The sequence below is a fragment of the Bombina bombina genome, chromosome 6, assembly GCF_027579735.1.
Source record: "Bombina bombina isolate aBomBom1 chromosome 6, aBomBom1.pri, whole genome shotgun sequence".
NCBI classification, from domain to species: Eukaryota; Metazoa; Chordata; class Amphibia; order Anura; family Bombinatoridae; genus Bombina; species Bombina bombina.
This window is the reverse complement of record NC_069504.1, coordinates 262,651,662-262,795,840: the sequence shown is the minus strand read 5'-3', so window position 1 is coordinate 262,795,840 and position 144,179 is coordinate 262,651,662. Positions and strand designations below refer to the sequence as shown.

The following is a 144,179-nucleotide window of genomic DNA, read 5'->3' as shown; positions in this document are numbered from 1 at the left end:
TGAGGTGCACCATTTGAATTATCAGACTTAAATTCTCCGTAGCTGGTAACAATAGGGTCATTCAATAACTGACATGTCTGAGCAACACGTGAAGGCGTGCAATCCTATAACGGAAGGAACAACACTCAGGGACAGATACCCCTGCGGGGAACTGTAGAGGCCCTCCCCAATGCAGAAGTCCCGGGACAATAGGGCACGAGCACATTCTCAAATAAACATCTGGACTCTGTGGACGAACAATCGCAAACATTATGTGGAAGCGAAAACGTTCTGCAACCTCCAGGGGAAACACGCCACCCCGCATGGAGGAACCATAAACTTGGTTACCCGCATGTGCAGAAGTATGATTTGGTAGGGAACTCTCCTCTCGTTGGACAGGACCCCCAGAGGCGGATGGCTCAGCAATCCCTTGATTCCCCGAGTTTGAGGAACCAGGAGCTCTGAAATGGCATACAGAACAAAACTGGTTGACAGGCATCACTGAGGCCCCTCCAGATTCATCACCGGACACAGAATCTGAAATCAAAAAAGTCTCAGCATCCGAATCCTCCATAACTGGATAAAGGATATTTAAATATGGACTAAAGTAGAGAAAACTAAAACAGCACCTGAGACTCCCAATTGCTCGGGCACTCACCACCTCCTATGACCAGACCCCTGTGGACTAGAAAATTTCCTTTGCCATGTGGTCGGGAATGTGGAAATGGAACAATGGAACGTAGCCACGCCCGAACACAAGGTGAACCGTACAGTCCAAACAAGTGCGCCCAACCAAAAGGCTGCGTCACTTCCAAAAGGCGTCAATGTTCCAACCACAAGCCCAGTAAACATAGCACATAAGCAGGTTGAATCACATAAACACGATTATGACCCCCCTCCCCTGTACAATAACCCCCCTCAGAAGATATTAACCCTTGATTCCAAGATACTAAAAGAGATTCACTGAGACCCTTATGTATAGTTAGACCCGCAATGTGGTAGCCTCTCGGGAAACATTCACATTACAATACATTGCAAATAAAGTAAAATGAAACGATCTTACCGGAATCTATGCCATGGAACAGGAACACGGCCCTTCAAGTGTGACGGATAGTAGCATCGACTTGAGAGAAGAAAGCAGGCAGCGAAGTGAAGTTCGACAATGCTGATTGCTTGAGGAGCTGTTAATATGAGTCAGGATAGTTTCGCAGAAAGAAACTCCCTGCATCTCCGGACTCTAACTTTCATCCAAGTCCTCACTGAGAGACTGACAGGACTACTTAAAACTCCTGTCCCATGCCGAAGAGTACTACCCTCAATAAGAGAAATAAACAAAAATAAAAAATTCTGACACTTCTATGCCATCCTCCTGGGACGAAAGGCAAAGAATGACGGGGGATGGAGTGGGAGGAGTTTTTAAGCCTTTGGCTGGGTTGTCTTTGCCTCCTCCTGGTGGCCAGTCTTATTTCCCAAAAGCAATGAATGCAGCTTTGGACTCTTTCCATTTAAGAAGAAAAAAACTAAATAAAAGGGGCAGTCTGCAGATGCTCAGATACAAGGTAATCACTGAGGTATAAAGTGAATGAATATAATTGTCGGTTATGCTAAACCAGGGAATGGGTATTATCTATCTTTTTAAACAATAAAAATTCTTGTGTAGACTCTCCCTTTAAGAAGTATGACACCTGTGCTGCTATTCACAATATACACCATAGAAAAAACTACTGGTTTACATGTCTAAAAATGCTCTGCTGAAAAAAGAAAAAGGTAAAGTTTGGTATAGCACAAAAAAAATAGTCAAAAACATAATTAATGTAAGAACTTACCTGATAAATTAATTTCTTTCATAAAGGCAAGAGTCCATGAGCTAGTGACGTATGGGATATACATTCCTACCAGGAGGGGCAAAGTTTCCCAAACCTCAAAATGCCTATAAATACACCTCCCAGTGCCCATCACACACATACTTCAGTTTAACGTATAGCCAAGTAGTGAGGTGTAAATAGGAGTAAAAAAGAATACAAAAAAAGAGGAACTGGAAAATAATATTGTGTTTTTATACAAAATATATAACCACCAAAAACAGGGTGGGCCTCATGGACTCTTGCCATTATGAAAGAAATTAATTTATCAGGAAAGTTCTTACATAAATTATGTTTTCTTTCATATAAATGGCAAGAGTCCATGAGCTAGTGACGTATGGGATAAAATACCCAGGATGTGGAAGTCCACAGAAGAGAGTCACTAGAGAGGGAGGGATAAAATAAAAACTGCTATTTCCGCTGAGAAATTAAATCAAAAAAATAAGTTATTCTTATAAACAGAAGAATCAAACTGAGACAGCTGTCAGAACTGAAGAACTTTTCTACCAAAGACTGCTTCAGAAGAAGCAAATACATTGAAATGGTAAAATTCAGTAAACGTATGCAAAGAAGACCAAGTTGCTGCTTTGCAAATCTGATCAACTGAAGCCTCATTCTTAAAAGCCTAAGAAGTGGCAATTGATCTAGTAGAATGAGCTTTAATTCTCTGAGGCGGAGACTGTCCAACCTCCAAATAAGCCTTGTGATACAAAAGCTTTAACCAAGATGCCAAAGACATGGCAGAGGCCTTCTGACCTTTCCTAGACACAGAAAAGACAACAAATAGACTAGAAGTCTTCCCAAAATCCTTAGTAGCCTCAAGATAGTATTTCAAAGCCCTTACCACATCCAAAGAGTGCAACGATTTTTCAAGCCAATTCTTAGGATTCCGACACAAGGAAGGAACAACAATTTCCCTACTAATGTTGTTAGAATTCATAACCTTAGGAAGAAATTTAAACAAAGTCTGCAAAACAGCTTTATCCTGATGGAAAATCAGAAAAGGAGACGCACAAGAGAGCAGACAATTCAGAAACTCTTCTAGGAGAAGAGATAGCCAAAAGGAACAATACTTTCCAAGAAAGTAATTTAATATCCAAAGAATGCATAGGCTCAAAAGGAGGAGCCTGCAAAAGCTTCAAAACCAAATTAAGACTCCATGGAGGAGAAATAGACTTAACAACAGGCTTGATATGGACCAAAGGCTGAACAAAACAGTGAATATCAGGAAGTTTAGCAATCTTTCTATGAAATAAAACAGAAAGAGCAGAAATGTGTCCCCTGTCTATGACTAAGCACTAAACATTCAATTTACATACCTTCAAATTTAGAGATTATCCTGATGAAAAAAAACGGCCCTTGAGACAGAAGGTCTGGCCTTAAAAGAAGTGACCAAGGTTGGTAAACTGTACATCCAGACAAGATCCGCATACTAAAACCTGTGAGGCCATGCTGTTGCTATAAGAAACACATGCAATTGTTCCATTATGATCTTGTAGATCACACTTGGAAGAAGAACTAGAGGCGGAAAAATATAAGCAAGTTGGTAAGAACAATAAACTGCTAACGCATCCACCATCTCCGCCTGAGAATCCTTGGACCTGGAAAGTTATCTGGGAAGTTTCCTGTTTAGAAGGGAAGCCATCAGATCTATTTCTGGAAGACCCCACATCTGTACAATCTGAAAAAACACATCTGGATGGAGAGACCACTCCCCCGGATGCAAAGTCTGACGGCTGAGATAATCCGCTTCCCAATTGTCTATACCTGTGATATGAATCGCAGAAATTAGGCAAGAGTTAGTTTCCGCCCAAGAAAGTATCCGTGATACTGCTTTCATTGCTAAGGGACTGCGAGTCCCTCCCTGATGATTGACATATGCCACAGCTGTGATATTGTCTGTCTGAAAGCAAATGAAAAGTTCTTTCTTTAATAGAGGCCAAGCCTGAAGAGCCCTGAAAATAGCACAGAGTTCTAAGATATTGATTGGTAACCTCGCCTCTAGAGGATTCCAAACCCCTTGTGCTGTTAGAAACCCCCAGACAGCTCCACAACCTGAAAGACTTGCATCTGTTGAGACTACAGTCCTAGAAGGACGAACAAAAGAGGCCCCTTTAATAATACGATGATGGTCTAACCACCAAGTCAGAGAGAGTAGAATGCTGGGATTTAAGAATATCAATTGTGATATCCGAGTATAATCCCTGTACCATTGATTCAACATGCAAAGCTGCAGAGGTCTCATATGAAAACGAGAAAAGGGGATCGTGTCCGATGCTGCAGTCATGAGACCTAAAACTTCCATGCACATAGCCACTGAAGAGATTGATCGAGACTGAAGGTTTCGACCGGCTGAAACCAATTTCATTCGTCTCTTGTTTGTTAAAGACAGGGTCATGGACACTGAATCTATCTGGAAACCTAAAAAGGTGACCCTTGTCTGAGGAATCAAGAAACTCTTTGGTAAATTGATCCTCCAACTATGTCTTTGAAGAAACAACACTAGTTGATTCGTGTGAGATTCTGCTAAATGAAAAGATTGAGCCAGTACCAAGATATCGTCCAAATAAGAAAACACCGCAATACCCTACTCTCTGATTGCAGATAGAAGGGCACCAAGAACCTTTGAAAAGATTCTTGGAGCTGTTGCTAGGCCAAATGGAAGAGTGACAAATTGGTAATGCTTGTTTAGATGCTTGTCTAGAAAAGAGAATCTCAGAAACCAATAGTGATCTGGATGAATCGGAATGTGAAGATAAGCGTCCTGTAAGTCTATTGCGGACAAGTAATGACCTTGCTGAACAAAAGGCAGAATAGTCCTTATAGTCACCATCTTGGAAGTTGGGACACGTACAAAATGATTCAAAAACCAGATCCAGAACTGGTCTGAATGAATTTTCTTTCTTTGGGACAATAAATAGATTTGAATAAAAACCCAGACCCTGTTCCTGAAGCGGAACTGGTGTAATCACCCCTGAAAGCTCCAGATCTGAAACAAACTTCAGAAAAGCCTGAGCTTTCACAGGATTTGTTGGAACATGAGAGAGAAATAATCTTCTCACAGGAGGTCTGATTCTGAAACCTATTCGATACCCTTGAGAAACAATGCTCTGAATCCACTGATTCTGAACAGAATCTGCCCAAATGTTTTGAAATAATTTAAATTTGCCCCCCACCAGCTGAACTTGATTCAGGGCCGCACCTTCATGCAGTCTAGGGGGCTGGCTTTGGCTTCTTATAAGGCTTGGATTTATTCCAACTTGAAGATGGCTTCCAATTGGAGCCAGATTCCTTAGGGGAAGGAGTGGTTTTCTGTTCTCTATTCTGACTAAAGGAACGAAACCGATTAGAAGCTTTAGATTTACCTTTATACTTTTTATCTTGGGGCAAAAAACTCCCTTGCCCCCAGTGATAGTGGAAATAATTGAGTCCAACTGAGAACCAAATAAATTATTACCCTGGAAAGATAGAGATAGTAATCTAGATTTAGATACCATGTCAGCATTCCATGATTTAAGCCATAAAACTCTTCTAGCCAGAATAGCTAAAGAGATAGATTTAAGATTAATCTTGATGATATAAAAAATAGCATCATAGATAAAATGATTAGCATCTTTAAGCAAACGAACAATGCTAGACAAATCAATATCTGTTTCTTGATGTGCTAAGCTATGCAACCAAAAAGTTGATGCAGCCGCAACATCAGCCAAAGAAATGGCAGGCCTGAGAATATAGCCAGAATGTAAATAAGCTTTCCTTAGATAAGATTCAATCTTCCTATCTAAAGGATCCTTAAAAGAAGTACTATCTTCCATAGGAATAGTAGTACGTTGGGCAAGAGTAGAAATAGCCCAATCAATCTTAGGGACTTTTCCCCAAAACTCCCAATTAGCCACTAGTAAAGGATATAACTTCTTAAACCTAGAAGAAGGATTAAAAGAAGCACCAGGCTTAGAACATTCCTTAGCAATCACATCAGAAACCGCATCTGGAACAGGAAAAACCTCAGTAGTAATCACAGAAGGTTTAAAAACAGAATTTAAACGTTTACTGGTTTTGTTATCAAGAGGATCAGACTATTCAATACCCAAAGTAACCAATACTTCTTTCAACAAAGACTGAATATATTCAATCTTAAAAATATAAGAAGATTATCAATTTCAATATCTGAAGTAGGAACTTCTGAAGCAGAGAGATCCTCTTTAGAGGAGGATATTTCAGTATGTTGTCGGTCATCACAAATTTCATTTAGATTTATGAGAAGTTTTAAAATACCTTTTACATTTATTAGACGGTGGAATAGCAGACATAGCCTTCTGTATTGCATCAGCAATATATCATTTTTCATATCAACAGGGATATCATGTACATTAGATGTTGAAGGAACAACAGGTGCTGTACTAGTAATAATAGAAAAAATATCGGCATGCAAAAGCTTATCATGACAACTGTTACATAATATAGTCGGAGGGAGATATAATCTCAGCTTGCTTACAACAGATACACTTAACTTTGGTAGAACTGTGTTCAGGCACCATGGTTCCTACAGTAACTTCTGAGACAGGATCAGACTGAGACATCTTGCAAAATGTAAAAGAAAAAATAACATTTAAACAAAATATCCAATTTCCTCATATAGCAGTTTCAGGAATTGGAAAAAATGCATATGCTAAATAAGCAAAAAAGCAAACAGCATAGCCCTCTAGAATATAAAGAGAGCAGGGAGCATAAAGGAAGTGGGGTAATATAACAAAAAAAATATGACGCACAACGCAAAGTGAAACTCTTTTGGCGCTAAGCAACATCTGGAAATGATCCAACTCGTGTCATAACAAGCGCGACTTTGCGCCAAACCTTAATAAAGAAGCAGGAAATTACTAAACTTGCGACACTATAAACGCAATTTTTGCGCAAACAATGATGGAATAAATTACAGCAATTTGCGGCCTCGCAAGCCGAGATTTGCCCGCAAAATTTAAGGATAAAACAAGTCAAATTGGAAAAAAAGACTAAGACCCAGGTAAGAAAAAAAAAAAAAAATAAACTTCCTAAAACATGATTCTCTTACTGAAACTTTTAGACTGCAAAGGGACATACACATAGACCTGACTCATGGCAAATATAAGTAAATACATATATTTAAAACTTTATATTAATACATATAGCGCCAAACATAGCTGAGAGTGTCTTAAATAATGATACATACTTACCGAAGACACCCATCCACATACAGCAGACAGCCAAACCAGTACTGAAAACTATCAGCAGAGGTAATGGTATAAGAGTATATTGTCGATCTGAAAAGGGAGGTAGGAGATGAATCCCTACGACCGATAACAGAGAACCCTTGAAAAGATTTCCCATGAGTGAAACCATAAAAATCAACAGGCAATACTCTCTTCACGTCCCTCTGACAAACACTGTACTCAGAGGAATTGGGCTTCAGAATGCTTAGAAGCTCTTATCATAGAAGAAAACATAAAAATCAAGCACAAACCTATGTCACCACCTCCATAGGAGGCAAAGTTTGTAAAACTGAAGTATGTGTGGTGGGAGGAGTATTTATAGGCATTTTGAGATTTGGGAAACTTTGCCCCTCTTGGTAGGAATGTATATCCCATACGTCACTAGCTCATAGACTCTTGCCATTTACAGGAAAGAAATATTATTTACACAATATTCTTTATGAGTGCCAAGCAACTAAAAACAGCTGTAGGACAGGTGTGTGTGAAATGGCTCATCACTGAATGGGTAAAAGCCTATACCATCAGCACACAAAAAATGTATGCTTACCTGATAAATTATTTTCTTTCCTGGCATTGGGAAGTCCACAAATTCATTCATTACTGTTGGGAATTCAAAACTTGGCCACCAGAAGGAGGCAATGACACCCCAGCCAAATCTATAAGTATCCCTCCCACTTCCACACCTCCCCAGCTGAGGAAATAAGGAAAAGCAGGAGAAACACTAGGGGTATATAGGTGCCAGAAGATAAGGAAAAATGAAGCCACAAAAATAATAGGGCGGGTTCGTGGACTCTCCCTGCCAGGAAAGAAAATAATTTATCAGTTAAGCATAAATTTAGGTTTCTTTCCAATGGCAGGGAGAGTCCATGAATTCATTCATTACTGTTGGGAATCCAGTGAGGGAATATAAGGAAGGTGGATCTAATCTGAAGGCACCACCGTTTGAAGCCAATGGAGGCTTCTCTATATGTTCACACCCGCACGTGAACCCCTCAAAAGAAGAAGAAAAAATTCTGAAGAAAATATAATTTTTCCAATAACCCACCTATTAATTTAATTTATACCCCAAACAAGTGAAAGTAAAACTGTTTTTGTTGTAAAATAAAAAATTTGTGTTTTTTCTTTATTTAACCGCACCTGCGGTAGAGCCTACATACCTGTAATTAGCTGCCTGTATTGCTTTTGCTGAGACGCCACTGTCACCCTCCAACCCATCCCTATACTAGCTTAATTGCACAGTTCAGCCTGTGCGAGTGAGCCAGTGAGGTTGTGCTAAGCCGGTCCGGATACATCATCACTGAAGTCACGTGATGACACTTTGGCTTGACGAGGCTCCTCCTGAGTTGAGGCAGAGGGGCACTCTGGCATTTTAGAATTTTTTGGCACCTATTCCAGGACAGTTACAGCCAAGCAGGTCCAGGGAGCAGTATAGAGGTATGTGTGTGGGGGTGGTGATCAGTCTAGAATATCGGAAGCTACCACTTTTGTTTTCCAAATGTTTTCTTAGCTTGAGTGTTAACTTATTGTTCCTTGGTTTTCACTGTCAACCCCCTTCCTCCCGCTCCCTCTCTTTTTCATTCACTTTCATTTCCTATCCACGGATTCTTTCAGTCTCAGCAATTTCTAATTGACAGGCAGGGATTAAAAGAACATGGGAAATTGTCTGACTTTTTCACCCTTGACTGGGCTTGGAAGAGAGGTCTGTCAGTTTATTTATGGTTTGTTTATTTTTACAAGTTGCAGAAATCCTTTCAAGTAAACACCCCCTCCTGTGTCAAACTGCAAATAGTTTTTACAGTCAGGACGGAGGAGAAGGGAAGGCACTGACAGTGACAGCTGCCTCTACTATTTACTAAGTATAGCAACTTTAGCACTATGCTGCCTTCAGCAATCCCTTTCCTCCCCTCCCTCCCCGGGCTCCCCCTAGTACGTAACTATGCATATTCCACAGCGCTTCCCAGCTCTCCTACATTGCATTCTCAGTGCTTCTGCTCACAGCTCTTTTCATTTTGTTAGACCAGAGGCAGAGATTGAAATGCTGGAGAGCTGCCTGGGTGAGTGACTATAGCAGTGTCAGCCTTTGCTGAAATCTGGAAGACAGAAGCTGAATACCTTTCCTCTCTTCCCCTAGCATGTGCATTCACAAACTGTGTGCCAAGTCCATAGGCTTTTTGCAAAATACATTACATAAACCCCATCAAATGAATCACTGCAATAAACAAATATTTGAACAAATAAAAGTGAAGCATCACTTTGCACTGTGGATGGTTAACCCACCAAATGCCCCTCAGTGCCTACTGCATCCCCCTCCTCCTGTAATTTACTCCCCTATCCCAGACCATAAAGATGAGCGCACACACAACGCGCACTGGAAATATGTATGACAAGTTCCCTTTAATTTTGTTTTTAAATAAAAGTGGGAGTGTGTTTATATATATATATATATATATATATATATATATATATATATATATATATATATATATATGAGCCATCTGAGGGGCGGGGCTTTATATCAAGGGGTGTGGCAAGGGGCAGGTCCACGTGCATCTCCATCTTCATAATTCACCAGCCGCCACTGTTTGAAGCCCTTTTCTTCCAAAAACATAATTTATGTAAGAACTTACCTGATAAATTAATTTCTTTCATATTGGCAAGAGTCCATGAGCTAGTGACGTATGGGATATACAATCCTACCAGGAGGGGCAAAGTTTCCCAAACCTCAAAATGCCTATAAATACACCCCTCACCACACCCACAATTCAGTTTAACAAATAACCAAGAAGTGGGGTGATAAAGAAAGGAGTAAAAAGCATCAACAAAAGAATTTGGAATTAACTGTGCTTTATACAAAAAAATCATAACCACCATAAAGAGGGGGTGGGGCTTATGGACTCTTGCCAATATGAAAGAAAATAATTTATCAGGTAAGTTCTTACATAAATTATGTTTTGTTGGCAAGAGTCCATGAGCTAGTGACGTACGGGATAGCAATACCCAAGAGGGAGGGATAAAAATAAAAACAACCATTTTCCGCTGAAAAAATTAATCCACAACCCAAAATATAAATTAATTCTCATAAATGTGAGGAAAAAAACTTAAATCAAAAGCAGAAAAATCAAACTGAAACAGCTACCTGAAGAACTTTTCTACCGAAACTTGCTTCCGAAGAAGCAAATACATCAAAATAGTAGAATTTAGTAAATGTATGCAAAGAAGACCAAGTGGCAGCTTTGCAAATCTGATCAACTGAAGCTTCATTCTTAAAAGCCCAGGAAGTGGAAACTGATCTAGTAGAATGAGCTGTAACACTGAGGCGGGGCTTGACCCGACTCCAAATAGGCTTGATGAATCAAAAATTTTAACCACGAGGCCAAGGAAATGGCAGAAGTCTTCTGACCTTTCTGGGAACCAGAAAAGATAACAAATAGACTAGAAGTCTTCCTGAAATCTTTAGTAGCTTCAACATAATATTTCAAAGCTCTTACCACATCCAAAGAATGTAAGGATCTCTCCAAAGAATTCTTAGGATAGGACACAAGGAAGGAACAACAATTTCTCTATTAATGTTGTTAGAATTCACAACCTTAGGTAAGAATTTAAATGAAGTCCGCAAAACTGCCTTATATCCTGATGAAAAATCAGAAAAGGAAATTCACAACAGAGAGCGGATAATTCAAAAGCTCTTCTAGCAAAAGAGATGGCCAAAAGAAACAACACTTTCCAAGAAAGTAGTTTAATGTCCGAAGAATGCATAGGCTCAAACGGAGGAGCCTATAAAGCCTTCAAAACCAAATTAAGATTCCAAGGAGGAGAGATTGATTTAATGACAGGCTTGATATGAGCCAAAGCCTGCACAAAACAATGAAAATCAGGAAGTTTAGCAATCTTTCTGTGAAATAAAACAGAAAGAGCAGAGATTTGTCCTTTCAGGGAACTTGCAGACAAACCTTTATCCAAACCATCCTGAAGAAATTGTAAAATTCTAAGATTTCTAAAAGAATGCCAAGAGAATTTATGAGAACACCATGAAATTAAAGTATTCCAAAATCGATAATAAATCTTTCTAGAAACAGATTTACGAGCCTGCAACATAGTATTAATCACTGAGTCAAAGAAACCTCTATGACTAAGCACTAAGCGTTCAATTTCCATACCTTCAAATGTAATGATTTGAGATCCTGGTGGAAAAAACGGACATTGAGATAGGTCTGGCCTTAATGGAAGTGGCCAAGGTAGGCAACTGGACATCCGAACAAGATCCGCATACCAAAACTTGTGAGACCATGCTGGAGCCACCAGTAGCACAAACGATTGCTCCATGATGATTTTGGAGATCACTCTTGGAAGAAGAACTAGAGACGGGAAAATATAAGCAGGTTGATAACACCTAGGAAGCGTCAACGCATCCACTGCTTCCGCCTGACGATCCCTGGACCTGGACAGGTACCTGGGAAGTTTTTTGTTTAGATGAGATGCCATCAGATCTATTTCTGGAAGCCCCCACATCTGAACAACTAGAGCAAACACATCTGGGTGGAGAGACCATTCTCCCGGATGTAAAGTCTGACGACTGAGGTAATCCGCTTCCCAATTGTCTATATCTGGGATATGAACCGCAGAAATTAGACAGGAGCTGGATTCCGCCCAAACAAGTATCCGAGATACTTCTTTCATAGCTTGAGGTCTGTGAGTCCCACCAGGATGATTGACATATGCCACAGTTGTGATATTGTTTCCAAAATATTGATTGGTAATCTCGCCTCTTGAGATTTCAAAACCCCTTGTGCTGTCAGAGATCTCCAAACAGCTCCCCAACTGGAAAAACTTGCATCTGTTGTGATCACAGTCCAGGTTGGACGAACGAAAGAGGCCCTAGATTTATACGATGATGATCTAACCACCAAGTCAGAGAAAGTCAAACATTGGAATTTAAGGATATTAATTGTGATATCCTTGTATAATCCTGCACCATTGGTTCAGCATACAAAGCTGGAGAGGTCTCATATGAAAACGAGCAAAGGGGATCGTGTCCGATGCTGCAGTCATGAGACCTAAAACTTCCATGCACATAGCTACTGCAAGGAATGACTGAGACTGAAGGTTCCGACAGGTTGCAACCAATTTCAAACGTCTCTTGTCTGTTAGAGACAAAGTCATGGACACTGAATCTATCTGGAAACCTAAAAAGGTTACCTTTGTCTGAGGAATCAAATAACTTTTTGGTAAATTGATCCTCCAACAATGTCTTCGAAGAAACAACACTAGTTGATTTGTCTGAGATTCTGCAGAACGTAAAGACTGAGCGAGTACCAAGATATCGTCCAAATAAGGAAACACTGCAATACCCGCTCTCTGATTACAGAGAGTAGGGCACCGAGAACCTTTGAAAAGATTCTTGGAGCTGTCGCTAGGCCAAAAGGAAGAGCAACAAATTGGTAATGCTTATCTAGAAAAGAGAATCTTAGGAACTGATAGTGATCCGGATGAATCGGAATATGAAGATATGCATCCTTCAAGTCTATTGTGGATATATAATGTCCTTGCTGAACAAAAGGCAGAATAGTCCTTATAGTTACCATTTTGAAAGTTGGTACTCTTACATAACGATTCAAAATTTTCAGATCCAGAACTGGTCTGAATAAATTTTCTTTCTTTGGGACAATGAATATATTTGAATAAAAGCCCAGACCCTGTTCCTGAAACGGAACTGGCATGATTACCCCTGATAACTCCAGGTCTGAAACACACTTCAGGAAAGCCTGAGCCTTTACTGGGTTTGCTGGAATGCGTGAGAGAAAAAAATCTTCTCACAGGTGATCTTACTCTGAATCCTATTCTGTACCCCTGAGAGACAATACTCTGAATCCAATGATTTTGGACCGAATTGATCCAAACATCTTTGAAAAATTTTAATCTGCCCCCTACCAGCTGAGCTGGAATGAGGGCCGCACCTTCATGCGCTGGCTTTGATCTCTTAAATGGCTTGGATTTTTTTCCAATTTGAAGAAGGCTTCCAAATGGAAACATATTCCTTGGGGGAAGGATTAGTGTCAGGGTTAATGTATAGCTGGTATCCTACTGTAAGTAGGATCACTCAGTCTCACACCTTACCTCGGGTTCTCACAGATTTAATTTGAGATCCCTGTCATGCTCATAGATCTGAGGGTCACTACTGTATGGATACAGAGTGAAAGATCGAACCGGTGCCACCAAAACAAACAACAAATATAAACAAGAGATTGCTTCAGGGAAACAATTTTACAAAGATACAGTTCAGGATATATACAAAATGTCCAGCAAGTATTAGTTGTTGCAATAAACACTGATGATCCCAGTGATACTGAAATGTAACCTGCCACGTGTCTCTTGAATAACACACAGTGAGATTGTCACAGATTAGTGTAGATTAGAATTAGAAGCAGTAAATAATCAGATGCTGATTAATGAGGGGTTAATTACAACAGAGTTTAGCAAGGAGAGCAAAAGCTTATGACTGTAACTTCCAGTTATGTATCCAGGCAGAGTAGCAAAATAGCAAGCATTCAGAGGCATGAAGTGAAAAGCACACGTAAGGAAATTACTAACTTCAGTCACACATAGCGTAGTCGTTATAGAGATAACTTACAGGTCTTACAGTTTCTATTTACATGCACGTTACTTGGCTCCAGTTGTCAGAGAGAGACACAGTGAAAGGCAGTACCTGATCCGTTGTGCAGGGTGAATGCTGGGGCGGAAACCAGAAGCAGAGTCTGTGTGAACAGATGGGCGTGACGTCACACGCTGAAGCATTCAGCTGAATAGGCTGAAGTGAACTCGGTGAAGCAGCTGTAAAAGTGCAAGCAGAGGTTAGTATAGTTACTTGCATCCAGCGAGGGGATATAATCCAAAGCGGTTCAGACTGTAACAGAGAGCTTCAAGGACTGTAGGAATTTCTGAAGTTGAATCCAGATAAAGTAGAAATAGGCTGGGTATCTTCACAGTAGCTCAGGAAGCAGTTGATCACGTAGGCAAATTACCAAGCAATGTATAACTAAAGGAGGAGCCTTAAATAGGGGACGTGAATGTCAGAGCAGGAATCTTAAAGGTACAGAGCAAAACCCTGACAATTAGGTTTCTGTTCCTTATTTTGTCGAAAGGAACAAAAACGGTCAGAAGCTTTAGATTTACCCTTAGGTCTTTTATCCTGAGGCAAAAAAACTCACTTCCCCCCAGTGACAGTTGAAATTATTGAATCCAACTGAGAAGCAAATAATTTATTACCTTGGGAAGAAACAGATAGCAATCTGGACTTAGAAGTTATATCAGCATTCCAAGATTTGAGCCACAAAGCTCTTCTAGCTAAAATAGCTAAAGACATAGATTTAACATCAATTTTGATGATATCACAAATGAAATTATTAGCATGTTGAATCAATTTAACAATGCTAGACAAATCATGATCCGATACTTGTTGCGCTAAGGTTTCCAAACAAAAAGTTGAAGCCGCTGCAACATCAGCCAAAGAAATTGCAGGCCTAAGAAGATGACCTGAATATAAATAAGCTCTCCTTAGTTAAGATTCAAGTTTCCTATCTAAAGGATCTTTAAAAGAAGTACTATCTTCCGTAGGAATAGTAGTACGTTTAGCAAGAGTAGAGATAGCCCCATCAACTTTGGGGATCTTTTCACAAAACTCCAATCTAACTGCTGGCAAAGGATACAATTTTTTAAACCTTGAAGAAGGAATAAGAGAGGTACCAGGCCTATTCCATTCTTTAGAAATCATATCAGAAATAGCCTCAGGAACTGGAAAAACCTCTGGAATAACCACAGGAGGTTTATAAACAGAATTTAAATGTTTACTAGTTTTAATATTAAGAGGACTAGTTTTCTCCATATCTAATGTAATCAACACTTCTTTTAACAAAGAACGAATATACTCCATTTTAAATAAATAAGAGGAATTGTCAGTGTCAATATCTGAGGCAGGATCTTCTGAATCAGATAGATCCTCATCAGAGAAGGATAAATCAGTATGTTGCCAGTCATTTGAAATTTCATCAACTTTATGAGAAGTTTTAAAAGACCTTTTACGTTTATTAGAAGGCCGAATGGCAGACAGAGCCTTCTGAATAGAATCAGAAATAAATTATTTTAAATTTACAGGTATATCTTGTGCATTAGATGTTGAGGGAACAGCAACAGGTAATGAACTACTACTGATGGATACATTCTCTGCATGTAAAAGTTTATCATGACAACTATTACAAACCCCAGCTGGAGGTATAACCTCCACAAGTTTACAACAAATGCACTTAGCTTTGGTAGAACTGTTATCAGGCAGCAGGGTTCCAACAGTGATTTCTGAGAAAGGATCAGATTGAGACATCTTGCAAATGTAAGAGAAAAAACAACATATAAAGCAAAATTATCAATTTCCTTATATGGCAGTTTCAGGAATGGGAAAAAATGCAAACAGCATAGCCCTCTGACATAGAAAAAAGGCAAGAGGCAAATAGGAATGGGGTCTTAAATAATGAAAATATTTGGCACCAAGTATGATGCACAACAAAACAGAAAAATATTTTTTGGCGCCAAAAACGTCCGGAAACGACACACTTGCATAGATGACGCAAACTTTTGAAGGACTCGGCGTCAACTAAGACGCCGGAAATTACGACTTTGCGTCAACGATCGTATCTTTGCGCCAAAAAAATCTAGCACCAAGAATGACGTAGAAATCTTAGCACAAACTTACTTTACCCCCTCCATAGGAGGCAAAGTTTGTAAAACTGAATTGGGGGTGTGGTGAGGGGTGTATTTATAGGCATTTTGAGGTTTGGGAAACTTTGCCCCTCCTGGTTGGATTGTATATCCCATACATCACTAGCTCATGGACTCTTGCCATTTACATGAAAGAAAGAAGCCTTAGCTGAGGCAAAAACATCAAACTTGTAAAATTTTGAAAGAGTATGTAAAGAGGACAAGGTAGCAGCCTTACAGATCTGTTCCATAGAAGCTTCATTCTTAAAAGCCTAAGAAGAGGACACTGTACGGGTAGAATGAGCTGTAATACTCTCAGGAGGCTGTTGACCAGCTTCCTCATAAGCCAAATAACCCTCCTCAGTCATCAGAAAAAAAGCCTTCTGATCCTTGCGTTTACCAGCATACAAAACAAACAAGGAAAAACATTGTCTAAAATCCTTGGTTGCATGAAGATTTTTATTTTTTGTTATTTTTTTCCATTTTGCAGTGTACAATAGGCATAGATGCAGTCACTTAATGTGTTTACAAAACTTTTGCCTGGTTACATCAATATCAATAACAAAGATACAAAACATAAACTACTACCAAACAAATTGCTCAGTTCTCTAGCTCATACTACTTACGGATAGTGATGTCGCGAACAGTTCTGCCGCGAATAGTTCGCAGTGAACATAGCATGTTCGCGTTCGCAGCGGACGGCGAACATGTGATGTTCGATCCGCCCCCTATTCGTCATCATTGAGTAAACTTTGACCCTGTAGCTCACAGTCACAAGACACATTCCAGCCAATCAGCAGCAGACACTCTCCCAGACCCTCCCACCTCCTGGACAGCATCCATTTTAGATTCATTCGGAGCCTGCATTCTTAGTGAGAGGAGGGACAGTGTAGCTGCTGCTGATTTAATAGGGAAATCGATAGCTAGGCTAGTGTATTCAGTGTCCACTACAGTCCTGAAGGACTCATCTGATCTCTGCTGTAAGGACAGCACCCCAAAAAGCCCTTTTTAGGGCTAGAACATCAGTCTGCTTTTTTTTTTTTTTCCCCTGTGTAATCTAATTGCAGCCTGCCTGTCAGCTCAGGCTCACAGCATATACTGTGCTTACTTGCCCAGTGCCACCACTCATATCTGATGTAACAGTAGTGTACATTTTAAAAAAAAAAAAACTTTTTTAATTTGAAATAATAGCAGTCATTTTCCTTCACACGTGTGCGTATGAGGTCCTGCCAGGGCACAGTGTGACACCAGTGCAAGTCATATCTGCTAAAAAAAAAGTAGTTTACATTTAAAATAAAAAAAACAACTTTTTTTAATTTTAAATAATAGCAGTCATTTTCCTTCACACGTGTGCGTTTGAGGTCCTGCCAGGGCACAGTGTGACACCAGTGCAAGTCATATCTGCTAAAACAGTAGTGTACATTTAAATAAAATAAAAAACCCAACCTTTTTTTAATTTGAAATAATAGCAGTCAGTTTCCTTCACACGTGTGCGTTTCAGGTCCTGCCAGGGCACAGTGTGACAACAGTGCAAGTCATATCTGCTAAAACAGTAGTGTACATTTAAAAAAAAAACAAACAAACCTTTTTTTACTGTGAAATAATAGCAGTCAGTTTCCTTCACACGTGTGCGCTCCAGGTCCTGCCAGGGCATAGTGTCACACCAGTGCAAGTCATATCTGCTAAAACAGTAGTGTACATACATTTAAAAAAAACAAAACCTTTTTTTTACTGTGAAATAATAGCAGTCAGTTTCCCTCACACGTGTGCGTTCCAGGTCCTGCCAGGGCACAGTGTCACACCAGTGTAAGTCATATCTGCTAAAACAGTAGTGTACATACATTTAAAAAAAAACAACTTTTTTTTATTGTGAAATAATAGCAGTCAGTTTCCCTCACACGTGTGCGCTCCAGGTCCTGCCAGGGCACAGTGTCACACCAGTGCAAGTCATATCTACTAAAACAGTAGTGTACATACATTTAAAAAAAACAAAAAACTTTTTTTACTGTGAAATAATAGCAGTCAGTTTCCCTCACACGTGTGCGTTCCAGGTCCTGCCAGGGCACAGTGTCACTCCAGTGCAAGTCATATCTGCTAAAACAGTAGTGTACATTTAAAAAAAAAAAAAAAAACCTTGCACTACCTGAACGATACAACATCATAACTGATGTTTTAAAGCATGTTATTCCAAACAATTTAGGAATGTTAGGTGATTTATGCCCTTTATGGATTAAAACCAGACTCTGCATCAACTATGTAATTTTCCATGGGAGTTTTGCCATGGATCCCCCTCCGGCATACCACAGTCCAGGTGTTAGTCCCCTTGAAACAACCTTTCCATCACTTTTGTGGCCAGAAAGAGTCCCTGTGGGTTTTAAAAATCGCCTGCCTATTGAAGTCTTTGGCGGTTCGCCCGGTTCGCGAACTTTTGCGGAAGTTCGCGTTCGCCGTCTGCGAACGCAAAATTTTAGGCTCGTGACATCACTACTTACGTAATCTAAAGAAAGGTGTACCTTAGCCGGCTAACAATTTCCAGGCTTTTCATCTGTAAGGTATTCATGAAACAGTTCGGCTGAACAAATATACAAATACAAAATTAAGAATAAAGATAATGGCAAGAATTGTCTCAAGTCCCGAGGCCGGGGGGCTCCCCATCTCCGGTGACGTTATGTTGATGCTGAGGGGCTGCTATTATAGGGCTATTGGGGGGGGGTGGCAAGGGGAAGTGGCTTTAAATCTTCCAATAGAAATCTGGCATCTAAAAAGAAGGGTAATTTATTGCGTTTAATGTAACCATATTCCTCCAGGCCTAGGAGTTCAGCCATCCTATCTAATTACATCGTCTTTGTGTGTGGGGGGGACCGGTATTTTCCATGCTTGGGCAATTAAAGACCTAGCGCTATTAAGTCCTATCTGGACGAGAAGGGCTTTCAATTTACATGGAAGGTTAGGGTTGTCATTTAATAAAGCAATTCTGGGGTTTAGTTTGAATGATTCCCCCGTTAGTGACTGAAAGTGAAGTTCTACATCCCTCCAGAATGATTTTATTTTTGGGCAATCCCACCACATATGTATTAAGCTGCCTGGTTTCCCACACCCCCTCCAACATGTTTGTGAGGATTCAGGATATATAGTGTTTCGTCTTGTTGGTGTTAAGTACCATCACAATAACATTTTATAATTCATCTCAAGTATCTGTGAGGATGTAGAAGATTTTTTAGTTCTTTGGAATATTTTACCCCAATCTTTCTGATCTATACCTGTGTGAAGGTTGAAGGCCCATTTGTTTGTGTATGAAGGCAAATTAGTTTTCTGACTTTCTAAGAATAGTTTGCAAGAGGAGGAAAGTGATCTTTGAATTATAATGCCCTTGTTGCATAAACTCTCAAAAGGTGTCAGGGGGCATAGTAAGTCTTTTTTTATATGGGGATGTTTGTATAAAGTGTTGGAGTTGTGCATATTTAAGTCAGCCTGTGAATCTCCCATCAGCTAAATTATCAAGTTTGTTTCTGACCACTAATTTCCCCCCTCCGTGAACCTGCATAATGGAATTGTATAACCCCATTCAGTCAATCTCCTAAATCCCCTATCTAGACCCCCCCCCCCAGCATTTCTGTGTTCTGTGTGTGAGCTGCTTGATGATATATGGGGATGGGTCGTCTTTATCTTCTCCCAGTTCTTAAATAAATGTTTATAGAGTTCCAGGTGATGGCATTGTTTTGGTCATAAGTCAGTGGGTACCCAACATAGTGAATGTACTAATGGGGCCTGCAGGATGTGGTAATCTATAGAGACCCAGGCTTTGTGGCCACCAGCTCCATGCCAATCCAGAATTCTCTGGAGAGTCACAGCATGGTACTACTCTTCGATCTTTGGAAGTCCCAGGCCTCCCAGTATCGTTCGTCTGTAAAGAGTATTTTGGTTGTTGATCCTAGGCTTGCATTTGCCCCATATGCAGGAATTGATATGGCTTTGTATACGAGCCAGAAACCAATTAGGGCGATGTATCGGTAGGGCCTGCAGGACATATAGAATTTCTGGGAGAGTTGTCATCGTTATGGATTGAATCCTTCCCCACCACGAGAGACGTTTAGTCGCCCAGCTAGTGAGATCTCTAAGTGTAGTGTGAAGTAATGCTTCATAATTTTTCTTAAAGAGAGTAGAGTGGAGAGATGTGAATACCTAGGTACTTAATGGACTGTCTGTAAAAGTAAAGGGCAAATAGATGAAAGGTTGTGAAATTCAGAAGTGCTAAGGGATATGTTTAGGATTTCTGATTTTGATTTATCCACTAAAAAGTTTGAAAATCTGCCAATCTCAGACATTATAGCCAGAATAGAGCTTAAGGGAGATGAGATAAACAGGACATTGCCCACGTACATAGCTATTTTAAAATTGTTGGGGCCTATTATTATACCTTTTATGTCGATATTTGCGCGGATACAGGAAGCCAAGACTTCCATAGTAAGGATGAATAAAATGGGTGAAAGCAGGCATCCCTGGCGAGTACCATTTTGAATAGAAAATGGATTTGATAGCATATCATTGGCTCTCACTGGCGCTTGGTTGGGAGTATAAGCTGTGAATTTGGGTGATCATTTTAGCTCCAAATCCAAATGATTCTACTGTGTTCTTTAGAAATTGCCAATTTGTTCTATCGAACGCCTTTTCGGCATCAGAACTGTTTTAATATTATGAAATTTTGCATAAGCTGTGAGTTAAAGGGATAGTAAACCCCAAAATGTTCTTTTATGATTCAGATAGAACATACAATTTTAAGCAACTTTCCAATTTCATTCTATTATCAAATTTTCTTTATTCTATTGTTATCCATCGCTGAAGGGACAGCATTGCACTACTGACAGGAAGTAGAAAATATCTATTTAGACAATCACGAGACAAATGTTTGCAGGCACCAATTAGCCGCAGCTCCCACAAGTGTATGATATGTGCGTATTAATTTTTTTAACAAGGGATACTAAGAGAACAAAGCACATTTGAAAATAGAAGTGAATTTAAAAGTGTCTTAAAATGACACGCTCTATCGGAATCATGCAAGATTAATTTTGACTTTCCTATCCCTTTAAGGTTCTAATCGTGTTGTCCCGGGCCTCACGGCGTGGGACAAACCCCACCTAATCTGTATGTACTAGTTTGTTCAGAACTGCATTGATAAGATTTGACAGAATTTTACTAAATATTTTTATGTCCAAATTTAATATTGAGATTGGCCAATCCAGGCTGTTCTTGTGGTTTGTCAGGTTTAAGGATTACGTATTGTTGCATTTCCTCAATATGTGCTTGGGAACTTGGGTTTTTTAGATTATAAAGTTGTTTATAGAAGTCACTAAGACAATTTGCTATTTCCTTACTGTCATGGATGTATGGATCGTCTAGTTTTTTGAGCTTGTGGATATGTGTAAGGCTTGTTTTTAGGACTCTTCCTAATAAAGGGCCTATTCTGTTTCCCTCGTAAAAGAAGGTTTTTCTTAACATTAAGGCTTTCCTTTGTGCCTCTTTCAGAAGGATACTATTAAGATTCTTCCGTGTAGTTGTAATTAAAGATAGGAGTTTGGCGTCCTTTGGGGAATTTTTATGTTTGAGTTCTAGTCGGTGCAGTTGGGTGGTCAGGGAGTTTACTGTAAGGTTATATGTCTTCTTTAGATGTGCTTTGTGTTTAATGTAATCTCCCCGTATGACCGCTTTATGTGCTTCCCATAGTGTGAGGGGTGATGGGCCAAACTTATTGTTAAACTGGAAATACTCTGAGATAGATGTTGTTCGGAATTGAAGGCTTCAGTGGGTGATGTAATAAATATTCATCTAATCTCCAAATTAACTTGTTTATTGGTGTATCTGGCCATGTTAATTCAATTGAAACCATTGAATGGTCAGACCAGACCCTCGGTTTAATATCTGTGTCAGTGGTGAGGGATAAACTAGATTGATCTATGTAAAAGTAATCTAACTTAGAATACATGGCCCAAGGGTGGGAATAAAATGTATAATTCCTTTGCTGAGGATGTTGAATCCTCCATGTGTCCACCAAGCCTAACTGTCTGTAACACTTATAAACTGAGTCAGGGGGTCTAGGTGATAGTGCCGTATTTGAATCTAGGGAAGGGTCCATTGTAACATTAAGGTCCCCGCCCAATATTAGTGTGCCTTTCTTGTTTTCCAGAACTAGAGACAGCAAACGCTTAAAAAAGGATGTCCTATTTAAATTGGGTGTGTAGACATTAACCATGGTGATAGGCCTATTAAACAACAGACTAACCACTATCAACACTCTACTCTCTCTATCCAAAGTGATATTGAGTAGCTGGAAAGTTATATTTCGGTGTAGGAGTATACCCACTCCATTTCTTTTTGTTTTCGTTAGAATTAAAAAAAAAAACATTGGGAAGTCTCTCAAGGAGAACTTAGAGGAAACACATTTCCCTAGATCTGCAGAACCTAAGACTACTGAATATTTTTGTTTTGCAAACCATCGCAGAGCAATGGATCTCTAGTTGGGGGAGTTGAGTCCCTTGGTATTTTGTGAAACTATGCATATAGATCTATGCATCGTGTTTGTATGTGGGGTTGAGAGCAGGCAGTGTCTTACCTTGGTATTGAGATTGGGAAGAGGAGATCTGGTCCCCCACCCCCAGACCCATAAGACAAGAAGGTAGACGTAATTGTGGTAAGGTAGTACAGCCTGAGGTAAAAATCTGGTCAATTGGGTAAGCTAGAATGAGCAAACAAACAATAAGTAACAAAGAAACAACCAACGATACAAACATAACATTAACTGTATTAAACTTTAATACTAAGTTAGACCCAATAGGGGTAATTCCACTAACTAAAGGTAAGGGGTCTTCAGCAGTCTGACTGCTACTGGGCTATGTTGAAACAGATTAGCATTTTTGTCCAGGGAATGGTATATAAGTTTCAGTCTCTGTGAACACTCTTGTTCAAGTTCTTGTAAATATAGTCTCTTTAAAAAGGACCGAATCATTAAATATTATTGTGCAGTTTTAACTTATATTCGTAAATAGCCAAAAGAGGATACCCCACTGTTGTCCTTGTCTTCGGGACTGTGGTCCATTTCTGTATTTGGGAGGAAAGGAGTGTAAAATATGCGTTTCTTGAAGCTTATCTGCCATCGGAGGAAGTCTTGGTTGTGGAATATTCAGTTAATTTTTCCAAGTCTTCTAGATCTCTATATTTGTTATCTTTTAATGCCTTAAGTGAGAATGGAAATCCCTAACGGTATGGTATACCTAAACCTCTCAGATGAGCTGTCAGAAACCCCACTTCTTTATGTTTTGCCAGTGTTAGAGGACTTAGATCTGCGTATATTTGCAGGGTTGAGCTTTGGAACTGAACTGGTGATTTTTTCCTCGCTGCCGCCAGTATATTTTCTTTGTCTTGGAAGTAGTGGCATCTCATAACATCTCTGGGTGGTGCAGAAGGCGGAGGTTTCAGACGCAAAGCTTGATGAGCTCTGTCCAGCGTTATGGTAGTACCAAGCTCAGTGTCCAGCACTAAACAAAACAAACTTTGGATGTATTGTTTTAAGTCAGCAGGTATAATGGTCTCAGGAATTCCTGATTCTCAAGTTTTGACGGCGGCCTCTATTATCCAAATCTTCTATCTGCGTTTGAAGCTGAATTATTTAAGTGGTTTGGTGTTGTAATTGCAAGGCTGTTAGGTTTGTAGATTCAGAGAGTTCTTCAGCATGATCTTCTAGCTGTACAACTCTATTTCCGAGATCTGAGATGTCTATTTTAACGTCAGCCAGCCCATCTTTGATCAGCTGGCTAACCTGTAACATAAAGGCCGATAAATCTTCCTTGGAAGGTAAAGTTTTCAAATCTGCTCTAGTTAAAGGGTAATCCTCATCTTGTTGAGTCTCCCTAGAGTCTTCTCTTTCTTCACCCATGTCCGAGAGAGGAGAGGCTGGTGATAAAGTGGTAAGAGTACCCACAGATTTAAAATAGGTACTCATTTTGGTACTTGAGACGGTGGCCGATTTTAGGTTTTTATCCACATTTGGTTGTCTTTTGGAAGCCATGACTGTAATTTGTTATTTTTTCTCAGAGGAACAAGTGCAAACCGGAACCCAAAGACCCCCACATGCTGCAGTTGCCAATGAATAAATAAAGCAAAGCCTATTGATAAAAGTCGGTACAACTGTAGAATCTAGAGGTTTATTCACACCTATTCACAGACCTCGATCTGTTTATACATAGCTTCCCATTTGCTTATGGTTTTAGTGAACTAGGCCTTAAGTTGTCTTGCTACGTAAGTTAAAGAGACCCCTCCATTCTGCCTGTATGTTGTAAGGCCTGGTCGGCTGATAAGCTATATATAAATCTTAGGATGGGCTCTGCAGAGCAACGTTATAGTTACTTGATAGACCTAGTTTGTAGCTGTATAACCAGGGTGTTTTATCTATTCTGTTAATGCATTGTCAAAGTCTTCTCTATGGAGCCCCTTTGAGATAATTCAGTAGCTGAGGGGGTTATATTAGCTGGATGGTGGGATTATTTCTTAACGCAAGTTGGCCGCAATCTGAGATGTCTTTCAGCCCCAAGTACTCTTGCACTGCTGAAAGGGGATTCTACTTTCATCCACCTAATAGAGGATCCTTTGGAGAGTAGTGGCCATCACTACCGCTGATCCGCTCCGGAGCTTCTGTCAGAAGATGTGTTAGGCGGTGGACTGATACGGCTAGGCCTCAGAAAGAAAAAGGTTTGTTGCGCAGTCAGCGCAGATATGCTGCCCAGATCAAATGTGGTGTGTATGGTGGACCATGAGCGTCTTCTAAGCTGATCGGAGGTGGCAGAGAAATCAGGGGTAGTTGGTCATGCCTCTGTGGTATAAATATAACACCCCAGACAGGGGAAAGCCGATGTGCAAGGAGTCAGCTTCACAGAGTTTTACTCTAATGCAGCCATGCTAGCCCTCAGCCAGCTGTTCAATTTGATAGATATTGCGGTCAGAAACCACCTTTAGAAAGGAAACCTAACTTGGTACGTAAAACAGTCTTATTTGCATGGAAAAAACAGATGAGGATCACACTGCAGAGCAGATAACTAACAAAAACAAAAAACTTTCCAATACAAACAGAGCCTTTTGAAGAACCCTAAGAATAAGATTGAGGCTCCAAAGAGAAGCAACTGGTTTTAGCACAGGCCTGATTCTAACCAGAGCCTGAACAAATGACTGAACGTCAGGAAGATTAGTCAAATTCTTGTGCAGTAACACAGAAAGGGCAGAAATCTGACCTTTGATAGAGCTGGCAGCTAAACCTTTCACCCGGACATCCTGAAGAAAAAGAAGAATCCGAAGACCCCTCACCTTATGCCAAGGGAAACCTCGTTCCTCACAAGAAGACAGATAGGTACACCAAACCTTGTGGTAAATACGACGAGTGAATAGATGCGCCTATGAATCTATACCCTATTTTGTTATTCTCAGAATAACCCCTCCAGTTAAACTACCAAATACAATTAACAAAAAAGTTAAAAGCGCTGACTAAAAGCTACAAATAAAGAGGAGGATTTAAAAAGTAAATCCGCATTTTAATAAAAACAAGTAGTAACATAAAAGCAAATTGGCATAATATACAAAGTGGGACGTCTTCCAAACATAATTTTAACAATAATGTTCCTCAATAATATGATAGGTACCTATACGTTAAATAACTCTATTCAGAGTTTGTGTTTTTACATAAGTGACAATGTGACAAGGGATTGCAATAGTTTTATGACAATGTATCAACAATAGTAATTTTTAAAAATAATTGGGAGATCAAATGGCAACAAGAGTGACAAAGTGGTAAATATAGGTCGAAATGCTACTGCGATATATCAGTCACTAATGTCCCGTAGTGTAACGCAGAGACTTCGTTCTATCTCCAATAAAAAAAGATGTATAACCTTGCTGGGTTGCGTTCTGGCATCTGTGCCGTTGATCCTCACTAAATCTGAACTTTCTCCCCTTAGCGGTTTTTACTAAAGGAGAGAGGTATTACCTGATGGCTGCAGCACTCAGTGTTTTTCTCTGTGAGCAAGTTGTGTCGATAGACACTCAGTTGGCGTCTCCTCTCCTCAGTCCGTCTGGGGGCGTGGGAGTCACGTGATCTGCTTCCGTATCGTTAGAGGACGATGATAGGATCCTTAGAGAAATTACAGCTGATCCACTTTGGTCTCAATTATCGCTAGTAGTGATTTCACCCAGGTGTCCTGTGCTGAGATATCGGCAATCTTCAAGGCTGTGTCTTTACTTGTACTTTTATCGCAAATAGCGATTCCTTCCGAATGTCCTTGTTAATAGTGATATTAAGGTATTACCTTCCAATAAATTCCAATAATGTAGAGTCCCGAGAGTTTTATCTTCGTGTTAGCCTTTAGTGGGGGCTAAAACACTTGGAGTTATTACAGTCCTGGTCAACGCGTTTTGCCTCTTGGGCTTTATCAAGACATGTTTTAGTGTATACACTCCAAGCTTTAAGAAACGGCTTACAGGCATGAATCAAGGAAGCAATGACCCTTTCAGTAAAACCTCTTGTGGATACCACTAAGCGTTCAATCTCCATGCAGTCAGCCTCAGAGAATCTAGGTTTTGATAAAGAGACGGACCTTGATGTAGAAGCTCCACTTGAAGAGGCAACCTCCACGGAGGTGAAAAGGTCATCATGAGGTCCTCGAACCAGATCCAGCAAGGCCATGCCGGAGTAATTAGAATCACAGGGGCCTGCTCCTGTTTAATGTGGGTGATTACCTGGGGGGAGAAGAGCATGTCATGAGGTCTATCTCCGGAACCCCCCCACCTGAGAATTATCTCGGAGAACACATCGGAGTGAAGAGACCACTCCCCGGGGGGGAAGGTCTGTCTGCTCAGGAAGTCTGCTTCCCAATTGTCAACCCCAGGATATGAATTGCCATTATGAGACAACTGAAGGATGCGAAACACTTCTTTCATCGCCAGGGAACTCCTCGTCCCCCCCTGATGATAGATATAGGCAACCGAAGTTATGATGTCCAACTGGAATCTGATAAACTGTACAGAACGCCAACTTGTTATCAGAGGAGGGCTTCTTGGACTGTTTGTTCTTGTTCTAAGATTGGATAGGTTTCCAGGAACTCTTGAGTTTGTCTGGCTTGGAGGAAGACTGATATATTTGTCCCTTGTTAGAAAAAAAAATTGCCAGATTGACGGCCCTAAGACCTTGATTTCTTATCCTGTGGGAGGATGGCACCCTTCCCCCTGGTCACCATGGAGATAATAGAATCTAGTCCCGGACCAAACAGCGTCTTGCCCTTGGTTGGACACCATATCCGCAGACCAAGATTTCAGCCAGAGAGCTCTACGCGAGAGGACCGCAAAACAGACGACTTGGCATTAAGATGAATGATTTGCATAATCACGTCACAGATAAAGGAATTGGCTGTCTTGAGAGTCTTAATCCTATCCTGAATGTCTTCTAGAAAAGACTCAACTAGAACCATTTCCAACAAGGAGTCGCACCAAAAGTTGACCGCTCCAACCGGCACTATGCTTGCAGCAGGTTGAAAGATGAGACCCATCTAATAAAAGAGTCTCCTCCGATACCCCTCCATCTTTCTGTCCATGGGGTCTCTAAAGGAGGTACTATCCTCAAGAGGGGTTGTAGTACACTTAGCCAGCGTGGAGATAGCTTCATCTATCTTGAGAATGGTACTCCACAACTCCAGATTTGAGTCAAAAACAGGAAAAACCTCAGGAGCCCTGGGTCTAACATAATAAATATTGTCTAACTTGGGTATCTTAGGCAAAATAGAAGGCTTATATGCACAAAATCCAGAATAGATTCCCTGTTAGTGGTGGTGAGAACTGGTATTGAAACAAACCACATAAATTAGTGTTGCAACATGTAACAACATATGTTTTAATGAATAAGTACAACACATACCACACAGTGGGTACACAAACTTCATCGCTACTCATAAAGCGGTTGTATGAGTCGTCACCTTTACACATATATAGATGTAAGGAATGTACCTTTGTTCCAGAAATTAGTGACGCTCCCAATAACAGCACATAGTAGATCAGGGAACTTCCCGAGTTCTGGTAAGCATCAATAAAACATTAATAAAAAAAAAAAACACATATGAGGAAAACAGTGTAGAACTTTATTGTAGATTCACGTTGAGGCACACAAAGCTATGCAGGCTCACAAAAAACATCCATAAAAAGTGCAATCAGCAACGAACAGAATACTCCGGCAAACCTCCAGGCGTTAGTAGTAGAAAATCCTTTTATTGGGGCAGGTTACAAGTATTAAAAGAGCATTAAAATCAAGTAAGATCTCACTGCAGGACGGGTGGCTTACGCGTTTCGGCTGTGTTTAAGCCTTACTCATAGACATAAAAAGTGCAATGGCTGGGGCACTTACCAACCCTCTCTGGAAGAAAAAAACGCTAGACTCCCTGCAACGAACACGCAAACAACAAGCTCCAACCGCGATCTGAAAAAACAGAGTATTTGAGCTCGTCCGCCCAGGTAAGATGCGGCTCGAAAAGGTCGGCTTCTAAAGCAGTTAGAAAAGCTTGTGAAGCGGCTCTGAAAAGGGGCAGCCAGAAAACAATTGCATTAACTATGTTAGAAGCCATAAATCTAATAAGCATCCACAATCCCTTCACAAGTTAACCATTCAAAACAGCACATGCTGCCACAGTTTAAGGAGCTCCTAGACCCCCACTTCCCATATATTTTCTTGAATAAAGGTAGAGCCCTTAAAGCCAGTTTCAGGTCTCCACTGCCATACACGGACTCCTTTATACACTTAAAACTCAATACTACATGAGAGAATCTAGGTATAAGTAGGTCACCTGTAAAGTCCCATCCTCTGCTTGTGTGAGCCGCCATAGGGTATAAAAGATAAAAAGAACTTACCCTCCATGAATTCTGCTGTGAAGCACACACAGCCCTCCAGGTTTGACAGCTTCATTCACTTCCGACAGGGACTTGAAGAAAACGCAGTATAAACTTACACTGGTAACCAAAGGGGGGCGAAAGCATAAAATGCTGGGAGGACAGAGAAGCTTCCTTGCGACATCCAGCACCTAACATTTACCAATACAGATGGCCCTCGTTTTACAACGGTTCAATTTACACCATTTCAGAATAACAACCTTTTTTTCCAGTCATGTGACTGCTATTGAAAAGCATTGAAAAGCAGTGCATTTATAAAAATAGCCAGTAGGTGGAACTGTCCGCTTATGTTGCAGCAAAGCCAAGCAAGCTGAAATTAACCAGTTTAACCAGACCTGAGCTATCGAGCAGATTTCAAAGGAACAAGATCTTCCTGTCTATAAATCAGTCCAGATTGGAATGCATAGAAAAAACTGCAGAAAAATGCAAGTGAAGTCTGTGTTGTGTGATTATTTTATTAGGTTTATAATGCTGTTTAGCATTTAAAGTCTTCATTTCAAAGCTTTAAAAATAATGTATTAGGTGTTACTTATGACAATTTTGTGAGGGGCCTGGAACCTATCACCCTCACTTCCCATTGACATATTATAAACTGGGTTTCAATTTACAACCATTCCTTCTGGAACCTAGCCCCGGCGTAAACGGAGGGCTACCTGTACTCTGGTTAAGAGAATTACATGGCTACTCTGTCTGTAATTCCCAGTCCTGTCTCGCAGAGAAACTACCCATTAAAGGACTTAAATATCTTCAGAGCACTTTCTTCGCCAACCTCCTTGTTTTCTAGGCAAAGAATGACTGGGGGAGTAGGGGCAAGTGAGAGGGATACTTATAGCATTGGCAGGGGTTTCTTTACCTTCTCCTGGTGGCCAGATGTTGAATACCCAACAGTAATGAATGAATTTGTGGATTCTTCCTGCCATTGGAAAGAAATTAAATGTAACACTAAAATGTATAAATTAATTATTTTTTTTTTTAACCCTTTTCAAACTCTTGCTCTATCACTACATTTAAAACAAATAATTTTTTGCAGGTTTGGTTCCAGACCACTGCGATAATGTGAATATAGCAATAAAGTGAGCCACACAAAATGTACATACCTTTTTTAAAAAATACTTTATTGCTAAAAATTGCTAACCATCATCAGAGCCTTCAGTGAGTCTATCTTTTTGCCTATGGTGTGTATATATATATATATATATATATATGCAAATTTGCGCTGGTAGACTTGTTTAACAGGGTGTTGCCACAAACCTCAATTTGGAAAAAGAGCAATATCTGCGAATCACAATAAAACGAGGTATGCCTGTATATATATATATATATATATATATTTATTTATTATCTGCGAATCACAATAAAACGAGGTATGCCTGTATATATATATATATATATATATATATATATATATATATATATATTTTAGACAACCCAAGGTATTGATCTCGGCCCATTTTGGTAATTTTCATGCCACCATATAAAAAAAAATAATTGTTAACCGTTTCAAATGTTGGGTCTTGCATGGAAATGATTTTACTTACCGCTTGCGCAGCCATAACACAAATGGTTGTAAAAGCTTCTCTGGGATCCCCTTTGTTTAGATATAGCAGACAAGTAAATATTACCCTCCCACATGGCACTTCCCTAATCCCTCTCAAATAGGCCCCCCATCATCTTAGGTATATGCAAACTGTCTGCCAGTATAAAATTTTAGGGTGCTTTTTTTATCTGCAGTGTAGGATCCCCCCACCTTCCTGATCCTTTCCAAACAGCTCTCTAACCTCACCATCTCAATGGTACCCTGCCACGTTAAGTACTGGCAGATGTCTGCCAATACCCAGTTTTATATATATTTTTTTTAAAAATGGTATTGATTAAAAAAAAAAAAAAAAGTGTACCAATACCCCTCACCCACCCAGCATACTACAGGGCTCCCCTCTCCAGTAGTGAAGTGGACCCATCCATTCTCTCCTAGTGAAATATTTTCTGCTGCGTACGGAACCCTACCCTCCAACAATGGGCCTCCCACTGCACCACCGCAGCAGATACGGACAGTCTATTGACAATCTGGCTTCATATGGTAACGGGAGCAAAATCAGTGCTCCCTTACCATATGAAGGCAAATGCCGGGATCCCAGCATGCGCCTCAGTGTTGGACGCAAGTACATCAACACCGTACGCTGGGCAAATTACTGTGTGAAGCAGCGCAAGGGGTTAAAGGGGCATAAAACCCCAACATTTTATTTCAATATTCAGATAGAGAATACAATTTACTTTTATCTAATTTGCTTTGTTCTCTTGGTATCATTTGATGAAAAGCATATCTAGGTAGGCTCAGACGTAGCAACGCACTACTGGGAGATAGCTTCCGATTGGTGGTGGTAAATATTGCTTCTTCTCATTGGCTCACTGGATCTGTTTAGCTTGCTACCAGTAGTGAAGTGATGCTCTTTCAGAATGTAGCAAGTTTGATAAAAGAAGTAAATTGGAAAATTGTGTGCTATCTAAATCAGTAAAGAAACATTTTGGGTTTCATGACCCTTTAACCATTGGCTTCACATTCATTAACCTTATTTTATATGCAAACGTTTACAACATTTGAAAATAAAGCCATACATAATAACGCAGGGCTTGACAAACTCAGGCCCCAGGAATTAACGGGTCTTAAAATTAGACACTGTTTTAGAGACCCCTTGACACCCCCTCTCTCCACCTAAAATGTAGCCTAGTGAGTCTGCATAGTTTCTGGGCCTCACAGTTGTTAAATATAAATCCAACTTTAGGAGGGGGGGTGTTAATGTAACTTTCCTTCAGATACCCACAGTGAAAGTTAGGTTCTAAAATGATGGCACCCATAATTAGTAGCTGCATGAAATGTATTTAAGGTATCTAAATTTGCATAATCAATTAAAGAAGAATACAAGCAATTTGGCAACGGCCTGTGACCACAGGATAGAAATCCACTTAGAACTACTGAAAAGATTTAGATATAAATAAAAAACAAAAGAACAAGTCTTTCATTAAAAAAAAGCTTTATTTTGATATTTATGTACAATTTTAAGAAAATTGTAGAACCCCAAAACGTATTCACCTGTAAATACATGTTAAAATGGGTAAAAAAAACACACAACTAAAACACAAGAGACACAAACATGTATATCAGGGGAAATAGTTTTAGGAAATCAGCAAATGAAGAGATCAATCTACTACATATTTTGTTCTCACATAGGGTCATTTTTAGCACGGTAGCTCAATATCAATAACAAAATATGTAGTGATGGTAGGACCTCTTGCCTAATTAGGTTTTGCTATTGAAATGTTATGCCATCATTCATACGGATAACATTGCCAGCAAGTTAAAGTAAAAGTTGTTGATGTGCAGTAAAGTGAAATCATCTTGGTTGTGTAAATTTTTTTTTTAAAAAAAGAGGGCGGCGATGGATAGCTAGCTTGTACAACTACTCAAAGGATTCATAACTTGATAAAGATAGGCTAGATAAAGGAATGTGCTCTCTTTAAAATGATCAGTCAGGCACTATGTAGAATGATGTCAGGGTTTTGAAGTGGAAAGCCACAAAGTTAAATTGCAAGAAATGGGCAAAAAGGAAATTTATGCTCACCTGATAAATTGATTTCTTCTAAGATACGACGAGTCCACGGATTCATCCTTTACTTGTGGGATATTATCCTCCTGCTAACAGGAAGTGGCAAAGAGCACCACAGCATAGCTGTCTATATAGCTCCTCCCTTGACTCCACCCCCCAGTCATTCGACCAAAGGTATAGGAAGAAAAAAGGAGAAACTAAAAAGGTGCAGAGTTGACTGAATTTTTAAACAAAAAATATAATCTGTCTTAAATTGACAGGACAGGCCGTGGACTCGTCCTTTACTTGTGGGATACAATACCAAAGCTACAGGACACGGATGAACGGGGGGGGGGACAAGACAGATGCTTAAACAGAAGGCACCACTGCTTGAAGAACTTTTCTCCCAAAAATAGCCTCCGAAGAAGCACTAGTATCAAATTTGTAAAATTTTAAAAAAGTATGAAGGGAAGACCAAGTCGCAGCCTTACAAATCTGTTCAACAGAAGCATCGTTTTTAAAAGCCCATGTGGAAGCCACCGCTCTAGAAGAATGAGCTGTAATTTTTTTCAAGAGGCTGCTGTCCAGCAGTCTCATATGCCAAACGGATGATGCTTTTCAGCCAAAAAGAAAGAGGTAGCCGTAGCTTTTTGACCTCTACATTTTCCAGAATAGACAACAAATAGAGAAGATGTTTGAGGGAAATCCTTGGTCGCTTGCAAGTAAAACTTCAAGGCACGAACCACGTCCAAGTTATGTAACAGACGCTCCTTCTTAGAAGGAGGATTAGGACACAGAGAAGGAACCACAATTTGCTGATTAATATTCTTATTTGAAACAACCTTAGGAAGGAATCCTGACTTCCTAAGGTTGACTGACTTGGATTGAGCAAAGTTCCCCTCCTGCTTGGAGGCGGATGAGGAAGTAGAGGGACTGCCTTTGAACGAAAATTATTCTGTTTGGTCCTCATTTTAACCGTCTTGTCCTGAGGAAGGGCATGACCTTTACCTCCAGTAATGTCAGAAATGATCACCTTTAGTTCAGGGCCAAATAGGGTCTTACCCTTAAAGGGAATAGCGAAAAGCTTGGATTTAGATGACACATCAGCAGACCACAACTTAAGCCATAACGCTCTACACGCTAAAATGGCAAAGCCTGCATTCTTTGCCACTAATTTAGCCATTTGGAAAGCGGCATCTGTAATAAACGAATCCCGAATGGTGTCAGATATGGGAAACATTTTCTTAAAAGTAGGAGGGGGAGAGAACGGAATGCCTGGTCTATCCCATTCCTTAGTAACAATGTCCGAAATTCTTCTAGGGACTGGAAAAACAGTGTAAGTAGGGACCTCTAGATATTTATCTATTTTACAGTTTCTCTGGGTGGTATGACAATAGGGTCACCAATCATCCAGAGTCGCTAAGACCTCCCTGAGTAACAAGCGGAGGTGTTCCCAGCTTAAACTTAAAGGCCGTCACATCTGAGTCTGTTTGAGGGAACATCTTTCCTGAATCAGAAAGCTCTCCCTCAGACAGCAATTCCCCCACCCCCAAAATCAGAACACTGAGGGTACATCAGAAGTTGGCAATAACGCATCAGAGGGCTCAGCATTTACTCTAATACCTGACCTGCTGGGCTTACCGCTGTAAACCTGGCAGTCTTAGATAATACCTCTGTAAGGGTAGTAGACATAACTGCAGCCATATCTTGCAGGGTGAAAGAATTAGATGCACTAGAAGTACTTGGCGTCACTTCGGGCGGGGCGTTAAAGGTTGTGACACTTGGGTGAGAAGTAGATGGCATAACCTGATTCTCTTCTGACTGAGAATCATCCTGAGACATACTTTTATCAGCTAAAATATGTTCTTTGCAATGTAAGGCCCTTTCAGTACTCGAGGGACACATTTGAAGTGGGGGTTTCACAATGGCTTCTAAACACATGGAACATTGGCTTTTCTCAATGTCAGACATGTTAAACAGGCTAGTAATGACCACAAACAGGCTTGAAAACACTTTTAGTGAAAAAATAATCTGAAAAAAAACGGTACTGCGCCTTTAAGAGAAAAAAAGTATACAATTTTTCCAAAACTGCTTCAAAATGATAAAATTATCTCAATTTTATTATATATTTATCCTAACTTGCCAGCTAAGATTGCACCACAAGAAAAGGATCACTTAACTCTTATGTTTAAAAACGTTAGACAAAAAACGTTATCAGTAAAAAAAAAAAAAACCTGCACCTCGCCACAGCCCTGCTGTGGCGCCTACCTTCCCTCAGGGTTCTGCAAAATCGGATTAACCCTTCGATTAGGCCCAAACTTTCCTGAAGAGCCCACTTGAGCTTGCATGGGGAATACAACTGCGCAACGGAGGTGCGAAAATAGGCCCCGCTCATCTACTCGATGTCTCACAGCCTTGCAAAAGAACCGCTCCAAAGCAGTCTAAAAACCTAGCCATGTGGGTTCATATACCCAAGTCTAACTGAAGCCATGTGTACCCTCCATTATCAATAAAAATGCCAACGTTTGTCACGAAAAAACGTTAATTTATCTCCCAACACATAATCGTTTGCCCACAAACATTCTGTTATCAGTGTCAACCATTTTTTACAGCCCAACATACAGGTCCAGTAATACCCTTATTTTTCACAATAGGATTACTGCTTACCCCTTCCCTCATGGGGATACTGTCAGCCAATTCTGAAATAACAGTCTCTCCAGAAAACAAAAATGACTGAGCATACCTCAATGCTTGTAGCATGAAAACCGTTCCTCACACTGAAGTTTCTTAAATACTCCTCAGCCATTCTGTGGGAACTACTCTGGATCTTAGTAACAAATGCTAAAATCATCAGTCTCCAGGCAGAAATCTTCATCCATCTGCTGCCTGGGAAAAAATAGTACCATTTAAAATAAAAAAAGTCTTGCTTGAAGAAAATAAAAACTAACATTTTATCACCTCTTTCACTTTACCCTTCCTATTAGTATAGGCAAAGAGAATGACTGGGGGGGGGGGATTCAAGGGAGGAGCTATATAGACATCTCTGCTGTGGTGCTCTTTGCCACTTCCTGTTAGCAGGAGGATAATATCCCACAAGTAAAGGATGAATCCGTGGACTCGTATCTTGTAGAAGAAATAAAGTATATTGATTTTTTTTTTTTATTTCCTACTACACATAACATTAACTTCTTAATCAAGAATGATTTTGAATACAAAGTATAAAAAATTAAGAGAACAATGTTGAAAATTTGATTAAGTAACATCTATATTTTTAACAGAAAGAATTTCTGGATGATGTTAACTGGCAATATTTAAATAAAACATTTAAAAAAATCAAGCACAATCATCAGTCAAACCTAGCAAAAACTTTTTGGGTTATTCACAGAACACCTCCCCACACACACAATTACATTGAACTCAAATTGTAATTTCTCATAGAATGTATAGTTTTTTTTTTTTTTAAAAAAGAATCTCCCCACATTTCATGTATTTTATCCTAGTAAATTAAAAATGTTCCACTGCCCCAAAAGAAGCTGGAATACATCCAGCAGGATCAATGAAACATGCTGCACAGTGACTGTTTGATCACAGAAGTTCAATTATCACTGACTCTAATGGAACACAGGAATACAAAACAATGCAAAATAGTTTTTAAATTATATTTTACAGAACTTTTCATACAGTTTTAACACCTCTACGGTGCTATTCAAGAACTGTTTATTCATGCAGCAAAGTCAAAATTAAAGGGTCATTGTACACTTTTTTTTTTTGCATGTTTTTTTTTTTTTTTTTAACAATGCATAGTTTTGCTTATTTTTTTATAACATTGTACTTATTTTCAGACTCCTAACCAAGTTCCAAAGTATCAGATGCAGACTGAAGTCTACAGATTCCTGCTGCTCCTGTTTGTGTAATCTATCTTTTCATATAACGGGAGAGTTTCTGCTGTTTCTGCTTTCCCAGACCCTTTCACTTGTTGTCCCAGCTAATTTCAACAGCGCTAAACTGGAACTTCTAATTAAGTTTTTTAAGGTTTTATACTGGATTTGTAGATCAATATCTGTCCATATTCTTCTTTATAGTAGTGCTATTACATGCCAGTTATATGAAAATTGGTGCATACTGTCCCTTTAAAAACTTCAACGGATTGGATAATGAAGTTGTAAACAACTTTCCAATTTACTTCTACTATCAATTGTTTATTTATCTTAGTATCCTTTCTTAAGAGTATTCATTGAATGTGTGTTAAAAATTGTACATTCTAACTGGATCATGAAAGTATAATTTTGACTTTACTGCCCCCTTTAAAACACTAGATTTAAAAATAAAATGTCTTCTTCACAGCACTCAGCTAATTAGTTGTGCATAACAAATTGTGTTAGTGGTTTATTTTTAAAATGTTAGTGTTTATAAACATATTGACAAGTGCCAAAACACTCCAGAACCAAATACAAGTGGGTGGTACTGGGTTGATGAAACCCCCTTAAGTGAAGGTGCTTTTAAAACTAGTCAACAAACTCTGAAGATTTTCCTATTTCATCAGGGATACTTTTCTTGTAAAGCCCCTTATATTTATTATGGTTGTTTGGGCTCTCTCTTGTAACTAGATCTAATTTATTTCTGATCCAAGCAATCACTGTGTAGCAATGATTCAGGTTTAAGCAAAGTGTAGCATACTTAAAGGGAAAACTTACCTTAAAATTTTCTCCCCTTTAATTTGTTCCAATGATCCATTTTTTACCTGATGGAGTGTATTAAATTGTTTACAAATAGCTCTGTTACCTTTATATCTGCATTTTGCCTGTGGTATCCCTACCCATACTGAAAGTTTCTATACTTAAGTAAAAGCTGTGTAAACCTAGAAAGCAGAAGTTACACACCCAGTGGGAAGTAAGAGAGATAGGCAATAAAATGTTAATTTTAAATTCTCTCTACGTATTGGGCTTCAGTATACAGAGAGAATTTAAAGAAGTATGTGTGTGCGTTACAGAAAGTGATAAAATAAAGAGAACTGATTTCCCTGCAAGAAATTTCCCGGTCCAAAGAACAAAAACAGATACTTCATTACAAAAATAAGCATAGAAGCATTTTTCCGATACATTTTGGTACTCTGCAGCTGGTATAACAAGTCATTGCAAATACATTAAAAGTAAAAAACTATTTTACAGTATTTGTCCCTTTTAATACAAAGGATCAACTACAGCCAACGTGATATTATTACTGAATATGAAATACCTTGAGGAATTATGGTGGAGGTAAAACGTAATGGATGTTTTTGCACTAGAGTATGCATTGCCTCCCGTTAAACCCCAAATGAGCCAGGAAAACATGCATTATTATTTAGTAATAAAGACATGGAAGACAGAAGAGAACACCAACACATGAGGGCATTGAGCTAAATGTGCCGAATTAAAAAAAACTTATCCTTCAATCATCTTTATTATTGACATGTGCGAACCTAAAATTAGTACTTTTCATTGCATCCAAGAGAAGGGCATTTTTTTTATTTTTTTTTAGTAAACAGATGTAACTGTGCTGAAAATAACCTTTTATTTTTATGCAATTAGGTGTAATTGTATATCAAAAGGAACAGTAGCAGTTATTCTTATTGGCAAGCCGACAGTCCTAGAGGTAATTTTCTAACAAATGTGCATTTTCCAATAGTTACCACATCAACTTAAACAGCATGATAAGGTTCCCATGCAAAACATGTTTAATGCCAGGAACCTAGATAGAAGAGAGGTAGACAAATTTAAATGTTGTAGCCACCCAAAATAGAGGAGCCAGCCAAACAATATTTTACATAGAAATGTACTTATAGGGACTAGCAAAGGAGTCACAACTACAACCCATAGTTCCCTGGCAGCCAAGGTTTGTCAAACCCTAGGGTATACTATTATTAAGAATGTTAAAGAGATTTTTTACTATAAAATTTGCCTCCCGTTAATGTGTTCCAAATGACTTGTAATACCCTGACTGCAGAGTATTAACATGTATGGAAAATTGTTTTCTTCGTGGTTTCTATTTAAAATAGCTGGTTTTGCTTTTTTAAAAACCATTGCCTGTTTTTAAGCACATGCCCAACAATGGGGTGAGCCTGCAGGCAAAGCAGACCTGCTTAATGTTCCGGTCTTTCAGAAGCAAACAAATGCAGAAGATGGCAGCTGTCAGCGACATTCAGATAATTTTGGAGCCTTATTTATTATTGTGAAAGTGCAACACACTAAGATCTGTGTAAATCCAGATCTTAAGTGTGTTACACTTTCACAAAAAGAAACCCGGCTCAGAAAATACCCGAACAACCCTAATGGCTGCCATCTTCAGCACTTGCTTCCGAAAGACACAAATGCACATTTTTACACATTTTTTTTAGATTATTCTAAATAATTCAATACATAAAAATCCTTCGTAGTTTTGTTCTATATCCCATACAAAATCTATCGAAATTGATGCTAAATTTTCCAAACAATTAAATTGATATTAACATTTTTGTTTCATTCCAGCACAATTTAAAACAGCATCTTCAATTTAAGTGAATGCAAATTACCCAAAAGCTGCACACTACTGAAATAATGAAAACAAGCAATGGTTCTTTTTATTTAAATTGGTTAACTTGTTCTATTTAATGATTTGCTAATACAAGTACCAAAAATGTTCAAGCTTTTGTTGCATTTTTTTAAAACATTTCCAGTCACAAAGAATTAGTTTTTTTCTTTACTGCATTTTTATTATTAAACATGAACACTTTAAAATCAAAAGTAACATAGGAAAAACAAGCATTAAAAATATGCTCCACACCCAAAACTTACCTACAAAATTGCTTGTAAACCAAATAAGCACTTTAAAAGATAGTTAACACTTGCAAGTTACAACCTTCACAGTTAAGAAAAGAGTTGCTATTAACAAAGATACTTTCCACATTAACACTGAACATGAATGTTGAAATGTGGTTATCACCATAAATAAGCAAGTATTTACACAGCTAATTAACCCAAATATTACACTTCAATTCTAAATTATGCTGCCTTAATTCACATCTGCTAAATCAAGTACACTCATTCTATTTATAACATACAAAATTCTTCAAGGGCAGCTGTTGGGTAACTAAAAGGCCTATGTACATACCAAAAGGGTATATTCAAAACAAACCCATGCACCAAAATGAGGTCATTCATGTTATAAAAAAAGGGAAAATGTATTACTTGTCAAGCAATACAGTCAACTGTCTCAAACGGTTTGCTACAAAATCAGTTTATTTACATATATATCAATTGTTAAATGGCACTAATGTGATGTGACCTATACAATAAAGTGGTGTTTGGATCATGATATTACTTACCTGGAAATTCAAAACCATTTGCTATGTTCTTTAACAAGAGATCATGTATACCAAAACGGGTATAACATCTGTAGTTTTTTTTTTCTCTCTCTATTTTACTTAACTGACTGGCCGGCCACATATACAAATGTATTTTTTTTAAATCAATGAGTAACTGGTGCAGTGAAAAGAAAGGAATTTATCTGACAGTGAAATTGTAAGCGTAAAACATGTCCCATACAGATACAACAATTAAGCTCCTTGGCTTGTTTTACAAAATAGTTATACAGTGCCAGAACATATTGTACATTGTTTGGAGATGCAAAAGTTACATTATGAATTTCTGTTGCAAAACGTATATTCAGCAACCACTTGAGGCTGGAACAAACATTTAACAAGCATTTTGAGTAAATAACAGCTACCCAAAGGTCTTGAAAACTTGGGAACTTTGTCAAGAAGTAAAATTTAGAGAGAGAGAGAGAGAGAGAAAAAAAAAGGGGGTCATGTTTTACATAAAATCTTTCACAGAAAGAAAATTAATGTAAGGAACATTGGTTTAAGGTCAGCTCAGCTATCACAGCACTGAAAAGTTCAATTACTGTACTGAGTACTGGTAAAATTGCTTAAATTGGTCTTACAAACATTTTTCAAGTAAACTAAACAATTGCGTTCAGAACAAATTTGCTACACCAATGGTTACAGACATTTCAGTACTGGTTTTAGCCCCTTTTAAAAAACAAAAACTTCAATTGAATTGCAGGAGCACATAATGGCATAAAATATGTATATAAGAGGAGTGTACATTTTTGCAGTTTACAGGCACGTGTACAGGAATGTGTAAGGAGCGTTCTTTTCAACATTATCAGGGGAAAGTTGGTGTGTGAAAACAAAAACGTATTTTCTCTCGCATAGGAAAAGAACTCTCCATACACCATTGTGAAAGTTTTAAGCTACAAACAACTGGGGGGAGAAAATGACTAGATGGGTTTTAGTGATATTCAATGAACACTACCAGGTTTGTTTGCATTACTGAGAATTTCTAAATCAAAAAATTCCTGTTGTGCATAGCTTGCCACCCACAATTTAAAAAAACGGTTAAAAAATCCCAACTGTCAGGAATGAAACCTATAAAAAATAGGAAACATTTGGAAAAAGCAAAAAAAAAGCAAACTTGTCAAATACTGTACATTTATGAAATTTTAGGATAACAGTTTAAATGGTAAAATATATTAAAAGTTACTAAAACAAAACTCTCCCTAAGGTGTAAACATCAAATAACTTGAACAGATTTACACATCAGCCCCATTAAACAGTTTTATTACAACACTACAGTTATTGTAATCAAAGTGGTGCCATTTACAGACATCTGAACATGAATTTTTTTTTAACAAGAACAAACCACTATAAAAACAAGAAAGAAATTTACTTTCCAATTTGTTTACACATCAAAAGTTGTCCAATGTTTTGTATAACCAGTTAAAGATGCAAAAAGCTATTGATGTTTAAGTCACACAGGTTTCATTCAAATAAAACATTTAAGCCATGTAAAAAATAAAAAAAAGTAGAACTACTGGTTACCATGTTTGCAGATTTGCTTAATCACATCTAGCTCTGCTCATGTTATCCATGAATTCTGAGAAGTTGAATCATAAGAAGCAAACTGATGGCCAAGTGTCCTCTCGTTGATATAGACTTCTGATATTTCTTGGTGTTTCTCTTCTTTCAGCTGTAATGTGTTAAAATTTTGTGATGTAGATTTTTGCTACAATACATTTCATACAAAACATCGTATAATTGACCGTATACATTACAAAAAGTGATTTAAAAGTGACAGTCATTTTCTGATTCATCATGCAATACATGGGTCATAGAAGATTTAGAGGGGAAAATCCACCCCAGCACAGGCAAAGATATACACGTGTGTGTGTATACATATATATCTCTATCTCCTGGAAATAAATTGCACTCTCTGGATTTTAAAGAAAACACTGTTTACTGCGTGACATTTCGGGGTGTTCACCCCTTTCTCAGACGTCTGAGGAAGGGGTGAACACCCTGAAATCTCATGCAGGAAACAGGGTTTTCTTTAAAGGGACATTAAAACCAAACGTTTTCTTTCATGATTCAGATAGAAAATACAATTTTGAACAACATTCCAATTTACTTCTATTATCTAATTTGCTTCATTCTTTAGATATATTTTGTTAAAGAAATAGCAATGCACATGGGTGAGCCAATCACTTGAGGCATCTATGTGCAGCCACTAATCAGAAGCTACTGAGTCTATCTAGATATGCTTTTCAGGAAAGAATATCAAGAGAATGAAGCAAATTAGATAATAGAAGAAAATAAGAAAGTTGTTTAAAATGGTATTCTCCATCTGACTCATGAAAGAAAAATTTGGGGTTTAATGTCCCATTAAAACCCAGAGTGCAATTTATTTCCAGGAATTATATTTTTCATTGTTGCACCCTGGTTCATTTAATTTTTAAATTGTGAGAGGGCTGGTTATTTGGAATATATATATATATATATATATATATATATATATATATATATATATATATATATATATATATATAATATACACACACACACTTTAAACACAAAACTGAATTTGTAAACAACCATATTAAAATAACCCATATATAAAAGGGTACATTATATAATATATATTTTATATACATGTATTGCCATTTAGTTACAGACATTTGCAGTTTGTTAGTTACCAGGCCCTTTATGATTGAGCCCCAAGAACATTACAAAGACATATCACTTTGAAGAAAAAGGGACAGTCAACACATGTTTTATTCTTTAAAAAGATAGATAACACCTTTACTACCCATTCCCAAAGCTTTGCACAACCAACATTGTTATATTAATATATTTTATAACCTTAAACCTCTAAATTTCTGCTGTTTCTAAGCGCCTACAGACAGCCTCTAATCAAATGCTTTTTTATTAGCTTTTCACAACAGGGGAGTGCTAGTTCATGTGAGTCATATAGATAACATTGTGCTAATGCCCGTGGGTTGTGTACAACACAGCACTAATTGGCTTAAATGCAAGTCAATAGATGATAAAAAGTCATGTGATCAGGGGGCTGTCAGAAGAGGCTGAGATGCAAGGTAACCACAGAGGTAAAAAGTATATTAATATAACCATGTTTTCTGTGAAAAACTAGGGAATAGATAATAACGGGATTATCTTTTTAAACAATACTTTTTTTGAGTTGACTGTCCCTTTAAACATTAGAATATTGGGTAGGACACGCTTACACAAAGCATTTCTTAATTATTGTGCACACACAAAATAAAGTATTTTTCATTTTATTTTAAATGTCTCAAAAAAATATGTTTGCAAGTGTGGCCCTTTTTTAATAAAGGATACACTGTATTTAAAAAACAACAACAACAACAAAAACAAACTCTATACTATAGAACTTTTTATAATTTTATTTTCCTCTAACCAAATTGTGTTTTTATTTAAAGATATCAGATCAAGTTCAATCATGTAAGAAATGTGAACAGTTAAAAATAAACATCAAATATATAAAATGGATAATGCGCAAGACAGTGTTAAAGTCTTAAAAACACAAACAGTGAAATATTACATATATACAAATGTTAGAATACTGCTAACAGTAAAGAATTGTTGAAATTGTAAATATCAAACAGACATTTAGAGTTTAGTAGTTTATTCTATTAAGCTTTTGTCAAATAAAAAAAAAGAAATCAACATTTACACAAGGATTAAAATGGTCTAAATATACCCTATTTCATATAACATTCCAAGGTTATGCAAGTGCAATTATTCCTAAACACGATCAGGGGTGGAAAAAGCCCAAGGTATCTTGCTTCTATAATATGAAAGTGCCTTCTACTTGTGCAGATATAATTAACTGTCATCTAATAAATTGTCTGGTTCCTAAGTTTTACATGTTTTGTCCACCCCTGACATATGTTCAGAGTTTTTGTTTCCTACAATCATATGATGCAAATTAAAGCATACAAAAAAGTGTGTAGCAATTATTTAAGACATATTCAACACAATTATAAAACAGGTAATGTATATGTACACAATGGTCACAAACATACAAAAAGCAGAATCTGAACAGTATAATTTCCAATAAAATTGGATATCTTATTATGAAGCATTTTTTTTTAAAGACTTTAATAGGGCATAAGCAGACATTAATTTATAATATAAAGCCGTTAATGTTTCCAGTGATTTTTAAACTTTTTCTTTTTGAGTCTGATCAATCATCTTTGTCTGTGCTTTGAATAAGTACATATTCTATTTTAGAATTATATGCAGTTTCCTAATTTACATGGCACTAGCGATGCAAAATATGACATTGTATTGAACTTTATATTTGAATTAAGTAGATATCAATCTGGCAAATTTATTGTATAAATGAATGCTTAACATGGCCACGGGTATCGGCATTTGGGTATTTTAGGCACCAGATTTATTTGTGTAAAAGAGGAAAACTCAAAGATCTGGATTTGCACAGATCTGTGTGTGTTGCACTTTCACACAAATAAATCTAGTGCTGAAAATACTTTAATTCTGCTTCTTGCAGCCATATTTTGATATTGTTTATAGAACGCATTGCTGAATATATAAGTCTAGAAGTTAGTGCTTACAGGAACATGACAATCTTTTCTCACTTACAAATGGCCTAAAATTAAATTGCCTTGGATGATTACAAATATTACTTTAGATGTCTCTAAACAAGTCACACCAGCACTTAATGCATATGAACTTCATCACTGTCAATTTTATCCTAGGATGATTGCTTCTGTAAGAAAAATACCATTTAGCATAGTACTAAACATTTAAATTGAATAGATTGTATATGTGGGTATAACATCTTTATGTTAGCAGATTCAAATTATGCAATTCCTAAAATGTTTAGGGTGACACTTCAAATACTACTTGTATTTTAAAGTGATCTTTAATAAATAAACAAAATATTCCAATTTCAAATATATAATATAATTTGCATTATTTTTATATGTTCACTATCCTTTCACATGCATGCTGTTCCCCCAAGCATTAGCCAGGAAGCACTGTGCACATGCAAAGTGAAAGCAGCAACATAGACTCACAATTTCTGATATTATGTTTATGTTCAACTTGTGCAAGGACATGGGATCCAATACACCTTGCTAAAGCATTTATATTTTAAATATAACTCCATAGACAAACCAGGGCTATATGCCAAAGAAGAAAACAGAACTTTAAGTAAATCTTTAATTGTACAACATAAAACATAAGTATTAACTTACATTTAAGGTTTAGAATCTTCAGTGTCTTGGAAAATCTCTGACTCCCCTCAGAGTAGCACTAGAATCTTAATAAATATAAAATTTGCATGCAGTGCAAATCTATGTTAGTGTTTTCTCTACAAGCGAAATTTGCTTTATAATTATTTGTTGGATGCTTTGTAAGACATTAAACTTAAATATGAAACAGTGATCTTTTAGTAAAAATATACAGTATATGTTAAAATAAATAAAAAAATTAAACAGACTGTGTTAAACCCCCCACAAACTACCAACTTATTTTCTTGCAAAATGAACACTTATAATTTCTCATTGTAGCCACTGTCCTCAGGGAGATGAGGAAGTCAACATATTTTTTTAACGTAAGTTACATTCTGCCTCTTCTGAGCATGGGCAAAATGCTTACTGTTTCTCTTACATTTATTAAATACAAAGCCAGCACAAAGCTACTCTAGAAGATTAATTACATCAAGCTCGATAAGCCTTGATAAAGGGACCCCAGTGCCTTTGGGGGGCTCTGACAGGAAGAAATGAACACTGAACAAAAGTAAAAAAAAAAAAAAAAAAAAGTAAATTCTTTTAAACCCACTGCTTAGTGTTTTTTTATTGTAACAATGAAACAGGCTGTGTTATACCCCTTCAATGCTTACCATATTGTACGATTTATAAATATTTACTTTAAAGTTCTGTTTTCCTCTTCTCTGTGTCCATGGTTTGTAGTGGGGGGCAGCAACACAATGGAAAGTTTTTTTTCACTGGTAATTTTATGGAGTAATACATATCAGTATTTTGGAGTATTGATTTTGCTTTAGTATTTCATAATTAGCAAGGTAGTTACTTATTTAAAAATGTTGAACACCAGCTATATATAAACTTGGGGTTCATTATTTTACTATATTATTCTATATATTTTCTTCCCCCTAAAACAGATATATTTTGAAGTTAATAATCAGCAACTACAAAATTAAATTACTTTGATATGCCAGCCTTTCTTTATTTTATCCACTGTTTAACACTAAATTGTTTGTGGAAAGTGCTGAATATGAAATGCACATCTAGAACTAAAAACATAATTTATGCTTACCTGATAAATTCCTTTCTTCTGTTGTGTGATCAGTCCACGGGTCATCATTACTTCTGGGATATTATCTGCTCCCCTACAGGAAGTGCAAGAGGATTCACCCAGCAGAGTTGCTATATAGCTCCTCCCCTCTACGTCACCTCCAGTCATTCGACCAAAGACCAACGAGAAAGGAGAAGCCAAGGGTGTAGTGGTGACTGAATTATAATTTAAAAAAAATATGTACCTGCCTTAAAAAACAGGGCGGGCCGTGGACTGATCACACAACAGAAGAAAGGAATTTATCAGGTAAGCATAAATTATGTTTTCTTCTGTTATGTGTGATCAGTCCACGGGTCATCATTACTTCTGGGATACCAATACCAAAGCAAAAGTACAACGGATGACGGGAGGGGATAGGCAGGCTCATTATACAGAAGGAACCACTGCCTGAAGAACCTTTCTCCCAAAAATAGCCTCCGAAGAAGCAAAAGTGTCAAATTTGTAAAATTTGGAAAAAGTATGAAGCGAAGACCAAGTTGCAGCTTGCAAATCTGTTCAACAGAGGCCTCATTCTTAATGGGCCCAAGTGGAAGCCACAGCTCTAGTGGAGTGAGCTGTAATTCTTTCAGGAGGCTGCTGTCCAGCAGTCTCATAGGCTAAACGTATTATGCTACGAAGCCAAAAAGAGAGAGAGGTAGCAGAAGCTTTTTGACCTCTCCTCTGTCCAGAAATAAACGACAAACAGGGAAGAAGTTTGGCGAAAATCTTTAGTTGCCTGCAAGTAGAACTTGAGGGCACGAACTACATCCAGATTGTGTAGAAGACGTTCCTTCTTTGAAGAAGGATTTGGACACAAGGATGGAACAACAATCTCTTGATTGATATTCCTGTTAGTAACTACCTTAGGTAAGAACCCAGGTTTAGTACGCAGAACTACCTTGTCTGAGTGAAAGATCAGATAAGGAGAATCACAATGTAGGGCTGATAACTCAGAGACTCTTCGAGCCGAGGAAATAGCCATTAAAAATAGAACTTTCCAAGATAACAATCTTATATCAATGGAATGAAGGGGTTCAAACGGAACACCCTGTAAAACGTTAAGAACTAAGTTTAAACTCCATGGCGGAGCAACAGTTTTAAACACAGGCTTGATCCTAGCTAAAGCCTGACAAAAGGCCTGGATGTCTGAATTTTCTGACAGACGCCTGTGTAACAGAGATGGACAGAGCTGAGATCTGGCCCTTTAATGAGCTAGCCGATAAACCCTTTTCTAAACCTTCTTGTAGAAAAGACAATATCCTAGGAATCCTAACCTTACTCCAGGAGTAATCTTTGGATTCACACCAGTATAGGTATTTACGCCATATTTTATGGTAAATCTTTCTGTAACAGGCTTCCTAGCCTGTATCAGGGTATCAATAACCGACTCAGAAAACCCACGTTTTGATAAAATCAAGCGTCAATTTCCAAGCAGTCAGCTTCAGAGAAGTTAGACTTTGATGTTTGAATGGACCCTGAATCAGAAGGTCCTGTCTTAGAGGTAGAGACCACGGCGGACAGGATGTACATGTCCACTAGATCTGCATACCAAGTCCTGCGCGGCCATGCAGGCGCTATTAGAATCACTGATGCTCTCTCCTGTTTGATTTTGGCAATCAATCGAGGAAGCAGCGGGAAGGGTGGAAACACATAAGCCATCCTGAAGTTCCAAGGTGCTGTCAAAGCATCTATCAGGAACCGCTCCCGGATCCCTGGATCTGGATCCGTAGCGAGGAAGTTTGGCGTTCTGGCGAGACGCCATGAGATCTATCTCTGGTTTGCCCCAACGTCGAAGTATTTGGGCAAAGACCTCCGGATGAAGTTCCCACTCCCCCGGATGAAAGAGTCTGGCGACTCAAGAAATCCGCCTCCCAGTTCTCCACTCCCGGGATGTGGATTGCTGACAGGTGGCAAGAGTGAGACCTCTGCCCAGCGAATTATCTTTGATACTTCTATCATTGCTAGGGAGCTTCTTGTCCCTCCCTGATGGTTGATGTAAGCTACAGTCGTGATGTTGTCCGACTGAAACCTGATGAACCCCCGAGTCTTTAACTGGGGCCAAGCTAGAAGGGCATTGAGAACTGCTCTCAATTCCAGAATGTTTATTGGCAGGAGACTTTCCTCCTGACTCCATTGTCCCTGAGCCTTCAGAGAATTCCAGACAGTGCCCCAACCTAGAAGGCTGGCGTCTGTTGTTACAATTGTCCAGTCCGGCCTGCTGAAAGGCATCCCCCCTGGACAGATGTGGCTTGAGAAAGCCACCATAGAAGAGAGTTTCTGGTCTCTTGATCCAGATTCAGAGTGGGGGACAAATCTGAGTAATCCCCATTCCACTGACTCAGGCATGCACAATTGCAGCGGTCTGAGATGTAGGCGTGCAAAGGGAACTATGTCCATTGCTGCTACCAGTAAGCCGATCACCTCCATGCATTGAGCTTACTGACGGGAGTTGAATGGAATGAAGGACACGGCATGCATTTAGAAGCTTTGTTAATCTGGCTTCTGTCAGATAAATCTTCATTTCTACGGAATCTATAAGAGTCCCCCAAGATGGAACCCTTGTGAGAGGCAAGAGAGAACTCTTCTTTTCGTTCACTTTCCATCCATGCGACCTTAGAAATGCCAGAACTAACTCTGTATGAGACTTGGCAGTTGAAAGCTTGAAGCTTGTATCAGAATGTCGTCTAGGTACGGAGCTACCGAAATTCCTCGCGGTCTCAGAACCGCCAGAAGGGCACCCAGAACCTTTGTGAAGATTCTTGGAGCCGTAGCCAATCCGAATGGAAGAGCTACAAACTGGTAATGCCTGTCTAAGAAGGCAAACCTTAGATACCGGTAATGATCTTTGTGAATCGGTATGTGAAGGTAAGCATCCTTAAATCCACTGTGGTCATGTACTGACCCTTTTGGATCATGGGTAAGATTGTCCGAATAGTTTCCATTTTGAACGATGGAACTCTTAGGAATTTGTTTAGGATCTTTAAAATCCAAGATTGGCCTGAAAGTTCCCTCTTTTTTGGGACCACAAACAGGTTTGAGTAAAACCCTTGTCCTTGTTCCGACCGCGGAACCGGATGGATCACTCCCTTAATAATAGATCATGTACACAGCGTAGAAACGCGTCTTTCTTTATTTGGTTTGTTGACAACCTTGACAGATGAAATCTCCCTCGTGGGGGAGATATTTGAAGTCTAGAAGGTATCCCTGAGATATGATCTCTAGCGCCCAGGGATCCTGGACATCTCTTGCCCAAGCCTGGGCGAAGAGAGAGAGTCTGCCCCCCACTAGATCCGGTCCCGGATCGGGGGCCCTCGGTTCATGCTGTCTTAGGGGCAGCAGCAGGTTTTCTGGCCTGCTTGCCCTTATTCCAGGACTGTTAGGTTTCCAGCCTTGTCTGTAACGAGCAACAGCTCCTTCCTGTTTTGGTGCAGTGGAAGTTGATGCTGCACCTGCTTTGAAATTCCGAAGGGACGAAATTAGACTGTCTAGCTTTAGCTTTGTCTTGAGGTAGAGCGTGGCCCTTACCTCCTGTAATTGTCAGCGATAATTTCTTTCAAACCGGGCCCAAATAAGTTTGCCCCTTGAAAGGTATATTAAGTAATTTGGACTTAGAAGTTACATCAGCCGACCAGGATTTTTAGCCACAGCGCACTACGTGCCTGAATGGCGAATCCTGAATTCTTAGCCGTAAGTTTGGTTAAATGTACTACGGCCTCCGAAACGAATGAATTAGCTAGTTTAAGGACTCTAAGCCTGTCCGTAATGTCGTCCAGCGTAGCGGAACTAAGGTTCTCTTCCAGAGACTCAATCCAAAATGCTGCCGCAGCCGTAAACGGCGCGATGCATGCAAGGGTTGCAATATCAAACCTTGTTGAACAAACATTTTCTTAAGGTAACCCTCTAATTTTTTATCCATAGATCTGAAAAAGCACAGCTATCCTCCACCGGGATAGTGGTGCGCTTAGCTAAAGTAGAAACTGCTCCCTCCACCTTAGGGACCGTTTGCCATAAGTCCCGTGTGGTGGCGTCTATTGGAAACATCTTTCTAAATATTGGAGGGGGTGAGAACGGCACACCGGGTCTATCCCACTCCTTAGTAACAATTTCAGATAATCTCTTAGGTATAGGAAAAACGTCAGTACTCGCCGGTACCGCAAAGTATTTATCCAACCTACACATTTTCTCTGGTATTGCAACAGTGTTACAATCGTTAAGAGCCGCTAAGACCTCCCCTAGTAATACACGGAGGTTTTCCAATTTAAATTTAAAATTTGAGATATCTGAATCCAATCTGCTTGGATCAGAACCGTCACCTACAGAATGAAGCTCTCCGTCCTCATGCTCTGCAAGCTGTGACGCAGTATCAGACATGGCCCTAGAATTATCAGCGCACTCTGTTCTCACCCCAGAGTGATCACGCTTGCCCTCGTAGTTCTGGTAACTTAGCCAAAACTTCAGTCATAAACAGTAGCCATATCTTGTAATGTTATCTGTAATGGCTGCCCAGATGTACTAGGCGCCATAAATATCACGCACCTCCCGGGCGGGAGACGCAGGTACTGACACGTGAGGCGAGTTAGACGGCATAACTCTCCCCTCGCTGTTGGTGAAATTTGTTCAATTTGTACAGATTGGCTTTTATTTAAAGTAGCATCAATACAGTTAGTACATAAATTTCTATTGGGCTCCACCTTGGCATTGGAACAAATGACACAGGTATCTTCCTCTGAATCAGACATGTTTAACACACTAGCAATAAACATGCAACTTGGTTACATCTTATTTAACAAAAACGTACTGTGCCTCAAAGAAGCACTAAACGATTAAATGACAGTTGAAATAATGAACTGAAAAACAGTTATAGCATCACTCTTTAAAAACAACATAACTTGTTAGCAAAGGCTTGTTCCCATTAGTAAAGCAACACTAATTAATTTTAAACATAAAAATCACAGAGCAACGTTTTTAAAACACAGTCACTATATAATCTCACAGCTCTGCTGAGAGAATCTACTTCCCTTCAAAGAAGTTTGAAGACCCCTGAGTTCTGTTAGAGATGAACCGGATCATGCAGAAAATATAAGTGTAACTGACTGGAAATTTTTGATGCGTAGCAAAGAGCGCCAAAACGGCCCCTCCCCCTCACACACAGCAGTGAGAAGAAACGAAACTGTCATAATCAAAACAAGCAAACTGCCAAGTGGAAAAATAATGCCCAAATATTTATTCACTCAGTACCTCAGAAATGCAAACGATTCTACATTCCAGCAAAAACGTTTAACATGAATTAAATACCTATTAAAAGGTTTAATGTATTTTTACAGAGTAATTCCGGTGAAATACCATCCCCAGAACACTGAAGTGTAGAGTATACATACATGTCATAACGGTATAGCAGGATTTTCTCATCAATTCCATTCAGAAAATAAAAACTGCTACATACCTCAATGCAGATTCAACTGCCCGCTGTCCCCTGATCTGAAGCTTTTACCTCCCTCAGATGGCCGAGAAACAGCAATATGATCTTAACTACTCCGGTTAAAATCATAAGAAAAACTCTGGTAGATTCTTCTTCAAACTCTGCCAGAGAAGTAATAACACGCTCCGGTGCTATTGTAAAATAACAAACTTTTGATTGAAGTTATAAAAACTAAGTATAATCACCATAGTCCTCTCACACCTCCTATCTAGTCTTTGGGTGCAAGAGAATGACTGGAGGTGACGTAGAGGGGAGGAGCTATATAGCAACTCGCTGGGTGAATCCTCTTGCACTTCCTGTAGGGGAGCAGATAATATCCCAGAAGTAATGATGACCCGTGGACTGATCACACATAACAGAAGAAATACATTTAAAGAAGCATTTAACTACTCACCAGACATCATTGGCTAAAATTAAACTTTATGCAAACAACCATAACTGCTTCTTCTGAATGCTTTTTTTTTAAAATTATTATAGATGGTATAATGATTATTTAACATTTGCTCAACTTCCACTCATAAAATGCTCAAATTATGTTGTTCAATGGAAACCTATTCCATGTACTCAGACCAAATGCTAGTGTGCCCAGATGCAGAATTTTTCTTCACTTTCTGCGATGAGATTTTTTTTAGTGAAAAACTTTCTGCAGGTCATTTAAAATTAGGAATTTACACTGTGATTTAACAAAAACGAGTTTAAAAGCCACGCATGTATAAAATGCTTGTGAACTATTGTACAGCAGCAGTCCACAACGAAATGCTAAGCCAAGCTGCATCATACCTGCCTCTGCAGTCTGGTATTTGGAAGAGATGCCACAATATTTTTTTTTTATTAATGTAATGAATTGTTTCTCCAGTTAAGATGGATGGTGCTTTCCAGTGCCAGGACGGATACTAATACTTAAAGGGACAGTGTAGTTAAAAAACAAAAGCCTAATTAAATAAATCTTTAGATTTAGGTTAACTTTTTTTGCAATTTACATTGCATTACCTATGTTGCAGCTAAATATCCTAAAAATTGAAAAATCATGCAGGGTTATCTACTGCATATTAAAGTACTTAATATACTGTAATCACTGAGCTAGTGTTTTCCCTTCACTCCCTACAGACAGGAAGCCACTAGATGGCATTACTGGCTCACTGAGGACAGGGAAAATATATAATATATATAGTATATATATATAAAATAGTATATATATATATATATATATATATATATATATATATATATATATATATACATACATACACAACACACACACACACATATATCAGCCAGCTACGTATGATTTAGGCTGCTTTTATGGTAATAAACTATCAGCTAAATTTCTGAAACACTGCTCTGTGAATATGATCCTGGCTACAATGAGATCATTTACAGAGCAGTGTGTTACAGGTTTAACTCCGGTGAGGGAGTAAGAAGCCAACAGCACAGTATTTATGGAGCATAGACATTCATAGCTGGCAAATTTTAGGCTGATGTGAATAATTCCTTGTTCGTCTGATTTAAAACATAAAAAGCAGTTTTCTAAGCATTAGTGAGCCAGGCAGGTCAGCTAGTGACTTCCCGGCTGTAGGCATGCTAGTTAGGGAGTGTTTATCCAGTATAAGTTATTTCTTCTCCTTGTTTATTGTGCCTCTTTGCCATAATATACTATTGCCAATATGTATGCACAAGCTTGAGATTTAGTAAAAAAATTAGTTCTGTGATTAAAGGGACAGTCAAGTCCAAAAAAAAAAAAGTCATGTTCAAATAGGGCATGGTAATTTTAAACAAAACAACTTTCCAATTTACTTTTATCACCAATTTAGCTTTGTTCTCTTGGTATTCTTAGTTGAAAGCTAAACCTAGGAAGGCTCATGTGATAATTTCTAAGCCCTTGAAGGCTGCCTCTAATCACATGCTTTTGTATTTGCTTTTCACAACAGGGGAGAGCTAGTTCAGGTAAACCATATAGATAACATTGTGAGCACGCCCGTGGATTGTGGCAGACACTGCACTAATTGCTAAAATGAAAGTCAATAGATAATAAAATGTCATCTGATCAGGGGGCTGACAGAAAATGCTTAGATACAAAGTAATCGCAGAGCTAAAAAGTATATTATAACTGTGTTGGTTATGCAAAACTGGGGAATGGGTAATAAAGGAATTATCTACAATTCTGGTGTTGACTGTCCCTTTAAGTATTTGCTATTATATGTATTTATGATCACATCTCTATGATATAAGTCTTTACTTATAGCTACTTCCTGAGCTCTGAACTATGTGCTTCAATCCTTGTGCCTTAATCGAAACAGCCATTACTCTTGGTTTGATGTTATGTTCCTTTCAATGTGCATGAAAGGGTTAAACCCTTGTTTTCATATAAATAGAATGTGCAACTAGAAACAGGATGTCTACAAATAAACGCCACTAGGGGAAACACGACAGTCTACCGCTAGCTTAGAGGCTCTGCCATGTCTTGTATACACTTAATGGATACAATAAGTTTATGTTTTTAGAATTTGCACACCTCGTAGTGCTAGTTACATTGTGTATTCACAGTGAGGGGTAAACTCTAGTTAAGTAATTACAGTACATATGTACGTATACATATACAGTGAAACACCATGCAAGGTTTTACCCATTTTTAGGAGATTTAGCTGCAAAATAGATCATGCATATACATTGCAAAGTTGACCTACATCTAAAGCATTAAATAGCCTGTATTAGTTTTTGTGTACACGTGCTTGAATGTGGTTACCAGTGTAAACTTAAGCACTGTGTCAGAGTTCAAAGCAGTGATGGTGCAACTGTGCATGTGTGTGCGCACTGAAGATCAATTTGCTTGTGCTACAGTTTTGGATAAAATGAAAAGAGAAGTTACATAAAAGGGTGATCCATGACGATTATATAGTGGTGGCATTATCTCTTTGAGAGGTTATTTTACTAAATTGCATAATACAAATTATCTTTGTTAGTTTGACCATAGAAGCAGCCAATTCAGATTGAGGTCAGGTTAGTTTAATGGACAAGTATACAGCAAACCAGAGCTTTAAAAGTGCATATAAACAAAGCTCATCACATATCAATGAGACAAACATAAAAAAAAGCAACATTTCATATTCAAGGGTGCAGAATTTATATGAGCCAACACCAGCAACATATAGAATTGGGAGAGTAGCATGTTGTGGCTATACTTGGGGGCAAGTGGATTAGGGTAGTCTGATTTGGTGAAAAACAAATTATGCTTACCTGATCATTTTCTTTTCTTCAGATGGAAAGAGTCCACAGCTGCATTCATTACTTTTGGGAATTCAGAACCTGGCCACCAGGAGACGGCAAAGACACCCCAGCCAAAGGCTTAAATACCTCCCCCAGTTCCCTCATCCCCCAGTCATTCTGCCGAGGGAACAAGGAACAGTAGAAGAAATATCAGGGTGAAAAGGTGCCAGAACAAAAAAAATAACAGACACCCCACAGAAAAATACGGGCGGGGAGCTGTGAACTCTTTCCATCTGAAGAAAATAAAATGATCAAGTAGGCATAATTTAAGTTTTTCTTCATAAATGGAAAGAGTCGACAGCTGCATTCATTACTTTTGGGAAAACAATACCCAAGCTATAGAGCTACAGAGGACACTGAATGCAATACTGGGGGGGGCGGGGGGTACAAGAGGCGGCCCATTCTGAGGACACCAGGCTTGAAAACCCATACCCAACAACATCCCTCTTCGTCCGAAGGCGAGAACAACTTTGGAACACACCCCTTACTAAATGAAAGGGGAACATAGCTACCGTATTCTTCCACAAAGAGAAAAAAAAAGACACAGAGAAAACATGAAATGTTCTTGTAAAGCGCGTCTAATCCCCCTTAAGATGAGCAGCGCCTTGAGTCCCTTATCAACTTCAAAAGGAGGAAGGCTGAGTACACCTCGCCGGGGATCAAACTTGCAACCCTTGGTTTGCTACAGTGCATTAGTATGCTGAGCTAGCAGTCCAGCTAGCATAAGGAACTCCAGACCAACAGTGACCCACCAGTCTCATAGAAAAAAGGGGAGGCAACGACCAGACCCCAGAAATACAGAAACCACGGGATAAGGCTGGGAGTCTTAAACAGAGAGGATCTTCCCCTAACACAGTGCAACCGCACTTTAAAAAGCAACTGTTCACAATACCGAAATATTCATTAACAAAAACCTTGGCAGCAAGCCTCAGATAGGTCTGACGAACAACAACTAAAGCAAAAACACTGCATGCTGCAGTCATGTAAAAATGACTCTGAAACTTAAATACTTGCAGGGCAAGCAGAAAGTAACTGAAGATAGGATCCTTCAGATTGCTAAGTATCGGTTAACATCGCAGGCTATCTAAAAGCCGCCAGTCCATCCCACAAACCTTGAACATGGAGAAAAGGGCTACGAGGGACGAATTTAGCAGAGCAACAAATCTCAGATCCTGCTCCAAAACTGAACCAGCCCAAGCGACAGACATGTCTGATAGACAGGGGGGGACAGAAAATCCCCAACCACAAGCCCCCAGGGAATGGAAAAAAAGGGGGGACTCACCCAACCCAAAAGAGCTTGGGTGCCAACCCAATCCGCTCCTCCAAAATAAGGCACTCCCAAGGAGAACTACCTGGGACCTGGAACAGAGAAAAGTGCAATAGATCGGTAGGAAGACCGGACACAGCTCTTAGACAGTCTCTACGTAGAGAGATCAAATTCCAACAGGTGGAACAGAGCCCACAGAGCAGCAGATGCTGCCCCTTACAGAATAAGCCACCTGATCCAACCTCATACACACAGGGGCAGGACAAAGACCCTCCAGAGAGAGGGAAACCCCAGCTCATAAGGAAGACAAACTATCCCCTCAAAAGGAAGGGCACAGATAAGAAGAGCGTACATGTCCACAACGACATGAAGCCATAGTATGATCAAAAACAGACCGAATAAAAAATAATCCAGACACCACTGTTGACCCAACAAGAAAAAACTCCCCATGAAGGAGCACACTCCATCCGAAGGACAAGTTAGACCGTAAAGTTTATTACCAGTACCCGAAGGTGGATGTGAACCCTGGCCCTTGCAAGCTTTGCAAGCCCAATGAGCTAGCCCCTATGTCGCAACATAGGGTTCCTTAAAAAACTGGGTCGTCCCGAACCAGTCCACAGGATCATAAATCTCCAGACATCCAAGAAGGATCCAAGACAAGAACCCTGGACCCAGAATCATCCTAAAACGAATGACACCCCCAGGGAACACAAAATACTCCGTCTGAAGCAATCAGACTCACAGGGGATGAGAACCGGGAAACCCGGAGAACGGGTAGAGGACTCGCTCGTAATTCCCAGCCCAAAGGGAAGAGAACACCCTTAGCCGGAGGTAAACCCCCCCCCCCAACAAGGTGCTAGGACCGCGACAAGTCACACAATTTCTCTAGAGCCCAAAGGCTCCAAGGGGCAACACTAAGGAAATGAGAACGAGAACAGAGTCACCGAAAAAGAGTAGAAAGAAAGGCTAGTCTCCATAATCCTTTCAGATGAACGTTCCAGGGGACCACACCCAAAGGAGAAAAATGCAAAGCATCCCAAACCCAGGCAGAAAAACATCCCCTAAGCAAAAAGCTTGGAAAAAGAGACAACAACACCTATCGCTCCAGATATGGAGATGACTAACTCCCAAAGGAAGACAGAGCCTCACGGCTTTCACTTCCTAATTAAGCGGCCAAAGCCGTCAGAAAAACCTCACAAAGTCCAGAAAGACTCGACCCAAAGGAAGAGAACCTCTAAAAGGAACAAGTCCCAAAAGGACACTTCCAAAGAGACCATGAAAGGCAAAACTGTAAGAACTGCGGTATGAAGGACCTAAATCCTCCAAGCCTCCAACCCTCAACAGGAAGGAACACTCTAGTTCCCAGAAAAATCAGAAATGACTAAGCATGTTGCCACGGATCAACGGAGTCCCGGCCCACTAGCTTAAAAGGTGAATGAGGACTGACCCCATGCCCCTAAGCAACCACGAACCCTCAAGTCCTCTCCGGATGTAAACAACAAATCATATTGTGATCACTAAGCGCCATCACAGGACCAACCGGACATAAAAAGTCGCCACATGTCTGAACTAGGCCTCAAAGACAGAAGGATTTGTACCCAGTCAGGACCAGCCTGAAACCAAGGGCCCCAGCACGGTCAAGGCTACAGAGTCTCCCCCGAGATGGAGGGATAAAGAACAGCCAGACAAACTTTTGTAAACAGTGTGACCACAAAATCGCGAGTATCAATTACAGAGATATGAGCTTTAGACCAAATAAAAATCATGCTCACCGGACGAAAATAAAAAACAAGGCAACCCGTAGGTTATTGCCCAGGAAGAACGGACAGACCCGCAGGACCAGCCCAACAGGGGTCCGAGACTTCCAAGCTCAGAACTCGAAAAGGATACACAAAGACTATAAGAAGATGACTTCATCCTCTGATGTCTATGCATGCAAGCCAGTCGAAGATTAAGACCCAGAGCCATTAAGAGTGGGATCCTCCAGCAACACCAAAAACGTGCCTTAGTAGAACACGAAGGCGCGCAAGTCTGTAACAAAAGGCACAACATACCTCCACCGGTACAAAAGAAAACACCGGCCCGAAGGTTGACCCCCCGAAGCCTCAGGAGGGCTGAACTGGACCAGGTGATCGCAGGCCTGACAAAGCCGGTTAACGGAACACGGACAATATCGTAAGCACACTCCCGGGAGGTGCAGATGCACCAGCGCAAATGATATGGCCATGCGGAACCGTGTTGTAACCTCCGGTGGGAACAGGCCACACTCCCTAGAAGGATAAGTAGCGTTTGGGTTACCTGCATGTGTAGTAAGAGTAGGTGGTAGGGAACTCATCTCATGAGAAATAGAATCCCCAGAGACAGATGGCTCATTGGGCACCAGATTCCCTGATCCCGAGGAACAGAGCACTGTAAAACAGCATTCTAAACATAACTGATGGGCATGTATCACCGGGCCAATTCATATTCTTCAAAAAGAAGTAGAGTCTGAATCAGAGACATCCATCTCCAAAAAAAATCAGAATCCTATATAACTGGACACTAGATATTTCTTATTAGTCCATTTTTTATTCAAAACACCCCCAATGGCTGGGGGCACTCACCATCTCCAGAGAACCAGACACCAGTAGACCAGGATTTTTCCATCGCCACATGGTCAGGAAAGCGGGAAATGAGGGACACAATGTAAAACCGTGCAGTCCATGCAAAAGCGCGCCCGACCATAAAGGCTGCGTCACTAGACATAGGCCGTTATGTTCGCCAAAATAGCCATGAGCCGAGCAACACTACACAATAGCAGACAGAATCACATTAATAAACATGATTAATAAACCCCCCTGTTCAATAACCCCCCTCGAGGATATATTAACCTTGATTCCTAGATACAAAAAGGAGACTCACTGAGACCTATGTTAAAGTTATCCCTGAAAAGGCTGTAGCCGCTCTCAGATAAACAGTTGTAATTACAATACATCCATGATGAAAGCAAAATGAAACTATCTTACCGGAATCTATACCGTGGAACAGGAACACGGCCCTTTAAGTGTGACAGATAGCGTCGCTTCTGCCATGGACTTGAGAGAAAAAAGCAGGCAGCAAAACTCGTCAACGCCGTTTGCTTGTGGAGCTGTTAATATAAGTCGGGATGGTTTCGCAGGAAGACTCTCCCTGCATCTCAGGACTCTAACTATCACCCAGTGCTCTCACAGAAAGGCTGACAAGACTATACTTTAAAACTCAGTCCCCATGCCGAAGAGTACTACCCTTAATAAGAGACTATCAACAATTCTGACACTTTCTGCCAACCTCCTGGGACTAAAGGCAAATAATGACTGGGGGATGAGGGAAGTGGGGGAGGTATTTAAAGCCTTTGGCTGGGGTGTCTTTGCCCTCCTCTGGTGGCCAGGTTCTGAGTTCCCAAAGTATTGAATGTAGCGTGTGGACCTCTTTCCATTTATGAAGAAAATGTATGCAAAAGGAAGGAGTGTAAGGTGTAAGAATGTTTTTGTCACGTAGAACCTATTGTTTTTAGTTTCCAAACCTCTTCTACTACTTTAAAGTTCCAATATTTAATTTGTTATAGGAATTTGTTTTAAGTAAAGTTAAAAGGGTCATGAAACCTAAAATTAAAAAAAGGTATCTCTTCAACAAAGTCTATGAGTAAGTGCCTCTATGGGGTGCAAAAACACGGTCAGTGCCCTGTCAAAATGAATGAAATTGAAATGAATAGAGTATTTTTTTGTACATTTGTTTTGGATCTCTTTGTCAAACATCACCATTGGAATGGATCAAATTAGATAATAGAAGTAACATTTTGAAGTGTTAAAAAAAAAAATAAAAAAAATGGGTGCTCTGTGAATCAACAAAATATTTTTTGGGGGTTTCATATCCCTTTATCTTTTGGAGCTTCAGTTTCTCTGGAATTAAGGGGACATTGAAACACTAAATGCATGCTAGATAGAATGATGCATTCAAATAAAGGATACGTCTGAGAACAACATGTAGATGTATTTCTTAAAGTTTCATTAGCTGTTAAAATAGTGACAAAGTAAGTGTCAAGTTTTAGTGTCTATAAAACAATGGGAGCTGCCATGTTGTAACTTAGGTCGCTAGAGAGAGTGCAGCCAACGGCTGTGTATATATAATCGTGTTCTGCACTTCCATTTCTAACAGAACTGAAAGAGGACAAAATAAATAAATAAAAAAAGTATATATTGTAAGAAAAAAAAAAATGACTAATATGATTTTTCACTTACTGATGCAATAAAATACTGCATAATTCTTCTAAAAATGGCAAAGCTTGTCTTTTGATGGCAGGGAATGCTGTGTGCTCCATTCTTACCATGTACCAATGTGAGATTTTGAACACCGTCTGTTACAGAACTTAAGCAGAGGCAATAAATTAGTATGTGCAGAAGACTACAATCTACTTTATTTTCTGTGTCAAATGAATATGGTAGGTGATAAATGCACAATCCCCCTAACCTCCAAAGGCAAGATCCCCCCCCCTCCCCCCCCCACACAATTATAAATGATGAAGGGGGATAAACCCGCAGGCTAAACCAACACTAAAGTTTATTTAGCTTCTGGAACTCTGGTACTTTAAACCATAACTACACATTAGAAAATAAAAAATTTTAAGCACCTACAGCATTGGCTCATGTGTGAAAAACAATAATATAGACATGTCTATTAGTAACAACCAAGATTTAACATTGAAAAACCTTGATGTATTAGAAGCATGTAAAAAGATAAAACTATACCAAAAAAAAAAAATGTAAGTGATGCAGCTTATCAGCATTCTTCTAGATAGGTAGATACACCAAAATACAGTACAAACCAGTATAAATTAAAATTTAAAATATTACATCAACACAATACAGTAAGATTTTACAGTTTTGATGACGGGTAATATGATAATTATAACCATAAAAAACCAGCAAAAATGTATTGCACTAGAGTACTATAATGTAAAAAGAAAACACAATAATACATTTGGTCTGACTCTGGGTATTCTATTAATCACGCAAATAACCAGATCTGTAGATTTTGACGTATAACACCATAATACATACATCAACACTTAATTAGAACAGTAGCGCCAAGTGAATACATGCAGTTCGTAGAATTGTAGGTTAACGTACATTTACTGCAGCAATAGTTTAAAAAGACTCCAAAATAAAATCAAATTGCAAAATATATATGAATTATTAAAATTATTAGCTGCGGTAAAAATGCATCTCTCAAACATTAAAAATGGTCAAACTAGTAGCAAGCTCTTTAAAACTATGATTACAAATTGCAACCAAGAAGCAATTTTTTTTTTAAATGACAACATAAAAATACATTACTAACAGTTCAGAATTTTTTTTAGTGCAAGTACAATTCTACAGAGCAACAAGTACACAGTTCTAAGGAGCTATTTCTCTTCAAGGGACACAAGTCAATATTACATTTTCATGATCCAGAGAAAGAGTATATATACACAGTATATATTAATATATATACTTTATATATATAATTATATATATATATATATATACATATATATAACACATATACATACATACAACATATACATGCACACACATACACCCCCCAATCTCTATATATGTGTATAAAAACACATGGTGTGTGTGTGTGTGTATATATATATATATATTATATATATATTATCTATATATATAGTATATATATATATCATATTATATAGTATATATATATTATATATATATATATATATATAGATAGAGAGAGAGAGAGAGAGAGAGAGAGAGAGATTTCACACTCACACACACATATATATACTATATGTACACATACACACATACATATAAGGTTGCACCAATACCAAGTATTTGCATGAAGTACTTGTGCAAATGCTCCGATACTTAAACCGATACCTCCACTTCTTACCATATGCTAATTTGTGGTGTTTTTTTCAAACTGCAAGTTCCCATTTCATTTTAAGCTGGAGTGGAGACTAAACTAAAATTGCTTTACTACTGTTCTGCCAATACAATTGCTGTTATTTGTAATTATTGTAGGAGAGATCACTGAACCTATTCAGACAAACCCTGAAGTACTGGGCAGTTAATAAACTGAGATTTCCAGCTCTGGCTAAAATGGCCCAAAAAATATCTTTCTGCCCCATGCAGTAGCGTGAAAGTGAGACTGTTCAACTTAGAGTTGAACCTCCTTACTGATAGCAACGAACACAGACATAGGCTGAACATGCAGAGATGCTTCTGTTCCTTAAAAGAACTTGCCACTAACATTTGAAAAAAATATTCTAATTTGCTAGATTGCCTTTTTTACTGCTAGTTCTCATCTTGCACAGTTATGTTCAAAACATACTGTACTCTGAGGAACATCCATAGCCAGGGCTGGACTGGGAATAAAAAGCAGCCCTTGAAAAATATGAAGATCAGCCTTATTTTCTGTCGAGTCGGTAGAATGCACATGTCCCATTTTTCTCAAAGGGGGTTACTGGGACACTCCTTCCCCCAATATTTTTTCAGAATTAAATTACATTACATTGTATTAAATACAAATGTCAGATTGATGTTATATAACAGCCCTACAACTAGGGTTGCCACCCTCGACCATGTTTTCCTGGACACTTATGAGTTACACATGCTGCAGGGTAAGCAGAGGGGGAACAAAATTAAGTTAATTCCAATGAACACTCATCCTGCAATTAAAGAACTAGATTTAGATTACATTTGATTGGTAAGCTTTACCAATGCTCTGTTCACATTTCCAACTTCATAGACTTTAATGGAGTAAGACGTGTAATGAGAGCATTGGTAAAACTTACCAGTCAAATGTAATCTAGCCCATAGTGGTGTTCCCCATGATTAAACAGTGCAGTTCTAATTTTTTTTTTTTTTTTTTACTGTATTGCACTTTTGGTTGGTTGTGATATTATATTTGTTTATTATATTTTATTGTAATATTTTTTTTATTTATAAACATGTTCTGTAAACTTTGTGACAAATAAAACTTATTTCATAATGTCTTTTGAGTTACAGTCCTTCATAATTATAAAGAAGGAATCTTAAGTAATTAGTCTGTATTATGCTAGTTAAACTGTCACATGACATTAAAAAAGTATCGGTAATTGGTACTGGCAAATATTTGAAAACAAGTGTCGGAACTTGTACTCAGTCTTAAAAAAATTGTATCGGTGCAACATATATATATGTAAATAAACACACACAAACACTACATACATACTAATTTACTTCTATTATTAGGTTATTTTCCCAGATATAAAGTTAGCTTCCTTCTATAGGATACTGATAACTTGGGAGTGAGCATTGTTTTGAGCACTATATGGGAGCAGTGTGTGCAGCGTTATTAAAATAGTTCTCAAGATGTGTGAGTGCCCCGAAGCTACCTAGGTGTGCTCTTGTGAGAAGGAGCCAAGTTCTAATTTTTTTCCTCTAAATATCATTGTTTGCTCTGTTTGAATCATTAAAGTTTAAATTTGACTTTCATATCTCATTAGAGAAAGTATGCAATACTTTTTACAAGATATTTTCTCAGGGGTGTGCTTTTTTTTTAAATGCCTTTTTACATAACCTATATTAAAGGGACACTGAACCCAAATGTTTTCTTTCGAGATTCAGATAGAGCATGCAATTTTAAACAACTTTCTAATTTACTCCTATAAATTTTTCTTCGTTCTCTTGCTTTCTTTATTTGAAAAAGAAGGCATCTAAGCTATTTTTTGGTTCAGTACCATGGAAAGCACTTGTTTATTGATAGGTGAATTTACCCACCAATCAGCAAGAACAACACAGTGTGTTCACCAAAAATAGGCCGGCATCTAAACTTACATTCTTGCATTTCAAATAAAAATAACAAGAGAATGAAAAGAATTTGATAATAGGAGTAAATAAGAAAGTTGCTTAAAATTGCATGCTCTTATCTGAATCACGATAGAATTCTTTTTTTGGGTTCAGTGTCCCTTTAAGTGATATTAAAATTAACTTACATTAAAGCTCACAAAATCACTTATCTGGTACCTTACTTGCTCAAAATAAAAAAAACAAAAAAAAATAAAACACATTTGTGTTAATTACAGTAAAGCTCATTTGGCTACTTTACAACACTGTTGCTGAAAATATTACATTAGAACAAAATACAGTATATATGCCTTAGTCTGTATCCCTTTTTACAATAGAATAAAAGTTGCAATGTCAAACTTTGGTACAATATTTTGAGCATTTTTTTTTTTAATTTGCTGTACTTTTGTAATATTTTCAAACAAAAATGAGCATTTAATTTACAAAGCGTTTATTTAAAAATATACTCATAATTTACCATATCACATTTTACATAATTTGCCAACCTTCATTTAAGAACTTATTGAAATTCTGTTGAATTTTCTAAAATGAAAAGGATTCATGAAATCTAAATTTAAAGGGACATGAAACCCCAAAAAAATATTTCATGATTCAGATAGAGAATACAATTTTAATCAACTTTCTAATTTACTTCTATTATCTAATTTGTTTCATTTTCTTGGTATCATTTGTTGAAGGAGCAGCAATGCACTACTGCTTTCTAACTGAATACACGGGTGAGCCAATAACAATCGTTATATATCAGCAGCCACAAATCAGCAGCTAGAACCTAGGTTCTCTGCTGCTCCTAAGCTTACCTAGATAAACCTTTCAGCAAAGGATAACAAGAGAAGGAAGCTGTAAATTGGAAAGTTGTTTAAAATAGTATGCTATGACTAAATCATGAAAGAAAAATGTTGTGTTTCATGTTGCTTTAACATACTGAACATGTACCTGCATGTGTGTGTGGGGTGGAAATACTATTGTATTTGTCACCTGGTTAATTATGTCTACAAATCAACAAAAATAGAATTAAATTTTCTTGAATGAAATCACTAATTACATTAAAATAATGTGTTTGAAATGAGAGACAAGTCTTCACAGCAAATACATTTCCTCATGTCATGTTTATTTTTGTTAAAAAAATGTGAAAGGAAAAAAGCACTATGGAAGTAGTTACATATATATCAAGGTTGATACAAAAACACATCCAAAACCAATATGGCTTATTGTATTAAGAGCATGTCAACATACATTAAGGTGTATTTATCAATTAGAAATTAAAAGCACAGTAAACACGTTGAGATTGTAATATAAAATGCATAATTATGCATACTAAAACAACTTTGCAATATAATTCAAGAAAATTGTTGATTTTCCAGTCCTGAAAACTGAGAGCACAAGGTAGTCTTCACAAAACTAACCTTGCCACACATCTCCATAACCTGCTGTTTGTTAGGTCATCTTTTCTGCTGAAGCGAAACAATGGAGATTTTGTTAACAAAATGATAGTGGCAAGCCCAGTCATCTCCAAGCTCAAGTCCAGATTTGCTCCTCCAAATAAGGTGGATAAGTTGAGTGACCATTGAGAATAGCAGAAAACAAAAACGGTGTCAATCTTTTCTAATAAAGCGCAGGCTCTGCGGATATGTTAATTCATTGGAAGATTGCTAAAAGGTTTTATAATTGCAAGGTGTTTACTGTCCCTTTAAGCATTCCAATGCAAATGATATCGATAAAAAAAAAAGGTTTCATATTTCCAAGTGCACATGGTTTAGTTAGTTTAGAGTAGTCCCAAGAAGAGCATCGTGTTTTATCTGGATTCCTTTGCTATGGCCGACTAAGCCCCTGTGATTGTCTGCACAATACTAGGTAAGGCATTACACTTCTCTATAATGCAACTGTAAGGGCAGTATATGAGCATGTAAAAATATCTGCATTGTGACAGGTTAGTATCCAGCAGTTTAAATTGATTGAAAAACACGAAGTGCATGTTTGTGAGTTTAATGACTCGCTAAAGGTTTTCCTTTAGAAAAAAACATTTTCCTTTAAGAGTATAGCAATAACTTTTTGTTTCTTGAATAAAAAAAAAATCTAGTTGTACAAAGTTTGGGAAGTGTAAAAACATGAAAATGTTAGTTTATCAAAATGTAGGAATTGCATTAGTAAGAAATAACTTTCCTACATTTCACATTAAGTTGACTAGTAAATTTCCTCCATGTCAAATTTGAAATTAAAGGGACAGTTTACTAAAAGATTTTTCCCCCTTTAATTTGTTCCCAATGATCCACTTTACCTGCTGAAATGTAATAAATTGTTTACAACTATTTCCATTACCCTTATATTGGTATTTGAAATAGTTTATTTAGCCTGTGGTATCCCCACCCATCCTGAAAGTTTTTGGCCTCAAGGCCAAGGTGTGTTAACACAGCCAGTAGAAGAAATTACACTCCAAGAGGGTTATAGAAGAGATAAGGAAATACAATGTTAATTATCCTTTGTTCTCTACAAGTATTAGTGATTGGTTATGGATAGATATAAGGTAAAGAAGCAGGTATATGTACACAATGTGATAAAGTAATGAGATCTGATTATACCTACAAGCTCAACCCATTTTGTTGTGGCTTCAAAACACAAAATCAGCTAATTCATATACACAAATAAGCCTTAAAAAAGCTAATCTCATACATTTTATACTCTGCAGCTGGTAAAAAAAAAGTAATTGGAAACACAATAAAGGGAAAAACAATTTTATAGTATACTGTCAATATAAGCTTAAAATGAAATAGCAGTCTCCTGTTGTGAAAAGCTAATAAAAAGCTGTCTGTAGTGGCTTAGAAACAGGCGGAAATGTAGAGGTTTAAATGTTATAAAGTAAATTTAACCAACAATGTTAGTTGTGCAAAGTTAACTATATTTAACATTAACAGATTGCAAACTTTTTTCCTCCATTCTCCTCTGAGTGGTAAACTGTATAAGAGTACACATATGTATATTTAAAATGTATTATGTACGTACACACACAGATCTGTATATTAGCAAAATATAGCATCTCTATATTGCCATCTATAGTGTATACTGTAAGTCAATAGTATTGAGACTTGTTTTTTTTAAAGGGAAAGTAAAATCAAAACTAGAATTTCATGCTGTATAAAATCCATTTTTAATTTAAACATCTTTCCAATGTATTTCTATTATCCATGTTGCTTTGTCCTCTAGGTATCCTTTGGTAAAGAGAAACACTAGATGAGTGTGCATGTCTTTAGCCACTTGGCAGCAGTGTTTGTAACAAGGTTTATAGCAATACTATACATAGGAGAATGCACGTGTTTAACAATCTATGGCAGCAGCGTTTTCAGCTATTAGCCTTTGGAGGTTTCGCTCTTCAACAAAGAATAGCATGAAACAAAATAAATCTTATAAGAGAATTTTAAAATTGATTAAAATTACATGCTCTATTCGAACCATTAATTTTTAATTTTGACCTTTGGTCCCTTTAAATAAGACCAGCTTTTTAATTCTTTATGAATAACCTAATTTAATGTATCTGTGCTGACTAGTGATTAGCAGATATACAAGAAATTATTTTCAGATAAAGGCAAAGAGATATAACCTACTTCTGTAAGTTGCTACAAAGAACAGACCTGAGGCAAGATGAAAAAGAAACTTACAAAACAGAGCAAATACAGCAGGATATACACAGCAATAAGCAAAATGGTTAAAGGAGTAAAAAAAATAAGTCTGGGCAAAACCCGCATACAGCATATTACTACAGTGTAAATGGCAATTATAGAACTGGCCAAAAAATAAAATAAACAAAGTCTCCATACTGTAATAAAGTGTACTTCTTTGCAACGTCCAATGTTGGTAAAATGGAATTCAGTGTGCAGGAATTCAAATTTACCAACTTTGTACTTGCAAAGGAGGAGTACACAAATTAGGATGGTGACTATGTTTGGAACAGAGCACTATGATTCAGTTTCACTTGTTTTGTCACATTTTGTTTTTCTGAGAATTAACACAGGTGTGTGTATACTATTTGTTGTAAAATGGCAATTATAGGCCAATTAATGACCGGACAGACATTCTACAGGAAGCATACAAAAGTGCCACCTACTCTTGGAAATTTAAAGTAATTTTAAAGTGGATACAGTGATGGTAAATCCTAGTGTTTGTACAAATAAAGGGGACTTTCATTCATAAAATACTTAAAGGGCCACTGACCCCAAAAAAAATTTCTTTCATGATTCAGATAGAGCATGAAATTTTAAGCAACTTTCCAATTTACTCCCATTATCAATTTTTCTTCATTCTCTTGCTATCTTTACTTGAAAAATAAGACATCTAAGCTTTTTTTTGGTTCAGAACTAAGGATAGCACTTTTTTTTTTGGTAGATTAATTTATCCACCAATCAGCAAGACCAACCCAGGTTGTTACCAAAAAACATAATTTATGTAAGAACTTACCTGACAAATTCATTTCTTTCATATTGGCAAGAGTCCATGAGCTAGTGACGTATGGGATATACATTCCTACCAGGAAGGGCAAAGTTTCCCAAACCTCAAAATGCCTATAAATACACCCACCACACCCACAATTCAGTTTAACGAATAGCCAAGAAGTGGGGTGATAAGAAAGGAGCGAAAGCATCAACAAGGAATTGGAATAATTGTGCTTTATACAAAAAAATCATAACTCTTGCCAATATGAAAGAAATGAATTTATCAGATAAGTTCTTACATAAATTATGTTTTCTTTCATGTAATTGGCAAAAGTCCATGAGCTAGTGACGTATGGGATAGCAAATACCCAAGATGTGGAACTTCCACGCAAGAGTCACTAGAGAGGGAGGAATAAAAGTAAAGACAGCCAATTCCGCTGAAAAATCAATCCACATCCCAAATAAAAAGTTTTAATCTTTATAATGAAAAAAACTGAAAATATAAGCAGAAGAATCAAACTGAAACAGGTGCCTGAAAAACTTTTCTACCAAAAACTGCTTCTGAAGAAGCTTAAAAGCCCAGGAAGTAGAAACTGACCTAGTAGAATGAGCCGTAATCCTCTGAGGCGGGGATTTACCCGATTCCAAATAAGCATGACAAATCAAAGGCTTTAACCAAGATGCCAAAGAAATGGCAGAAGCCTTCTGACCTTACCTAGAACCAGAAAAGATAACAAATAGACTAGAAGTCTTTCTGAAATCTTTAGTAGCTTCAACATATTTCTTACCACGTCCAAAGAATGTAAAGATCTTTCCAAAGAATTCTTAGGATTAGGACACAACGAAGGGACAACAATTTCTCTACTAATGTTAGAATTCACAACTTTTGGAAAAAATTTAAACGAAGTCTGCAAAACCGCCTTATCTTGATGAAAAATCAGAAAAGGAGACTCACAAGAAAGAGCAGATAATTCAGAAACTCTTCTAGCAGAAGAGATGGCCAAAAGAAACAATACTTTCCAAGAAAGTAATTTAATGTCCAGAGAATGCATAGGCTCAAACGGAGGAGCCTGTAAAGCCCTCAAAACCAAATTAAGACTCCAAGGAGGAAAAATTGGCTTAATGACAGGTTTGATACGAACCAAAGCCTGTACAAAACAATGAATGTCAGGAAGATTAGCAATTTTTCCGTGAAACAGAACAGAAAGAGCAGAGATTTGTCCTTTCAAAGAACTTGCAGACAAACCCTTATCCAAACCATCCTGAAGAAACTGTAAAATTCTAGGAATTCTAAAAGAATGCCAATAGAATTTATGAGAAGAACACCATGAAATGTAAGTCTTCCAAACTTGGAAATAAATCTTTCTAGACACAGATTTGCAAGCCTGCAACATAGTATTAATCACTGAGTCAGAGAAACCTCTATGACTAAGTACTAAGCGTTCAATCTCCATACCTTCAAATTTAATGATTTGAGATCCTGATGGAAAAATGGACCTTGAGATAGAAGGTCTGACCTTAACTGAAGTGGCCAAGGTGGGCAACTGGACATCCGAACAAGATCCGCATACCAAAACCTGTGAGGCCATGCTGGAGCCACCAGTAGTACAAATGAACACTCCATTATGATTTTGGAAATCACTCTTGGAAGAAGAACTAGAGGCGGAAAGATATAAGCAGGTTGATAATTCCAAGGAAGTGACAACGCATCCACTGCTTCCGCCTGAGGATCCCTGGACCTGGACAGATACCTGGGAAGTTTCCTGTTTAAATGAGAAGCCATCAGATCTATTTCTGGAAGCCCCCACATCTGAACAATCTGAAGAAACATCTGGGTGAAGAGACCATTCTCCCGGATTTAAAGACTGGCGACTGAGATAAACCGCTTCCCAATTGTCTATATCTGGGATATGGACCCTAGAGATTAGACAGGAGCTGGATTCCGCCCATGCAAGTATCCGAGATACTTCTTTCATAGCTTGAGGACTGTGAGTCCCACCTTGATGATTGACATACGCCACGGTTGTGACATTGTCTGTCTGAAAACAAATAAACTGTTCTCTCTTCAGAAGAGGCCAAAACTGAAGAGCTCTGAGAATCGCACTGAGTTCGAAAAAATTGATTGGTATCTCGCCTCTTGAGATTTCCAAATCCCCTGCGCTATTAGAGATAACTAGAAAGCTCCCATACCTGAAAGACTCGCATCTGTTGTGATCACAGTCCAGGTTGGACGAACAAAAGAGGCCCCTTGAACTAAACGATGGTGATCTAACCACCAAGTCAGAGATAGTCGAATATTGGGATTTAAGGATATTAATTGTGATATCTTTCTATAATCCCTGCACCATTGGCTCAGCATACAAAGCTGAAGAGGTCTCATGTGAAAACGAGCAATGGGGATCGCGTCCGATGCTGCAGTCATGAGACCTAAAACCTCCATGCACATAGCTACTGAAGGGAATGATTGAGACTGAAGGTTCCGACAAGCTGAAACCAATTTCAGACGTCTTCTGTCTGTTAGAGACAAAGTCATGGATACTGAATCTATTTGGAATCCTAAAAAGGTTACCCTTGCCTGAGGAATCAAGGAACTTTTTGGTAAATTGATCCTCCAACCATGTCTTTGAAGAAACAATACTAGTTGATTTGTGTGAGATTCTGCAGAATGTAAAGACTGAGCAAGTACCAAGATATCGTCCAAATAAGGAAACACCGCAATACCCCGCTCTCTGATTACAGAGAGTAGGGCACCAAGAACCTTTGAAAAGATCATTGGAGCTGTTGCTAGGCCAAAAGGAAGAGCAACAAATTGGTAATGCTTGTCTAGAAAAGAGAATCTCAGGAACTGATAGTGATCTGGATGAATCGGAATATGAAGATAAGCATCCTGTAAGTCTATTGTGGACATATAATGCCCTTGCTGAACAAAAGGCAGAATAGTCCTTATAGTCACCATTTTGAATGTTGGTATTCTTACATAACGATTCAAATTTTTTAGATCCAGAATTGGTCTGAAAGAATTCTCTTTTTTTGGAACAATTAACAGATTTGAATAAAACCCCAGACCCCGTTCCAGATATGGAACTGGCACAATTACCCCGGATAACTCCAGGTCTGAAACACACTTCAGGAAAGCCTGAGCCTTTACTGGGTTTACTGGAATGCGTGAGAGAAAGAACCTTCTCACAGGCAGTCTTATCTTGAAACCTATTCTGTACCCTTGAGAAACAATGTTCTGAATCCAATGATTTTGGATTGAATTGATCCAAACATCTTTGAAAAATCGTAGTCTGCCCCCTACAAGCTGAGCTGGAATGAGGGCCGCACCTTCATGCGGACTTGGGGGCTGATTTTGGTTTTCTAAAAGGCTTGGATTTATTCCAGACTGGAGAAGGCTTCCAATTGGAAACCGTTCCTTTAGGGGAAGGGTCAGGTTTCTGTTCCTTATTCTGACGAAAGGAACGAAAACGGTTAGCAGCCCCTTAGATTTTTTTATCATGAGTCAAAAAGGCTCCCTTCCCCCCAGTAACAGTTGAAATGATAGAATCCAACTGAGAACCAAATAATTTATTACCTTGGAAAGAAAGAGATAGCAACGTTGACTTATTAGTCATATCTACATTCCAGGATTTAAGACAAAAAGCTCTTCTAGCTAAAATAGCTAAAAAGACATATCTGACATCAATTCTAATGATATCCAAAATGGCCTCACAAGTGAAATTATTAGCATGTTGAATTAGCTTAACAATGCTATACACATTAGGATCTGGTACTTGTTGCGCTAAAGTTTACAACCAAAAAGTTGAAGCCGCAGCAACATCAGCCAAAGAAATAGCAGGTCTAAGAAGATGAACTGAACATAAATAAGCCTTCTTTCGATAAAGATTTAAAAAAAAAAAAAAAAAAAAAAAAGGATCTTTAAAAGAAGTACTATCCGCCATAGGAATAGTAGTATGCTTAGCAAGAGTAGAGATAGCCCCATCAACTTTGGGGATCTTTTCCAAAACTCCAATCTATCAGTCGGCAAAGGGTACAGCGTCTTAAACCTTGGAGAAGGAGTAAATGAAGTACCCAAGACTATTCCATTCCCTAAAAATTACATCTGAAATAGCATCAGGAACTGGAAAAACCTCTGGAATAACTACATGAGGTTTAAAAACTGAATTTAAACGTTTACTGGTTTTAATAAAGAGGACTAGTCTCCTCCATATCTAATGCAATCAACACCTCTTAATAAAGAACAAATATACTCCATTTTAAATAAATATGAAGTTTTGTCAGTGTCAATATCTGAGGCAGAATCTTCTGAACCAGATAGATCCTCATCAGAGGTAGAAAAATCAGAATGCTGTTGGTCATTTAAAAATTCTTCGAATTTATGAGAAGTTTTAAAAGACCTTTTTATTTTATTAGAAGGTGGTATAACAGACAGAGCCTTCTGAATAGAATTAGAAACAAATTCTCTCACATTAACAGGAATATCCTGAACATTAGATGTTGAAGGAACAACAACAGGTAATGGATTACTACTAATGGAAATATTGTCTGCTTTTGAAAGTTTATCATGATAACACAAACTACAGCCGGAGGAACAGTTACCACAAGTTTACAACAAATGCACTTAGCTTTGGTAGAACCGACATCAGGCAGCAGCTTTCCAGAAGTAGATTCTGAGACAGGGTCAGTTTGAGACATCTTGCAATATGTAAATAGAAAAAAAAACAACATATAAAGCAAAATTATCAATTTCCTTATATGACAGATTCAGGAATAGGAAAAAAAAAATGCAAACAGAATAAGCCTCTGGAAACCAGAAGCAAAAAGAAATGACTTAAATAATGTAAAAAAATCTGGCGCCAAGTATGACGCCCACAATTGACAAAATATTTTTTGGCGCCAAAAACGTCTGCAACAAACACGAGCGTCATAGATGACGCAACTATGTGAAAACTCTCGGCGCCAACTAAGACGCCGGAAATTACGTCATAACGCCAACAAACGTAATTCTCGCGCCAAAAATTACGCAATAAATTATGGCATTTTGCGCTCCCGCGAGCCTAACAGCCCGCAATTTAGAAAGAAACACAATTTAAAAAATTTTCAGGTAAGAAAAAATTTATTCATATGCATTTCCCAAAAATGAAACTGACAGTCTGTAAAAAGGAAATACTGATTAACCTGAATCATGGCAAATATAAGTATAAAACATATATTTAGAACTTTACATATAAAGTGCCAAACCATAGCCGAGTGTCTTAAATAAAAGAAAACATACTTACCAAAAGACACTCATCTACATATAGCAGATAGCCAAACCAGTACTGAAACGAGAATCAGTAAAGGTAATGGTATATAATAGTATATCGTCGATCTGAAAAAGGAGGTAGGAGAAGAATCTCTATGACCGATAACAGAGAACCTATTAAATAGATCCCCGTTAGGATGACCATTGCATTCAATAGGTAATACTCCCTTCACATCCCTCTGTCATTCACTGCACTCTGAGAGGAAACAGGGCTTCAGCATGCTGAGAAGCACATATCAACGTAGAAATCTAGCACAAACTTACTTCACCACCTCCATAGGAGGCAAAGTTTGTAAAAACTGTATTGTGGGTGTGGTGGGGGGTGTATTTATAGGCATTTTGAGGTTTGGGAAACTTTGCCCCTCCTGGTAGGAATGTATATCCCATACGTCACTAGCTCATGGACTCTTGCCAATTACATGAAAGAAATGGGCCGGCATCTAATCTTACATTTCAAATAAAGATACTGAAGATAATTTGATAATAGGAGTAAATTAGAAAGTTGCTTAAAATTGCATGCTCTATCTGAATCACGAAAGAAAATGTTTGGGTTCAGTGTCCCTTTAATTCTGAAAGCTCATTTGTTTGCAGCGTTCGGTGCACTGAGCTGCTAAGGCAGTCAACGGCAAAACGCTATTTGGCTGAGAGGTGATGTTTCCACCTCTAAGCCAATAGCTGTGCAGGAATACTGGCGCAAGCTGGCACCAAGCAGGATTTCCTGCATGGCTTTTGGCTATGGAAGTGGAAATGACACCTCTCAGCCAAATAGCGTTCTGCCGTGTGCAGTGAACACTGCAAACAAATGAAGGAGTTTTCAGAATGAAGTATTTTATACTTCATGAATGAAAGTCCCCTTTATTTGTTCCAATGGTAAATCCTAGCGTTTCACAAACGCTAGGATTTACCATCACTTTAACTGGCAAATTGTACTTGAATGAAAACACACTGACAAATACTAAAAAGCTACACAATATAATCTACTTTGGAAAGTATTGTAGCAGTCATGTTGCAGTTGCACTGAAATAACGTTTATAGAATAATATAACTAACTAAAGATTTACATCACAAGCCTCTGAAGAGAAACAGTAGCTTCTCAAATAGGAGTGTTTGCAGTGATGTCTAATTTCCAGTCATCAAGAACCATTAAAAAGGCATTACAGCAACATCCAGATTAATAAAAAGGAATATTTAAAAATGTATTTGTCTCATTTTAAAACCTTAAACAAATCTGTATTTTATTGTCCTACCAGCAGTGGTATGTCCGACTCACTAGTAAAGCAGAGGAAACTGGTTTATTAGCCAGTGAGGATAAGCAGTAAATTCCAGTTTAAAGGGATATAAAAACAGAATTTATGCTTACCTGATAAATTACTTTCTCCAACGGTGTGTCCGGTCCACGGCGTCATCCTTACTTGTGGGAATATCTCTTCCCCAACAGGAAATGGCAAAGAGTCCCAGCAAAGCTGGCCATATAGTCCCTCCTAGGCTCCGCCCACCCCAGTCATTCGACCGACGGACAGGAGGAAAAATATAGGAGAATCCATATGGTACCGTGGTGACTGTAGTTAGAGAAAATAATTCATCAGACCTGATTAAAAAACCAGGGCGGGCCATGGACCGGACACACCGTTGGAGAAAGTAATTTATCAGGTAAGCATAAATTCTGTTTTCTCCAACAATGGTGTGTCCGGTCCACGGCGTCATCCTTACTTGTGGGAACCAATACCAAAGCTTTAGGACACGGATGAAGGGAGGGAGCAAATCAGGTTACCTAAACGGAAGGCACCACGGCTTGCAAAACCTTTCTCCCCAAAAATAGCCTCTGAAGAAGCAAAAGTATCAAATTTGTAAAATTTGGCAAAAGTGTGCAGTGAAGACCAAGTTGCTGCCTTACATATCTGGTCAACAGAAGCCTCGTTTCTTGAAGGCCCATGTGGAAGCCACAGCCCTAGTGGAGTGAGCTGTGATTCGTTCAGGAGGCTGCCGTCCGGCAGTCTCATAAGCCAATCGGATGATGCTTTTAAGCCAAAAGGAAAGAGAGGTAGAAGTCGCTTTTTGACCTCTCCTTTTACCAGAATAGACAACAAACAAAGAAGATGTTTGTCTGAAATCTTTTGTAGCTTCTAAATAGAATTTTAGAGCACGGACTACGTCCAAATTGTGTAACAAACGTTCCTTCTTTGAAACTGGATTCGGACATAAAGAAGGTACAACTATCTCTTGGTTAATATTCTTGTTAGAAACAACCTTTGGAAGAAAACCAGGCTTAGTACGCAAAACCACCTTATCTGCATGGAACACCAGATAGGGCGGAGAACACTGCAGAGCAGATAACTCTGAAACTCTTCTAGCAGAAGAAATACCAAAAAACTCTTAACCATCTCCGTGGAGATGTTGCCTGTGCAACGGCAAAGAGAATGACTGGGGTGGGCGGAGCCTAGGAGGGACTATATGGCCAGCTTTGCTGGGACTCTTTGCCATTTCCTGTTGGGGAAGAGATATTCCCACAAGTAAGGATGACGCCGTGGACCGGACACACCAATGTTGGAGAAACAGTCTGTTTTATTGTTGTATTAAAAAAAAAAAAACACAATAGCCACAGATTACCTTATGATTTGGCCTGAGGGCTGGAGTTGAGAAACAATAGGTCTGCAGAATGAATTAGCACACACGGCTATTGGAAAGATGCAGTGGCATATTATAAGATGTTTAAGACATCAAATGGATGACATCTCAAATTAAAAGATCTTACACTGAAGAAATACAGTAGTGCACGCTCACTTCTAAAATATATTTAATTACAATTTCACAGCTTTTCTAATTATAATGTTCAAACTATTTAATCATTCTAAGTTCTTAAAGGGACACTCAAGTCAAAATGAAAATTTAATGATTCAGATAGAACATTCAGTTGTATACAACTTTCCAATTCACTTCCATTAACAAAATGTGCAGTCTTTTTATATTTACACTATTTACACTTTTTGAATCACCAGCTAATACTGAGCATGTGCAAGAATTCACAGAATATACGTATATGCATTTGTGATTGGCTGATGCCTGTCACATGGTTCAAGGGGAGTGGAAATAGAAATAACTTAAAATTGTCAGAAAAAGTAATCTATTACTCATTTGAAGTTCAGACTAAGTGCTATTGCATTGCCTTGTTATCATGTATTTGTTGATTATGCAAATCTACTGTATTTACTGGTCCTTTAACCAAATACAAACATATTTAAATATATGTTAACATATATTACAGTCTATTGGGATTTTTGTAGATAATGCTATACATTTTCTAAATAATTACGATCAAATCCTTTGTTAGCTACATATGTTTTCCAAGCAGTGCTTTCTATATATGTTTGAGCACAATATTATTAATTTAAGTACCCTAAATTAATTTCAATCATCTGTTTTTAGTAAAAGCAAAACAAAAGTGGCAAAATTAACTGAGATAAAGAGGCGGCCTTCAAGGGCTTGGAAATTAGCATATGAGCCTACATAGGTTTAGCTTTCAACAAAAAATAAATATAAAGAGAACAAAGCATGATAAAAGAAAATTGCAAATTGTTTAAAATTGCATGCCCTATCTGAATCTTGAAAGTTTAATTTTGACTAAACTGTCCCTTTAAACAACTTTTCAATTTACTTTTATCATTAAATTTGCTTTATTCTCTTGGCATTCTTTGTTGAAGGCTAAACCTAGGTCACCTCTTATCTCAGTGCATTTTATTAGCTTTTCACAGCAAGGCATAGCCAATTCATGTGTGACATGTACATACATACACTTGTGCATATGCCTAATGTACATCAGCAATTAAGCAATGCATTGCAAAAAATCCACAGCGATCCCTTAAAGTGTCTCTTATGTGTTGCAGGGTTAAACATTTTTAACTATGCAAGAAAGACCCTTGCGGTAAACGAAAATCAAATTTTTTCAGAAATAAATCACAGGAAAAGTAAGCAAAAATAATGTATATTTTGTAACAATCATTTTGAGAAATTATTAAAGCCTTTAAAATAAATAAATAAAATGGTTTCCATTTAACCCTTTGTCGCCGTTAGGACATTCCGAAGCCATAGCCACTTCCTAAATTGGATCATGGGCTAGAGGGCGTGCCTAGCGTCATAAGCACTCCCCCTGACCCGATCCATCATTGAAATTGCATGAACAATCACGTAATTTCAACATTTACTTATTTGTTCACATCAGAACTTTGTTCCGATGTAGACAAATAAGTCCCGGCAGGAAGGGGTTAAGAGACATTGCTAAAACAGATACTGAATTGTAATGCCATTAAAATGCATTTACTTTATTTAAAAAAAAATAAAACTCATTTGTACAGAAACATTTCTTTAAATTTAATTATGCCTTCTCCTATGACAGCCCTCCAAGGAAAGGCTGAGCCCATTAAAAGTAATGAGGCCAATCGTAACAATTTATCCAATTCAAGATTATCACTAGTGCAGTGACTGACTTGCATGCACATTACTAGGATAGAGGCCTATCTGATTACCTTGTCAGTTATAAGGCATGCAAATTCGGTCCCATTGATGCGATGCAGCGTTCTCTCACAGAGAGGGTGAAGGCATCAATAACATTGCCTCTCAATGCACTTGTCCATGTCCACGCACTCTCCCGAATGCATTACCTAGGTAGCCCACAGTCATAGGACTTATAATGCGTCCCATGGTGGGTTTGGAAAAGTCATTTTCAAAAGAAAATTGCAGGCAACAGAGGCTGAACAGATAAATGAAGGTAATGTATAATCTTTAACATTTGTGGCATACTTAACAATGGTTTCATGTCCCTTTAAACTAAAAAAATACAAACTTTTTTTGCCTTTTTCCATTAATTGCACCATAAAAAAACATAACTTCTCTAAAGAGGCTGGGGTGTCTTTTGCAAATCTCTAATCCTTTAACTTTACAGTTTGCTTGATCAGTTTTGGAGCCCATTTGTAAAAGCAAAAGGTGTAAAACATATCTAAAGGGGACAGCAAACGTAAACAAAAGTTACATAATTCTGCAAATAGTGAAGAATGATGTAACATTTAAGCAGCACCTTGGAGGGGGGGGGGGGAACAAAAACAAATTATGCTTACCAGATAATTTCATTTCCTTCGTGGGGAGGAGGAGAGTCCACTGCTTCATTCATCACTTATGGGAATTTATAACCTGGCCACCAGGAGGCGGCAAAAACACCCCAGCCAAAGACTTAAATACCTTCCCCACCCCCCAGTCATTCTGCCAAGGGAACAAGTAACAGTAGGATAAATGTCAGGTTATAAATGGTGCCAGAAGAACAAAAGATAAATTTGGGTCTGCCCACCGGAGAATGGGCGGGTGCAGTGGACTCTCCTCCCCACGATGGAAATGAAATTATCAGGTAAGCATAATTTATGTTTTCCATCTAAGGGGGAGGAGAATCCACTGCTTCATTCATCAATTGTGGGAACAAATACCGAAGCTCTAGAGGACACGGAATGAAGAAAACGGGAGGAAAGGAGGCGGACCCTATACTGAGGGCACCACAGCTGGTAGAGCCTCTCTCCCAAAAGCTGCTTCCGCCGAAGCAAAAACGTCAAACTTGTAAAATTTTGCAAAGTATGCAAGGAAGACTAGGTTGCCGCCTTACAAATCTGCTCCATAGAAGCCTCATTCTTAAAGCCCCAAGAAGAGGCCACAGCTATAGTAGAGTGAGCCGTAATCCTCTGAGGAGGCTTGTGTCCCGCTGAGCCAGACGGATCATACTCCTCAACCAAAAAGATAAAGTTGCAGAGGCCCTCTGCCCCTTCCAGAAAAGTCAACGAATAAGGACGACGTCCGTCTGAATTCCTTTGTGGCTTGCAGATCAAACTTAAAGGCCCAAACCACATCCAGATTATGAAGTAACCTCTCCGAGGACGAAGGGTTAGGACACAAGGAAGGAACCACTATCTCCTGGTTAATGTTACGACTCAACACTACCTTGAGAAGAGATCCCAAACCAGTTCGCAAAACGGCCTTGTCAGCATGAAAAACCAAGTAAGGAGGCTCAATTTGTAAGGCCGCCAACTCAGATACTATCTGTGCCAATGTGATAGCCAATAACAACAGGACCAGGGCATGCATAGGCTCAAACGGAGCCCAAGACCTTAAGCACCAAGTTAAAGCTCCAGGGAGGAGCCGGATTTCTGAAAAACGGTCTAATCCTAACCAGAGCCTGAACAAAGGTCTGAATATCAGGAAGCTCTGCGAGCTTCTTATGCAACAGTACCGATAAAGCGGAGATCTCTCCCCTTAAGGAACTAGCGGCAAGACCCTTATCCAGATCATCCTGGAGAAAGCTCAAAATCCTGTATACCTTGACCTTATTCTGGCACACCAAATGGCTCGGCATCCTGATAGACTCGCATCCGTGGTTACAATCTCCCAGGATGGTCTCAGGAAGGAAGTCCCCTGGGACAACTGACCCGGTCGGGTCCACCAAGACAGGGCCTCCCTCACCGTTCTGTCTAGAGATATCTGTTGGGATAAATCTGAATGATCGCCGTTCCATTGTCTCAACATGCACAGCTGCAGAGGTCTGAGATGAAACCTGGCAAATGGAATGACATATTATCCAGATACGGAGCCACTGCAATCCCCCTGGCTCTCGCTACTGCGAGAAGAGCTCCCAGAACCTTTGTAAAGGCTCTTGGGGATGTCACCAGACCAAACGGAAGGGCCACAAACTGGAAATGCTGGTCCAGGAAGGCGAACCTTAGAAATTTGAAGTGATCCTTGTGGATTGGTACATGAAGGTAAGCATCCTTTAGGTCTATAGTCATAAATTGCCCCTCTTGAACCAGAGGCAAAATTGACCTGATCGTCTCCATCTTGAACGATGGGACTGACAAAAACTTAGGGCCTTAAGGTCCAGAATTGGACGAAACGTGCCCTCCTTCTTTGGGACCAAGAAGAGGTTTGAATAATACCCCAGACCTCTTTCTGCCGGAGGAACTGAGACAATTATCCCGAGAAATGAGAGATCCCTCACACATCCCAGGAAGGCGTCTCTCTTCTATGGTTTTGAAGAGATGTTTGACAGGAGGAACCTGCCTCTCGGCAGATATGATTTGAAACATATCCTGTACCCCTGGGCGACGACTTCCAGGACCCAAGGGTCTGTAACGTCTCCCCTCCAGGCCCCCGCAAAGAGAGATAGTCTGCCCCCTACCTGGCCCAAGGAAGGGTCGGGTGCCACCCCTTCATGCCGACTGACTCAGCTGGCTTCTTGTTCTGCTTGGACTTATTCCAAGAGTTTGCTGGCTTCCAAGGTCCCTTGGATTGCTCAGATTTTGCGGAAGGCTGCTGGTGCTGAGACTTATCTGCATGAAAGGGACAAAAAGAGCCCATCAAAATTTAGCATTGACACTACGTCGTCTTTCATTACAGGCAGTGCTGTGGGATGGATCATGATACTTCCTGTTCTGTCACTACAGTTCCTGTGACCCCCACATCTTCACATCTGAGGGAAAATATTAACTTGTTCTGTTTAAAATGCACTGAGGTCCCTGGGAGGCAGGTTAGAAAATACTATTTCAAATTAAAACAGTGCATATTAAAGTGGTACTTTATTAGCGTTTTAGCCTCTCAGCTGCCTCCCAGGGACCTCAGTGCATTTTAAACATTAGAACAAGTTAATATTTTCCCTCAGATGTGAAGACGTAGGGCTCACAGGAACTGTAGTGACAGAACAGGAAGTATAATTATCCCACAGCACCGTCTGTAATGAAAAAGCCGGTGTCGGTACTAACTTCCGATGGGCCACTCTCATGCTACAGTAACACCAGTCCACCAATCACCTGCTAGAGACGACACCTTCCCAGTCTATGTCCCGCCCCTCCTCCCTGGGACCATCCCAGGAACACTGACTGCTCAGAGGAAAAGATACGTCACGTGTGCGCTCAGGATCTTCTCTTTAGTCGCCGCTAAGCCTGTTAACATGGGGCGAGTGATGTCACTTATGGGCGAGGTTAAAAATTGCGCACTCTTGCGGTTTTTAAACCGAGGCGATTAATTGCGGTTTAAAACCGTAACCGCAATTAATTGTGCAGTCCTAGTTATCACATAAATATATAATGAAACAATCTTACCAGAATCAACGCTGTGGAACAGGAACACAGCCCTTCAAGTGTGACACGTTAGTAGCGTCGCTCCTGACATGGACTTAGAGAAGAAAAGCAGGCAGCGAAATGCGTCAACACCTATTGCTTAAAGAGCTGTTAATATGAGTCGGGATGGTTTCGCAGAAGAACTTCCCCTGCATCTCCGGACTCTAACTTTCACCCATGCTCTCACTGAGAGGCTGACAGGACTACTTAAAAATTCACTTTTTTTTTCTCTTCCTTCCACTCCCACCCTCTTTCGCTCTCTCAATCTCCCCTATCCTCTTCTTTCTTTCCTTTTTCTGTCTCTTCTATTAAATACATTACAGAGTATGCTTTATCCACGTACCATTCACATACTACATTCTACACATTACTGTGGATATTTACCGACTGTTTTCTGGCAATATCTTAGGTCCCCTGTTGGGACTTTTCTGTAGTATTACTCCTTAATATAAAAATGAGCAATATCTTTGTAACATGGTCCTGTATATGGAATGCCCTTTTCCCTTTTGTTGGGAATATTGCCCTATTGTATTGTAACCACAGGCCTTGTTAAAAACAAAAAGAGGTTCTCTCCACGTAAATGTGCATGTTTTTATCTTTTATGTCAATGAGAATACTTGCTGTATATTTCTGTTTGATGCTCAATAAAAATCTTTAAACACTAAAAATTCACTTTCATTGCGAAGCGTACTACCCTCCATAAGAGACTACTCAGAATCTTCCGACACTTCTCTGCCAACCTCCTGTGGCAAAAGGCAAAGAATGACTGGGGGATGAGGGAGGTATTTAAGCCTTTGCCTGGGGTGTCTTTGCCTCCTCCTAGTTGCCAGGTTCTTAATTCCCACAAGTGATAAATGAATCAGTGGACTCTCCTTCCCTTTAGATGGAAAAAAAAGATTTGCAAGATTTAATCCATCCAAAGTTATACTTACCTTGCTTTCCTCACAGCCTCTTATGATCCAGTCTTCTTTTCAAAAGCGAGTCACAGGTGTGCTGTCTAATCACAGCGTGCCCGATCATGCTATTGAACTAAATGTAGCTCGTTTCTGCTCTGGGGAGTGCAGAATTATGTAACATTTTTTACATTCAGTATCCCTTTAAGAGTCTTTTTTTAAACTGGACATCAAAACAAATAAAAATGTTTGTAACAAAAATAAATACTTTCATTAACACACAGTGTTTAATTTTCAGTTGACTATTTCTGTGACTGGTAAAACTATTTTGATATTTTTTCCACCCCTGTATGTATGTGTATTACTAACATCCAGCAATGGTTTCATTTGGAAGCACATGTGTACAACTATTTAGCTATGTTCTCATGTTATAAACCATCTGTTAAAAAAATAATAATCTATACATTAAAGTAAAATTGTTTCATACTATAGTTTTCTTATAGCCTTAACACTAACCACATTATCTAGAATATTAAAGTTTTTAACATGATTATTAATCAGAACTACTAGTAGAATCCTCATTAATATAGTTAGGAAACAAATTCATGCCACTTTTTGTCAGAAACATGCATGTCTATTGCTTACTTACCTGGGATTATGGTGCGATGGCCTCACAGCCTGCTGATACAGACTCATATTTTAGGTTGCAATAAAAAGTGGCTGCCAGAATTTTGCTTTAATCGATCAGCAACATTATTGGAATTTCCATCACAGTGTGTGCAATTTAAAACATTATGCTAGAAGCCTTTGGCATAAATGCAGTTTTTAAAATGCACCTGGCTTTTCAAAAGACAATTTGTTGGAGCAATATTAGGGCTCACATGTCTAGGCACCAAGCCCATTTTTAAATTCACCATGGAAACATGGCAGTTGAGCCCTGGCATAAATAAATAAAACACCCATGAACGTACCATTCTAACGTTAGCTACAATCAGCTCATATGTTTAATGAAAAAAATCAATTCTCTTGATGAAGTTAATAAAAAGTAATTCTGGATTTCTACAGATATGTGTTTCACCATTGTAATCTTGCCTCTTCCCAACCCAACATGCCATTTAGCTTTTGTTGCTCCACTATGAGTAACTTCATCGGTACAAAATAAATATCCTAAATCAGTGAGCAAGAATACAGGTTTTAACAACTTTGCTCTCAATCTGTCCATAACCTAAAAGGTAACCTTATAATAACAAAGGGACATAATACTCATATGCTAAATCACTTGAAACTGATGCAGTTTAACTGTAAAAAGCCGACAGGAAAATATCACCTGAGCATCTCTATGTAAAAAAGGAACATATTTTACCTCACAATTTCCTCAGCTCACCAGAGTAAGTCCTGTGTAAAAAGTTATACTTCAGCTGCTGTACAGCTGCAGGTAAAAAAAAAAAAAAAAAAAAAAAAAAAAAAATGAACTCAAATGCAGGCAATCAGCATCAACAGTGCTGAGGTCATTAACTCTTACTGTGATCTCATGAGGAAATGACTTAACTCTCATAAGATTCCATAGTAAACTTCCATAAACTGAATAGAGAAATAACATGAGTATGCACGAAGCTCACTCCCTTGCCTGTCCCGGGACAGACATACGGATTTGCTGCTTAAAGTCCTTAGCAATGGGGTTTGAATACTTAGGACATTTTGAGGAAATATATCTTCCTTTTTAACAGAGATGTTTAGGTGATATTTTCGAGTCAGCTTTTTACAGGTGTGCTGCATCCCCAACACACACATAGATCTACGGCGCTCACCAACCCCACGACATCCACGGCAGCGTATCTTCGGGGTGTGCACATGTCAGCTGTAGCCTGCTCCAGAACGAGGGTGCACCCAGACAGCGTCCTTTGGCATAAATGCAGTTAGAACGCCAAACAGGATCACAGGTGAGGGAAAAAGGTCCGCAGCAACTCCTCTTCATGTAAGCAGAGACTCCAAATAAAAATGCAAAGTCTTTATTGAAGGTGGTGTAACATAAAACCAAAAGCGTGAGACACAGCTCACAAACAATCAGGAACAGAGATACAGTAATGCAAAGAACGGCAAACATGTTTTGTGGGGGGCCTCCACACTTGTTCACTGCTGTTGATTACACACACTGGATACGCCTTTTAAAGGCAAATACTCAAATCAAATTTAGAACATATGTGATGTTAACCCTTCCTGTTTATATTAAGTGGTTTAATACGCATTATTATGACATGAAAAAAGGCCAATATAAATAATATAATTTTTAACATTATTATATTTTTATTTATATTGGCCTTTTTTCATGTCATAATAATGCGTATTAAACCACTTAATATAAACAGGAAGGGTTAACATCACATATGTTTGAAATTTGATTTGAGTATTTGCCTTTAAAAGGCGTATCCAGTGTGTGTAATCAACAGCAGTGAACAAGCGTGGAGGCCCCCCACGAAACATGTTTGCCGTTCTTTGCATTACTGGATCTCTGTTCCTGATTTTTTGTGAGCTGTGTCTCACGCTTTTGGTTTCTTCAATAAAGAGTTTTTGCATTTTTATTTGGAGTCTCTGTGCTTACATGAAGAGGAGTTGCTGCTGACCTTTTTCCCTCACCCTTTAATCCCCACACTGTGCCTTAATTTTTTGTTATACTCAAATTTAAGAGGACCTAAACCGATCCAAAAAAATATTTATTTAGCTAGCATATTCTCCCTGACACACAGTAACTACACCACAACCTCCCAATTAGTCATCCAACATTTTGTGGTTATTTTTTTTCCCCCTACAACTGTAAGCTATTATAAGTAGGTTTCCTGTGGTCTTCTATAAGAGTATAAATGTCTTTAAGCTTACATTTCATTGGACCCCCTTTTACAGCTACAGAATATGCAAGTACTTACTGAAAGTGCAATGGGGGGGGGGGGGGGGGGAAGGTAATTTCTAAAACACTAAATTAAATAAAAAAAAGAGAAAGAAAAAAACAATTAAGCTTACTTACCTAGATATTTAGAATTTCTCCAGTATTTTATAAAAAGTATTTGTAGGTATTGGAGTTGCATTTTTTTGTTTCTTCTTACTGAAAATGTTTAACTACTTTGTCCTGTCACAAAAAAACTCACCTGCTTTAACGGTGACGATACTCCCTCTCTCTGTCCCGCTCCCGATCACGGTCCCGCTCCCGATCACGGTGTCTCTCCCGCTCCCGGCTTCTTTCCCGATAATAGTCGTCATGGCGATCTCTGCTACGGGATTTGTGCCTCCTGCTTTTTTCTCTAGACCTACTGTGGTCCCTTTCCCTTGAACGTTCACGCCTTCTAAAAGGAAATGTATCTATTAATTCTTACTTTAAACTAAGAATTTTCACAAGAAAGCTGTACTTTTTTCTATCATTTAAAAAAATAAAAAAAAAGAAGTAAACAAAAGATGAACACTCATGTGAATGGTTACAAAGTCAAAGATATGAAATTAAGCAGTCTCTTAACTGAAACTGCTTTATTCTATAATTTTATATGAACTTTAGTGGATGGCTGCTGTTCGTATCAAATTATCAATTTATTCAAGAAAAGTTGTACCTCACACAAGACATTAACAAGAATTTGTTTTTCTTTTAAGCACTAAGCTTACACTCTCAAAGGAATACAAAAATCTGATGGTTTATATATTTACTAGGTTATATGAACTTCAAAACCAAATGACTGCATTAAAAACACACACAGAGCTACATTACCTAGACCCAGAACCATAAGACTTTGATTCTATTCCATGCAAGCAGTCCTGCAGAGAGCTTATGAGAACCTTGCAACGGTCATCAGCAGATACTTTTGACTGTTTGATTAAAGAAATTGCTGTAACCAACGTCTCAATCGCACTTCCATAGTCACCTAGAAAAGAAACATTACATTTTAAGACTACAAAAATGTATTTTTTTCTTGCCTTTTCTCCTCTCTGCTCTAAAATATAATTCGATTTTTTTTAAAGTTTAACTTTTTTATTTAAATCAGAATTTTTAGATTTTTTTTTTTTAAATAAAATGCTTTTTGAGGAAAAATCTATAAATAAAGATAGATTATGTGTCTTAAATAGAAACTAAGTTATTTATCCTAAGTTATTTATCCTAAAATATAGATAGTTTTTAAATTCTATAGCAAGATGCTGTATATTCATGGCTGTAATGTTTATTTTTTTGGTAAATTAATTATATTAAATCATTCACAATGTAATGCTCTACAAAATGTTTCTATAAGATTACTTTGGGCAATTTTTCAACATTGAAGATATTATTTCATATTATTGTTTTTGTAGTTCTCAAAACTGTGAATGTGTGTCTGCAGAAATAACATGCCTTTCTTCACAGAAAAATGTTACCAAATAAACAGATTTGCGAAACCGACCTTAAAAAGGCAGCTAGATCCCAGTAGTGCATTGCTTCTGAGCCTACCTATGTATGCTTTTCAACAATGGATAACAACACATTGGTAAGTCAATAACAAGAGGAATATATGTGCAGCCACCAATCAGCAGCTAGCCTCCCATCTACTGAGCCAATATAGATATGCTTTTCCACAAAGGATACCAAGAAAACAAAGCAAATTAAATAGAAGTAAATTGGAAAGTTGTTTAAAAGTGCATGCTCTATTTGAATCATGAAAGAAAAATGTTGGGTAAGGTAATAGTTTTTCTCCTTCCAATAAAGTACAGCTGAAAAGTTAATCAAATATGAGTAGCCTATTAAACTGAATGTAGTTTACCTCCTAATAATTTTAATTAATTTCAATGATCTATCTATGAATATCTAAAGATTTATAACCAAATCAGTAATGGTCTGATATAACTGGAAAAATAATCTGAAAAGTAGTTTATCTAAAACTGAAAACCATAATTTGAAATCGCTCTGACTTTAAATCAAATCCACCCTGTTTTAGAGAGATCAAAACACAAACATAACACATATTAGCTTTCATCAATATAAAAGTACAATGAACTAAAAGTGTTGGAGTAAAATTAGAGCAGGGCTAGACAAACCCATGAGCCAGGTAGCCACTGGCTCCTAGAATTGTACTCCTAGCTCCAAACTTTTTGGGTTATTCTCCATAGATATAATTTACAAATACCATTGCCTGTCTCCTAAAAATACGTCCAGCTCCTAAAACAAAATTTATGCTTACCTGATAAATGTATTTCTTCCTTGACACGGTGAGTCTACGGATCATCTAATTACTACTGGGAATATCACTCACTCCTGGCCAGCAGGAGGAGGCAAAGAGCGCCACAGCAAACCTGTTAAATATCACCTCCCTTCCCTCCAACCCCAGTCATTCGACCAAAGTAAAAGGAGAGAAAGGAAGCAACAAGGTGCAGAGGTGTCTGAGGTTTATAATACGACAAAAACCTGTCTTAAAAAACAGGACGGGCCGTGGACTCACCGTGTCGAGAAAGAAATAAAATTTATCAGGTAAGCATAAATGTAGTTTTCTTTATAAAGACACGGTGAGTCTACGGATCATCTAATTACTATTGGGAATCAATACCCAAGCTAGAGGACACAGATAATAAGGGAGGGACAAGACAGGGAACCTAAACGGAAGGCACCACTGCTTGAAGAACCTTTCTCCCAAAGGAAGCCTCAGCCGAGGCAAAAGTATAAAATTTAAAGAACTTGGAAAAAGTGTGTAGAGAGGACCAAGTTGCAGCCTTGCAAATCTGCTCCACAGAAGCTTAATTTTTGAATGCCCAGGAATGCCTCTCAGGAGGCTGCTGTCCAGCAGTTTCATAGGCCAAGCGATTTATACTCTTCAGCCACAAAAAAAGAGAAGTAGCCATAGGTTTCTGGCCCTTACGCTTCCCAGAGAAACCAACAAACAGAGCCGAAGACTGGCGAAAATCCTTAGTCGCCTGTAAATAATATTTCAATGCACGCACCACATCTAGGTTGTGCAGCAGACGCTGCTTATGAGAAGAAGGGTTAGGACACAAGGAAGGAAGGAACAACAATCTCTTGATTAATGTTCCTATCCAAAACCATCTTAGGAAGAAACCTTAACTTAGTACGCAGGACTACCTTATCAGAATGAAAAATAAGATAAGGGGAATCACACTGCAACGCTGAGAGCATTGAAGACGAGCATTGAAGATTGCCCTTAGCTCTAGAATGTTTATGGGGAGAACAGACTCCTCCCGAGTCCATGTCCCCTGAACCTTTAGAGAGTCCAAGACCGCTCCCCATCCCAGCAGGCTGGCGTCCGTTGCCACAATCACATAGGTGGGTCTGCGGAAGCAGGTTCCCTGGGAGTGGTGTTCCTGAGACAACCACCAAAGAAGAGAATCTCGTTTCCCGATACAGATGTAACCGCGGAGACAGATCCGCATAATCCCCGTTCCATTGTCTTAGCATGCATAAATGCAAAGGTCTGAGGTGGAAACAGGCAAACGGAATGATGTCCATGGCAGCTACCATCAGACCGATTACCTCCAAACATTGAGCCACTGACGGCCGAGGAGAGGACTGAAGGGCCAGACAAGAGAGTCGAAGATCTTTGATTTTCTGACCTCTGTCAGAAATATTTTCATCAATAGGGAATCTATTATGGTTCCCAAGAACACTACCCTTGTAGCTGGAGTTAAGGCACTCTTTCCAAGATGCACCTTCCATCTGTGAGAGCGCAGGAAGGATAACATCTCTGTGTGGGAGTTCGCTTGTTGAAAGGATGGCGCCTGAACCAGGATGTCGTCCAGATAAGGTACCACCACAATGCCCCTCAACCAGAGCACCGCCAACAGGGATCCCAGAACCTTTGAAAAAATTCTGGGAGCTGTGGCAAGGCCGAATGGAAGAGCCAAACTGAAAGTGTTTGTCTAGAAATGCGAACCTCAGAAACTTGTGATGGTCTCTATGTATGGGAACATGCAGGTACACATCCTTTAAATCTACTGTTGTCATGAATTGACCCTCTTAAACCAAGGGAAGAATGGAACTCCGAGGAACTTCTGAGGTCTAGAATTGGTCTGAAAGTTCCCTCTTTTTTGGGAACCACAAACAAATTTGAGTAAAAACCCAGACCCTGTTCCTGCATTGGAACAGGAACTATCACCCCCAGGTCGGAAAGTTCTCTAACACAGTGTAAGAACGCCTCTCTTTATCTGGTCTACAGATAATCTTGAGAGCAGAAACCTGCCCCTGGGAGGAAAGGTCTTGAACTCTAGTTAGTATCCCTGGGACACGATGTCCACCGCCCAGGGATCCTGAACATCCCGAACCCACGCCTGAGCAAAGAAGGAAAGTCTACCCCCAACAAGATCCGGTCCCGGATCGGGGTCAGACGCTTCATGCTGACTTTGTGCCAGTAGCGGGCTTCTTAGATTGCTTTCCCTTGTTCCAAGACTGGTTGGACCTCCAGGAAGGCATGGACTGGTCCTACTTTGTAGAGGGAGAGGAAGGCTTACCCTTGAAGTTTCGAAAGGAACGAAAATAACTTTGACGTCCCTTCTGCTTATTCCTCTAATCATGAGGGAGGAAATTACCCTTTCCTCCCGTAATGTCGGAAATAATTTCAGCTAATCCCGGCCCAAAAAAGGCCTTACCCTTGTAAGGAATCGCCAAAAGCTTAGACGACACATCCGCAGACCAGGATTTCAACCATAAGGCTCTGCGGGCCAGTATGGCAAACCCAGAAATTTCTGCTCCCAGATTGATAACCTGAAGAAAAGCACCCGTAATAAAGGAGTTGGCCAACTTAAGAGCCTTGATCCTATCCTGGATCTTTTCAAGGGGAGTGTCTGTCTGAATAGAATCAGACAACGCATCAAACCAGTATGCCGCCGCGCTAGTGATTGCAGCAATACACACCGCAGGTTGCCATTGTAAACCCTGGTGTACATACATCTTATTGAGCAACCCCTCCAACTTCTTATCCATAGGATCTTTAAAGGAACAACTATCCTCTATGGGAAAAGTGGTTCTCTTAGCTAAAGTGGAAATTGCCCCTTCCACCTTGGGGTAATTTCTTATATGTGACACAAAAAACGTCTTATAACAACCCAGACAGCCTCTACACCTCAGCCAGCCCTGCTGAGGTGCCTACCTGCCCTGTTAACCGCTGGACTAGATAACTGCCCAACTCCTGTTAGTAGAAGAATCCGGACTCAATTAGAACTGCTACACTCGGTATCCGCTTTCTTTTTTTTAGAACACTTCACACAGAAAGCGGAACCGCAGATATGAAAAGCACCTCCAACACACCGGAACCGAGTAGGGATAAAAGGAAGCGCGCAAATTCTTTGCTGCTTCTAAAAACAGACTCGCCCATCGTGGTCGTTACAACCAGAAACTCCCGTCCAACATTAATTTTGAAACTAAAGTTGCTGGGAAAGTAAAACCACCATAAGCTGAAAAATAAAAGTGAACTAATTCTATAGTTCCTTCCTCACGTCCCCAGTGCCTGCACAAACTGCCTGTCATGTCCTATAACCCACGATAGGATAAATGAGTCCCAACAGATGTAATCTTACTCAGGCTTTTAATGTTAGGGCAGCATTAAATACATGGGTGGCGCAGTGAGGATTGTACCCCACAAGTTCCCATTGCTTGAAAGCCACCACTGCACTACTGAAGAGAATGACATGGGCTACAGCTACACCCCAGGACAAACTTGTACTGCTGAAAAATAAACTCTTGCTTGAAGAATCTTCTTCCAAACCCACCTCCTTGCTCTTAACATAGGCAAAGAGAATGACTGGGGTTGGAGGGAAGGGAGGTGATATTTAACAGCTTTGCTGTGGTGCTCTTTGCCTCCTCCTGCTGGCCAGGAGTGATATTCCCAATAGTAATTAGATGATCCGTGGGCTCACCGTGTCATTAAAGAAATTCTTTCGGGCTCCAAAATTTTAATCAGATTTGTCGACCCCTGAATTAGAGATTAAAGATACAAACAGGAAGAGGGAGTTTAAAGGACTTTTATATACCATTAAATACAGTAGAATTCAACAGATGCATAAAAAAATACAATGCACTAAAAAAGTCTAAAATTTAAAAGATAGTTTTTTTCTCTCTCACACATTTTTAAGCTATTTCTATGTTCATGTGAAAGACACCATCCAATCACAAAATAGATACGTATATAATGTGAATGCACATGCTCAGTAGGAGCTGGTGCCTCAAAAAGTGCACATATAAAAAAATGACTGCACACATTTTAATAATGGAAGTAATTTGTTTTTTTTATATTTTTTATTGCATGCCCTATCTGAATCAAGAGGTAAATTTTGAGCCAGGAGAGATGGGTGGGGGAAGAGAATTGGAAGAAACAGATGAGTCTGAGACGAATCCTGGAAAAGAGAACATTAGGGATGGCACAAGTAAGTTCTGAAAAAGAATAACCAATTGTGAAAAAGTATCCAACACCACAAATGCGGGTATAGCTATAATAGGGAAAGGCTATAACAAAATTTAGAGCATTTTTTTATTGCACTATTGTTTGCCAACCCACACAACGGTTACAATTTAACTACTAAACAGCAGTGCACTACTAGGCCAGAGCTTAACACAACCAATGAGCCAATCAGAAGCCCAGTGTGGTTGTAGTTACCAATCACTATACATGTTCAGTTCAGGATCAACTGAATATTGCTACTTTAAAGAATTTTCTTACTTAGAATCTTACACATTTTTGTCCCAGCTGGAGTGTTAAATGGTTTACAAATAGCGCCTTTACCTTTGAAATAGCTGCCTGGGGTATCCTTACCTATGCTAAAATTTTCTATACTTAAAGGGTTAGTCTAGTCAAAATTAAACGTTCATTATTCAGATAGAGCAGGTAATTTTAAAACAACTTTCTAATTTACTCCTATTATCAATTTTTCTTCGTTCTCTTGGTATCTTTATTTGAAAAAGCAAAAATATACGCTTAGTTGCCAGGCCATTTTTGGTTCAGCACCTGGGTAGCGCTTGTTGATTGGTGTCTAAATATAGCCACCAATCGCTACCTAGGTGCTGAACAAAAAAAGGCCCTGGCTCCTAAGCTTACACTAGCTTTATGTCTTGCATTCATATCTCTTTAAACTAAAATAACTTTTCATTTTTAATGGTGTATTATTTAGACAAGCTATTAGGGATGCACTGATACCATTATTTTTTAAGACCGAGTAAGAGTACGATACCAATTACTGATAATTTACTCCCTTCCCCATAGCCGTCTCAGTCTCCCGCCCTCCCCATAGCCGTCTCAGTCTCCCGCCCTCCCCATAGCCGTCTCAGTCTCCCGCCCTCCCCATAGCCGTCTCAGTCTCCCGCCCTCCCCATAGCCGTCTCAGTCTCCCGCCCTCCCCATAGCCGTCTCAGTCTCCCGCCCTCCCCATAGCCGTCTCAGTCTCCCGCCCTCCCCATAGCCGTCTCAGTCTCCCGCCCTCCCCATAGCCGTCTCAGTCTCCCGCCCTCCCCATAGCCGTCTCAGTCTCCCGCCCTCCCCATAGCCGTCTCAGTCTCCCGCCCTCCCCATAGCCGTCTCAGTCTCCCGCCCTCCCCATAGCCGTCTCAGTCTCCCTCCCCATAGCCGTCTCATTCTCCCTCCCCATAGCCGTCTCATTCTCCCTCCCCATAGCCGTCTCATTCTCCCTCCCTCCCTCTAGCCGTCTCATTCTCCCTCCCTCCCTCTAGCCGTCTCATTCTCCCTCCCTCCCTCCCTCTAGCCGTCTCATTCTCCCTCCCTCCCCATAGCCGTCTCATTCTCCCTCCCTCCCCATAGCCGTCTCATTCTCCCTCCCTCCCCATAGCCGTCTCATTCTCCCTCCCTCCCCATAGCCGTCTCATTCTCCCTCCCTCCCCATAGCCGTCTCATTCTCCCTCCCTCCCCATAGCCGTCTCATTCTCCCTCCCTCCCCATAGCCGTCTCATTCTCCCTCCCTCCCCATAGCCGTCTCATTCTCCCTCCCTCCCCATAGCCGTCTCATTCTCCCTCCCTCCCCATAGCCGTCTCATTCTCCCTCCCTCCCCATAGCCGTCTCATTCTCCCTCCCTCCCTCCCCATAGCCGTCTCATTCTCCCTCCCTCCCTCCCCATAGCCGTCTCATTCTCCCTCCCTCCCTCCCCATAGCCGTCTCTCCCTCCCCATAGCCGTCTCTCCCTCCCTCTGAACCTGCTGTTTACAATATTCCTGTGACCGAACCAACACAGCCCAATCTGATGGCCTTAGTTAGGAACCTATCTAGGGGGATAGGACCCCTCGGGAAGCCCCCAAATATCAAAGTTATTAGACAAAGGGACAGCATTCCCTTATTAAATTGGTAACAAGACTGCTTTGATGCAAAACTGCAAACCTGGCACAGTGATACTGAAATAAACTGAGCTCTTATTTTGTAATCAAAGTGCTTTGTATGCAGTTTGCTTTGTGGAATTAAATAAAGAGAAGGAAGTTCTGCATCTCCCAGTCTTGATTAATAAAGGAATGCAGCATGTGAGGGAGAAGCCCTAGCAAAACCATGTTCCTTTTTATATAAGCTTGTGTTAGATGTTTAATTCCTCATTTAAATATATTTTTTCACTCGTTGCTATAATTCCTACCTAATGTGTCAGATCACTTTTAGTGCTTATGTAGGTAGCTGCACAATTGTACATAATTTTTCTCTCTTTTGCAGACTCCGGGGGAAACAACCCTTGCAGTGGCACATCTCTCAGCAGTTCTATGGTAGCCCAGTTACAATATCGTAAGTGCTCTACCAGTACACTGCTCCCTTGCGCACCTTGTAATGATGACAGGGCTGGCGTGACATCATTTCCATTTCCTGGTATAATTACAAGGCGCGCTAGGGAGCAATGTGCTGGAAGCGCACTAAGGGCAGAAGCTACCTCGCGTTGCGTCCCTCCCTCACAGCGATGTAACTATACAGAGTAGGCACGCCTACTCTGCATTAGAGTATTGGTTTAGGTATCGGAGCATTTTGCACGAGTACTCATGCAAATGCTCAGTATTTGCAGGTACTAGTATCGGTGCATCCCTACAAGCTATGAAACACACAATTAGAATCCTTAGAAAAATGCTATTGCTGTTCATTCTCCAACCAAATCCTATTCCTTTCAAATGTTCTGACCCTAAACATTTGCTCAGTTTGTAATTAAAAAAAGCTAGTGATCAAATTTACAAAAACAATTAACCAACCAGCACTGGCATCAGAGACTGCTCTTGAAATTGCGCTGCTCGATATTGCTCTGTTCCTATTCATTATTTCTTCAAACTCTGCTTCACTTAATGGGGTTCGGCCAGCATCCATGTCTCTGCAATACACAGGTCTTAGGGTAAAATAATTAACACAAAGTGCAGACTTTAAAAATTAAAATAAGACAAATAAAATAAAATAAACTAACCTTCCTGGGGGCCCGTAATCTCTATCATAGGGTGGCGGACGTCCATATGGATCTGATGGAGGAGGCCCACGGTTGTCTGATGAAGGCATACCAGGATTACCGGGAGGAGGAAAGAAGTTGGGATTGACATGAGGAGCTGGTGGTGGGCCACCTGGGGGTGGGCCTGGTAAATGGGGAGGAGGGCCAAGTGCCATTGGGGGACCCGGTGGGCGAGGAGGGAATGGACCAGGGGGTGGCGGGGGACCTTGCTGTGGAGGTGGTGGACCAGGAGGAGGACCATAAACTGGGGGAGGAGGACCAGGGGGCAGTGGAACCAATGGGGGCTGACCATATGGTTGCCCAGGAAACATAACTGGTGGTGGTGGGCGTTCACCACGATTTGGCGGTCCTGATAATGGTGGAGGAATTGGCTGTCCAGGTGGTGGCGGGCCAGGCGGTCCTGGAGGACCTGGTGGGCACATGGGGGGTCTTGGTGGAGTTATTCCAGCTAAAGAAATAAAATAAAATTACTTGTATCATAATTTATTTCAAATGGCACAGCATGAGATGAGTAGAAGCATGCAATATTTTTAACAAGCACAGCATTGTTTTTGAAAATCTATCTCAAAATAATTTGTAAAACCCTATCCCTATTTGTATAAAAAAGGACAATATACCAACTAAATTTAAATGAAATATAATATATAAGATACTCTTCCCTTAGAATAGTTTTGGGAGGTGCACATTTTTTTTTGTCTGGGTGACACTATTTTCGCCACAACAGCTAACCATGACTAAATATATCAAATGTGCAATGTTCAGAATGTATTATGCAAAACCAGTTATCACTCTGATGTTGCTTTATACATCAAAGCCACAAAAATCTAATTCTTCCCTTCCATACACCTGCATTTTTCCCCACTGACAAGAATTGTTTTAAATTAAAAAACATAAATTATGTTTACCAGATAATTTAATTTCCTTCTGTATAAAGGAGAGTCCACGGCTTCATTCCTTACTGCTGGGAAATACTGAACCTGGCGACCAGGAGAAGGAAAAGACACCCCAGCCAAAGGCTTAAATATCTCTCCCACTTCCCCTTATCCCCCAGTCATTCTGCCAAGGGAACAAGGAACAGTAGGAGAAATATCAGGGTATAAAAGGTGCCAGAAGACAAATATAATTTTGGGGGCCGCCCATCGCAGAACATGGGCGGGGGCTGTGGACTCTCCATATACCGAAGGAAATGAAAAAGAAATTTATGCTTACCTGATAAATTTGTTTCTTTTACGATATGATGAGTCCAAGGATTTCATCCTTACTTATGGGATATCGCTTCCTGGTCAACAGGAGGAGGCAAAGAGCACCACAGCAGAGCTGTATATATAGCTCATCCCTTCCCTCCTACTCCAGTCATTTGACCAAAGTTAGGAAGAGAAAGGAAAAGCCAAGGTGCAGAGGTGACTGAAGTTTAACAAAAATAAAAGACCTGTCATACAAAAACAGGGTGGGCCGTGGACTCATCGTATCGTAAAAGAAACAAATTTATCAGGTAAGCATAAATTTCCTTTTACAAGATACGATGAGTCCACGGATTTCACCCTTACTTATGGGATACAATACCAAAGCTATAGGACACGGATGAAAGGGAGGGACAAGACAGGGAACGAACCTAAAACGGAAGGCACCACTGCTTGAAGAACTTTTCTCCCAAAAACAGCCTCAGACGAGGCAAAAGTATCATATTTGTAAAATTTGGAAAAGGTGTGAAGAGAAAACTAAGTTGTAGCTTTGCAAATCTGTTCAACAGAAGCATCATTTTTGAATGCCCATGAGGAAGCCACAGCCCTAGTGGAATGAGCCGTAATTCGTTCAGGAGGCTGCTGTCCTAAAAAAAATAAGAATGTTAGGAGGACCAAGCAGCCCAACAACCAGAACCATAGGATCTCATGTCAGACCCCAAAAAAAAAATGTCACTGCACTCTAACTGAGCCATAAACCTCTGAGGAGGCTCGTGTCCCGCGGTCTCCTAGAACCAGCGAAAAACACTCCTTTACTAACAAGGAGGAAGATAATCAGCTTCCAAAACCTTGCACACCCCAGATGTGAACAACAAAGTAAAAACTGACTACTCTGATGAAGTTTGATGGAACCTCAAGGAAAGATTCACCAAAAAAGGAAGAACCTCTTCCCATTTGGACAATATGACCTTCTTAGGGAGAAAAACTTGGATAGCCCTATTAAAGGGAAGACCACAAATAAGAAGAATGTGTTGCAAATTGCAACACCGGAATCTATGACACGTAGAAAGACAATCTACAGACGAAATAGGTCCTTGAATAAGATTCAAAGACCACCTCCAGAACAGGTGCAAAGGAAACCTGATGTAACTCCTGAAGGAAGAACCAACCCCAAATAGAGCAAGGAATGGACTTGCCTGCCCTGTCGCAGGTGGAGTCCTAGCACACACAACTAATACCTGGAAGATCAATCAATCTCTGGAACTGGAGCACAAACTGATAGCGAAAACTGCTTGCGAAAGAGCATACCAGAGAAAGTAACCACAGCTGGTAACCATCTGAAAACTCTGCATGCCAGGCAGCTAAGTCAACCGACAGGCTATCCTGGCAGGTTACCCCTTCGAACAAGAACTAGCTAGACAAGCCCTTCACCAGCTCATTCTAGATGGGAAGAAGAGAACTCAAGGATCCAGAGAAGAGACCGGACAAGCTCGCTCTCCCGACAAAAGGAGAGGGAGTCCTCCACGCCTAAAATAGGTGATGAGGAACCAGGAACGAGCTAAAGGAAAGGACTGAACCCTTCAGAAAAAAAACCCTCTCTCAACTAGGTCCCAGCGATCCCTCGCAATTCGCCCCGGAAGAAAAGATCCCAGATGAAGAGAGACTCTCACCCGGTAGATCCCTGCAACAAGGGAACTCTCAAGACATCAAGCCTCTAACCCGTGATTATGAACCCACAGACAAAAATGGAGAGACCGCCTCAGACACGCCCATTCCAGATAGGATCGAGCCATCCTTGAAAAAGTGACATAGCCGAAAAGAAGGTTAAAATAGACCTCCTCGAAAGTAAGAAAACTGCCACAGCAGAATTTAAACTCCAAGCTGACAGCTTGTTAGGCCCAGAAATAATCCCCTTGGCCCCTTAGTCCTGTGGACCTCAACTGAGAACTCGATCTGCAGTCTCAGACACACATTTGAAAAAGTTCTGGATAGATAGATCAAACGGATGATCGCAAGGAACATCCGTTCCGGAAGAGCACGCTCAGAGAATGGATTGCTGTCAAGACCAGACCTCAGAGCCAAATGTTCGACTTAAAAAAAAAAAAAAAACCCCAGGGGTGACTGGAAGGAAAATCCTGATTCACATACCCCAGAAACCACTCTCTCCCTGCTGACAGGGAAGAGACCAAGACAAAACAGCCCGGGGGACTAGGAGAAAAGTCCCCAACTGGTAAACCACAAAGACTCTAGGCAGAGTCAAGAACCCAGGCCATGTCGAAGACTCGGCCCAGGCTGAATTCACACTGCGCCAACTAGGACCTGAAGGTGAATTGGAGGGCAGAACACGATGAAGTGAATCTAACTTTGTAAGCTCTAAAGCAAAGAGCCTTCTTGTCTGAAAGACCAAACCGCATCCAAAGGATCCAACCTGGTGACAACCCCAGACGCTGGAAAAAACAAACGTCAAGACTCGGGAGCCGCCGCCACCGCAACACCTAGAAATAGGCTACTGTCACATTAAAACCCCAGATCTCAAATCTGAGGACCGAAGCGAGGTTCCCGAAAGAAAAACGGTCCCTAAGGACCAGACCTGCTTAAACAAGCATGATTTTGAATTAACATACAGCGACAGCCGCCTGATTCTAATAATTTACCTTTTAGTTCCATAGAGGAAACTACCAGACTACACTGGACCGCTTTGGACAGGAAAGATAACCTTCTTCCTAAATCCAGGTAGAGAAAACCGTGTATTCTCTCAGAATAAAAAGATCAAGAAAGCTGTGTATGACACTGCGAAGAATACCGGGACAAGACTCCCAAAGTCTCCTAGTCCAGAAAAAAAAAAAAAAAAACGGAATGAAAAGCTCAACTCCAGCCTCTAGGACCCCCGGACCCATATGATCCAGCATCAAGTGCCCATCCAGAAGAACTGAAGACAGGTCCTGCCTGTCCTTCGGTATAGAAGGGCCCACTTTGCCCGGACCAGAATAATTAGAAAAGGCTCCTTCTCTATATTAGAAAGAAATAACAGACTTAACTATTACCCCAAACAGGCCCTGCCCGTCATCAAGGGTATGACAAGTTTGTCATGAGAAAAACAAACAAAAAAAAACAAAACAAAAAAAAAACAAAAAAACTTACGTTCCAGCAGCACTAGGAACTGAAAATAAATAAAAAAACAAGCTCTGAGGCTTAATCTTTCATATCTATAAAATCGAGGGAACATCACCCCGACCAGAGATTTAGAAGCTTCCATCGGAAGACAGCCATCTCGACCAATAAAGTCGATATAACCAGAACAATCCAAGATACGAAACTCCAAAAAATAGTTTCCGCAAGAACCCTGACCTCCTAAAACAAAAAACAATTTATGCAAGAACTTATCAATTAATTTCTTTCATATTGGCAAGAGTCCATGAGCTTGTGACGTATGGGATATACAATCCTACCAGGAGGGGGAAAGTTTCCCAAACCTCAAAATGCCTATAAATACACCCCCCCACCAGCCCCACAATTCAGTTTAACAAATAGCCAAGTAGTGGGGTGAAAAAGCATACAAAAAGAGGAACTGGAAATATAATTGTGCGTTTATACAAAAATCATAACCACCATAAAAAGGGTGGGCCTCATGAACTCTTGCCAATATGAAATAAATGAATTCATCAGGTAAGTTCTTACATAAATTACGTTTTCTTTCATGTAATTGGCAAGAGTCCATGAGCTAGTGACCTATGGGATAGAAATTCCCAAGATGTGGGAGACCAAAGAAGAATCCTGTTAGAGTAAGGAGAAAAAGAGGCGCCACATAGGGTAATAACGTTTGCAAACAGGAAAGACGATAACAAAGGAGCCCCTCCCCCCCTTTGAAGATGGCTACTCACAAACACGGCAGCACAACCAGAGTGCCTAACTGAACTGTACGGGACCAAAAGAGTTGCCCGATAGACTCGAAGAAAGAAGCTCACACATCCAACATCAGGTCACGTGGAGGAGAGCGCCAATCCCTGCAGCAGGATCTCTCAAAGGATAGCAGTCATCCAAAGAACCATGAGCCCGGGTACACAAGAGGGCGTCACACAAGAACCAGCACGGTCAGGAAGATTAGACCATATGATCGTATATAACGATTGATAACACAGAGCAAGTAGTAGTAAGAAGTGTAGACTTTAATGGACACACTATATACAGCAACGGGTTTCTTAGCAGAAATAAGTGCCGTTTCATAAGTCACTAGAGAGGGAGGGATAAAAAAAACAGCTATTTCCGCTGAAAAAATTAAATCCACAAAAAATAAGTCTCTCAGAAATTTCACATAAATTTCAAGAAAAAAAAAAAAACTCAAATCATAAAGCAGAAGAATCAAACAGACAGCTGCCTAAAGAACTTTTCTACCAAAGACTGCTTCAGAGGAAGCAAATACATCAAAATGGTAACATTTAGTAAATATATATAAGAACAAGTTGCTGCTTTGCAAATCTGATCAACTGTAGCTTCATTCTTTAAAAGCCCAAGAAGTGGCGACTGATCTAGTAGAATGAGCGGTAATTCTCTGATGCGGAAACTGTCCCGCCTCCAGATAATCCTTGTGAATCAAAAGTTTTAACCAAGATGCCAAAGAAATGGCAGAGGCTTTCTGACCTTTCCTAGGACCAGAAAAAAACAATTCTTTAGTAGCTTCGACATATTTCAAAGCTCTTACAACATCCAAAGAATGTAAAGATATTTCAAGAGTATTCTTAGGATTAGGACACAAGGAAGGTACAACAATTTCCCTACTAATGTTGTTAGAATTCACAACCTTAGGATTTAAACCGCAGAACAGCCTTATCCTGATGGAAAATCAGAAAAGGAGACTCACAAGAGAGCAGACAATTCGGAAACTCTTCTAGCTGAAGAGATAGCCAAAAGAAACAACACTTTCCAAGAAAGTAGTTTAATGTCCAAAGAATGCATAGGCTCAAAAGGAGGAGCCTGCAAAACCTTAAAAACCAAATTAAGACTCCAAGGAGGAGAGATTGATTTCACAACAGGCTTAATACGAACCAAAGCCTAAATAAAACAGTGAATATCAGGAAGTTTAGCAATCTTTCTATGAAATAAAACAGAAAGAGCAGAGATTTGTCCCTTCAAAGTACTTGCAGACAGACCTTTATCCAAACCATCCTGAAGAAACTGTAAAATTCTAGGAATCCTAAAAGAATGCCAAGAGAATTTATGAGAAAAACCACCATGAAATAGTTTTTTTCCCAAACCCGATAATCTTCCTTGAAACAGACTTACGAGCCTGTAGCATATTATTAATCAGAGTCAGAAAAACCTCTATGACTAAGCGTTCAATTTCCATACCTTCAAATTTAGCGATTTGAGATCCTGATGGAAAAAACGGCCCTTGAGACAGAAGGTCTGACCTTAAAGGAAGTGGCCAAGGTGGGCAACTAGACATCCGGACAAGATCTGCATACCAAAACCTGTGCGACCATGCTATCAGAAACACATGCGATTGTTCCAATATGATCTTGGAGATCACCCTTGGAAGAACTAGAGGCGGAAAAATGTAAGCAGGTTGGTAAAACCAAGGATCTGCCAACGCATCCACCATCTCCGCTCGAGGATCCCTGGACCTGGAAAGCTTCTTGTTTAGATGGGAAGCCATCAGATCTATTTCAGTGAGACCCCACATCTGTACAATCTGAAAAAATACATCAGGATGGAGACACCACTCCCCTGGATGTAAAAACAGACGACTGAGATAATCCGCTTCCCAATTGTCTACATATGGGATATGTTTAGCAGAAATTAGACAGGAGTTGTATTCCGCCCAAGAAAGTATCCGAGATACTTCTTTCATCGCTAAAGGACTGCAAGTCCCCTCTTGATGATTGACATATGCCACAGATTTGATATTGTCTGTCTGAAAACAAATGAATGATTCTCTCTTTAATAGAGGCCAAGCCTGAAGAGCCCTGAAAATAGCACGGAGTTCTAAAATATTGATTGGTAACCTCGCCTCTTGAGGATTCCAAACTTCTTGTGCGGTCAGAGACCGCCAGAGAGCTCCCCAACCTGTGAGACTTGCATCTGTTGAAATCACAATCCAGGAAGGACGAACAAAAAAGGCCCCTTAAAGAATCTGATGATGGTCCAACCACCAGGACAGAGAGAGTTGAATGTTGGGATTTAAGTTTATCAACTGTGATATCAGAATATAATCCCTGCACCATTGATTCAGCATACAAAGCTGGAGAGGTCTTATAAGAAAACGAGCAAAGGGGATCGCGTCCGATGCTGCAGTCATGAGACCTAAAACTTCCATGCACATAGCCACTGAAGGGAATGATTGAGACTGAAGGTTTCGACAGGCAGAAACCAATTTCTTTTGTCTCTTGTCTGTTAAAGACAGAGTCATGGACACTGAATCTATCTGGAAACCTAAAAAGGTGACCCTTGTCTGAGGTATCAAGGAACTCTTTGGTAAATTGATCCTCCAACCATGCCTTTGAAGAAACAACACTAGTTGATTCGTGTGAGATTCTGCTAAATGAAAAGATTGAGCCAGTACCAAGATATCGTCCAAATAAGGAAACAATGCAATACCCTACTCTCTGATTGCAGATAGAAGGGCACCAAGAACCTTTGAAAAGATTCTTGGAGCTGTTCCTAGGTCAAATGGAAAAGCAACAAATTGGTAATGCTTGTCTAGAAAAGAGAATCTCAGAAACCGATAGTGGTCTGGATGAATTGGTATGTGAAGATACGCATCCTGTAAGTCTATTGAGGACATGTAATGACCTTGCTGAACAAAAAGGCAGAATAGTCCTCAGTCACCATCTTAAAAGTTGGGACCCTTATAAATTGATTCGAAAACATCAGATCCAGAACTGGTCTAAAAGAATTTTCCTTCTTCGGGACAATGAATAGATTTAATTAAAAACCCAGACCCTGTTCCAGAATTAGAACTGGTACAATTACTCCTGAAAGCTCTATATCTGAAACACACTTCAGAAAGGCCTGAGCTTTCACAAGATTTGTTGGAACGTGAGAGAGAAAAAAAAATCTCACAGGTGGTCTTATTCTGAAACCTATTCGATACCCCTGAAAGACAATGTTCTGAATCCAATGATTCTGAATGGAACCTGCCCAAAGTCTTGAAATAATTTCAATCTGCCCCCCACCAACAGAACTGGATTGAGGGCCGCACCTTAATGCAGTCTTGGGGGCTGGCTTTGGTTTCTTATAAGGTTTGGATTTATTCTAACTCGAGGATTGCTTCCAATTGTAGCCAGAGTCCTTAGGGGAAGGAGTGGTCTTCTGTTCTCTATTCTGACGAAAGGAACTAAACCGATTAGAAGCTTTAGATTTGCCCTTAGACTTTATCTTGAGGCAAAAAAAAAAAAAACTTCCTCCAGTAATAGTGGAAATAATAGAATCCAACTGGGAACCAAACAAATTATCACCATGGAATGATAGAGATAGTAAACTAGATTTAGATACCATGTCAGCATTCCATGATTTGAGCCATAAAGCTCTTCTAGCTAAAATAGCCAAATACATAGATTTAATATTAATCTTGATGATATCAAAAATAGCATCACAGATAAAATGATTAGCATGTTGAAGCAAACGAACAATGCTATGCAAATCAGAGTCTTTTTCCCGATGTGCTAAGATATCCAACCAAAAAGTTGATACAGCCGCAACATCAGCCATAGAAATGGCAGGTCTGAGAATATAGACAGAATGCAGATAAGCTTTCCTTAGATAAGATTAAATTTTCCTATCTAAAGGATCCTAAAAAGAAGTACCATCTTCCATATGAATATTAGTATGTTTAGCAAGAGTAGAAATGGCCCCATTAACCTTTGGGGAATTTTTCCCAAAACTCTAAATTAGCCACTGGTAAAGGATATAACCTTTCAAAACTTGAAGGAACAAAAGTACCACCAGGCTTAGACCATTCCTTAGCAATCACATCAGAAAAAGCATCAGGAACAGGAAAAACTATAGGGAGTAGTCACAGGAGGTTAATAGACAGAATTTAAACATTTACTGGATTATCAAGAAGACCAGGCTCCTCAACATCCAAAGTTATCAACACTTCTTTTAAAAAAAGAATGAATATACTCAATCTTAAAAAGATAAGATGATTTATCAGTGTCAATGTCTGAAGTAGGATCTTCTGAATCAGAGAGATCCTCATCAGGAGGAGGTTATATCTGTATGTTGTCTCATTACAAAATTCATCAGTATTATGAGAAGTTTTAAAAGACCTTTTACTTTTATATTTGAAAAACTAAAAACGCAAAAGTTGAGAAATTTTTTGGCGCCAACAAACATCTGGAAATGATGCAACTCGCGTCATAACAAATACAATTCCGCATCAAACAACCTAGCATCAACTAAGACGCAGGAAATGACAGCATTTTGCGCCCTCGCGAGCCTAATTTGCCAGCACATCCTAAAACATGATTCCCTTAACGAAACTGCTAGACTGCAAAGGGAAATACACACAGACCTGACTCATGACAAATAGAAGTAAAATACATATATTTAAAACTTTATACATAAAGCACTAAACCATAGCTGAGAGCAGATAGCCAAACCAGTACTGAAAGCTATCAGCAGAGGTAATGGTATATAAGAGTATATCGTCGATCTTAAAAGGGAGGTAGGAGATGAATCCCTACAACCGATAACAGAGAACCCTTGAAAAGATTTCCTGCGAGGGAAACCATAAAATCAATAGGCGATACTCTCTTCACATCCCTCTGACAAACAATGTACTCTGAAAGGAATTGGGCTTCAGAATGCTTAGAAGCGCTTATCACAGAAGAAATCATAAAAACAATCAAACTTACTTTACCACCTCCATAGGAGGCAAAGTTTGTAAAACTGAATTGTGGGTGTGGTGAGGGGTGTATTTATAGGCATTTTGAGGTTTGGGAAACTTTCCCCCACCTGGTAGGATTGTATATCCCATACGTCACTAGCTCATGGACTCTTGCCAATTACATGAAAGAAACTATCCGAGACGGATTAGAAAAGAAAATGGTTAAACGCACCAAAAAGGATTCAAAAGGGTGTGCAAATGAACAGGTCCTGCCTGTGTACAACGCAAACCCCTATGGAGCTCTGGACTGGGATTCTATAACTATATACATAGACGATAAAGGACCCTCTCCACTCATCTAATCAAGATTGTTATCTGATATAGAGGACTGAGATCCACCTGACGGATCAGGACTGGGAAACACTAACATCGCCAAAATCTCTTTCAGGAGTAAGCGTAGGCGTGCACTCCAAGTCTAAAAGCCAAATCCTTTGCAGTCGGAGGAATCAATGCAGGCGATTCCGACCCCGGAGGTTCTACCTCTGAAGCCTCAGAGGGAACCGCACCCCCTGATGACAGATCTGGCACAATCGTCATTTTACACGATGGCCCACGTGTAGGAGAGCACGGATTAACCCTTTGCTTCGTAGGCGGAAGAGGCAAACTCGCTAAAGCCATAGAGATGGCCATGCGAAAACGCGCAGTAACCTTCGGTGGAAAAAAAGTCTCCTTCAGACGAATGAGTAATGGCACTTAAGGGAACATTGTGTAGGATAACAATCTAGGGTACGCACCTCCCGGGACGAGGAATCCTTAGAGGTAGACGGCTCAGTGGTCTCTAACATCTCAATATTGTTAGAAAGGGACACCCTATTTTGGCATACGGAACACAATTGAGCAGGCTGGCCTACCCGGTCCTCCTCACAACATACGCAGGTATCAAAATCTGTATCAGAAGAATCCTCTAGAATATCAGACACTTCCATAATTTCAATTAAGAGTTTTAGACAAAAAGCAAACCGACACCTACACCCCCAATGGCTGGGGCACTCACCCCCTCCTATGAACCAGACAGGTAGAGAAATTAACTCTTTTCCGCAGCCACTCAGTCAGGAAACTGAAATCGAAAACAAGACATGATTACACCTAGTCACATGGTGCCTCATGCAGGGCCACCCCAGCTTAATAAAACTGTGCAGCTCTGTAACCTGTATGTTCTGTATCAGCCAAAGAGCCTAAAATGTCTCCTTACACATATGCAATCAAAATCGCATAACAAACATGATTAAAAAGACCACACTGTTCAAAATCCCTCTAAGGAGATATTAACCCTTGATTCCATAAAGATAAAGGAGTCCCACTGAGACCCTGTCTTCTATCTTTAACATGTGTGTATAAAATGAAACAATCTTACCGGAATCCAATCCGTGGAACAGCAACACTGTTCTTCAAGTTTGACAGATAGTAGCAGCGCCTCTGACATTGACTTGAGTTAAGAAAGCAAGCAGCAAAACTCGTCAACGCTGATTACTTATAGGAGCTGTTAATCTGAGTCTGGATGGTTTCGCAGAAAGACACTCCCTGCATCTCCAGACTAACTTTCATCAATGCTCTCATTGAGAGGCTGACAAGACTACTTAAAACTGCAGTTCCATCCCAAAGGGCAGGTACCCCTCATAAGGAACTACTCCGAAAAAACTTCTGACACCTCTCTGCCAACCTCCTGTGACAAAAGGCAAAGAATGACTGGGGGATGAGGGAAGTGTGGGGGGGGGGGGGGAGGTATTTAAGCCTTTGGCTGGGATGTCTTTGCCTCCTCCTGGTGGCCAGGTTCTGTATTCCCACAAGTAATGAATGCAACTGTTAACTCTCCCTGTATTTAGAAGGAAATAACCATCGCTGACATCACTTTAAAAATAAAGAGCTATTTGAATCACTATATATTTTTTAATAATAGTCCCTTTAACCACTGCTATACCTCTCACCTCCCATTGTGGACATTTCCACCTACTTAGAAGATGAAAGCAAAAATGACAGCTACACACACGTTATAGCTACTTTACAATGTCAATTTACTAAATTTTGCTTTTACCTGTAAAAGGTGGTGGAGGTCCTCCAGGCCCAGCAGGTCCAGGAAAACGCTCACTCCCAGGACCAGAAGTGGGAAAGCGACCCCTTCCTCTGCCACCAGGAGGAAATGGCAGACGGGCATTGATACCCGGGGGGCCAGCTTTCCCTTCTCCAGACATTTGGCCAGCCTGTGTAGCTGCAACAATAGGAATACAACAGAAAGTATCCGAACTTCTAAAAACAAAACCTAAATAAAATCCTGCTTCTGAAGGAGACCTATACTGCTATGCAAAATGAAAGTTTTCAAGAGGTAACACTTTTTTACAATAGCAAGAGTATACCATAATTAGAAGTAAACTTTCCAAAGAAAATCATACTACATAAAAGTTTTTATAGTTTAAAGGGACAGTCTAGTATAAATTAAACTTTCATTATTCAGATAGGACTTTTAATTTTAATCAACTTTTCAATTTACTTTTATCATCAAATTTGCTTTTTTAGATTGGTATTCTTAGTTTAAACATAGGTAGGCTCAAATGCTAATGTCTAAGCCTTTGAGGGCTGCCTCTTATCACCAGCTTTTTAAATCTCTTTTCAACACAAAGAGACAAAGTACACGTGGGCCATATAGATAACACTGTGTTCAGGCACAGGGGGTTATTTAAGATTTAGCACAGTGCAATGCTAAATTTAAAACAATAGAAAATAAACAGTCACAGTCATGTGATCAGGGGGCTGGAAGAAGGTTCTTAGATACAATGTAATCACAGAGGTAAAAAGTATATTAATATAACTGTGTTGGTTATGCAAAAATGGGGAATGGGTAATAAAGGGATTATCTATCTTATAAAACAATAACAATTCTATGGTAGACGGTCCCTTTAAGTGACTCTGTAAACCACTGCCTCAATGTCTAACAGGTAGTAAACTAGTAGTAATATACCTGCACAGCAAGTTACTGAAAAACGTATATGGGTACTTACTTTTCCTTGACTGCATTTCAAACTGACTAAGGAACTGCTTATTGCATGGTGTAACAACTGGGCTTTGTCCATGTAGTTCTCTTTTAGGCAACAGATCCATTAGCTTTTTAGATGAAGATTCAGAGCCAACACATATTAGTGCAAACCTAAAAAATGCAGTAATTTAGCAAATATTTTCACAGCATCTGACATGTCAAACAATAAAAAGCAGGAACATGCTAAACAAAGACACTTTGGTTGATTTTTTTTAGTAGAACCATAAAAAAACACAACATAACAGTATATTGATATAGGTATATACATAAACAAATTCGGGGGGGCTGTGCTTTAGAAGATCACGTTAAAGGGCTGTTTAGAGTTAAAATAAAAAAAAGCTGTAATTTATTAGATCATGTCATTTTATCACTAGAGACACTGCAAAGATACATGTTTAACCCATGCAAAAGGGGTTTAACACAGTTATAGTAAAGTTCAGAACCCACAGAGCACTATAGATCCTAAGCAGAAAACGGAAGCGGATTTAATCAGCAGCATTAGATGCACAGCTCGTTCGTGCGACTAGTGCTGTTGACTGGATCAGCAGCGCTCTGCACATCCCGAGCAGTACTTTAACATATATGTATAACACTCTGGAAGGGGTTAAACACAAAGGTTTGCAGCATCCCTATTGATAAAATTACATGCTCTAATGAATTTGCCAGAGGCAGAACTTTTCATTTTCTGAAATGAGAATATTTTAGTGAAAAGGTTTTTTGCAAGGGATTTAGAAATTACATTTTAAATTAGGCAGTTACATTAAATCACCAGCTTAAATGGACTCTTCTAATAATCACTAAAACCTACTTTTTCTTATTAATAAAAATAAAATAATCACTGCTGTCTATTTTATCTGTTCCTCTTACCCCAAACTGTTGAAAGAGATTGTTTTGAAGTACAGTGCTGATCCAGTGCTTGATTTCCTATGTAAGCTGCCATATTGTAACGCACGTATCAGAGGCACAGTAGCCACATGCTCATAATGCTGTCACATGACACGCACAGCATATTACTTTGAGAATCCATCTGTCTGCAGCGTGTGAGCTGTAGTCTCTGAAGATACATATTTATTTGTCACAGTATAAATAAATTAGCTTTCCCCATCTATTTATATTCACACACATTATGCAGCACAAATGAAATAAAATGCTTTATAAGCACTGTTTATGTTTTTAACGCCCTCACAGTTTTACTCTTACTGCCCACAAGTTTTATGCTCTAAGCAAAAGCCGTGTGCAGTTTTCAGGCACTATTATTGTAAATAATTTGTAAGCTCCGTGAGGGAGAGAGGGAGGCTCTCAGACACGCTGCAGAAGATTTCTGCTTCTCATGACCTCTCCTGCTTATGTAAAGCACTTGTACCAGCTAATTGATCAGTTAGTAATGATTGTCTGTTTTATTTACCAGTGTGATCTGCTCCTGTCACACCCTCTGCCAAGACACAGTCTCTAGACTATAACTCTGTCTGTGATCATCAGAGGGTGTGACAGGAGCAGACCACACTGGTAAATAAAACAGACGATCATTACTAACTGATCAATTAGCTGGTACAAGTGCTTTACATAAGCAGGAAAGTTCATGAGAAGCAGAAATCTTCTGCACGGCCACGGAGTATATAAAGAGTTTCTGAGAGCCACCCTCTCCCCCTCCCACGGAGCTTAAAAAATGATTTACGACAATAGTCCTAAAAGACAAAGAAGAGGTGCCTCATGGTGTAATATCGTCTAACACCATATCAAGTTTACACACAGATGGTAACTCACAATTAGGAGGAGCACACTTAGTGCTATAAACGGCAGGCCGAGACCGCTGCATAGTGTGTGTGTATATATATATATATATATATATATATATATATATATATATATATATATATATATATATATATATATATATATAAATATATATATATATATATATATATATATAAATAGATGGGGAAAGCTAATACATTTATACTGTGAGTGACAAATAAGTATCTTCAGATACTGCAGCTCACACGCTGCAAACATATATGATTCTCTAAGTAATATGTAACAAATAATATGCTGTGTGTCATGTGACTGTATCATGAACATGTGACTACTGTGCCCCTGTAAGGTACGTTACAATATGGCAGCTTACATAGTAGAATCAAGCACTGGATCAACACTGTACTTCAAAAATCTTCTTCAGTTTGGGGTAAGAGGAACAGATAAAATAGACATCAGTGATTATTTTATTTTTATTAATAAGATAAAGTAGGTTTTAGCCATTTTCATCAGGTGTTAAATGTCCCTTTAATTGTAATGAGTTGATTAACTGGAAAATAATGCATTATTTTTTAAAGTTCTATAATATATTGCAGCAGCTGAAAATTGCATTGCAAATTAGGTGTAGAGAACATTTTAAAATGTTTGTCTAATAAAAAATCAAAATACATAAACAAAAAAAATGTAAACATGAGGTAATAAAAAAAGGTGCATTCATGAGACAGCTTAGCTCACAGTGAAAGGCTAGGGAGCAGCGATTAAAAAAAACAAAACAAAAAAAAACCTGAGCCAGTACATCAATCATAGCGTTGCCATTTTGCAGCGCTGCTCTGTATTGGACTCCAAACAGTGTTTCATTTTGGCTGCATTGTGTTAAAGGGACATGAAACACAAAATTTTTCGTTCATGAGTCAGAGAGAATACAATTTTGTATAACTTTACAATTTATCTAACTTGCTTCATTCTCTTGATATCCTTTGTTAACAAAGCAGCAATCAAGTATTGGGAGCTTGTTGATGCACTGGGTGAAGCCAATTACATGAGGCATATATGTGCAGCCACCAATCAGCAGCTCCTGAGAACAAAACTAATTACGGAAGTTGTTCAAAATCATATGCTCTATAAGAATCATGAAAGACAGAAAACAATTGGGTTTCATGTCCCTTTAAGGAAAACAGTGCAGCCAGAGCACAGCAGTCTGAAGAGAACTGCCTGATGTGGAGCAGCACAAAGTACAAACTATAAAGTATTGAAAACTACATATGCAGACAAACACAAACCTGAGGCTAGAACAGACACACTGACATCAGCACATATACACCGCCACCAACAGTCTGAAAGTACTGCAAATTACATGTGCAGACAAACACAAACCCGAGGCACACAAACACACAACTGGCACCAACAGTCTCAAAGAACAGAACCCACATTAACAGCACTCTGACCTTAACACTGAGACGCAAGACTGACTTTAAAGGACCATTAAACACAGTAGAATAGCTTAATTCCAATGCAAAAGAACTTAAAAAAAAAAAAAAAAAAAAAAAAAAAAATCTACTACTCAAGTGAAATTCAAACTGACAAATATAAGTGTTTTATTTTCTTTCCCAATGCATCACGTGACAGCCATCAGCCAATCACAATATATATATATATATATATATATATATATATATATATATATATATATATATATATATATATATTCTGTGAATCTTGCACATGCTCAGTAGGAGCTGGTGCCTCACAAAGTATGCATATAAAAAGACTGTGTATAGTTAGATCAGAGATTTCCAAACTTTTCATGTTGGTGACACACTTTTTAGACCTACATCATTTCGTGAAACAGTAATTCAGTTCATTATATAATAACAAAATGTATTTACAAGTAACAGTATGTAAGTATGTGCTAGAATTAAAAAAAAAAGTTTAAAAAACACCAATAGCTACTTACTATTTTAATGAGATGTATGAGGTTGATGGGATGAACACAGTTTCTGAATATTTGGTGGAATATAAGATAAAGACACTAGCATTTCATCATCAAGCATTTTTTAAACTTCCACTTCCTATCCATATATCAAGAGCAGGAGCAGCAATGCACTACTTGGAGCTAGCTGCAAAAAACACTGACTTCATTTTTTTTTTTAATGTAAATTTAAAAAAAAAAAATTGTGCTGAAGCAGGGACACACCTACACACTACCGCCGACACACTAATGTGTCACACACAGTTTGGAAAGCACTGAGTTAGATAATGGATGTGAATTGAAAAGTGGTTTAAAATGACGTGCTTTATCCAAATCATGGAAGTGACAGTCTGGTCAAAATTAAACTCTCATGATTCCAATAGGGCATGCAATTGTAAACAACTTTCCAATTTACTTTTATCATCAAATTCGCTATACTCTTGGTATTCCTTGTGAAAAGCTAAACCTAGGTAGGCTCATATGCTTATTTCAAAGACCTTGTTGGCCGCCTCTTATCTCTAGTTTGTGTGCCATATAGATAACATTGTGCTCGCTCCCGTGGAGTTGTTTAAGTAAGCACTGATTGGCCAAAATGCAAGTCTGTCAAAAGAACTGAGATAAAGGGGCAGTCTGCAGAGTCTTAGATACAAGGTAATCACAGTGGTAAAAAGTGTGTTTAAAGGGACACTGTACCCAAAAAATTTATTTCGTGATTCAGATAAGAGCATGCAATTTTAAGCAACTTTCTAATTTACTCCTATTATCAATGTTTCTTCGTTCTCTTGCTATCTTTATATAAAAAAAGGCATCTAAGCTTTTTTTCTTGGTTCAGTCTCTGGACAGCAGTTTTTGATTGGTGGATGAATTTATCCACCAATCAGCAAGGACAACCTAGGTTGTTCACCAAAAATGGTCCGGCATCTAAACTTACATTCTTGCATTTCAAATAAAGATACCAAGAGAATAAAGAACATTTGATAATAGGAGTAAATTAGAAAGTTACTTAAAATGTCATGCTCTATCTGAATCACAAAAGAAAAAAATTGGGTTCAGTGTATAACAGTGTTGGTTATGCAAAACTATGGAATGGGTGATAAAGAGATTACCTATCTTTTCAAACTATACAAATTCTGGTGTAGACTGTCCCTTTAAGTGATTTACATTACAAGAATGACTTACCCCTTTGATTGACCATTTGCCCGGTTTTCAAAAAATTTTATTTCCAAAATATCATTTACTCCCAAAGAATGAACGGAATCGGTCAAATCCTCATCTGTTGTCCACTACACGGAAAAATCTAGGCGTTAGAAATACTCAAAAAAAGCAGCATATTTGAATGCAAAACATTCTTCACAAAAAACAAAAATTATGCTTACCAGATAATTTCCTTTCCTTCTGTATGAGGAGAGTCCACAGCCTCATTCCTTACTTGTGGGAAATACAGAACCTGGCCACCAGGAGGAGGCAAAGACACCCCAGGCAAAGGCTTAAATACCTTCCCCACTTTCCTCATCCCACAGTCATTCTGCAAAGGGAACAAGGAAAAGTAGGACAAAAAGGGTATAAATGGTGCCAAAAACAAAAATTAGGTCCGCCCATCTGAGAATACGAGCGGGCACCGTGGACTCATACAGAAGGAAAGGAAATTATCTGGTAAGCATAATTTATGTTTTCCTTCTTAATATGAGGAGAGTCCATGACCTCATTCTTTACTTGTGGGAAACAAACCTAAGCTTTAGAGGACACTGAATGAGACGGGAGGGTAAAATAGGTGAACCCTATTCTGAGGGCACCACAGCCTGCAAAACCTTTCTCCCAAAAGCTGCTTCAGCCGAAGCAAAAACGTCAAACTTGTAAAATTTTGAAAAGGTATGTAAGGAGGACCAGGTAGCCGCCCTACAAATCTGTTCCATAGAGGTCTCATTCTTGAAGGCCCAAGAGGAAGCCACTGCTCTAGTAGAGTGAGCCATAATCCTATGAGGAGGCGTATGTGCCGCTGTCTCATAAGCTAAGCGAATGATGCTCCTCAACCAAAAGGATAAGGAAGTGGAAGAGGCCTTCTGCCCTCTACGCTTCCCAGAATAGACAACAAACAAAGAAGTCTGTCTAAACTCCTTCGTGGCCTGAAGATAGAACTTCAGGGCCCGAACCACGTCCAAATTATGAAGGAACCATTCCTTCGAAGAAGAAGGGTTAGGACACAATGAAGGAACCACAATCTCCTGATTGATGTTGTGATATTAAACTACTTTAGGAAGAAACCCTAACCCGATACGAAGAACAGCCTTATCAGCATGAAATGCTAGGTAAAGAGGCTCACATTGCAAGGCCGCTAATTCAGATACCCTGCATGCCGAGGCAATAGCCAGTATGAAAAGAACCTGCCCAGACAGTAATTTGATGTTGATTGCATGCATAGGCTCAAATGGAGTCTTCTGTAGAACCTTAAGAACAAGATTTAAACTCCAAGGAGGAGCGCTAGATCTAAACACAGGCCTGATTCTAGTCTGAGCCCGAACGAAAGACTGGACATCCGGAAGCTCAGCGAGCCTCTTGTGAGGTAAAACAGATAGGGCCGAAATCTGTCCCTTAAGGGAACTAGCAGAAAGGCCCTTCTCCAGACCATCCTGGAGAAAAGAAAGAATCCTGGAAACCCTGACCTTATCCCAGGGAAATCCACGTTCCTCATACCAGAATAAAGTAGGTCCTCCACACCTTATGATAGATGCGACGAGTAACTGGCTTACGCGCTTGAATGAGAGTATCAATAACCCTCTCTCTTGGCGAGGACTAAGCGTTCAATCTCCACACAGTTTGCCTCAGAGACTCTAGATTTTGATAAACAAAAGGACCTTGCTCCAGCAGATCCCTGCGACAAGGTAACCTCCATGGAGGAGATGAGGACATCCCCACCAGGTCCGCGAACCACGTCCTTCGCAGCCATGATGGAGCAATTAGAATCACTGAAACTTGCTCCTGCTTGATGTGGGCCACTAAACGAGGTAGAAGTGGTAACGGCGGAAAAATGTAAATCAGATTGAACCTCCAGGGCACTGCTAATGCATCTTTTAGCTCCGCCTGAGGATCCCTGGACCACAACCCATATCTGGGTAGCTTGGAATTAAGCCGGGACGCCATGAGATCTATCTCTGGAGTCCCCCATCTGCTGCAAATCTCCCCCGGATGAAAGGATTGTCTGCTGAGGAAATCTCCCTCCCAGTTGTCCACATCCAGAATGTGGATTGCTGACAGAGCAGTTGTGGGCCTCCGCCCATTCTTGAATCCGAGATACTTCCCTTATTGCTAGGGAGTTCATCGTTCCCCCTGATGGTTGATGTAAGCCACAAAGGTACTGTTGTCTGATTGATATCTCAAACTGGGACGAACCCAGAAGAGGCCAAGCCTTCAGAGCATTGAAGATCACTCGAAGTTCCAAAATGTTGATCGGGAGAAGGGATTCCTCTTGAGTCCACAGGCCCTGTGCCTTTCTGGCACCCCAAAAAGCTCCCCATCCTGTGAGACTTGCGTCCGTAGTCACAATCTCCCAGAATGGTCTCAAAAAGGATGTCCCTTGGTACAGGTGATCTGGACAGAGCCACCAGGAGAGCAATTCTCTCGATCGATTGTCCAGAGTTGTCAGAATAATTGTCGTTCCACTGTCTCAGCATGCACAGTTGAAGCGGTCTGAGGTGGAATCTGGCAAAAGGAATGTTGTCCATGCAAGACACCAACTACCTCCATACACCGAGCCACAGAGGTCCTCAAGGAGATCTGGAGGGCAAGACAAGGGGAAGTTAGCTTGCAACTTCTCTGGTCTGTAAGAAATATCCTCATGGATATGGAGTCTATTATAGTACCCAGGAATTCCACCCTGGTATTGGGAATAAGACAACTCTTTCCTAAATTTATCTTTCATCCATGAGATTGAAGAAGGTCTGCTGCCAGATGACAGGATGGTGCTTGAACCAGACTATCGTCTAAGTATGGTGCCTACTGCTATACCGCCGGTTCTGGCAACTGCAAGCAAAGCCCCTAGAACCTTCGTAAATACTCTTGGAGCAGTAGCTAGACCAAACGGAAGAGAAACGAACTGGCCAAGTGCTGGTCCAGGAACGCAAACCGTAGGAACTGGAAGTGTTTCTCGTGTATGGGAATGTTAAGGTAAGCATTCTTCAGGTCTATCATGGTCATGAACTGTCCTTCCTGTACTAAGGGAAGGATGGACCTTATTGTCTCCATCTTGAACGAGGTGACAGAAATTTGTTTAAGCACTTTAGGTCCAGAATCGGGCGAAAAAAGTTCCCTCCTCCTTTGGGACCACAAAAAGATTTGAGTAGTATACCAGACCTCTTTCTGCCAGAGGTACCGGGACAATGACAACCAAGGAGGAGAGATCCCTCACACACCCTAAAAAGGCTCTCTCTTTTCTGGCCTTGAAGACAGGTTTGACAAGAGAAATCTGACCTTGGGTGGATGAGACTTGAAACCTATCCTGTATCCCTGAGCGATGAACTCCAGAACCCACGGGTCTTGCACCCCCCCAAACCAAGCTTCCGAAAAGAGTGACAAGCCTGCCTCCTACCAGATCCGGCGGCCGCCCCTTTATGCCGACTGTCTCGGCAGGCTTCTTGTTCTGCTTGGATTTATTCCAGGACTGGGCCGGTTTCCAAGTCCCCTTGGATTGTTCAGGCTTTGCGGAAGGTTGCTGACAATGGGATTTATCTGAACGAAAGGAACGAAAATTAGGACCTTGCCCTTTAGGTTTGTTCTTATCCTGCAGTAAAAAAGGCACCCTTGCCTCCAGTAACCGTAGATATGAAAAAAAAATTTCCCCTTAAATGGGAGGAAGAGGAGTCTAGATTACGAAATCATGTCAGCTGACAAGACTTCAGCCAAAGTGCCCTATGGGCTAGAACAGAAAAACCTAAAGCCTTGGGCTTCAGGTGAATAAGCTGCATATTGGCATCACAAATAAAATAATTAGCCACTCAAGGCCTTAATTCTATTCTGGATCACGTCGAGGGTACCCTCTACCTCGATCAACTCAGATAACTCACACCAATAGATAGCCATTCCCGCAACCGGTCGAAACAAATATCCCGCATGTTGAAACATCTTCCTTAACAGCGTTTCTAACTTCTTATCCATGGGCTCTTTAAATGACGAGCTATCCTCAACAGGGATAGTAGTGCGCTTAGCAAGTGTGGAGATAGCGCCATCCACCTTAGGGACGGAACCCCACAATTCTAATTGAGAGTCCGAAACCGGGAATACATTTCTTAAAAGAAGAAGGGGAAAAAGAAGAACCAAGTCTCTCCCATTGATTTTTTATAATGTTCGTCATCTTAACAGGAACCGGGAAAGTCTGTGGAACAACCCTGTCCTCGTAAAACTTATTTAATTTAGGAATGCAGGGTTCCTCAGGAAGCTTAGGCTCAGGAACCTCTAAAGTAGCCAAAACTTCCTTTAGCAGAAAGCGTAAGTGTTCGATCCTAAATCTGAAACCTGGTACCTCCGCAACTGGAGGTTTAGAGGCCACAGATTCCGACCCAGAAAGAGCGTCCTCTGAAGTATCAGAGACGCCCTCGTCAGCGGATAATCTGGAATCAGATAAATCCAATAAACTAGTAGATGACCCCTGGGAAGGAAAACAATTTTTAACCTTTCGCTTGCACTCTGTTGGCGCTCTACAAATAACTGATAATAATAATAATTAGTAGAGAGAGGAAAAGCACCAAAGGCCGCAGACACTGCCATTTGTAATTGCTCAGCAAAATCTGGCGGTAAAAGGGCCCCTCCAGATGGAGGATTAGGAGTGCTACGGGAAGCTGCATGTGTATTAGGAGATTACTGTAGGGTGCGCACCTTACGGGATGGAGACCCCTCAGAGGTGGACGGCTCAGCGGTACTAAACATATTGACTTTCCATGAAAATATAACCTTATGTGGAACATAATTGAGCAGGCGGGTATACCGTAGCCTCCTCACAATATAAACAGGCATTAGACTTGGGTAAAGAGGGAGTACCCTCTAACATGTCAGAGTCCTCCATAGCTTGCGCTTATAAATCAGCACTCACCACCTATGACCCAGGCCCAACAGAGAAACTTGCTTTGTCTCCGGTAAACCACACGGTCAGGAAGAAAAGGAAATCAATGTGACCACATCCCGGTCACATGGTGCACCATGCAGGACCGCCCCTGCTAATGGTAAGAAAAGCGCCAAGCCTAACAGGCTGCGCAGCAAACATATGTTCCAACTACTACATGAGCCTCATCTCACACATATCGCAGCATAAAAACATAATAAACAGTTATGTGGTTAATCCCCTCTGGGGGTATTAACCCTTGATTCCATACAGATAAAGGAGCCACACTGACCCTGTCTTAATGCGTTCTCGTGTATAAAAATGAAATGATCTTACCGGAATCTATGTCGTAGAACAGAAACACAGCCTCTAAAGTTTGACAGTCTTGTAGCATCGCTCCTGACATGGACTTGAGTGAGAAAAGCAGGCAGTGAAACTTGTCAATACAGATTGCTTAGGAGCTGTTAATACGGGTCTGGATGGGTTCGCAGAAAGACTCTCCCTGCATCTCCAGACCCTAACTTTCATTGATGCTCAAACTGAGAGGCTGACAAGACTACTTAAAACTCGAGTCCCATTACGAAAGGAAGATACCCTTCATAAGGAACTACTCCGTAATCTTCTGACACATCTCTGCCAACCTCCTGTGACGAAAGGCAAAGAATGACTGGGGGATGTGGGAAGTGGGGGTATTTAGGCCTTTGGCAGGGGCGTCTTTGCCTCCTCCTGGTGGCTAGGTTCTGTATTTCCCAAAAGGAATGAGGCCGTGGACTCTCCTCATATTAAGAAGGAAATAGTCAAACAGCCAGCCATAGTTAGATGACGTTTATCAGACATAAAACATTTTTAAAATTGCAAACAATTATCTTAACCTCTGTAAAAACTAAAAAAACAAACTCTAAAAATGTCTTGATCTTTAGAAGTTTATTTCTGAAACTAGTATAAAAATCACATAGCAAGCTAAATAACAGAGTTGCTTAAAATGACCTCATGTTTATAAAAGCAGTGCTTGACAGGCTTATATGAAATATAGGAAACAGCTACACACTTTAAGAAGGCAATGTTTTTTTTTGTTTGTTTGTTATATATAGATATGTGCAATGATCTAAACAACTAAGTACTAGTGATACAAATCCAGGAGCTGTAACTCCATAGCTAGTATTTGTCAAGTCCTGTACCTGAACATCCATTTTGATACTGTTAACATTCCAGGGCAAACTAAAATATATAAAGCGTGACCTGTCCATTAAAATTAGAGTAATAAATGAAAGCACTCACCCACGTAAGGTTTCCAATGTATAGAGCAATTCGTTTCCCAGTATATGTATACACAACATTGGGAGCTGATCCCTTTACATCATCAGATGATGAAAGTGTGTCCATGTAGTCTCGGTCCTCAGGAGCATCCCCATTATTAGCAGAAGGTGAAATGACATCTTCATATAGTTCAATCTGTTCATGTGATCCATATTCAGCTTCCTAGAAAAGAGAGGTATTAACTTCAAAAAATAAATAAAATAAAATGTATGCTTACCCGGTCAATTATTTTCTTTCAGAATGATGATGGTCCACAGTCTTCCATAACATATGAGATATTTTTCCTGGCACTGGGAGGAGATAAAGAACCCATATCAGAACTAAAAAACCCTCCCACCTCTCATAGTTTAACGTATAGCGGAGTAGAGAATAGTAAACATATAGATAGGAAAGACAAAAAGGAGGGTCTTTATAGATGCCATTAGAACTGTCGATCAAAAATTTAAAACGGGCGGTGGCTGTGGACCATAAATCTGAAAGTAAAGAATCAGGTAAGCATAAATTTTGTATTCTTAAGTAAAATGACGGTCCACAGTCCTCCAATACCCAAGCAGATGGTGTACGTTATGGAGAGGGTGGAAACATTTTTCTGGCAGTTCCTATTTAGCCGACGCAGCGGCTTGAAGGACTTTCCTGACACAAACTGCTCTCAAAGAAGCAAAAACATCAAAGCGAAAAAAAAAAAAAAAAAAAAAAAAAAGTATGCAGAGAAGACCATGTTCCAGCTTTGCAAATCTGCATCATTTTTAAAAGCCCACAATGTTGCAACTGCTCTTTTAGAAAGAGCTGTAATACTCTTATGAATCACCTTAGTAGCTTTCTACCTCTTACAAGTCCCAGAGTAGTGAAGAAACAAACTAGACTCCAACTGAGAGTCCAGAACCGGGAACAATTTCTTAAAGGAAGAAGGGGAAAAAGAAGAACCAAGTCTTTCCCATTCATTCTTAATAAGGTTCGCCATCTTTACGGGAACCGGGAAAGTCTGTGGTACAACCCTGTCCTCGTAGACCTTATCTAATTTAGGAATACACAGTTCCTCTGGTAATTTAGGTTCCGGAACCTCTAAAGTAGCCAAAACTTCCTTTAGCAGAAAGCGTAAGTGTCCAATCCTAAATCTAAAGTATGGTTCCTCCGCAACTGGAGGCTTAGAGGCCGCAGATTCCGACCCAGAAAGAGCATCCGCGTCTTCATCATCAGAATCTTGTATCAGATAAATCCAAAAAGCTAGTATATGACCCCTAGGAAGGATAGCAATATTTAACCTTTCGCTAGCGCTTAGCATGGCAAGGTAAAGCACTAAAGGCAGCAGACACTAAAAGCATTTGTATAAAAAAGTAATTTTCGGTTTTTGTCCAAGAGCATCCTGAATTTTTGGTTTCGGTCCAGAATTTTCATTTCTGTGCATCCCAATAGTTAGGATGATAGGATATAAGAAGTGTGCATGAATCTGTAGAATTCTTTATGGTAGATGTGTTTGCAACAATGTATAACATAAGCAAGTACTACTGTCAGATGGCTAAAGACTCATGCATCACCCTGAGTTTACCTAGAATTATACTATAACAAAGGATACCAAGAGAACTAAATTGTAAATTTGTTTAACCCCTTAAGAACCAGACCATTTTTAATTTTCTTACACTTAAAGAGACACTAAACCCACATTTTTTCTTTCATGATTCAGATATAGCATGCAATTGTAAGCAACTTTCCAATTTACTCCTATTATCAGTTTTTCTTCGTTCTCTTGCTATCTTTATTTAAAGTGAATGTCAATATTGAGGCTAAAGTGCCCGTTTTATTTAAATTCCTGCATCAGATAAATCCAATAAGCTAGTATATGACCCCTGGGAAGGATAGCAATATTTAACCTTTCGCTAGCGCTTAGCATGGCAAGGTAAAGCACTAAAGGCAGCAGTCACTGCAGTCTGTAACTGTTCAGTAAAGTCTGGCGGTAAAAGAGCCCCTCCAGATGGTGGAATAGGAGTGCTACGGGAAGCTGCATGTGTATTCGGAGATGACTGTAGGGTGCGCACCTCACGGGACGGAGACTCCTCAGAGGTAGAAGGCTCAGTAGTACTAAACATATTAGCTTTCTTTAATATCAATACTTTATCAAGGCATGTGGAACATAATTGAGCAGGCGGGTATACCGTAGCCTCCTCACAATATAGACAGGCATTTGATTTAGGTAAAGAGGGAGTACCCTTTAACATATCAGAGTCCTCCATAGCTTGCGCTTATAAATAGGACAATAGACAAAGAAAAATGGCACCTTTATACCCCCAATTTTGACTAGACTGTTCCTTCAAAATTAAAAGGGACTGTAAGGTCAAAACTAAACATTAAATTAATTTTCTTCTATTTTTGTATATATACTTTATTGAAGAGTTAATAGTTAAAAGGGATCCACCAAAATTTCGGCCGCAGAAATATTGGACAAAAATTGCATTTTTGCCTGTTATTTTCGGTAAAATTATTGTGTAGCATATTTCAAATTTGATGCTAGCCTAGAGCTGCTGTTTGAGTTCATTACTTGACTTACTGTTTGGCATATAATAATAGTTTTCTAGGACTATACATTATTTGGATAATTGGTAAAAAAAAAACCTGTTAAAGGGACAGTCAACACCAGAATTTTTGTTGTTTAAAAAGATAGATCATCCCTTTATTACCCATTCCCCAGTTTTACATAATTAACAGTTATATCTAATGGGTTTTTGTAAAGCGCAGCAACTCACCCCTAAGGGTCTCAAGGCGCTAGGGGTTGCTGCAGTGTATATTAATACACTTTTTATCTCTGTGATTACCTTGTATCTAAGCCTCTACAAACTGCCCCCTTATTTCAGTTCTTTTGACAGACTTGCATATTAGCCAATCAGTGCTTACTCCTTGGTAACTTCACGTATGTGAGCTCAATGTTATCTATGACACAAATTAACTTATTCCCTCTAGTGCTGAAAAACTGTCAAAATGCATTCAGATTAGGAGGCGGCATTCAAGGTCTAAGAAATTAGCGAATGAACCTACTAGGTTTAGCTATCAACTAAGAATACCAAATGAACAAAGCATTTTTTTTTTCTTTCATGATTCAGATATAGCATGCAATTGTAAGCAACTTTCCAATTTACTCCTATTATCAGTTTTTCTTCGTTCTCTTGCTATCTTTATTTAAAGTTAATGTAAATTTTGATGCTAAAGTGCCCGGTTTTTTTAAAATTCGATTAAAAACAGGGGCACTTTAAATCATCAAAATTTACATTTCACTCCTGTTGAGAAAAAAAAAAGAAACTTACCTTTTAAACTTATCAGCCGCTCCAGCTTCCTCCACCCGTCGCAAAAGCCTCTTCCTGGGTCTAAAATGAGGAATCTGGCTTCCTCCAATCACGGCGTTGAATCAGACACGGATTCCCCGGGGGGGAAGCCGTGATTGGAGGATGACCTATCCATCATTTCTGACATCAGAAATGGCTTGCAACGGCCGGAGAAAGCTGGAGCTGCTGTCAAGAAGGTATGTTTTTTTTTTTCACAACAGGAGTGAAATATAAATTTCGATGAATTAAAGTGCCCGTTTTTAATCAAATTTTTTTTAAAAAAACGGGCACTTTAGCATCAAAATTGACATTCACTTTAAAAAGCAGGAATGTGATGCATAGGAGCCGGCCCATTTTTGGTTGAGAACCTGGGTTATGCTTGCTTATTGGTGGGTAGATGTAAGCCTCCAATAAGCAAGCGTTATCCATGGTGCTGAACCTAAAATGGGCTGGTTACTAAGATTTACATTCCTGCTTTTAAAATAAAGATAGCAAGAGAACAAAGAAAAAATGATAATAGGAGTAAATTAGAAAGTTGCTTAAAATTGCATGCTCTATCTGGATCATGAAAGAAAAAAATTGGGGTTCAGTGTCCCTTTAAGGACCAGGGATATTTTTACATTTCTGCAGAGTTTGTGATTAGCTGTAATTTTCTGCTTACTAAATTACTGTACCCACAAATATGCTGTTTTTCTCCCCATTAAATGGACTTTCTAAAGATACCATTATTTTCATCATATCTTATAAATTACTATAAAAAATGATAAAATGAAAAAAAATGGAAACACCTTTTCTAACTTTGACCCCCAACATCTGTTACACATCTACAACCACCAAAAAACACCCATGCTAAATACTTTCTAAATTTTTTCCTGAGTTTAGAAATACCCAATGATTACATGTTCTTTGCAAGTTATAGGGCAATAAGCACAAGTAGCACTTTGCTATTTCCAAACAATTGTTTTTCAAAATTAGCAATAATAGATACCAAGAGAAGAAAAATTAGATAACATAAGTAAAGTAAATTGGAAAATTGTTTAAAATCACGTACTATCTAAAATCATAAAAGAAGAAAAAAAAAAAAAAAGGGTTTCACGTCATTTCATTGTAGTCTAAAAACTACATTCACTAATTTCTTCATGCATGTAATCTTTGTACTGCTCACACCAAGATTCTATGTGGATAGAAATACAAAAGTAAAGTCATGCTTAGGAATTGATGCTTCATCACTGGCTGTTTCCTGATCAGTTCTCTGCAGCTCCCAAACATGACTAAGTGTGTTTAGCCCATCTGCAAGGGGGTTAAACCCAGAGTTCAAGGGTGAGTAGAGCAAAAATTACATGATCTAATGAATTTGTGAAATTTTAATTTCGACATTTATGTCCCTCTAAGAAGGTGTGATATTACTTTCAAGCATATTTCGTACATTTCCAAAAACAATACAAGCTGGCAACTGCTGACATTTTATGACATAAAAAGTAAAATATCAATACAGTCTCTGGCCATCTCATACAAAGTCAGACTATGGGTTTACAGTGAATGTAAAGTTTGTGCCCGGTTTTTAAAAATACTATTAAAAACAGGGGCACTTTCACTGATGAAACTTTACATTGCACCATATTTGTAGAAATACTTACCTCTTCGTGTTGAAAGCCGGATCGCTGATGACGTTGTTTCCCCCGCCCGTTGCAAGTCTCTTCCTACGTCAAAAATGACGATTCCAGCCTTCCTCCAATCACGGCGTTGCTTTAGGCGATCCTTCCCCCGGGGAGGAAGCAGTGATTGGAAGATGCCGGAATCGTCATTGCTGACGTAGGAAGAGGCTTGCGACGGGCTGGAGCGCCTTTCAAGACGAAGAGTTAAGTATTTCTACAAATATGGTGCAGATGGTTTAGCCTTAGCGAAAGTGCATCATTATTACATATATATTTAAACACAATAAGTTCTATTTTTTTTTCTGTTCACTCTGCAGCTATATTTAAATGTATTGATTTATTTGTATATGCATAGATAATTACACTAAAGAAATACAACAGAATTAGTACGATTTTAGTAGCACCTACGTGTTTATATTTTGATATGTTGCATATTAAAAGCCAGATCCAACAAGTCAGAAACAGAACGTTAGAAGCCATGTCCCTCTGACTTACAGTATAAAATGTGAGAGGGTCACTGCAGTAAGATTTTTGGATAATTTTACTGTTATGCTAAAAACAAGAACGTCATAGTAACTCCATCTAACACCATAACAGTAGCGCGTGTTAGCTGTACGCTCTCTAAACAAATGGCAGCTGTAGGCCGCACAGATCACTTTATTAAGCAACCAGGTGTTGAAGGATGCCTCGATCTTACACGAGGCACCCACGAAGAAAGTATTTGACATCCTATCTCTGGATTCGGACTGTCTGTGTGTAAAGGCCGCACGTAAAATAAATATAGAACAGCCCACAAATAGGCCTGAACAGCATCACCACAATAACAACAACATTTCTACGAGACACCGCCCCCCTCAGTTTCTAATGGCGGAACAAGCGCAACCCTCGGTGCGGCCCCGACTATATACAGATAAAATAGCAATTAACGCTGCTCCAGAGTGTACCGTACCTGGTTAAATTCCTCTCCCACGTCTGCATAGATGTCAATATGGTCCACTCCGTCCGCCATCTTCTGCCTCAGTCGGGACCAGGCCAGTCACGGGGCGGCGCAAGCTAAGGGAGGACTAACAAAGCGGGAAAATGAACGTAGTTTCCGCTTCCAGCCAGGGGCTGGACGTGTGACGGAGGGAAGCGGTGGCGGTGTATACAGAATTTTGTTGTATTTTTACTTGAAATAAGTTACCACATTTTAATGAGCTTATTTTGTTACCTTATTTCTTAATAGCTAAGCGCTATACATGGTGCTTAAAACGGATAACACTTGAGTTTAGTGTTGCAAATTATTTTGTTTCCTCACCAAAAACACGTATTACTAGTGACCTAATAGGGGGGTTCCTTTTCATTGTGGCAATATAGGGTATGTGGAACAGTGCAGAGAACAATTAATATCAAACTCCGTCCACAGAAAATAAACATACTAAACTGTATATTGCGATGATGGGATGATTGGCTGCAATGCTTAACACTATCAATAGGTGTCAGTATATTTTTTACACATTCATGGTAATGACTGCTGTAACTCAAAATATGTTATTTTCTGCAGTGCTTGATACTAAGGGCTAGATTTATCAAAGCCATTCTCCTCTAATATCGTCCAAAATAACGCATACAAACGGATCCTCATATTTATCAAAGCACTCTGCTCCTATAATTGCGCAAATCTGAAAGAAACTTCTTCGCACTTCACTTGCATTTGCCTAGGCGCACAGGCGCGCTTTCGAGTGCAGCAATATACATTAGTAATAGGCGTAATTTAACAGCCTGACCTACAAATACGCCCAGTTGCTTATTCATCATTGCTTTACGCCGATAATTCCGGCGTATATTTCGCCATACAGACTGAGTCGTTTCAAAAGTTCAGCGCAAAGAAGATACTGTTATTCCCAGTAATTTGCGCTTCCACAGGCGCATATGTTACTAAAAGTTTTATATGTATATATTGATATATTCATTTTTGTGTCAACTTATGGCACAAACAGCACAGAAACATTGTGTAATATAAATATTAGCTAATTAGTTACCTAAAAAAGTTTTTTTAATAATCAAAACATGGCGGCGCAAATATTTATAGGGAGTAAATGCTGTTCCAGACAGGCGCAATTTATCATTACTACGCCCCAGCTCGCCTGCGCAAAGTTACGTCTATTTTTTTGATAAATTTAGGCGCACATGTGCGCCTCTCGGGAGGCGAGCTGGGGCGCAGTTACAGGCGAAGAACATACAGAGTTCGCCTAGCCTTTGATAAATCTAGCCCTAAGTTGCATAAAGTACAGTTGTATAATTGAATCTTTGTAAATTATATAGAAATATTAGAAAAATGGGTAATCTCTTATTTTAGCGTTTTTTATTTGGAGCGTCTGCCCAATTTAGTATTTTAGCGTATTTTATTCTCAGTGCTCTCATTGGTAACACAATGTTTATACAATGTTGCAAGTAATCAGACAGCATGGAAACCTGTGAAGCTAACCATTTCATGCCTTCAGTTTTAACAACTAGTATTATGCCCTGAAAAATTAACCCTTTATTGCCTACAGTAACTAGTATTATGCACTGTACAATTAACCATTTATTACTAGTATTATGCCCTGTAAAATTAACCCTTTATTGTCAACAGTAACTAGTATTATGCACTAGGGCTGGGCGATATGGTAAAAAAATAAAATCACAATTGCGATTTAATAGCGATTTTCTTATAAATGACACCCTCATTTTTCAATAACATTTTTATTTACAACTACAGAATATATATATATATATATATATATATATATATATATATATATATATATATATATATATTCAAATTACCTAAATAAAAGCATCTAGATAAATAATAGTAATAATCCTACGACATCCCAGCCTGTGGCCTCTTCTAGACTGAAGTAGGGCGGCTAAACCTTAAAGGCAAACGTGCTGCTGGTGGGTAAACTCACTACCAGATGTGTACAAGCCCGGCCCCAACACCAAGTCGCACTCCCTTCCCCTTTGGCTGCTTCCAAGCTTTTGATCAGCTTCTTGATCTTCCATATCTCCACATTCCTATCTGCAGCACTCGGGTCGTCCGCCATCTTCTCTCCTTCTGCTCTCTACAGTAACGCTGTGCAGCAGAAACAAGACAAACGGTAGTCAGGCAATACCAGCTGCAACTCTATACTATTAGATGTAGATTCCCTGCGAGCAGCCAGCGGCCTTTACCTGTGCCTTATCGCCAGCTTCTCTACCGCTCCCTCTGCGTTGGATCTCAATGGAGGTGGCTCAGGCTCTCAGCAGTGATGTAGAAACCGGCTTCTCTTCTCTTTCTCAGTCACGGCTGCATGTGTTGCAATCCAAAGCCTTTTCACATGGGGCGAGTGATGTCACTTCCCGCCGACAAAACTTTCATACAATGTGTGCATACCTGCTTGTTCACACAAATACGGCATAATACAATTCCCTATATTCAGGTTGGACATATCTCCTGTACGTCATAGGGGGCGGGGATAAAAAACGCATACTCTCGCGGTTTTTAAAGGGACACTGAACCCAATTTTTTTTCTTTCGTGATTCAGATAAGAGCATGCAATTTTAAGCAACTTTCTAATTTACACCTATTATCAATTTTTCTTTTTTCTCTTGCTCTCTTTATTTGAAAAAGGAATCTAAGCTATTTTTTTGGTTCAGAACGATGGAAAGCACTTGTTTATTGGTGGGTAAATTTATCCACCAATCAGCAAGAACAACCCAGTTTGTTCACCAAAAATGGGCTGGCATCTAAACTTACATTCTTGCATTTCAAATAAAGATACCAAGAGAATGAAGACAATTTGATAATTGGAGTCAATTAGAAAGTTGCTTAAAATTGCATGTTCTATCTGAATCACAAAAGAAAAAATTTTGGGTTTAGTGTCCCTTTAACCCCTTAATGACCACAGCACTTTTCCATTTTCTGTCCGTTTGGGACCAAGGCTATTTTTACATTTCTGCAGTGTTTGTGTTTAGCTGTAATTTTCCTCTTACTCATTTACTGTACCCACACATATTATATATCGTTTTTCTCGCCATTAAATGGACTTTCTAAAGATACCATTATTTTCATCATATCTTATAATTTACTATAAAAAAATTTATAAAATATGCGGAAAAAATAGAAAAAAAACACACTTTTTCTAACTTTGACCCCCAAAATCTGTTACACATCTACAACCACCAAAAAACACCCATGCTAAATAGTTTCTAAATTTTGTCCTGAGTTTAGAAATACCCAATGTTTACAAGTTCTTTGCTTTTTTTGTAAACTATAGGGCCATAAATACAAGTAGCACTTTGCTATTTCCAAACCATACCCGTTTTGGTATATTTCATGCCACCATTTCACCGCCAAATGCAATCAAATACAAAAAAATCGTTCACTTTTCACAAATTTTTTCACAAACTTTTGGTTTCTAACTTAAATTATTTACAAACAGCTTGTGCAATTATGGCATAAATGGTTGTAAATTCTTCTCTGGGATCCCCTTTGTTCAGAAATAGCAGACATATATGACTTTGGTGTTGCTTTTTGGTAATTAGAAGGCCGCTAAATGCCACTGCGCACCACACGTGTATTATGCCCAGCAGTGAAGGGGTTAATTAGGGAGCATGTAGGGAGCTTTTTGGGGTAGTTTTAGCTTTAGTGTAGTGTAGTAGACAACCCCAAGTATTGATCTAGGCCAATTTTGGTATATTTCATGCCACCATTTCACCGCCAAATGCGATCAAATTAAAAAAAACGTTAATTTTTTCTCAATTTTAGGTTTCTCACTGAAATTATTTACAAACAGCTTCTGCAATTATGGCACAAATGGTTGTAAATGCTTCTCTGGGATCCCCTTTGTTCAGAAATAGCAGACATATATGACTTTGGTGGTGCTTTTTGGTAATTAGAAGGCCTCTAAATGCCGCTGCGCATCACACGTGTATTATGGCTAGCAGTGAAGGGGTTAATTATGTAGCTTGTAGGGAGCTTGCAGGGTTAATTTTAGCTTTAGTGTAGAGCTCAGCCTCCCACCTGAAACATCAGACCCCCTGATCCCTCCCAAACAGCTCTCTTCCCTCCCCCACCCCACAATTGTCCCCGCCATCTTAAGTACTGGCAGAAACTCTGCCAGTACTAAAATAAAAGGTATTTGGCCCTTTTTAAAAAAAAAAAAAAAAAAAAAGCATATTTACATATGCTGATGTGTAGGATCCCCCCTTAGACCCCAACCTCACTGATCCCCCACTAAACTGCTCTCTAACCCTTCCCCTCTGCAATAATGGGCGCCATCTTGGGTACTGGCAGCTGTCTGCCAGTACCCAGTTTTGTAACAAAATGTGCCTTTTTTTAAAAAAAAAATTCCCTTTTCTGTAGTGTAGCTTTCCCCCCCCCACCGAGACCAACCCCCAACCCCTTCCAGGTCCCTTAGATTATATTTTACTGTAATGGTGTTTTTAATTTTTAACCTTTTTTTCTGTAGTGTAGCGGTTCCCACCCGCTCCCGCCCCCGCCCCGTGCACGCGCCCGCCCACCACCCCCGTGCACGCGCGCGCTCCCGTGCGCGCCCCCGTAGCTCCCGCCCCCCTCCACTCCACACTGAGCACCGATGGCCGCCCACCCGCCTCCCACGTAAGCTCCCACCCACCAACGATACCGGCCACCGATGTCCGGTGCAGAGAGGGCCACAGAGTGGCTCTCTCTGCATCGGATGGCCAAGGGGGGTTATTGCAGGATGCCTCCATATCGAGGCATCACTGCAATAACCGGAAAGCAGCTGGAAGCGAGCAGGATCGCTTCCAGCTGCTTTCCAGACCAAGGACGTACGCCACACATCCTCGGTCATTAACTGTATTTTTTTTGAGGACGTGTGGCGTACGTCCTTGGTCGTTAAGGGGTTAAACCGCGGCGGTTAATCGCGGTGTAAAACCGCAACCGCGAAAAACCGTGCAGCCCTATTATGCACTATAAAATTAACCAGTTATTACTAGTATTATGCCCTGTAAAATTAACCCTTTATTGCCTACAGTAACTAGTAGTATGCCCTGTCAAAATTAACCCTTTTTTTTTTTTTTTTTCTTTCATGATTTTGAAAGCATACAATTTTAAACAACTTTCTAATTTACTTATTATCAAATTTGCTTCATTATCCTGTTATCCTTTGCTGAAGGAACAGCATTGCACTACTGGCAGCTAGCTGAACACATCTAGTTAGCCAATCACAAGAGACAAATGTGTGCAGGCACCAATCAGCATCTAGCTGCCACTAATGTATATGTGAGTATTCTTTTTTTTCAACACGGGATACCAAGAGAAAGCACATTCGAAAATAGAAGTCAATTTAAAAGTGTCTTAAAATTACATGCTCTGAATCATTCAAGTTTAATTTTGAATTTCCTATCCCTTTAACTCTTTCTCTGCTACTATAGGGGCTACAGTGTGCAATTTGTGTATTATTTTAGGGTCTGTTGTATGTGGTTTTTGGGGCAGAGGCTGCTCTAGAGACTTTTAAAGTCCTTAGGCAGAACTTGAACATGAGGCCCCCTCACATGCTCCTACACACAGTCCTTTACCCATACTTTCACACACTCATATACAAAGACATTTACCCACATATGCACACACTCATAAACACAATCATATACCCTTACACAGTGGCGTCACTGGGCTTGGTGTCACTCATGGTGTCACCCCCAGCAACCCCTCCCCCCCACTACAGGAATACAATTTTTTTAAAATTGTAAATTGAAAGAGTAGAATTAGTACAGGCCATACTTGTACATATACACTCACTCATATATAAACGACAATTATTATTATTATCATCATTATTTTGATAGGCACAGGCACTTAATGTACAAATACAAAACCACTTAAAGGGACACTGTACCCAAAATTTTTCTTTTGTGATTCAGATTGAGCATGAAATTTTAAGCAACTTTCTAATTTACTTCTATTATCAAATTTTCTTCATTCTCTTGATATCTTTATTTGAAATGTAAGTTTAGATGCCGGCCCATTTTTGGTGAACAACCTGGGTTGTCCTTGCTGATTGGTGGATAAATTCATCCACCAATAAAAAAAATGCTGTCCAGAGTACTGAAACCAAAAAAAAGCTTAGATGCCTTCTTTTTCAAATAATGATAGCAAGAGAACGAAGAAAAATTGATAATAGGAGTAAATTAGAAAGTTGCTTAAAATTGCATGCTCTATCTGAATTACAAAAGAAAAAATTTGGGTACAGTGTCCCTTTAACCCTGCACTCAGACATCAGTTTGACAAAAGCAGACTTTTCCTTCCGAAATTTTTTTTTTTTTACTAGTGCCCATTTACACAATGGCATAGCATCTTATTGCCTTATTTACAGCTAATATGCCTCTCTACTCTGATTTTGTTAGAGAGATTGCAATGGAATGGAAGTAGCACATTCATGTTAATGCATAATTATTTCCACGCCCCTTTAACACATTATCTTAGATTATGTATATATACCTTAGCACACTTTAGCTATCACACACCTCAAAACATTGACAATATAATCATAGCAGGACCTGGACATTACATTCTAGAGGTTGTAAATATGGTGGCAAACTTAAAGGGACATAAAACCCACATTTTTTTTTCTTTCATAATTTAGCAAGAGCATGTCATTTTACAACTTTCCAATGTACCTTTTATTTATTTTTTAAATCTAATTTGCTTCATTATCTTGAGATCTTTTGTTAAAATAAATATCTAGATAGGCTCAGTAGCTGCTGATTGGTGGCTGCACATAGATGCCTCATTTGATTGGCTCACCCATGTGCATTGCTATTTCTTCAACAAAGGATATCTAAAGAATGAAGCAAATTAGATAATAGAAGTAAATTGGAATCTTTAAAATTGTATTCTCTGAATTATGAATGAAACATTTTGGGTTTCATGTCCCTTTAAGTATATTTTACCTACAATAATTATATACGCTAAAATACTTCATAGGAATGAATGTTAAATTCATTCTTAGAGTACCTCCACCTAGTCAAAACTCATTTCTGTAAGCCAGAGGTCTTCAAAGTATAGCAAAACTTTCAAGATGAAGTATTACACCCACAAGCACTCATAAGGCAATTACAAAGACATTCACTCACAGAGATGCACAAGAATTAACGGTGTAGTAGAGGGCACGGATGTACAGTCCTATTTATTGAATATGATCAGTGCAACAACACAAGACTCTTACACACACACACACACACACAATTATACAAGCCCCTATAGGCAACCACATGCGCGCACACACACAAGCCCCCATAGGCAACCACATGCACGCACACACACACAAGCCCCCATAGGCAACCACATGCGCGCACACACACACAAGCCCCCATAGGCAACCACATGCGCGCACACACACAAGCCCCCATAGGCAACCACATGCGTGCACACACAAGCCCCCATAGGCAACCACATGCGCACACACACAAGCCCCCATAGGCAACCACATGCACGCACACACACAAGCCCCCATAGGCAACCACATGCACGCACACACACAAGCCCCCATAGGCAGCCACATGCGCGCACACACACAAGCCCCCATAGGCAGCCACATGCGCGCACACACACAAGCCCCCATAGGCAGCCACATGCGCGCACACACACAAGCCCCCATAGGAAGCCACATGCCCGCACACACACAAGCCCCCATAGGAAGCCACATGCCCGCACACACACAAGCCCCCATAGGCAGCCACATGCGCACACACACATGCCCCCATATGCAGCCACATGCGCGCGCACACACAAGCTCCCATAAGCAGCCACATGCGCGCGCGCACACACGCCCCCATAGGCAGCCACATGCGCACACACAAGCCCCCATAGGCAGCCACATACACACACACACACGCATGTCCCCCCATAGGCAGCCACATGCGCGCACGCGCGCAAACCCACAAGCCCCCATAGGCAGCCACATGCGCGCGCGCGCACACACACAGACACACACACACAAGCCCCCATAGGCAGCCACGTGCGCACACACACACATGCCACACACACGCGCCCCCATAGGCAGCCACATGCGCGCGCACACACACAAGCCCCAATAGGCAGCCACATGCATAGACAAATAAGTGCCCATAGGCAGTCACACACCGAAACAAATGTTTTAAAAAAATTAACACTTTGTAATACAGGTGGCGCAAAACCCTGCCTCAATTACATCTCCAAATACAAGCAGTTTTTATACAGGTAATAAAGGCACAACATGTGCAGGCATTCATTTGCATAGTACTCAATATACATGCATTATGGAGTTAATTTTATGCTTTTAACATTCTCTAACTTTTGCCTCTGTGCTAAGAGGGTTTTTCAGCACTGTACATATAAAGCACAAGGATCTGAAATCAGTGTGTCCCCTTACTTTGTTTTGCTGCATGTTTTCAGCTAACTGTGGTTGGGGTGAATCTCCTTTATGTACCCTGTCTGTGCGACTGGAGTGAGTTCTGACTAGGTGGAGGCACTCTAGGTACAACTGAGTTTACCATTCAATCCTATTAAGTATTTTAACGTATTTAATTATTGTAGGTTAATGAGACTTAAGTGAGGAAACATAGGCAAACCAGGAGGGTCTCAGACACTGTACGGCGGGACATGGGCACACTGGAGTGAATTCTGACTGGGTGGAGGTACTCCAGGACTATCAAGTATTCATTTATTTGTATAAAGTTTTTTTTAAAACTATTTAATTATTGTGGGTCAGTGAGACTTAAGTGAGGACACATAGGGACACATAGTTACACCTGACAAGATCTCAGACACTGTACGGAGGGATATGGGCATACTGGAGTGAGTGCTGTCTGGGTGGAGGCACTCCAAGCACAAAATAGTTTACCATTCATTCCTATTAAAGGGACACTGAACCCAAATTTTGTCTTCCGTGATTCAGATAGAGCATGCAATTTTAAGCAACTTTCTAATTTACTCCTATTATCAATTTTTCTTCGTTCTCTTGCTATCTTTATTTGAAAAAGGCATCTAATCTCTTTTGGGTTAAGACCCTGGACAGCACTTTATTATTGGTGGATGAATTTATCCACCAATCAGCAAGGACAACCCAGGTTGTTCACCAAAAATGGGCCGGCATCGAAACTTACATTCTTGCATTTCAAATAAAAATACCAAGAGAATGAAGAACATTTGATAATAGGAGTAATTTAGAAAGTTGCTTAAAATGTTATGCTCTTCATGGCCGTAATTCAGCCTCCAAAATCAGGGAGGTTCTCCTGGTAACAGAATTTTTTCAAACCAGAGAGATAGGGGAAGAGGGCAATAAAGACCTCGCAATAGTCGCCATTGACGCGGCTAAGGCATTCGACTCTGTCTATTTTAGCCACTTGTTTACTTCACTAGCCAAATTTGGATTCAGGGATAAATTTGTTAATTTCATATATAATTTGTATACATGTCCATCCACTAGACTAATAGTTAATAACTCATTATCCTCGAATATTGCTATTAAAAGGGGAACACGACAGGGCTGTCCCCTGTCTCCCCTTCTCTTTGACATTGCAATAGAATCACTCGCTATAAAGATCCGTCAGAGTATTGAAGGCATTAATTTTGGTGAACACATAATGAAGGCTGCATTGTATGCGGACGACGTCCTTTTATATATTTCAAATACAAAGTCGAATATACCCAAATTGCTTAGTATCATTCAACAATTTGGCTCCTTTTCTGGGTATATGGTTAACACCTCCAAATCGGAATTATTCTGGTTAAACAAAAACAAGGATTCAATCAAAGATAGCCCATTCAAAGAGGTTTCCGAGTCTTTTAAATATCTGGGTATCATCATACCAGTCAATTACACTGAGCTGTATAGAGCCAACATAACACCCATATTAACAATGATCTGTGAAAGGCTAAAATCTTGGCAAAGTTTACCTATCTCATTATCTGGAAGAATAGCCCTATACAAAATGATTCTTCTCCCGAAACTTTTGTACATATTACAAAATACTCCATTAATATTATATGGGAAAATACTCCATTAATATTATACGGGAAAGACATTAAGCTGCTTAATAGTGCAGTTAGGAAATACCTCTGGCAGGGAAAAAAGGCAAGAATTTCTCTAATAAAACTAACCTCGGCAAAGGAATACGGGGGTCTAGCATTGCCAGATATCAGGCAGTATAACTTGGCTTTCTTAGCAAGAACAGTGACAGATTGGATTCTTCTTAAAGATTATGTTACAAATATTTCATTAGAAACAAGTATCTGTCACCCATATCTCCTTACTGGTCTGGTGCATTGTTCACCTAAACTGTTACCCCCCGAAATCAAAAAGCTTAAAAGTATCTTAAACCCGATTAAAGCCTGGTGGAAAATAGGGAACACCTTGAGGTTGGATTGTAGTGTGTCCCAATACCTACCAATAAAAGGAAACCCAAGATTTCAGCCTGGTATCGAAACACCCATATTTGATAGATGGTCCCAATTAGGACTGAATAAAGTTAGGCAAATTTTTTAAAATGATTCAAATGTTATAAAAACATTTGAACAATTGAAAAATGAATTTAATTTATCACATAAAGAATTTTTTGCATATTTACAACTTAGACATTATGGACTAAAGATTACTAAGAATATGGATTGGTCATGGAGTCTGGGAAAACTGGAGAATTGGTTGACTTTGATAAGGGCAGGACGCATGTCGATCACCCCTTGTTATACACTTTTAAACGCCAATAAAGGAATCTCCTTACTGGCACACTTAGCAACAACATGGTCCAGGTTAATTCCCTCTGAACCGGTAGAATCAGATAGTGTGCAGAAGTCAATAGATCGAGTTACTCGGGCTACTCTATCTGCCACATGGAGGGAAGCACACCTCAAAATCTTACACAGAATACACTTTACCCCAGCCTTAGGCTATAAAATACATAATCCAGATTTCGGGGCTTGCCCAAAATGCTCTTTCGTTGCAGCAGATCTGGTCCATATGCTATGGAACTGTCCAAAAATACGTCAATTTTGGCACAAAGTCGAATTCTGGCTTAACAAAAACCTGGTGGCTGCCCCTCTGATACTTACTTTGACACAGATTATTTTCTGTGTCCAATTGGAAGCACGGCAACAACCTCAGGAAAAATTAATTATTCTCACAATTTTAGCTGCCAGATATCTGATACTCAAGTATTGGAAAAACACAAGGACCCCCTCAATTCTTGAGATGAAAAATTGTTTGAAGAAACAATGTATGATTGAGCAAAGAGATACTAATATTGATAATGAGGGAGACATAAAAAAATTCTTCTTGAAATGGTCAGCCTTTATTAAGGGCTATCCAACTAATGAAATAGAAATGATAATTTTTCCATTCAGGAATTCAGAACTGGTTTTGCTTAACCTGTGGTAGGGGATGGGGGTCAGGGCTGGGAGGGCTGGACCAAATGTATGTTATAAGTTATCTTCTTCTTTCCCCCTTCCCCCCCCCTCCCCCTTTTTTTTTTTTTTCCTCTTTCCTTCTCTACCGGCTGGAGGGGGGGGGGGGGAGGACACATGGAGGGGGGGCAAGGTGGGCAGGAGGTCAACACAAGTAATATGAGTTAACAACACAACTAATGTATTACGGCATTATGAGTTATTATTTATATAATATGGTACATAAAGTCAATTCTTTATGGTGTCAAGATTGTTGCTGTCATGGTTTCTGAATTAATTACTAAACACAATTAAGCAACATGTCAATATGAGTATTAAATATATAATGGTACATTAAGTTAGCCGTCCATGATGTAATAGACAGGAATGATTATATTTAGAATGTTATTGTCATGTTCATGATTTATAATTTTTGGCTCATCTTGTTTATTTTATATTTACATTGACTGTTGACTCGCTTGCTATGCATTATTCAATGTACATTAAGTTAGTTGTTCATGATGTAATAGATAGAAATGATTATATTTAGAATGTTATTGTCATGTTCAAGATTTACAATTTTTGGCTCATCTCGTTTATTTTATATTTACTTTTACTGTTGACTCGCTTGCTATGCATTATTTAATGTACTAATCCCAATAAAAATGAAATTGAAAAAAAAAAAATGTTATGCAGCGCATATGAATAGACCGGTCCGGTCGCCAATGGCGAGTAAAAATTCCTGCGGGCAAGTAAAATTTACAGTTTACCAGCCCGGCTGGCGATCTCACCATTGGCAGCTTTGCACTATTTTTTGGGGGGCAAAATGTGTTCTTTTTTATTCATACTGCAGCCGCACTATTTCCCGCACTATTTTTGCAGCGCCTTAACACTACTACTAGCAATACTAGCGCAGCGCATTAATTCCATCTATCTTGCGCAGCGCATTTATTTCCATCTAGCTTGCTTGTCCGTTGTTAGTGATGTCACATCAGGGCGTACAGTGTTTTTAGGGAGCATACACACTTTTATTTGGGAGTATTGATACAAGCTTGTGTTCCGGATGATACATTGATGTCACAGCAAAGCTCCTCGTTAACGGCAGACACTTTATGTTTTGTGGGGCACCTTGTTAGCGATGTTGCAGCTGATGCACGATTTTGTATGGACTACAATAGCAGCGGAAATAATGAAAGAAAGTGCTGCTCAGGTTTGCATTACTGTATATTTTACTGACATACCGACCATGCTTCTGGAAGTTACCTTAGCAATGTCACAGCATACGCACTATTTTTTTGGGAGCAGAATACCGGTAGCAGACACTGCAGCTCAGGTACTAATAAATCCTGTTCCATTTCAAAGTGATGGCTATATGATGTGGCGCTATCTTAATAATGTCAGTGAACCATCAAAGAAGAAGAAGGTAGATGATGCAGAAAAGAGAGAAAGGGCCAGACAATATGAAAAGGAAAAGAGAGAGAGACAATTCAAAGACAGCTGGATGATTAATGATAAGGGGGAAAAGAGAGAGTGGCTTGTGTACAACAGCTCAAAACAGATTATGCTATGTAGTGTATGCCAGGCATTTTCAAACAAACGGAATGCATTTGTGGAAGGTACCAGCACAATGAAACTTGAAGGTATTCGATCACATGAGCTTTCATCAGGTCATCTGTGGAGTGTCCAGTGTGAGTCAAACCGAAAATTAAAGCAGACTGAAACACCTGCTGGACAGGCAATCGCTACCATGACAAAGGCACAGACAGAGAAACTAAAACTACTGTTTCGCAACGCTCATCTCCTTGCCATTAAATCGAGGCCTTTCTCTGACTTTCCAGATTTGTGCAAGTAAGTAAAGTGTATGTTTTTATTTGTTTGACTTTTCCCTATAACTGTGTGCTTGGTTTATATTACTTTTTTATATCCCAAATGCTAATTTTTATCTCTTGACTATTTTGTTTCTACAGACTTGACAAAATGAAGGGTCTGGATGTGGGAGATGCCATATCAGCACGGTCATTTGTACACTTTATTGCACAGGAAGAAAGAAAACATACAAAAAGAAAATATGCAGCTGCCAAGTTTGTTGCAGTCTTGTGTGATGGTTCAGTTGATAGTGCAGTGGTGGAGGAAGAAATTATTTATGCTAGATTTGCAATAGAAGGCAAGGTACACACAAGATTTGTGGCTTTGCAGTCAGTTGAAAAGGCTGATGCTGAAACCATTTCTCAGGCAGTAAATGCAGCAGTTACACAACACCTTGACCAGTCGTGGAAGGAGAAACTAGTTGCAATAGGCACTGATGGAGCAGCAGTGATGCTGGGAAAAAATGGAGGAGTTGTGCAGAAGCTAAAAGGACAGAGAAAGCATGTTGTTGCAATTCACTGCATGAGTCACCGCTTGGAGTTCAGTGTCAGGGACACAGCAGCCAATAATGAGAGTCATCAGAAGTTAAAGGATCTACTTCTAGGGTTATATTTATTTTATCACAAGTCAGCACTCAACCGTGCAAATCTTAAGAACAGCTATGCTTCTTTGAAAATGAGGCCACTATTGCCTACACGAGCAGATGAGACACGATGGGTAGGCCACTTCTGGCGTGCACTTGACCATTTCCTCAAAGGTTACAAAGTAATTATACAACATCTTGATCAGGTATGTAGACCTCTGCCCCTTCCCTCTGCTATCTCTATCTCTCCAGCCTTCCCTTGCTTTCTCCCCATGTCTCTCAAGCCCCCTTTTCTCTCCCTCCATTTCACCCTCCCCACTCCTGTTCCTCACTATCTGTCCCTTTCCCCCTACCTCTTATTCCTTTTATCTCTCCTGTGCTGCTGTCATTCACTCTCTCTGCCTTTCTCTAGCTCTCCCTCCCTCTCTCTGTCTCTCAAAATTGAGAAACCAAATCCCAGAGAGAGAGAGAGAGAGAAAGAAAGAATAAAAAATGAGCAATGGGGAATTATGTATTGTATACTACTTTATTTCTAGGCCCAATCTCCTGATGCAAAAGGTGTGAGAGGAGAACAGCAAGCAAAGGCTAGATGCTTTTACAGAGCTGCTACAAGTCTGTCAATGGTCCAGTATGCTTGTTTCATGTATGATGTGCTTTTACAGCTATGCAACTTGTCCAACACTCTTCAGAACCGAAATGCAAGTGTTGCAGATGTCCACAACAGTTTGGAAGTGACAAAAAAAATACTGATCGCTCTGAAAGAGAGGTATGTACTTTTTTGTTTTGTTGTTGTTTTGTTCTATAAGAGGTTTTGTTCTTATGTTCATATATGTTCCAGGCCTGTACCTGGGTCACTTCTTCATTCTATTCAGTATGATGAAGAAGGCACAGCAAGGTTTGAAGGAGTTGAGTTGAAAGGAAAGAATGATGCCTTCAAGAGTTCAAAAAAGAAGTTTCTGGAAGCAATACAGTCCAGCTTTGAAGATCGCTTTGAAGACATTGAAGAAGGAGTTCTTCAGGCAACATCGGTGACATCCTTCAAAACATGGCCTGACAAAGAAAACTCAGAAGGTATTTCTACATTTAAAATGTAATTAGAGATGTTCTCTAATCATGTAAAATATTATTAGGACATATTAAACAAAAATATATGAATTACATATATTTTGTTTAATATGAAATATACATTTATTTTGTTTAATATGTCCTAATTAGTATAGTTTATTTTAGTAGAGCAAAAAAAATATGCATCAAACATGTTTGCAAGGAATTTCTTGTTTTCTTTCTTCCAGACTTTGGCAATGAAGACATTGTAACTCTGACCAGTCAGTTTCAACCAGTACTAGAGGCACAGGGTGTTAGTTGTAGGGAAATAGTGAATGAATGGACAGTTCTTAAGACTAGTTTGTATAACAAGAATGACTGGGAGAAGAAGCTGAAAACGGTCACCTGGCCTGAACTCAACAGAGAATTCGGAGATAAATGTGGCCATCTTCTGAGTTTGATGGACTTGATCCTAACCTTGCCAGTCAGCACATCAGAATGTGAAAGAGGCTTTTCCAAAATGAAGATGATCAAAAGTGACTGGCGCTCCTCCCTCATAACTTCAACATTGTCAGATTTAATGATTGTAAACCTTCATTCTGCACCAGTAGATCAATTTGATCCAAGTGATGCAGTAAGGCATTGGGCAACAGCAGGACCAAGAAAGAGAAATGTCACATACAAAAGGTCTACAAATGAAACATCAAATTTAGTAATTGCTGAGGTTGCAGAGGTTCCAATCCCTTTTGATCATCTTGAAAATGATGAGGAGCAAGCAGAAGAGTTTGAGGTGTCAAGACTTAATGAGGTTTATGATTGTGAGTTGAACTTCCCAGAGCACTCTGACTCAGATTGACATCTGTTAACAGTTTCAACAATGTTTCATGTGCAGCATAGATCAGTTACTTTCTGTATTGACTTCAATACAATGGCTGAGGCTCAGTTACTAATTTTATTTTCAAATTTGCTTAAAATATATCAATACTAGTTCACTAAAAGTCTAATTTCGCACTATTCCATAGTTCAATGACTGTATAATTGGACCAATGTCAGGAATGTATACAAAAATAAAGAATACAGGTTTGTGAGATTATAACAACAAGGTGTCTTTTGTCCTTTTTAATGTATAATGTACACATATGCAGAATGCGCACGGGCGAGTAAATTTTCCTGCGGGCTGGTAATTTTTGGCAGTTACTCGCCCGATGGGCGAGTTCAGTTTTTGGGTAATCATAGGCCCTGGTTATGCTCTATCTGAATCACAAAAGAAAAAATTTGAGTTCAGTGTCCCTTTAAGTATTTTAGAGTAATTATTGTAGTTCAGTGAGGACACATAGGCACACCTGTGTGTGTCTGAGACCTCTGGTGTGACTGTTTCTTCACTTAAATCTTACAATAATTAAATACGCTAAAATACTTAATATGAATAAATTATCAACTCAGTTGTACCTAGAGTGCCTCCACCCAGACAAAACTCACTCCAGTGAGCTCTTGTCCTGCCATATATTGTCCTCCTGGTGTGCCTAGGTTTCCTCACTTAAAGGGACAGTCAACACCAGAAATTTTGTTGTTTAAAAAGATAGATAATCCCTTTATTACCCATTCCCCAGTGTAACATATTCAACACATTTATACTAATACACTTTTTACCTCTGTGATTATCTTGTATCTAAGCCTCTGCAAACAGCCCCCTTCTTTCAGTTCTTTTGACAGACTTGCAGTTTAGCCAATCAGTGCTTACTCTAAGGTAACTTCACGTGCATGAGCTCAATGTTATCGATATGACACACATTTACAAACGCCCTCTAGTGGTGAAAAATTGTCATTGGGCCTTCAAGGTCTAAGAAATCAGCATATGAGCCTCCTAGATTTAGCTTTCAACTAAGAATACCAAGAGAACCAAGCAAAATTTGTGATAAAATAAAGTTGTTTAAAATGACATGCCCTATTTAAATCAGTAAAGTTTATTTCTTTTGCAAGATGTACCGAGTCCACAGTTTCATCCTTACTTGTGGGATATTATCCTTCTCAACAGGAAGTGGCAAAGAGAGCACCCACAGCAGAGCTGTCTATATAGCTCCCCCCTTAACTCCACCCCCCAGTCATTCTCTTTGCAGAAGGGTAAAGTGAAAGAGGCGATAAACTGTTCGTTTTTATTTTCTTCAAGCAAGAGTTTGTTATTTTTAAATGGTACCGGTGTGTACTATTTACTCTCAGGCAGGAGATGGATGAAGATTTCTGCCTAGAGGATGATGATCTTAGCATTTGTAACTAAGATCCAATGCTGTTCCCACAGAGGCTGAGGAGTACAGGAAACTTCAGTGTGAGGAACGGTTTCATGCTATACAGCAATGAGGTATGTTCAGTCATTTTTTCTGGAGAGACTGTGATATTTCAGAAAGGCTGACAGTATCCCCATGAGGGTAAGCAGTAATCCTAGACTTATAGTGGCATTACTAAGCTTGCATAAAGGGCTAAACTTTTGGTTGACACTCAGTTTGAATGATATTAACAAACGGTTGTGTGTGCTGGGAGTGCTGTTAATAAACTTTTGAGGGATAACTGTATTGAGGGTACACTTGGCTTTTTAGGTTTTTAGACCCCACATGGCTGGTAAAAACGCTTGGTGTGTTTTTTTGGAGGCCTTAGTAACATCGAGTGAGATGGGCAGGGCTTAATTTCGTGCCTCAGTTGCGCAATTTTTTTCTCTTGACAAGCACCAAGCTACAACACTGGAGGGTCCTGGTGAACGTTTTTGGCCAAAACGAAGCTTTATCCCCACATTAACAATCCCTAAGGGCAGGTAGGCGCCATAGCAGAGCTGTGGCAAGGTGCTGACAGGGTTTTTTCCGGTTTTTGGCACTTTGTCATTCCGGTTTCCATATTTAGGGGTTAAATGTTTCATTTGCTTGTGGTGCAATCTTACTAAAGCTTATTGAATCTCCTGTAAAAATTTTGAACAGTTTGAGGTATTTTTAAGCAGTTTTGCAGATTGTGTATGCCTTTTTTTCTCTTAAAGGCACAGTACCGTTTTTTAAAAGCTTGCCAAGCTTGCTTGTCTCATTACTAGCCTGTTCAACATGTCTGACATTGAGGAAACTCCTTGCTCAATTTGTTTAGAAGCCATTGTGGAACCCCCTCTTAAAATGTGTCCCACATGTACTGATATGTCTATAAATTGCAAACCACATATTTTGACATAAGAGTTTGGCACTGGATGATTCTCAGACAGAAGGAAATCAGGTTATGCCATCTAGTTCTCCCCAAGTGTCACAACCAGTAACGCCCGCACAAGTGACGCAAAGTACCTCTAGTGCGTCTAATTCTTTCACCTTGAAAGATATGGCCAGTTATGAATTCTACCCTCACAGAGGTTTTATCTAAACTGCCTGGGTTGCAAGGGAAGCGCAGTAGCTCTGGATTAAGAACAAATGCTGAGCCTTCTGACTCTTTAGTAGCCGTATCCGATGTACCCTCACAATGTTCAGAGGTAGGGGTGAGGGATTTGCTGTCTGAGGGAGAGATTTCTGATTCAGGAAAGATGTTCCCTCAGACAGATTCAGATATGACTGCCTTTAAATTTAAGCTAGAACACCTCCGCTTATTGCTCAGGGAGGTTTTAGCGACTCTGGATGATTGTGACCCTGCTGTAGTTCCAGAGAAATTGTGTAAAATGGACAAATTATTTAGAGGTTCCTGTCTACACTGATGTTTTTCCGGTCCCTAAGAGGATTTGGGACATTGTTACTAAGGAGTGGTATAGACCAGGTATTCCGTTCGCTCCCCCTCCTATTTTTAAGAAGATGTTCCCCGTATCCGACACCATGCGGGACTCGTGGCAGACGGTCCCTAAGGTGGAGGGAGCTGTTTCTACTCTAGCTAAGCGTACAACTATACCTATTGAGGACAGTTGTGCTTTCATTGATCCTATGGATAAAAAATTAGAGGG

At 39.4% G+C, this 144,179-nt stretch overlaps 2 protein-coding genes across 6 annotated transcripts; one reads left to right on the top strand and one right to left on the bottom strand.

Moving 5' to 3' along the window:
* Window positions 1–38,949: 38,949 nt before the first annotated feature.
* CPSF6 (cleavage and polyadenylation specific factor 6) lies at window positions 38,950–125,399 on the bottom strand. Of its 5 annotated transcripts, none has more exons than XM_053716818.1 (10): window positions 125,284–125,399; window positions 119,330–119,530; window positions 113,143–113,246; window positions 108,208–108,353; window positions 107,247–107,423; window positions 95,108–95,594; window positions 94,902–95,032; window positions 86,483–86,636; window positions 85,875–86,069; window positions 38,950–41,423 (listed from the first exon to the last, which is right to left on the bottom strand). In XM_053716818.1, exons 1-9 carry the CDS (start codon window positions 125,341–125,343, stop codon window positions 85,880–85,882), a joined length of 1,650 nt encoding a protein of 549 aa, XP_053572793.1. In that variant the 5' UTR covers window positions 125,344–125,399; the 3' UTR covers window positions 38,950–41,423; window positions 85,875–85,879. The 5 variants fall into 5 exon arrangements, with proteins under 5 accessions (XP_053572793.1, XP_053572794.1, XP_053572795.1 ...); XM_053716819.1 differs by having other exon boundaries at window positions 85,875–86,066; XM_053716820.1 differs by having other exon boundaries at window positions 94,902–95,017.
* Window positions 125,400–139,053: 13,654 nt separating this feature from the next.
* On the top strand, window positions 139,054–141,326 carry LOC128664388 (zinc finger protein 862-like). The gene is made up of 4 exons (XM_053719219.1): window positions 139,054–139,392; window positions 139,723–139,952; window positions 140,025–140,257; window positions 140,479–141,326. Exons 1-4 carry the CDS (start codon window positions 139,054–139,056, stop codon window positions 141,084–141,086), a joined length of 1,410 nt encoding a protein of 469 aa, XP_053575194.1. The 3' UTR covers window positions 141,087–141,326.
* Window positions 141,327–144,179: the final 2,853 nt, after the last annotated feature.

Bases quoted from the DNA above. Each gene is read 5' to 3' on its own strand.
- CPSF6 (XM_053716818.1), bottom strand. From the start codon at position 125,343: ATGGCGGACGGAGTGGACCATATTGACATCTATGCAGACGTGGGAGAG. The intron at 119,531-125,283 runs GTACGGTACACT...TCTCTTTTCTAG, and splicing joins TGGGAGAGGAATTTAACCAG to GAAGCTGAATATGGATCACA. The intron at 107,424-108,207 runs GTAAGTACCCAT...TTCCTATTGTTG, and splicing joins TGAAATGCAGTCAAGGAAAA to CAGCTACACAGGCTGGCCAA.
- LOC128664388 (XM_053719219.1), top strand. From the start codon at position 139,054: ATGCTGGGAAAAAATGGAGGAGTTGTGCAGAAGCTAAAAGGACAGAGA. The intron at 139,393-139,722 runs GTATGTAGACCT...CTTTATTTCTAG, and splicing joins TTATACAACATCTTGATCAG to GCCCAATCTCCTGATGCAAA. The intron at 140,258-140,478 runs GTATTTCTACAT...TCTTTCTTCCAG, and splicing joins TGACAAAGAAAACTCAGAAG to ACTTTGGCAATGAAGACATT.